Source organism: Anopheles cruzii, chromosome 3 (genome assembly GCF_943734635.1).
Source record: "Anopheles cruzii chromosome 3, idAnoCruzAS_RS32_06, whole genome shotgun sequence".
Lineage (NCBI taxonomy): Eukaryota > Metazoa > Arthropoda > Insecta > Diptera > Culicidae > Anopheles > Anopheles cruzii.
The window spans coordinates 42,176,508-42,295,415 of NC_069145.1; the positions used below are offsets into that span (position 1 = coordinate 42,176,508).

The window sequence follows — 118,908 nt, forward strand, 5'->3', positions numbered from 1 at the left end:
AATACCATGCAATTCCGGTGTTCACATTAAACTACGATTTTCTACTCGATTACAATATCCTCTGTGCAGGTAAGCGTAAAATTCCGTGTTTGGGCGTGATAGGATTGTTATGGCGTGTTAGGTCTGGTCAGTATTTTGTGCTTATCTAATTAGGTGTTGAGACTGGTCAGTATTTAAGGCAGATATGTCGACACTATCAGCGAAAGAAAAAACCATCAAGTACAGAAGATAGCTACGGTTTTAGCCTATTTGTTGTTTGTCGCTGCGATCAACGGTTAAAAAATGTTCTAAGCACGGTTAGGTAGTTAATGTTTTTTATTACTCCTAGCACCGAGTGCTAAAACATTGCTGCTCTTTCCGTCTCCTGATCGCAACTAATCCTCATCACGCTCCGTTTGCGCCTTTTTCGTATCCCTGGTCTCTCGGTCGTCGACCTGCTCTCCCGGTAAACGATCCATCTTCACGCGTTCGATCCTCAACGCTTGGACCGTTTACCGGGCCTAGGTTGAGTTGACAGCGGTGGAGGGAACCCAAACTGTTATACGCAACACTATTCGTTAGTCACTATTCGTTCTGTAAAACGTTTGTGAGGTTCATAAAGTAATTAAACTATTTTTATTGCAGCAATTTTGCGTTAATCCGTTACATTTGTAGACCCCTGTAGCGCGGCACAGTTTTCACGTAGCTTAAGATCGTATACCCTGCTGTCAAATATGTGTTTACGTACCCTAAGATCGAACCCTGCGAACCGTCAAAATTTAATCTGTCAACGGAAATAGAATTAACGTGTTCGGACACTCCATCTTTGGATGTTGTCCGTGTCAGACGTATCTGAACTTAAGTCTTGTGTCCCCTTATGTCCCTTCTGTTTTAAGTCTTCTGTCTTCTGTCCCCGTGTTTCCGGCATCCTTTTTACAACACAATGAACGAGGTAGGGTAGCTTCACTATTGTTTCAAACAGCATAAAAAGTTTACTTTTCATCATCCCCACAGGAAAGGACACAAAACCAGTGGAAAGCGCGGGAACTAATCTTCGTCGGGTTTACCACTATCTTTTCCGCTTCCAATACCGTGCTATTGGCTAACGTTGGCCAAGCGGTTAACTTCCGCCGTGCGCTAACGCGCGACAACACATCTCACGCGGAGACGGTCCTACTGGTTACGCTACTGGTCGGTGTGATGCTGTCCATTACACTGCTCCTGATCCGTTTTCTGGCTCGCTGCTGGATAATCATCGTACGGATTGGTAACCCGACCACGACCAAAGAGGAAACCGTGCTCTGCATTGGCGGTGGATCGGAATTGTCGTTACTGCTTTTGATGCTTAACACCGCTCTTCGGGTGTTTGAACCGCTTTCGCTCATCTGCGGCACCGGACAACAGTTGTAACCGGAGACACGAAAACACCTTTTTGGTAAAACCGATTTTATTCATTGTACATTCGTTTACACTAAACACAACATTAGAGTCTCTTGCAACGAGGTGCCGTCTGGTCTCCCAGCCAAGCCAAATAATGCCCGTGTAGAGCCCGCGTCCGCTTTTTGGCAGCGCAAGGATGTATTTGTTTTATTCTTTGTTATTTGTTTTATAAAAATATTCTTAACCTAGCTATCTGCATACAAATGTTAAATGAAAAATAAAAGAACACAGCTTAACTGCGAATCTCGTTGTCTGGCGGCGTCAGATTTAGGCGCTGTTGAGCATCTTATTTTTGCGTACCTTTTGCATCTTGCAGGAGTTGACCTGTGACGCGAAACGCAACGATTTCACCGTCTCCGTCAGGCAATCCTGAAACGGTGCGACGTTGACAAACATGAGCGTCTTCGAGTTACCTCCCAAGCTGGGCATCAACAGGTGGGTCAACTTCGAGTTACGGTACGGCACGTGTTCGTTGCGCTGGACAAGCGCCAGAATCACGTTGCTCAGTTCGCTCAGCGAGCGGTTAATGTTTTTCGTCTCGTCCATCCGCGTGCTCGTTTTCGGGCTTTCCGAGCCGGCCAAATCGACCAAATTCACCGACCCGACACACGTTTCCCCCTTCACCGGGTGCGTGCCGATCAGCGTGATCTTCGTGACGGCGTGCGATCGCGAGGAACGCTCGTTACCGGCCGTGGCTGCCGTCGCGCGGTTCATCTTGGCAATGTTCATCAGCTGATGGAGCCGGCCCGGTGACGTGACCGTCTCCTCGATAATGTTCGACACGTACACCTCGGTTTTACTCTTGGCGCTCGCCATCTTGATCTCCAGCTCCTTCGTCATGCCGGTCGTGTCGAGCAAATCGTACAGTATCTCGTTGTAGATCTCCAGGAAATTGACGCGTATCTGCGCGTGATCGGGGAGGGGTGAAATTAGTATTAGGATTATGCTCAGTTAGTTAGTTCCGGTTCCTACCTCGTACTCCCATCCGAAGCGTCTGTAGTCGGCGACGGCGTTAAAGATCAGATCGATCGTCCGGGGGATAACGCCCATGCTGTCCGGTACCCCGTCCATGGTGTAGGTTTTGCCGCTGCCTGTTTGGCCGTACGCAAAGATACACACATTGTACCCGTCCAGGGCGGACTGGACGAGGGGCGAAACGTTGTCGAAGATGTCTTCCTGTTGGGTGCGCGAGTGAAACACGTGATCGAAGCTGAACTCGTACCGCTTATTGCTACTGTCCATGGCCACCAGCTCGATCGACTGCTCGTCGAGAAATTTCCAGCAGCACTCCAGCCGATGCGCTTCCGATGGCAGTGGTGGCCGCACACGACAAAACACGCGAATATTGCCCCGCAAATCCATTACCATGTTGTGCAGGTCTTTGCGCTCGATGTTCGCATGAAACAGCAGCTCCGCGTTTCGCTGGTTCGTTTCCTGCAGGGTAAAATTCTCTTCCTCCAGGAAGTTGGCCTTATCCTCGAGCTCCTTCAGCAGTCGCTTCGCTTCGACCAGCTCGCTGTTGGTGGCAGCAAACCTGTCCCGGTATTGTTTTAGTTCCGCTTCCGTTTGCTGAAGCGACGTAGTGAGCTCCTGGTTCGCTTGATCCAGCGTGTCCCGTTCCTCTCGAACCGTTTGCAGATCCAGTTGCAGCTCTTCATGCTGCTGCTTCAAGTCGTCCAACTCACGGCTACAATCGTCGTATAGCTCCTGTATCTGCTCGCGACTGGCATGCTCTTCGTGAAGTTTCTCGTACTTCTCCAACAGAACCTTATGTTTCTCTTGCAGGTTGGCAAATCGGGCCTTGTAGTCGTAGGGCGGAATCCGTTTGGTCATCGTCTTACTGGGCCCCTTAGGAGCCGCGCCGCTTGCTTTCGGACCATTTGTTACCGGAACCACCTTCGAACTTCCGGCGCCGATTTCTCGCCTAACGGGTGCGTTGGTTGCCTTGGTGATGGGGGCAGCCTTGCGCAAAGTGGTGACTGCTGGAGCGTTCGAAGGAGGCTTTACATTCTTATTACAGGGAGTTTTGGTCAAACCGACACGCGATGGTGGAATCATGCCCATCTTCGTCATCTTCGCAGGAACACCGGAGCTACCATTGGCCGACGTTGGTTGACGTTTCAGGCCAGTTGTTGAGCTGACCGACGATGTGGTTGTTGCTGAAGAGGCAGTTGATTCGTTCGGTCTTCTGGTGATGTCACACGCCGAACGACTTCTTCGCATTAATCCGCCACCTCCACCACCACCTCCGCCACCACCTGCGCCTCTTCCTAGACCGGTGTTGGCACTTACAGGACGCACCAGCTCACTGTTCGTCATCATTGCCACCGTCGCAGCCGTGATGTTGCCCGACTTCGATGGGATTGTGCTAAGCGCCGACACATACTTGGGACGATGGAAGTCGATCCGGTTCAATTCCGTCGCTGACCGGCTGCGACGTAGTTTGGCACGGTTAAAGCCAGCGGCTTGGTTGGGCCGCCGCGGCTCCGGTGAAGTTCGCATTTTTACGGCCAACATTGTCGAATTGTTACCCATGGGTGGCAGATTTAGCAAATCTCTGCTCAACGGTAACCGTGCATTGCCGGGTAGGCTGAGAGGACCCGTCGGTTTCTTAAGAAACGAAGGTTTCGGTATTTTGGAATCCATCGTCACTGTGCAGCGCCTCCTGCGTTGGTTGTACGCGTCTACAGGTGTATTTCAGCAAAAACCTCAGATCGTGGATAACTTCAATAATCTGTCGTCCAAAACTTTGCTTTTCGTTGGATAAGAACAATTTTTAACACAAAAACGAACGTAACAACAATGATTACTGGGATTGTTTTGCCCACGAGACGTCGAACACAAGCGCGCAATGATTTCGGTTACGCACTCTTTGACTGTTGCAAATTGAAATTTGCTGAGCACCTCTTTCGGTCGCTCACCGTTCGCCCGGGCGCGTCATCTTTTGGATCACGTATTTCTCATCCTTCTCGGTGCGCTTCGGAACATTGCGCAGCATACGTTAAGAATGCACTTCAGCACACTGTCTATTTTTCTAATTTTCCCATTACGTTAATGACTTGCTTTTTGATTCCGGAAGCCAAAAAGTTGTTCAATAGCTGCAGTTCGATGAATAAATCGTGTGGTGCTGAGTGTCTCTCGACCTCGAGTCACTCAACCGGCGCATATAAACGTATAACATCCATCCTCCGGAACGGGATTGTCAAAGGGGGAAAAAAATCGCCCTTGTTGATTGTTGCCTTGAATGCACAAGCAGCAAACCACCCCAAGCGAACCGCAGCCCAGCCAACGCAACGCACCAACGCCAACGCCACCACTCCTAGCGTTGGCCCGTGAAAGGTAGTGCGCGGAACACACGGACGCATAATTCGGCTAAAGTCGCATTCTCGGTCGTTGCCACCGCGGAGAGCCGTCCGTCGGATTCCAGTCCGTTCGTGCGCTACTCATTGTTTCGGAACCGGAGGCAACCCGCAGCAGAACCGCGCTATGTCGTCGTGTGCCGTCCACTGATCTCGATTGTCAATCCGACAAAGAGGAGCAAACCATCCCAAAGAGACACGGAACTACTGTGCGCCGTTTCACCGACGACGAACCGACAACTACCAAAGCGGAACGCAAGGCACACTCTGTCGGGCGTCCGGACTTCTGTACCCTTTTTCCCGTACTTCACTGCCCACCCGAACCCAACAGAAACCGTGCCAGCTGCCCTTGCAGAAGGCGTAGCGGTTTGCTTTCTTTTTTTCCTTTTTTCTACCTTTTCTTTTCTTCAAAACCGTCGGAAAGCTGGATTATTCAATAGTCTTCGAAGCGATGGCTGACCGACTAACTCAGCTACAGGACACGGTGAACCAGGTACCCATCATCGACGGAGCCGTACCGTTGTACAACGGAACCGAGCCTTCGGATTTACATTTTACCCCGTTTGCTTTCATGCCCTCTACCCCGGAACCAGCAAGCGGAACACTTTTGCAACAGCATCGGCATTCTACAACAGTGCTCGGTACCGAGCAAGTTCGCCGGTTTTGAGCGTACCGGATCCCAAACGCCTCAGCAGCAAATCCAGCCGCAGGAAGACTACCCGCAACTATTCTCCACCCTGATCTCACGGTGCGCCAAGGACATTGACACACTCATCGAATCTCTGCCGAGCGAGGAGAGCTCCATCGAACTGCAGGTGCAGTCCCTGCAGAGGCTCGAGGCCGAGAACAAGGAGTCGGCGGAAAAGCTGGAGGAGGTCGTACGGAAGGGCGAAATGCTGCTGGAGAAGATTCAGGCCGCGCTCAGCGACATCGCACAGTCGCAGCTGGACATGCAGTACTCGTCCTAGGAGGGCGTCCGCTGAATGTGACTGCTTCCTGCCTGACGAGGATGCGAATCATGTTGTGTGCAATGTGAGCTTCCGGTGTGCTAGATATTTAGTCAATTGAGAAACGATTTTAGCCACATTTAGACATTCGAACGAACAAGAAGCAACGTGCAGTGGTGCTTCTAGGGATTCGGATATAAGAGGGAAAGCTCGCTGTGCTCTACCTTCCGCTGCCGATCGACTTTGTTCGGTGGCTCTGGTGTTACCTCTTGCGGCGGCGTGCGGTTCATGTAAGAAATTCCGTCGATGGAACAATGTAATGTAAAGAATAAGGATGAAATGTACTTCTTATGATCATCGATGTTTGATCACTATGACTTCTTATGACCATTGACTTGTGTGAAACGGTGAAAGAAATTCAAAGCAATGCATTATAACAGTATTGCGATTAACTGCATCGTGCTTCCTCTGCAAAGTAGGCTGGACCGGATTGCAGGCCATCGATTCGATTTAACGAACTTTGTACGGTGTTGTCGAACAGCGTAGAAAATAATAACGGATAAAAAACAAAAAAAAGTATGTCCGCAGCTGAAAACATTTAAGATGAACCGTTACGAAACCGTTTCTTAAATAACAACCACATAGAAAGCATAACACTGTGTCGGAGTATCTTTTATAGTTTAGCGATTTGTTCGTTATTGATTTTAAAGTATTTCACTAAACATACTGGTTTAATTTTAGCTATCGTTCAAAGATTAAATCTCCTTTTCAAATTTTATATTATATTTCACACTTTCGCCGTTTTTAAACTGATTTACGTTTGTCCGTCTACGCGCTATTGCTTCACTTTCTACATTCCAACCACGAGACGGCGTGTGTCGAGACGAAGTGAACATTTCATCAGGAAAAAGGGATAACAAATGATGAAGATGAAGCTTAGCGTATCATACAACTGAAGGTGGGAAAACCGATAAAAGCGAAGGACAACAGGGCTAAGCATAAGCAAAAATGGCTATAAATCTAACCTGAGGATGTAACCGCAAAATGGCGCAATAGAAAATAAAAGGCCACAACAGACCGTAACAGATGGACCAAGAGTAAAATGTAGCATAAAGGCGACGATCAAAGGATGGTGAAATGCGCGCCTTCTAATTACACGTAATATTTTATACATATATACAAATGAAGAAATGGCGAACGAACGATCTCGCCAACCGTTGCTTAGTTGAGCGTACCACGACAACCGGCCGCACCGCACAGACAGGGAATCTTCTCGTCCTCGAGCGGAAACTTGTAGTCGTAGGTGATTTCCTCGTTCACGCCAATCGGTTGCTTTGAGTAGATGACAATCTTCTTTTCCGACTCGATCGTGATAACCTTCGCATAGCAGTTGGGCTGTGGGAAATGCCAGAAAGCAGCAGGTCAACAGGGTATGGGGTTGTGGGAAACAAGTGAAGTGGAACTCACGTTGCAGCTGTGATTGATGAAGCGCGCCAGATTGCCACACTTTGTCGCATCGATGATGGTTTCCATATCGATGCGGAACAGGTACGAACTGCCGATACCGATCGCTTCGTACTTCGTTTCGCGCAAATCGGCCACCGAGGGGCGCACCATTTGGCCGACATATTCGATCACCATCTCGTCGGCCGCGATGGGCTCCATCGCGAACAGGCCCCAATCGTGGATGGCCGATTTTGCGAACTTGAGCTGCTTCTTGCGGAACTTGAGCTGATTGAACTTGAGCAGCTCCGACTCGGTGCTGGCCCCGAAAGCATTCAACAACCGGCGCTGATTGGAGCGTGCTTCCCGCGAAATTCCCTGCATTTTTGCCACCGCCTTCGCCAGCTCCAGGTTTGCACCGGCCACGTTGCTAGCGGCCGCCGCAGTCGTACCCTTGAGATGGTGGTACTTGTACTTGGCCTTTTCGCGCGCATCGATCTTATAGTAGCCCTCCGTTCGGGCGCTCCCCGTGCGGTGCTGCTTGATGTCGGCCAACGATCGATCTACCGATTTGTCCTTCTTCCGTCGCTTCATCGCGCTCGGACCAGCCGACGCCGCTAGCAACAACGCCGGCTCAAAGCTCCTATCGGTGCCGCAGTGGTCGACCCAATGGGTCGCATTCAGCCAATAATTGTTTGCATCGTCCAGCAACAGAAGATCGTAGCTCTGGCGGATGTACTGAATGTCTTCGTTGTCGATCCCGCGCGTCAAGAAATCGTACAGCAACGCCATCTCCGTCTGCAGATCACGTGACCGATACTTCGGAACCGGGACGAATTGCTCGAGAGCGTACGGAGGAACAACCGGAGCATCTGCCCTGACGAGGCCGTGCAACTTACTGCTGTCCGTGCGTTGCTTTCGGTCTTTGGCGGGAGCTTTCACCGGAACCACATCAGCTCTCTCGATCGGAAAAGCGGCTCCATTCCCTGTCACGAGCCCATCGCTTTGCTTAGCCACCAAGGTAGATGACAAAGGCGCTGCAGGCGTCGCTGAAACCGCGGTCTCACCCGGCGCAATTGCATCGTTGTTATTCGTGTACCCGTGATCGTGGGCCAGAGCATTCTCCGACGAAGGTGCATATTTGTTACGCGAATTCGAGGCCACAGGCGTCGAAGAATCGGACTGCGGGTGAGGTGACGAGGACGACGGTGAAGCAGACGGAGGCAAAGAGTAGCAGTGATCGAGGGCCACCTGGCTGGCCTGACTGGAACCACCGTCGGAGGAGGTTGGTGATGCTTTGACCGCTCGATGCACCGTTTCGCCGTCACCGAGATAGAACTCGCCCGTCGAGGTAGGAGCGTTGGCACCGGAGTGGTGGAATAGTTCCGGGATGAGATCGCCGGCCACCGTTGATGAGGGTGGAGTACCAGCGAACGGTGACTCGGTCATGCTGCTACTTCCCGATCCCGATCCTCCATTAAGCTGACTCTTGGCACCACCACCCTTTCGTCCCTTGGCAGTGGATTTGGCGGACGCTCTTCCGCTACCGGGCGTTCGTTTGCGCTTCGAGGACGATTCAGGCTTCACAGCAGCCGCTTGGTCCAACGAAAAGTCCAGTGGTGTCGTAGGATCTTTTCGTTGAAAGTCACCCAACCCGAGGCTGGCGCCCGGGGTCGGTGGCGGTTGCGAGAGACTCGGCGTGACCGGATCGTCGAGGCTCGACATTTTGTTGCCGACGAACGAGAGGGTTGCTTTTTTGGGAGTAATGTCCAATGAACCCGTGACCACCGGGGCCAACGAAGGTTTGCTCCGTTCCGCCATCCTTTGTGCTTTCTCTTCCGCCATCCGGACCAGTTCCTCCTGGAATTCTTGGTCGATCTGCTGCAAATACTCGGCTTTCCTTCGACGTTTCTCCTGATATTCGCGCTCCTCGTCCGAATCACTGTAGATACGGTCGGACACCGCGTACGATGAAGAGCCCTGTTTCACTGGAGTTTCATTATTGTTATTACTGGAGATTGGAACGACGGTGGCATTATTGCTGCTGCTGCTGCTGCTGCCGCCATCCACCACCACCTTCTTTGGCGATTCTCGGCCGGGCGTCCGCGGAGGTTTCTCGTGCTCATCATCCATTAGCAGCATCTCGTCTCCTTCGGAACTCGGCGACAGATCTTCGTGCAGTTCGTGCAACGAAAGTTGCGGCAGTTGGGACGGGTCAATGGGCTTCTTGCTCGGTGAGTGGCGCGGACTGCGTTCGGGACTTCGGCGCTTCTCCGTCGACATGGGGGGAAGAATTTCTTTTCGTGGTGGACGAGTAACCTCGTCATCCGAATCGGAGTCGGAGTATATCTTGCCCGCAGGTTTACCAAAACCAGCAGCACCACTGGCACCTTCTTTTAGCCTGAAGCTGGGCGCCGATCGAGACGGCGCCATCGTGTTACTTCCCTGCTGCTCGTCACTGTCCGTGTCGGAGTAGATGCGATTGTCGCGGTGATCCCGACGTTGGCGCTTCGTCGAACCGTAACGACCGACAGGCACTGCGTCGGTTTCGGAGAGCGACCCCGAGTCAAGACTATCGTCCGAATCGCTCCCACTCGACTCGTCCTCGCTACTCGACGTGAACGATGAAACGCTCGGCATACGTTTGTCGTGAATGCGGGAACGCGAAGCATCGACTGCCGTTGAAGCATCCCCTTGACCACCATCAACCGCTGCGGTGGATCCCTGCGTGGGAATTGAAGTCGATCCCGTTGTCGTTGTGGTGGAAGGAGCCGCCGATAGGGAGTTTTCCTTTTCCGAATCCGAACCACGCACCATGTCTTCCTGATCGCTCTTCCGCGAGTCTTCGTCCTGTGGCACCGGGCTCGCTGGTTTGCGAATGCGTCGGAAGGAGGGCATCTTGGGAATCGTCGCTCTTAGCCCGAGACCGACGAAACATCCTCCGTTGCTATCGAGCGTGTCGTACGTTTGGCTCAGCAGCTGATTGATATCTGGCGCTTTGTCCGCTTTCGACGAACCGGAAGATGCTGCTGTCGCTCCGGCGCTGACTCCGGCGCTGGCTCCGGCGGCGTTCGCTTGAATTTGACCATCCGTTTGGCCGCTACCGAACAGTGAACTTTTCGCTCCTCCTTGGCCCTTGTGTTTGCGTTCTTCCTCGTCCCACCAGGCTTCATATTTTTTAAAAGCCGTATTTTCAATCATCTTTTTGTTGAAATCTTTCTTCAGAATCTGCTTCAGTTCGGCCACGACACGCTCGATTACGGAATCGATCACGATCTCTTGGCGATTGCGCTTCGTGCCTCGAGCACGTTCCATGGTGCTGCTCCCGGCCATTACGGTACCACCCTCGGCACCGTACGGATCATCCGACGGATAGGCGCCTGTGTTCTTACCCGCCGAGTAATACATGCTGCCGTATGGTGTACCCGCAAACAGGGGAGCGCCCGGAAAAACCGGAGCCGGATAACCGTGGTGATAACCGGACGCGCCAGAGGATGATGAGTGTTGCGCGTAACTGTAGTAAGGGGCCGTTGGGTAGAGGTACGAGAAACTACCTGGAGCACCGGCATCGATGGGTGGTTCCGGTGGTGGCGGGGCCGGTGGTGCAGGTTCACTGGGCAACGGTGGCATCGGAAGCGGAGGAGGAATGGGAGGAGCCAAAACGACTGAAGACTTCGAGTCTTCCGCCACCGGCAGCGCAGGTCCTGAGCAGCTTGGCTTTTCCATTTCGGCAGCACTTACTGCAACTCCCTGCATCGAGACGGACGGTGGTATGTCTTCGTCCTTGGCCAGAATCTCGTCATCGCTCGATGAAATATCACTCGCACCTTCCTCCTTCAGATTTTCCACTTTCAACGGTTTCGGTGGCGGTGGTGGTACCTCTGGTACTGCCCCGTCTGGCGGTGGCGGTGGTGGAACGACACTGCTGCCGTCCACCGGAGGCAGCGGAGGGCTTGGAGGCCGATCGGCGATGCTTTCCGGTGGTTCCTGCTTTATTTCCGGTTTGCGGTCTTCGTCCTCGTCATCGCTGAGTTGCAGAAACGAAGCGGCCCCGAAAGTCTTCTCCTTAAACAGCATCGCTATTCGCGTGTCGAGATCCAATGTGCTGCCACTGTCGTCGTCCCCGGACGGGGGAATTTTCACCTTCATGTCCACCGACGAGGGGGGAGACGGAGGCACAGGTACTGATGGGGTTTTTGTCGCGGTCGCCGATTTCGACACGGACGGCGGTTGAGTAGCCGCTGGTGGAGCTGGGACTGTCTCCGAATCCCACAGCTCACCATCGTCCATGAAGGTTTTCGGTAGCGGTGGCGGTGGCGCCGGTGGTTTTGCTACACCATCCCAATCATCCTCCGGTGGCGGAGGTGGCGGTGGGGCTGGTGCTGGAGGTGGGGCCCATTTCGAAGCGGAGCTTGTTGAAGAACTGGCACCAGGTGTTGTTGTTCCATAGACACTACTATCGTGCACCGGGTAACCGTACGTTCCGTAATCGGAGCTACTGGCGTACGAAGCGCCATAATAATCATAACTCGACGCTTCGTAACGGCCGGTGGCCGTGTACGCCTCTCCAGTTTCGCCGCCATACCATTCGCGATAACTTTTGGTGCGTTTCTTCGAATCCCATTCCCGATCACGATACTCACGGTCCCGCAAACGGTCACGGTCACGCACACGCTCACGATCCCGCTCTCGATCTCGCCGCTCGCGGCTTCGATCCCACTCACGGTCCCGATCACGATCGCGCTCCCATTCACGATCACGCTCTTTCGCGGTGTCCCGATACCGATCACGTTCCTTGTCGCGCTCGCGATCCTTCAGTCGCTCGCCGCCCTTGTGATGGTGATATTTCCGATCCTTTTCGTCGGAGTACTTCGCATTGTCACGACTGCGGCTATCGTCTTCCCACTCGTCGTAGTGACTCCGACTCGCACTCTTCTCCTTGCTGTAGTAGCTCGAATCTTGGCTGTTACCAGCGCTACCGGAAAAGTCGTCACCATCCCACAGTTCCGTGTTGTCAGCGAAGGTGGTCGACTTCTTTTCCCATGGTTCTGGCGCGTGTTCCGGTTCGGGCGGTGCCTTCGAGCCTCGGTAGCCACCACCGGCGGCTAGCGGTTTCACCGTCGATGGTGGCACTGCTTTGGGTGGACAGGGCGACGGTGGTGGTTGTGGTTTTTTTTCGTTCGTTTTTTCCTCCAGCAACCGTTTACACTGCTCCCCGAACGGATCCTTGAACACATTCAACACCTTTCCCATGACGGACGTCCCGTTCAGCCGTTCGACGCACGACTTTGCCGAACGAACCTGCTCGAACACGATCCGTGCCAGGCCGAGGTGCTTGTTCGTCGTCGGGTGATAGTAAATGTACAGCTCGGTAAATGTACCACACTTGGTCAGCATATCCGTCAGGAACAGTTTATCGATGTTGTCATTCAGGTTCGTGATCGTAATTTCAATCGCCGGCGGTTCTCCGATGTAATGCTGATCTATTTTGAACCTGCCAGAAAACGGAGTTCAGTACATTCGGTAATTTTTACATGCAAACTGGGCATACCTGGGCACCGGAATATCGAGCGGTTCAACCCGGGACCGTATTCTGGCCAGCGGGTTCCGTGGATCACGCGGAATGACGGGCGGATGGTTCGCATCTCCCGGCACCACTCCATCGTAGCGGTAAACCTTCGGTGCGCCCTTGTGCAGGAACGGGTCGGCCAATAGTTTAAAGTTTCGCGCGCCTTTCTGCTGCCCAACGTTGTTGGCGCCCGCCGCCCCGGGAGCACCGGCCATCGCTTTACTTTCTATTGTTCCATTCATCGTTAGCACTAAACGTACGAAAAGATACAAAACAAAAAGAGTTTCATCCAGCTGACGAGGAGTTTGTTTATAGTTTCACCCATTGACAGTTTCACAGAGAAACGCGCGTAGAAACAATATTTCTGACAATTGTCGATTATGTTGTTTTCTTTCACAACTTACACACACACTCCTTCATATCACTCCTCAAAGTTTTTCTTATCAAACCTAGAGCTAAAGTAAGTTAAATTTTTGTATGAATCCTACAGCAAATAGTCTATGCTTTTCTAACCTCAAAGAGATCAATTTCCCCTTCGACCACCAAATGTCAAAATACGAGCCAGCTTCTTCGTGCTGGTGTCTAGGGGCCTTACGATGGGCGAAAGGGGATCCAAAACAGGAACTGCGAATATCATGAAATTATTAACATAAATTCTTACCGGGCTGACGACGATTGCCTTATTGCTTTTCCAGATCGCTCCCGAGATGCGTGGAAGCGTCGTTTTCAGGCGCAAATATCGTCGGTACGGAGAACAAACATAGTCCACAACAAAACAATCACCCCGCAGAGCGCTGCAACGAGAGACGAAACATAATTTAGCAATTGAGGCGCGCGGATGTCGAATCTATTGGATCCGCGGGCGGTACTTACTGTAGCAAAGCCTCCCACTGACGACGGCAGTAGTTGCCGCAGACAAAACGCACCAATTGCACACTAAAATCGAAAATATCTACAGAAGTGCCCGGAGTGCAGTAAGAATTGGCAAGCTTTGCTACGCTCGCTCACCTACTGTCAGAGAAGGCTGAGGTGTGTGGGTCTTCGGTATCTTTTTCACCGGGAAACCTCGTGCTTGAAGCAATAAAGACAGCCCTGCGGCTCGCGGGTGACAAAACAAACTCCCGTCGGCACAGTCAAAAGTCAAAAGTTATATCATCACCTGGTAGTAACTTCGGCAGATTTTAGGTAATTCCAGCCCACGAATGTGGGTTAATTGTGCACAACCAGTCGGTTCCACTCTCCGACATTAGATCAGAGTTTGGCGAGACATTCCGAAGTGAGGTAAAACACTGCAAATTCGTTTCAGACTCTCCACCCGCAGGCTTCGAACGACCGCACAATGGCTGCTAGGAAATGGTTCGCATCCTTGTTTCCCTCGGTGAAGGCACAGGAAGAGGAGGATTTAGTTGATCCCCAGGCCGTTCTGAGGGTAAGATCAAAAAGTCTTTCCACCATTATCGAGCCTCAGTACTTATGCGCTTTTTGTTCATTTCACAGGAAAAGTGCTCCCAGCATGGCCACGCTCCTGTGTTGTGGGAAAAGTACCAGGCATGCAATGACCGAGTCGGCGGACGTTCTCAAACCACCGAAACCTGCGTCGAGGAGCTGTTCGATTATCTTCATGAGCTGGATCACTGCGTTTCGAAGACTTTGTTCTCCAAGTTGAAGTAAAATGGCGAAGTCGACGCAATTGAGGCGCAGCAGTACATTCAACACACTCGGTTACCATCGGAACGGCGAAGCTTTCAGCGTCAGTAGTGATGAACTATCGTGTCTTTCGACTACGGAACATTTGAGATGGCGCCAAATATAACATCAGCCCGCTACCAAACAAGTATCGCAGCGCGCCTCGTCGGGAAGATGTTTGTTTTTCAACGGAAAATATAGTAAATAAAACTAAGTTTTCAAAACTACTCCGATGGTTTTCGTGGCCGCTCCAGTGATATTAAAGGTGAGGCAGTATACTAATTAGACGCATCGTTTCATTTTTCTTATACGTTTTGATAATGTGACAACGTATTCGTTTGTGTCGTGTTACATGTATATAAATAATCTGTCCAATAATCGTAACGAAACGTTCATTAAATTGTGAACCAATAGATGGGTGAAGATAAGCCGGTCATCTTTGACATGCCACAGTTCCGGCCGACTGTCGTTTGGCCCCCTTGTTGGCAGGGAAGTTTGGATTTGTTCGGGAATGAAATTCAGAGGACACATTTCGTACATCGGCTTCCTCGCTTCAGACACCGCCACTGCCAATCTGCAACACTTCGAAGCACACCGAACACACTCGCACCGGTTTGTTGATGCCAAACTTGATGATGGGCACGTCGTTGTTCGAACAACGGCTGCAAAGATTACGTCCACAGTGACGGCTGAAAAAAAAACACAGAATGGATGCGGTTAGGTGAATCAAACGTGCGAACGTCCCGCGATAACGACCTTACCAGTGGTGCTTGCGCATGGTAATGGAAAATTTGGTGCCACATTCTTGGCACAACTCGGACGTAGCCCACGGTGACTCCTGTGGCAGTTCGTCCAACAAACGGTTCAGCAGCTGGTTAGTGGCCAGCTTAAAGTTGAATATCGTCAGTCCTTCCCGATTTTCCGCCCCCAGGCAGGCACCGTTCTTGACCAAAATACGGCAAAGTTGTGCCTGACCACGCATGTACGCCAACAGTAGCGGTGTATTGCCCTGTAGGTCCGGATTGTTGATCGGATACCTTGGCATACATTCGAGAAACAGCTCCAAAATAGCGGCCGCCGTGTTGTCCTTCCCGCAACGGCATAACTCGTGCAACGGATTGCGTCCCTTCATGTTGACGGCCTCCGCGTTCAGTTCCGATTCAGTGAGCAGTTCACGTACGACCGCAATGTGCCCCTCGCGTACCGCTATGTGCAGTGCGTTGTTGCCATCGCCGTCGACGGCATCGAAATCGGCACCATTCTGAAGTAGCGCTGACACGGCACAGACCGTGCCCCGTTCGGCTGCGACGTGCAGTGCCGTTTTCTGCGTAGCATCGCGATCATTCAACCGTGCTCCGGCCAGAATAAGATTACGGATCAGCATTTCCTTCTCGGATGCGGCCGCCAGATGTAGCGGCGGTGTTTGGTTGACGTCGTGAACCCGCGAGTTTACGTCCACATGAATGGACAGCAAAAACAGGACCGATTCGAGGTCGTCCCGCATGATCGCCAGGTGCAGGAAGTTACGTCCACGTTGATCGATCTGCTCTGCCGCATTCGGCAGGCGCTCGAGAATGTTTTTCGCGGCCTTGTTGTTGCGCACCTGGAGTGCCGCCGCAAACGGTGTGTTGCCCGATTTGTCCCGTATCTTCAGATCGATGCCCGGGTGGCACAGCAGAATGCCAATGATTTCCTCGTGCTGATTTTCGATCGCAATATGTAGCGGTGTCTTGAGGTCGCAGTCGATCGCATTCACGCTCACGAAGCGCCCATGTTCGATCAGCGTATGCAGAACGTTCCGCAGTCCCCACTGACAGCACAGATGCAACGGGGACGCTTTGTCCTTTGCTTCGTCCCCTCCCTGGCCCTGGGGGCCCGGTTGACGGGGCGAATCGAGATCGCAACCGCTGCGGATGAGAAATATGGCCGCCTGTTCCTTGTTCTCATCGATGGCCCGGTGCAGTAGCGTTTGCAGACACCCGTCCGGCCCCGGGCCCCAACAATCGGTGTCCACACCGTGACGGACCAGTACTGACGCTATCTCGTGCTGCTCCGATTCGAGAGCACTCCACAGTGGACAGTCACCCTTGTTGTCGGGGGCACTCAGCGATACGCCCCGACTGCACAGCGCATCCACCACCTCGACCAGCCGGCAGTGGATGGCCAGCTGTAGCGGCGACTCCTGGTCGGCGGTCAGCGCGTTCATGTCTGCTCCCTGACTGAGCAGAAAGACGGCCGTCTTTGCATCCTCTTTCAGGATCGCCTGGTGTAACAGCGTCATATCCTGCCCATTACGAGCATTCACATCCGCTCCGCCCTTGATCAATAGCGGAACCAACTCATTATAGCCCAGGCACAGAGCCAAACTCAATGGAGAGTCACCGAAGGCGTTCTTTAGGTTGAAATCGATCGTGTCGGGATTGTGCTCACGATGCTCGATGAACGCTTCTACCACCGCCGCGTGATTCTCTTCGACCGCATAATGAAGGGCCGACTTTAGTTCGGTCACTCCGGACTGCACGTTCGGCGGGGCACCCTTCTCTAGTAGGGCACGGGCCAGATTGGCTAATCCTTGCGATGCGGCTACGTGTAGCACCGTTAGGCCTGATCGATTAATGTGGCTGAGATTGCAGTGATCGGTGAGAAAGATGGCCGATTCCTCGAGCTGCTGCTTCGCCAGCGTATGCAGCAAACTGTCACCCGTCTCCGGATGGGTAACATTTGGACGGGCACCACGCTCCAGTAACCGGCGGGCCAGCTCGAACGGTGGCCCGTCGGTGTGCGGTGGAATCAGGGCCAACTGTAAGGCACACTTTTCATCCTTCGTACGTACGTTCGTGTCGACGCTCGGAACACTTTCGCTCTGCAGCAGTTCGTCGATCATTTCTGTGTGCTGGGACATGATGGCTACGTGCAGCGGGGTGCTGCGGGAGGGCAAGAAACGAAAAAAAAACTAATCAGGAAAAACCGAAGCCCAACATTTTCAGCAAAATCTCTTACTAGCCCTTGCTATTCTGCATGTTCGGATCGGCTCGCTGGGAGAGGATTTGGCGGCCGATACTAAGCATGTCGCGGTGCGTTTCCGAATCGGTGCTACGCTCCGAGTACGTACAGACAAGGTGCAGAGCCGTATCGGAAGTGTCTCGCGTCGCCAGATCCACGTTGCATTTCTTCTCGAGCAGAAACTGGGCTGTGAAGCTATCGCTACGTTTTATCGCATCGATCAGCAGCGTGTTGCCCTGTGAAGGAGACAAGGAGTTCGCGTGATGATGGGGCGGGTTAGCAACTAGCTTTCGTGTCTACTTACTTCCAGGGTATAAGCGTTCATATCGGCACCGCCCGTTTCCACCAGGGTCTGCGCGATCGCCGTGCTCCGACCCATCAAGGCTAGGCCCAGCGGTAGCTGGCCTTGGGGTGAAAGGCTGTTGACGATTTCTGGGAGCTGGGGATGGGAAGGAAACCTTCGTTACTATTGTGATACTGTTTCATATACTTAAACTACCTGGCATTAAGCTAAAAGACACAAAAGACCTTTGAAATTTGACGTTCAAATTGGAACCTTTTTTATAGAAGCAGTTTTATCGATACATACGATATTCGACAGTTATGGCCGTGTTGTATTATAGAAATAAAGATATAAAAAGTTTGTGTAAGAACCGCAGAAAAAAGAAAAACCAATTGTATTACGTTTTCTACGTCGGTCGGTTCCCTTAGTAACATTGCTTAAGACACACATGGGATTTGAGTGCTTTTAGGTTGCGTACATAAAAGCAACACAAAAGTTGGGATCAGCGCTTTGACGAAGCATAAAGCGTGACAACAATTGTGTCATCATGCGTCCGTGGCTGATCGTGTTCCGTAGCTTCGAAGTGTCACTCTTTTGTGTAAATTCAAATGGGAAAAATGTGTCTGTCTTTTGACCGGCGATCGTGTCGAAGCTGTTAAAGAGTGCATACCAGTCCCCGACAGAGCGTCTCCAGTTGAAGAAATATTTTAACAACTCTTTCATTTATCATTCTTCCGATGTCCAGATAGAGACTGTTGTTTTCCGGAATGCATTTGTAAAATGTCCGATAACTCACAGGGCGATTATTCGAAAACAAACCAAAATAAACTGCCCGATGAGTAAACATCAAAAATCAATTAAATGTTGGAATGTAATAGACTTTGCGTTTATTCGCAGAACAGCAGCTTAAATTCACTCAAAACTGACAGGAACCAGCCATTAAGCGTGCAGGAAGTTCATACGCGATTTTGCAATGAGGAATATTGTCACTACAATAGAGTGAGGATTTGCATCAAATATTTATCTTTCTCAGCTGCTGGAAGGCCTATGCGTTTGTGAGCATTTCCCGATAGAATTCGAATAATTTCCAAGGCTCGCTGACCTTAAAAGTTGCATATTATCGATAGGTCAAGGATGGGCGGAAGGACTTGAACGACAGATGACAAGAATTACAAAAAATCAGCATCGTCGGAAGGCCGCAGAACCGGCACTGCTACGCGACGGGCGGTCGAAACTAACGTCACTTATCACGGGCCACAGCGACGGCCACGCTCCGAGTGCATTGCACTGTGAAGAAAACTTCTCTCTCCTAGGTTCATCGTCGGCCAACATTCGGGAACCGGCTGCCTTTGTAAGCACCGTTTATGTTTCCTGCTCCGTTGGAGCTACACTGTTGTCGCCGGTGGGGCGATCTTTTCCTTTTTTTTGCTTTCTCTCCATTCCGAAACCATTTCGCCAAGCTTTCGATATGCAGCGGCCTGCTGAATCATCCTCTCTCGGGACGTTTCTCTCGCTCTCTCTCTCTCTTGGACCGTCGTTGTAATCGGAATTTCCGTTTTGCTCGCTTAAGGCACGACCTACAGCGCCAAGCTGCGGTTCCCTTCTGCCGGTTGGTCAGCGGCGACGGATCTCGCGGCGCTCGCAGTTGTTGGTTAGCTTTCGCGGCGACAGCATATTGTTGCCGCATTGTTGTGTTGCTCTTATCTACGGGCTTCACACACGTTCGTACTGATTTCGATAAGCGCCTATCGTGAAAGTGCGTGAACGACGACGACGACGAAGGCAGCAGAATTGGGAACGCGAGATCGGAGCATTCGCAGCCCGATGTACAGCCCGGCCGAAAGGGAAACAAATAAGCGGTGTTCGCGAAATTGGAGCAGCATTTCGTCCTGACTTCGGCTCATGATCATCGCGCGCCATCAAGAGTTCTAAAATTAAAGTCGGCGCAAAAAACGAAAGAGAGTGCATCACCAAACGCGACACGCGCGTTGTGAATGTGAATTTGCTGCTGTTTGTAGCGTCTTGGATCCACCCTTCGTCGGCGCTTTCCCCACCTCTCAAGACGCTGAGAGTGGCCGTGACCTTGTTAACTTTCTGTATCCACTGGCAGACAGTATTGGGGTGGTTGGCGTTTGTTCCCATCGATGACGGTGGATGGAAGCTTCTTCATTTAAATGCCTTCATTCTCCGCGGGCTTCTTTGATGAAAGTTTTTGGAGAAGTTGATTGTCGATTGCCCGCAACTCCATCCCGCATCGTTCAACAATTTGAACTGCCATTGTTTTCGTGTCGATCGACGTGTGTGTTTACGTGTGTGTAGCAGCAGGCTGGTTCCCGGAACGAGAAAGTAGCACCCCACAGAGGAAACAGTCGTTTCGGGAAATCGCAAACATTCGAGACCGTGACGCCGCTTCCGCTCCCAGTCCGCAACGGTACATCCTCTTGCAACAGAGACGACGAAGGCCCTCTGCCGTGAAACAGTGTGCAGCATTGTTTTAACGGTTTACTAGTAGCCGGACGCAGTGCTAACGGGAACCGACAAGCCCTCTATGGTGGGAGAGGAGGTTCCCGCGAAGTGAGACGGGCGGACGGCACAGATCAACTTCTCGAGACAGGCAGCGATCGCGGTGTCTGCAGTCGAACAAACCGACATTCGCACCTACGGCGAGAAAACATCCGCTGAGTCGCGGAATTGCAGTGATTTGGGGCTGTCTGCCTCAGAAAAAAGCATTCGAATCCGACCACCGCTTAGTTTCTCCCTGCAAACAGACCGACCTCACCACCCCTCATGGAAGCTCTCAACCGGTTCCGGTTCAGGCCGTTGGCCGTGGTGCTGTTGGTGGAAGCGTTACTTCTAATATTTATTACAGGTAATTATCCTTCGTCTCACCGGTTTGCCACCACGGTGGCCAGCGCCGGAGGCGGTGATGAAGCAGAGCCAAGAACAAGCCAATACAGAGCAACACAGGAAGGTGGCGCGATTGGATCTTGACTTGGAAACAGTAAACTCCACGCACACGGCGGCGTAACACTTACGAGAAGAAAAGGCATTGACTTTAGGCACAAGGGAACAGTGTGGCTGTCGGTCATTCCGGTGGGAGTTGCGGAATTAAAACATTAACCAACCCGGTACACTTTGCACCGCACTTTCTGCAAACAAACGGCCAGATGCTGTGCAATGGGCACCGCCGTGGTCTTCCTTTCCATACGCGGCGGTGGCGATGATGATGTTTTCAGATGCCGGATGCCACCGCCACAATTTGCGGCGTGGTGCTATGTGTGTATAATCACTTTATTGGTGCTCGTGCCCCGCTGGCCACCGCTGCCAGACCAGAACAAGATTGCACGGAATGGTTCACGGAAGGGAATGTAGATCACTCGGAGGGCGGAACATGCGACCCTCGAGTGTGCCGACGAGAATTGCGCGATTATGATGCGTAGCACAAGGAAGTGTTTTGCGGTGATCCGATTCATTGGGATTGTGTTTGTAGAAAATGGTTTTGCTCTCCGTGGATCGATTCACTCATGCGGTTGAATGTGTTGTTTATGCGATCGTTGCATGAGACAACCATTTCCGACTGCCACAAGCAATGAAGACTCACTAATAAATTTGCTCACAATCAAAAGCGCGATCATCGTTTCGATCGAAATGAATGATGCTTTAGTGTAGGATCTTTACGCTTGGCCCGACAGCGTGTTAACCGCCGCACGCGAGTGTCATTAAACTAGCTTGAAGAAGACTCGCAACGGCATTAGCATATTTACGCGGAAATACAAACTACAGCCTTGTGCCACAACCTTCGACCACATGTCGCTTCGGAAGGTCCACTGTCGACGCGATATCGGGCGCTTTAAAGGCTTGACCCCGAACATTGATAACGAAAATCGGATCGACTAGCGATGAGGCGAAAATTAATTCCATCGGCTGTTGCCCTCGAACGTGGCGAATTCATTATGATTTCGTTCATCACTTTTGGGCACGCGTTACACTTTTGGGAAGATCATCCGCTTTCGACCGGTTAAAGGTGTGAGCCAAGTGTTAATAACGTTACGTGTCTTCCGGTTTGCTGGTTTCTTTCCAAAAGAGAAAATTAGCACCGAGGACGCTACGTTATCTTGACCGCACACGTGTGTATCGTTTCGATTGCCCACTAATAAATAGCTGAATTTTAATTTCAATTGCCGCTTCATAAAGCACCTCGCCCTGACACGCTTACCTATTAGAAGGCACACGTGTCTCACACGTCTCGGTGAACTATTCGGCTTGAGTCAAATTATTGGAGGCATTGGAGTCATGCACGGGAACACAGAAATGGAAGTAACCACATGTAGGAGGTTCGATTTTATTACCCACGTTTATCGTCGCCCCGTGACTCATGCGGCTGCAGAGTGCGTTACTGCGGTGCGATAGTTATGGCAAGTGACATCATGGGATGAGAATGATCCGCCCAATTCATCCGTGAGAAGCGGAGGCGAAGGTTCCCAAACGAGTACTGCTAAAAATGGGACACACAATGGAATCCACTTGTGTGCCAGTTTTGGAACCAATTTTCATTGTTTTTCTGAACAAATCAATTTCGATCTGCCTTCCTACGAGTTGAGTACTGAAAAAGTATTCGTTTCCAATTAAATTTTCTCAGTCTGTTCCTGGACTGCCACTTTTCAACTGTCTGTGTCTTTGACCTTGCACCCTTAACGGGCGCACCCAACAAGGAGCCAGGCTGTTGTGTGCAAAACTTTCCATCGATCCAATCCGAGAAAGTTGCCGGACGCCCAACTACCGTCTCTTCGAAAGGGTGCACCAGGTAGCGAACTGACCGACTGCACTGGGTATTGGAAAGGCTGTGGCGTGCTACCGCTGTGTCGCAGGCAGTTTATGCAGAAAGACTGGTTTTTGCTGCTACAATCCGAGGAATAGCGAGACTTCCGCGGCACCGTTCGACCCGACTGCAACCCCCGAGTGGAAAGAGGTGCCAGTGACGCACATAGGACAGAGCAAAGCGTTGATTATAAGCAATTGTTGCACAGTAGAGAATGCAAGTGTCATGGAGACATATTTCCACCGGCCAGTCGGTCAGACGTTTGATGCGTCGGTTGTTAACGGTACCGCGTGATAGTATTAGCATTAACCATAACGGTAGCGCTCCAAAAAGGGCCACGAAACAAGGCGATGTGCTGTGTAAAGGAGAAGATCGTAGAGCGCCACTGACCGTCAACCCCATTTATGTTTGCCATGCTTAAAGTGGGACAATTAGGGAAATGGGTCATAACCTGCTTGCACTTGACGCGCTGGTGTAAAGAGTGTGCAGAGTGTTTCAGTGCTGTGGTTCGGGGCGATTCTGTACACAGGCCTCCCAGAGTGGATAGAAGCAAATAGGCGCCATCGGTGAAAGAGAGACGTCTCGACTGTCGCAGGTCGCTAACCGCCGCGGGCTTACAGGGAAATGGCCAAGCCCTTTTATCCTGATGTCTAACCGGGCAACCGGGAGGAGAATTCAATTAATTTGATTAAATTGGAGCACCGCGTTGTCGTGCGTGGTTCTACGTGAAGCAGTATCACGCGGAGTATCATACCCTGTTCCCTTGGAGCTGCCCGTGTCCCTAGTGGAGCGTCATGTAACCAGCCTAAGGTTTGCACTCAAATCGCACGCCAGTCAAACGACGGTTCCGGTGGCTCCGGACGGCTTCTTTTTCATTTAAGGACCCAAAGAGCATGATTCATAGACAACAAGTCCTTGGGGGCTGCTACTTGTTGCTTAAAATTTAGCTTTTCCTGTTCGTTCCGGACAGCGAGCCAAATACTCGCGATGTGCCCCGAGTGGAGAAGTTACACGCGAAATAATCGGTTCGTTAACACCAAAAACGTGGTTGGGTTTCTTATGCCCTCGCTCACGTGCTCTTAGTCTCAGTCACACAAGGTCCATTGGCACCACTCCGAAAGGAAGGAACCAAAAACCGTCATTGGACGTCATCCCCTTGTGACGTCACGGACAGCAAGGCGCAAGTGGATACACACACTGGCAGTCTGGCAGAATCGTTATCTCTGTATGGCCGTCATAAGTGTCGCCTGTCTGGCTGTGTGGTTGGTTGGTTATTGCTTAAACCCTCTTCTGGATCCCGAATCATGATTCGGCAAGGGGAGGTGTCTTCAGTTCTTTGGCTGCTCTAAGTGTTTCCAACAAGCGCGGCGTCTCCGGAGCATAAACAGTGAAGGGCTTTGCTGTTGATCAGATTCCATCTTTCACTTTCTCGCTCTCGCTCTGAACTGAACCGGAAGTACATTTAGGACGACGAGTTCGGGAAGTGGCCGAAGAGCGAAACCTCTTGTGAATGACGATACGCAAACGGACCATGGGATAAGGTCGATGCATGCAATTCACGCTGGAAGCATTCCCGCATGAAGCGTGTCGACCATGTATGTCGGCCACTTGTGCCATCCTAAGCGAGTGAGTTCTTCGAACGTGCTCCGGGCGGAAATGTTGATATTATCGACCTCCAACAGCCTCTCCATTTGTCTGTGCTGGTCGGCGAAGAAGCAATCGGTCTAAGCGGGAGCATCCATGAATGCAGCAGACCCAGAATGCAATCGTCATTCACTGATGTTTTCGAGTCCCCATACAGAGCGCAAGTCTGTGAAGAGATTTTTGTGCATTCATTCATCTTAAGTTCTCTCCACGAACGACGACCTCAAGCCGGGTCAGGCATGCTAAGGCGCACAGTAAGTCGTTCGTTTTCTACACTGTTTCTTTCTGCGATAGAACTTTTTAATCACTCACGCCTGGCTGTATCTTGAGCACGAGAGCCATCGTAATATGAACCGATAGTGATGGCTAAACAAACAGTAAAACAGTAACACAGTCGGGCCTGGGGCGGGCAGTTTTTCGAGTGTTTTGATGCCTTTCCTTCGGTTAGGCTAGCTGCGCTGATAAGTGTTTTGGCTACGATAACAGACTGTGTAGTGTTTTCGGTCGACCAGATGATGAATATTTCAACCAGCAGTCGGTCGCACATTCGAGCTAATACAGTCAGACATGAATATTGATGATCGTTTAAAGCAATGCGAATTTGAATTCCGAGATAAGGCGTAGTATTGTGTTTAAGAAAACTTTTTTCAACCTTTGCCTTTTCGATAAGACGCGCTTACATTTTTTACCGACCAACGAAAGTGGTATTGCCAGTTCTGTGTTTCAAAAATCATAAATTAGCAAAATAAGGCAACCCCGATTGGTAGCCTGTTTTTGTAACAGGATGCGAGGAGTAAACTTCCAAAGTTGCATTCCATTATGAAATATCGTAGAAAGTAAGATTTCACTTTCACACCCATCATCCGCGGCAACTCCATTCGCAAAATGCAAATTCCGAACACGAATGGTTTGTTTTTTTTACATCTTTCCTTTCGCTAAATGAGAGGTGCGCATGGAGACACCGAAACCGAACTGTTGACCCAGCCTCCCATTTTTGGGGCTCTTGTGTGCAGCTCTTTCTTTGCGGTTTGCTTCATGTTCCGTAACTCTTTCTCGGGCTTTGTTACAAATATCTTTCCACAGAGTTTAACGGTGTTTCTGCGATAAAATGCTACCGTTGCACAGTGGCACCTCCGAGCCGGCATCAGAACAACACCAAAACGCAGCTTTGTTCCAAATTTGACGAGTCCGACTACTACACGGTTGACTGCCCCTGGTCCACGATGTGCGTGAAGCGAATCTTCAAGCTGCAACTTCTGAAAGCCGAGCAGGAAACGGTTAGTCGAGACTGTGCGCAGCAGAAAAACACGGAACAGGTAATAAGGGTTCATCACGTCGGTCTTTTACCGGCACGGATCACTGATCATTTGCAAACTGTTGCTCTTGCATGTCTCCGCCACCTTTTCTGCCAGGTTTATAAATCTGGCGCGTGGATGCCGGAGCATAACATCGAGGAGCCGTACACGGAGGGCTGCCAAACGATAGACGACTCCACGTACTGCTTCTGCCGGGGGTCTTACTGCAATTCAGCCACGACATCGTCCGAACTCAGTAACTATGCAACGGACATCATGGGTGTTATACTAGTATTTAACGTAATGAAGTACGTTAGCAAAATCGACCACTGAGCGTACGCGTCCGGTAGATGTGGTAAAATCTGCCGGCGGATGGCGAAATTGAGTATTGAAGATTGATCGACAGGTTTCAGCAACTGATCGTAATGTGATATTGAAGTGTGCTATCCGAACGATGCACACCAAAAGCTTCTCGTTTCTAAATATTTCGATAATAAACAGAGCTGTTGAGTTGTTCTATGCTTTTTAGTTTTGCGAGAGAAAAATTTAAATTGAATTACAAAAATCCGAAACAATTTTTAACGGTTACGAAATGTATTGGGTATGGAATACTCAACAAGATTAATTTGGGGTGGATTTCTGTTAGTACTTACCGAACCGTTGTTCTCGACGAGGCACAGAAACACGACGTCTTCGCGCAGCAGCCGCACGGCAGCATGTAACGGATGTTTGGTTTTACTCTTTAACATTTTGTACAGCAGTGGGCCAGACATGTGCTCGAAATCCTGCGGCGTCAGATCGTCCCAGTGCGTCGAAATCAAGCCAGAGCAATACTCGAGCAGATTCCGAGCGCCGACATCTTCCGCCACGCAGTAGAACCGCACACAGGAGCGCACTGACACTGAGGAGACCAGCGCCCTTTCGCACAGCCCCATTAGTCCCGGCAGTTTGAAGCGATGGGATGTTTTCAGCAGCTCCAGAGCCAATGAATCGTGCTGCAAGTCAACGACGTCGGTGTAGATCCAACGGAGCAGAGCGTATCCCACATCCGCATCCATATCAGACCAATCTGAAACGGGAGACGCAGGGTGAAGAGTTAGTTTTCGGAAAATATAAATATACCAAAGGCGCCATGCCCATACCTAGTTCCGTTTTGTCCACTATCACCTCCTCTCGCCACTCTTCGCTGCGCGCATTGAGGACAAATTTGTGCGCTGGCATCGATTTGTCCTTGAGCTTGATTGAAATATCGGAGTAGGTCGTCCTGCCGTAAAGCGTCGCGACAGTCATAGCAAGCCGGGAAATGAAGCTGCTGAATTCACCCGACGCGTCATTTTCTCCATTGGATGCGGCCGCTTTGCTGTATTTACGCTCTAACTCGGCGTAATTTTTCTGAAGCTTCGTGTATTCTTCCTTCAGCAGTTTGAGATGTTTCTCCAGCTTGATCGTGTCACTAGCGGTGGCTATAGAAAAGGGGTAACAGATTGTCGTTAGGTTCAAAAGTATAAAATTGCGCGCATTCCTCAGTAGTTCTGCAAACCGCCACAAGCGGCGTCCATAGCGGCGACTTGTTCTCGTTTGTTTATTCCACAGACTCGCGAAACGTCAAAACTCGCTCTGATAACACAAGGCAATCATCGACCAATTTGGAAGAAGAAACGCCCTTCTCCCTCCGCTTTCGTATCACTGCTTGCCCATTCACGGCTGCTGCCTCCCCGTAAGCTGATTCCCGTGCTTGATTGGCGTTTACTTGTCTCGCATGCCACATCCGCAGATAAATGTATTTGCGGCGCATCCGAGTGATGCGGTTAACTCCGTTCCGCGGTGCATCACTAGTAGTGTCGTAAATGTGACGCATCGTAGCCGGTTGAGGAAGCAACAGCGCACACTTTGCTCGGAAGTCCGTTGGCCGCGTGATCCTCCCCTTTGATGCCCGGCCCGGTAGACACTTACCCATCGTTTTCGTGTACACAACTGGACGGTCCGTAATGCGTGAAGAAACCTGTCGCGCGGTGTTGGTAAACGAAAGCCCCTATGGGCACCACAATATTCACAACGGCAGCATGGCTCTGTAGCATACGCTGTTTAAACGATTGATGCGGGTGTTGGCGAGCAAACAAAAAGAAACAAACTCGGAAACTAGCGAAACTACGAGACACAAAACCGCACTTCCGTCACGAATTTCGTCAAGAAATTTCTTCGTCAATTTCTTTTTCTTTTTTTTTTCGTCAATTTCTTCGTCAAGAATTCCCGTCAAAACTGCGAAGCCGAAATGACAGCAAATGTCAATCAGTTAGCAAAGACCTGAACCATTTCGAGCTCATCTGCAAACAGCAAAACTCGACTATGATTTCGAGCAGCAAATAACCGATCGTTAAGTTTAAACTCGTTAAATTTTAAAAAAACAATTGGTAGCAATCTTTCTGAACTGAATTAAAATTTGTTAAACCGAATGCAGAAAGAGTTGGAGCCTCCAAAGAGATTAAGTCATTTACTACAAACGCATCCGTTTGGTTTGCTGGATCGATCTAAATTTAGTGATCAAATGAGGATCGCTAATCACGGTGTATCAATCCTCGTTCCGATGTTTCTCCAAGAAAATTATCCAACCGATCGAAGCAAAACAATTCGATTTGGCAAACATAGATATTAAATTAAGATCAAATGCATAGGGAAGTATATAACGATCATCATACTTACAGTTTGTTATAGGAAACAACAACAACCATCAATGAAGAGACATGTTTGAAAATAGAAGAATGAATGATTTTATTTGCTTCAATCTTATACCCTTGTTAGTTTTTGTAGACTTTAAAATATATACCCTTTCTGGCATAATCGATTGTATAACCTTTCATGGTGCTTAGCTAGAATAGGAGCTCGGTACTGTGTATAATTAAACTTTAAATTGCTCGCCTTGAAGGTTGTCAAATAACTAGCAATCTGCTTGACCGATTCAAAATGAACAACTTTGAACGGTTCTCTGTGCTTTGATGCATAATATGAAATTGTATGCAGAATTTCTCAATCACACCGCGACCGTAGGGTTTACGGTACGACTCCACGTAATTACAAATAGGTTTCTCATATGCTTTTTCGAACTAATAATGGTTGGGCCAACAGATTTCGCGTAGCCCAGGAGCCAAATAAAAGAGTCAAGCATGATTGTCCAGTTGCAACGGAGAGTAAATTCAATTAGTTAAAACTGAAATAAACTTACGCAAAAAAGGCTGCTAATTAAGCTACGGGGTATTGGAATCGATTACGATTGCATTTGCTGTTTGCTAGTTAGTTACTGATTATATTTTGCACGGTACCGGTGAAGGCTATTGCAACAGCGTCTAGTATTTAGAGTAATTACTGGCAAGATGCGAAGAAAGAGAAAAGTCCATACATTATCGTGCAAGTAATTAGAGAGTGCAGATGAGAGAAAAAGTGTGCCTTTAATGTTTAAGTATTCAAGTATTTCCACGCGTGCACCGTTGAAAAGGGATCTTATATATCCATCGAGAATGTTAGGTTAAATTTGCAACGAGCTTCATTTGCTAGGTAGTAGGTTTTGTGTGTTTTTTCGTCTTGTTTTATATTCCATGTGCATTTTGGCATTTTCCAATTCATTGCGCATTGATCTGGATCTTAACGGTTACGCTCAAATGGAGAAATATGAAAAGAGCAATAGTATTATAAAAAAGTTAAGAATATTTTACTTCTCTTTATGTTTACTTCTTTGCTTAACTATCACTATCGTAAGGGTTCCATCGAGAGGAAAGCTTAGCCAGAATTGCGTGGGCCCTTTTCGACCCTCTCCGGGATTTCTTATCACGCAACTAGATTGTTTGGCTGACCGATCCGTGTATCGTCATTGCCGCTTAATATGTAAAGTGTCAGCGTAATTCATAATTGGGCTTTCAGGTTGCAGGATTTTTCTTTCATTCATAACACCCCTCGCCTGTTTCGGGCGTTCTGATACTCTACAGCGCCTTGTTTTCTCAATCCTTCTAGGAATCCACTTCGGTCGGTGCTCAGTGATATGCTTTAGTGGGTCAGATAGCAAAATGTACTTACAAAACCGCAGACTCGTAGTTATTTTGATCAAATGCTTTGCTCTGTGTTTCGCTTTATAATGCTTTTTTTTGTTTAGTTGTGGGAATTACTAAAATGTTCACATTTCATGTGTTTGCATGATTTCTTATCCATTTTTATCGGCATCTCATTAAGATGATTAGCAATACAATTTGGTTTGCAATTCTTCGTACTAAGCCAGACCGTATCGTTCTGTTGGCTACAGTTCTTAAAAAGTTTTGAAATGTAACGGTTTTATCTAACAACGTGTACCCTTTTCCTATCTTCAATGACTCATTTTCCCATCTTTCCTATCTTCAATGACTCTCATTCGCAAGGTACACTGACTCTAGTTTACAATGCAATGTATCAACTATTTAAAGCATTGGACTTGGTTCATATTCTGGTCGTGCCACGGTTTGTGATACTGCATAAATTGCATTCCGTGTTTATGTTTGAATCGTTTCTCCTTCTGTTTGCTTCTTTGCACTAGAAAACATTTGGTTCCAAAAACATAATTTCTCGTTGTATTTAAATCACGGGGCAACACATGCTTATGCTCAACAGGTCATGTTTATAATGCAATACAACAGTTCAAGCTACAACAGTTTAATTCTTAAGCTAGAAGCTCTGATGCAATTTACAAGTGGAATTTTATCAATAAAAAAAAACAGAAGAGCAACTTGAAACTGTGACATATCAAAATCAATGTATTTCAATCGTATTAACACTCCCATACGCCTCTGGCAACATTGGCCAAAAACGAGTACCAAGAGTACAGTGCATTTGCGTAACAAAAGTCTTATTGCTCTCGGCGCGTATCTTGCGCGTTGTTGATGTGCGTTTTCGGATCTCCTAGCAAAAATTTACGGTATGATCTCTAGTCATCTATATTTAACACTAAAACAATATAAAAACCTAACACTAAAACCCGTTTCTTTGGAGGAAACACATCTAATTACACTAAATTTAAAATTGTTATCATAAATTCCAACAGCCCCAGAAGAAATGGGAAACCATTTTGCCTAGCTCTATCATTGGAATTGTACTATGCTGTCAACAGGCACCACTAGCGACAGCAGAGTATGTTAGGTAGCTATCCAAAAAAGTAAAACCCACAAGAATGCAATAGTGGAACGATTAGAATGAGTTAATTTATTTGCTGCATCATTTCGATTAACTTGATCCTTGAAAATTACACTGAACTCCAGTGGAACACGGAATCGTCCTCACGCAAGGTTCAGAACCGTCCAACGACTCCTTATCAAAGGTGTGTGATAGGATGTGACAGAGAGATTTACTGCCCGAGTGGAGGATTTCAGTAAAACCTTCCTTAGCGTAATAAAGCGTATTTTATTCTGAATTACACTCAGTAACCATTTTTTGTTTCGTGGCCTGGAATGTCTCGAATGAATATGTTACAACATTTTACGTGTTACAAAATGTGTCATCATCGATAACGCGCATCAATGGTTAACTAATAGGTCGCCAAACTGTCGATAAAAAACTGTTTTTGCGATGCTGATGGGAAACAACATGTCCTTTTTCTTTTGCGTGCGAAACCCTAACACAAGTTTCCCGTAGCCAGTTGGTCTGCCAGTGTGCGCCAAAGGCGACAAGGTTCGAAGGCCCGTTACTTTCCGGTGGACTTTAACATAATAGTGTGATCCCGGTGATTTGTGCTCGGGAATAACTAGTAGAGAAACAGTAGATCGTAATCTAAGTCGAACCTTAACAGTAATGCTTCTTCACATTCACTACACGCTAGAAGGAAGTTTGCATCAAGGATTATCTATTGCACGTCGTTACAGTAGTTTCTATTCCTGCCTCCGTTCGCATATTGCTTGCAAACGGGAGCCAACACCTTCACCGGCCTGGTTGGGTTTCCAGTATGCGAGTTCATATTTTCAAATTGCTTGAGCATTTCTGATGTGCGCTGTCCTTCCGCTCGATGGTGGATCCCGCGTGTGCTTGAAGTAACTAGAAACGGGCAACTTAAACTAAAGCAACACTTCCGAATCCGGAGTGTTGAGAAGAGACTACAGGAAAGGGTTCATAGGTCGTGGTACAGGTTGCAATAAGTGCATTTAAGAAAGGTAGAAAATGAAAAAGTATTGAAAAAAGCGGAAACACGAAGAAAAAAGTGAAAGACAAAGAATCATGAATCAGAAACAAAGAGAAGAGAGAGCGAGAGAGAAAGAGAACGAGAAAGAGAGAGAGAAAGAGAACGAGAGAGAGAGTAGATATTGGCAGGAGACTAGAGCAGGAAACCAATACGCAGGGAGCGGCTCTAAACTTGCACACACTTCAGTACTTCTAGTTGGGATCCAGAAAATGTAGTACGTCCAGAAATGTAGTACTACGTACGTAAATCTAGATCACCAATGGACTACTGGGGCGAAGCTTTGACTATTTTTACCGTTGTGCTGTCATTGTCAGTGCTGGAGGATGGATTGGAAGTATCCGATATCAACGTAAGGCTGTCCATCGCCGAGGTGATGCTGATGGTCTGTTCAGGGCTACCGAGTGGGCTTGTGACCCCTTCGGTGACCGACGGAAGCAGTGATTCGTTGGATGATTGACTAGGGGAAAACAAACAAATAAGCCATTCAGTATAGTATGTGATATTTTTTTCGGGCCTCAAAACGAAGGGCAAACAGCATATCTCGCACAAGGGGTGCTAAGCGCAGGACGTTCCATCTGGTTCAACGGAAAGCTGTCGCGTCGCACTTGAGCTAATGGGAACCGCACTTACCGCTCGGACGTGTGGTAATCGCCCGGCGCCGAGTTGGAGCGTCCCGAGCGACAGAACCGCTCTAACCGTGAGCCACCGGCCTGGGGCGCCCGTCCCGAGATGCCCTTGGTGAACGGGTTCTGAAACGAGTGCTTCTTCAGCATCGTCTTGATGAGGATCAGAGTGTCCAGCTTGGGGATGCTCTTGACCACGCTGCTCATATCCTCGTCGCTGATCTGTACCAGGCGGCAGTTTTCCTCCTCCGTCGGCAGCCGGACCGTGGCATGTTTCGTCAGCCACGGGTGCTCCTTGATCTGGGGCAGCGTGATGCGCTGCTGCGGGTCCTTGTCCAGCATTCGGCCGATCAGATCGCGCAACGCCTCGCTGATGCCGCTGGTCGCCGGATACTCTAGGGGATCGTTTTTGATCTTCTCGTACACGCCCGGCACGGACATCGCAATGAACGGTACGTTGCCGTGGACCAGCGAGTACAGGGTGGCCCCGAGCGCCCAGATGTCCGCCGCCTTGCCATTGTAGAAGTGCTGCCCGGGCAGCAGCGTCTCCGGGGCGCGGAACGCCGGTGTCCCCGCCGTCGATCCATTGTTCATGGCCGCGTCCTCGCCGAGAAACTCGTTGCAGACGCCCAGGTCGGCCACCTTCACGCTGCCCACGTCCGACAGCAACAGATTGGCCGGCTTCAGGTCGCCGTGGATGATGCGCTGGTAGTGCACTGCAAGACACCGCGAAAGACAGACAGAACGTGGCGCGTCGCGTCGGACGTTTACTCAAACAATCGTACCGAAACCCGATGCTCCCGGGTGCTCCAATTAAGCGCTCCGTAATCGGATCGTGAGTGCTGATTGTTTTCTGAGCGTGATTTAGCTTCACCCGAAGCCGAAAAACCTCGGCACCCTCGGGCGTTCTCTGGTGGTCGAAAATCAATCACACCAGACCCGGGGGCGTGACGGACCGGACACACCGGGTACAAAGCGTACGGATTGGTACTTACGATATTCGACGCCAAGCAGCACGTCCCGAAACACATTCCAGGCACGTTCCTCGCTCATGGGCGTATCGGTCGGGATGCTCAGTACCTCGCCCTGCTGCACCAGCTCGAAAACCAGATAGAAATCGTCCTCCAACGGATCATCCAACACCTCGACCAGCTTCACCACGTTCGGATGGTCCAGCTGCAGCCAGCCAGCGCAAACAATAAGGAAATAAGGAGAGAAAAATTGGAAAACATCACACACCGCCCGGGGGAAATTTGGGAACGGTCAGACGGCACTCTCCAGAGCTGCCGGTGGCCATCGTCCGTCCGGCCGGCCGATCGGTCGGTTCGTGTGTACCTTCTTCAGGACGGCAATCTCCCGGTAGACCCGGTCCAGTGGCGAAGTGCCGCGCTTGGGGCCGCGCCGCATCAGGCCCGCCTTTCGCAGGAGCTTCCGCTTCGAGAGGATTTTCATCGCGTAGTGCGTCGAGTCTTCTTCCGAGTACGCCAGCTTCACCAGCCCGTAGGAACCCTGGAACGGGACGCACAGGGACACCGGCGAAACCGGGGGTGTGGTTAATCGAGTTGTGCAAATCAGTCTCCGCCATTCCAATTTGCTGATGGACCGTAATCGCTTTGCCCGCGGGTGCTCGACCGAGTTCTCCAATCTAGCCATCATTAGCAGCACCGTGCCTTTAAATGCAGTAAAATTATCGGCAACGGTCACAGCGGAAGAGGGGTAGCAGGCATGGGAACCTCCCGAAACGAGTGGCAGAGTTTGCCGTAGATCGTCCCACTGATTGGTCGCACCACTTTTATGTGTACCGGTCGGATCCGTGATAGTATAATCGCTCGACCCATTCTTCATTCACCTAACCGCGACACACGTCACGTGGACGGTTCTGGCGTACATAATTGGCGCAATAAATAATTGACCAGCGTATGATGATGAAGTGGTCTACGTTTAATTTTGAACGTGAGATTTTAACAGAGATTTTTGACAACCAAGCTGTGCGTTCCGGGTATCGTAAATCAATGTCATCGATCGTTAAAAATCGTTCAAATTACGAGTTGATGAATTGAGATATTATGTGCACCTCAACGCCACGTCGTGACCATCACCCAGACACATTTGGAAATTTATTGTACGTTGATGGGTCTTCTTCAACGCGGAACACTGCCGTAGTCGAAAAGCCACGTAGTCTCAACAAGCGATCGCTTGTGAGCATCATCAACAATTTGCTCGCACAAATCATACAGCGATCAGGGATTGGTGCCATGTGTGGACCAATATCCGGAAAATGGGCTCCACAAATAGATGGCAGTATTCTGTCGACGAGGGGATCGACACAATGGTCGAAAAAACAAATGACAACCCCATTGATTGTACATTGTGGTAAATGTGCTGTTGTTTAGCAAAAGTAAGAACAGTTTAGAAGTGTTTAAATTCGTTAAGCTTTCCAATATTTTTCCAGCGGAAGGCCTTAGTAAACATCTTCAGTTGCTGAATGTGGCACTGCATATAACTGCGATCGTACGATTTTGTATAATAAAACATTCTCTTGCTTGCTAAACACGGTGTTGCGGGCCAGTAATTCAAAAATGGACCCTATTACACTGCCAGGTTGTTCAATCAGTTTTGTAAAACTTTTTGTATGAACGTATGTTATGTTTGATTTCAATCTGACAATTCATTCTTTGTTAGCAAGCCATTTAGTATTGACGTGTCATAGTATTTTTTACAACGGAAAAATCAACGTTAAAAACGTAAAAAACAGATACAACAGCCGAAATCTAAGAAAAATACAGGATATCGTATTGGAAAATTGTCGAATCACTGAGAGAGACTTAGTACAAGGCCTAGCCATGTCATTGAGTAGTATACCGAATATTTTGACTGAAGTATTGAGTTTCAGAAAGCTGTTTGCAAAATGGTTGCCGCATTCGTTAAAAAGGGAACAATAACGCATTCGAATGCCTTTGCGAGTTCGAAGACAACATTTAGGGCTTCTTCGAAAGAATAAAGTGGATTTTGTGCGTAGATTCAACAATATGGATGAGACAAGGGGTTATCACCATGATCCTGAATCAAAATAAAAAGCCAAAGAGTAGTGTGAACCTGGTTTTTCGGCCCCGAAACGAGTCCGTGTCCAGAAATCGCCCAAAAAGGTGTTAGCATCAGTTTTTTTCGATGCAAATGAAATTTTGTTTGTGTATTATGTGGAAACTAATAAAACAATAAACTCCGAGTATTATTGTAACCTTTTAGAACAACTGAAAGAGAAAATTCGTGAAAAAAGACGCGGTTTGTAGAAAAAAAATCTTTTTTCATCAGGACATCAATTAAAGGTCGAATTGTTGAAGAAGTTGGAGCGTATTTACCAAATTTGACCCCTAGCGACTTTCATCTGTTTCCAGATCTACAGAAATGTATGCGTAGAAAGCGTTTTTCATCAAATGATGAGGTCATAATAGCTATGGAAACGTATTTTGGAGTTGAAGGGCAAACAATAGGGGGTTTCTCACTTCGGGGGTTGAAATGTTCTTCGAAGATGTAATTTATAAACTGTTTGATTTATAATTGATTGAACATCCCAGTACATCAAGAAAGTCATCTTCTACAACCTCAAAAATACAAAAAAAATAAAAACACTCGACACATCGATCGACATATCGACTAAACGCTTTGTCGAATGTTTCCTAAACTTCAGTCGAGCGATTTCAGTTGAAAACTGAGACGGACACAAAACGATGGGCGTATGATGTTCGCGAGCTGTCCGCACTCTGTCCGCCATCCAGGTTCCATCCATCTGATCAGATCCGATCGGGTTAGATCCGCCCTCCCGTCCGTCCCTGCTCACTCACCTGTCCGATCTGATCGAGCAGCTTATACTGGTTCAGCTGCAGAAAGCTTCCTGACTGTTCGATCGACACGCGGCGCGACTCCCGCAGCGGCGTCCTCCGGCGGCCGCTACGTGGACTTCCGTACGGGCTGTTGTACGGGCTGTACGGCACGTTCGGGTAGATCGGGCGCGTCGTCTGGTCGAGCGTCTGCAGCTTGGGCAGCACGCGTCCCTTCAGCCCACCGACCCCGCCGCCGCCGCGGCCCCCACCTCCGCCGTCGATGCAGGCCATGCCGATCTCGAGCTGCGACTCGGACCGGTTCGACGCCTCCAACATGTCGTCGTTATCTGCCAGATCGAGGGATTGAGTTTTGGGAAGTATTTTAATGTGCTGCGCCAGGAAGCGGGCGCTGTGCGGCCGACAGGATGACGACGAGGAGGATGACGAGGGTGATGGTCCGACGCCACCCACCACCGGCGGCGCCGTCGCCACCGACGGAGCCGCGTGGTAGGTGTGGTAGTGCTGCTGATAGCTATGAAGTGGTGGCTTACTACACCGCCCCGTCACCGTGTTAGTAGCGATGGTGGTGGTGGTGGTGTTACTGGAGGTCACGATCTGGTGGTGTTGATGGGTGGCGGAACATGGGACGTTAGTGGTGGCGTTCGGCCCGTCGCCGGGATCGTCGCCGGGCTCGCTAATGGACACGGAGGGTAGAGCTACGGTTCGGTCCGACGTATCACAGGGTGCGGTTAGTACGGGAACACCGACGGTCACCGACATGGGGACGAGGTCATGCGCGTGGTCGGGGTTAGTAGTAGTAGTGCGGAAGGGATCGTCGCCATCGGAACATTCCCTGGCGTTCTCTGAGTGGGTCCTAGGGCCAGCGGACGTTGCGGCCGCCACCGCCGCGGTCAGCGCCACGGCCGCCACGGCGGCGGCGGCGGCGGTTGCGGAGTGGAAATGTGTACCTTGACCGTGCCGGCCGGCCTCGGCCGGAGACTCGGTGCGGATGATCACCGGTTGCGGCACGCTGGTCGACACCCGAACCACGTCGGCGAGCCCGCGCGCCAGCCCACTGACGGCGGCCGGTTTCCGGTGACCGTCGTCGTCGTTGCCGCCGTCGCCGGAAACTATCACGGAACCACTGGTACCCATCTTCCGGCAGCTAAGGCTGTGGCGGCCGTCGAATTGATTACCGTCGGCGCTATCTAACGTTGGGGTCGGCTGGAGCCGTACGCTCTCGCGGTCCGCGGACTCGTCGCCGCTTGCGCTGTGGTGGTGGTGGTGTGGGGTCGAGGATGGGCGGGCAAAATTGAGGCATTTCATGCTAGCACTGTTGTTATTGCTGCTGCTGCTGCTGCTGCTGCTATTGCTGGGGTTGTCGCCGGCATGGCTGTACTCCGGTACGTCACCGGGACTTTCGGCCAGGAACTTCCGCACGGTCGGTGAAGACGGTACGGATGGCGATCCGGCACCGACTGCTGCTGCTGCTCCGTCCTCCGAGGTTAATGGCTCGATGGTCGTCGCTTCTGACTGTACCGTTGGAGACATTTCGCTTTCGCTGAGCTCGGTGCTACTGGCCATAGCAGTTGGCTCGGCCGGCCTGTCACGGAGGTGGGGGCGAGAAAAAAAAGCAGGTGAAACGGGAGGTCATAAGCCGCGCGGGAACCGGCCCGGTACCACTTACCCAAACGTGGATACGGTTGCGCTCTGCGGTGAACATGGACAGCGCCCAATCGTCTGATCATTCCAATGGCAGGACCGTAGTGTTTCTGGAATTGTGCGACAGACAGCGGACAAGGATCAGCCGATGCTCGAATTATAAGAGGGGAGGGAGGGGAGGGATATGACCCTCTTTCTGGTATGGAAACGATTCACGCCGGGCACCGTGAGCTATTATTAGTTTGATCAAATTTATCCCCCAAATAACCGTTCGTAGCGATGGATTTTTGCCCGATGCCCTCCAAAGCCTCCGAGGACATCTAGGGCTGCAGTGTAGCATCTGACGTAGCTACTCCGCGGCCGCGGGGTTTCCGCCCAGGACGCAACACAACTCCGGGCTAATTGATTTATCAAAATCAAATTTGTATTTCTCATTTGCACCAACTGCGCGTGTCGCTCGCTGAGCAATATCCTCCGAGACGCATTTGTTCCACGGGAAAACCGTTCACCGATTTAAAGCTGTTAGCCTGCGTTAGCGGAACACACGGGGCGGAAAAGTCCTGAGCCTACCACAGAAAGGGCGCAAGCCTAGTTGCATTCATTGCTTTTTCAGTTAGTATAAAAGCTTCAAAAGAGAGCTGATTAAATGATATTCTCATTCTTTAATGATATTCTCAACTCATAAGTTTCTGGGTTGCTTAGAGCTAAGAGTGACACTACTTTTGTTATTTTCAGAACCATGCATTAAAAACGATTTCGTGTTATTAGTGTCAATGTTAATGCTAATATTAATGTTAAAGAACATGGTGATTTTATGAGAAAGCTCTGTTCAAAGTGGAGGCCGCGTTTGCTCACTGTTAGCTGAAAAGTTATGGCCACGATACTTTGGGATGTGCGTGGTGTAATATTTTATTTTATTTATTAATCTTGAGTATCTTGAGAAGGAAAATGCCATGCCAAAAAAATGCCATGTCAACAATGAATATTATATAGCATTATTGAAGCCAAAATTGCAAAGAAACACCTCGTCACAAATCAATCAAGACAAAGGCAAAACTACATGAATGGAACTTTGAATTCCTGCCGTATTCGCCAGAGGGACTACTGGCTGCTCACAGACCTCAAAAAACGGTTCACTGGTGAGAAATTTCGCTCGAATAAAGATGTTATCACTGAAACTGAGGCCTATTTTGAGGCAAAAGATTGAAATGTTAGAGCGCCGCTGGAATGATTGTGTCTCTCTTGAAGGGGATTGCGTTGATGAATAAAACCAATTTTGCCAACAAAAAAAGCCGTTTTTTGTCTTAGACTCGAGACTTTTCAGCACATGTGCTATCACGCGGATTACGAAGCCAGACGGCGAAGGACGTCGCGGTGGCGAAACGCAACCGAGCGAAATGTTCCACGAACCGGCAGACTGCGAGTTCGCGACGTTTGTTGTTCTCAACAAATATCCGAGACGGCCCCGGGGGGGATCCCAAAATGGCATTTGGCGCGTCTAGATGAACGCCAATAATTGAATTCGACGTCCCACGATTGGCTAGAGTGGCGCGAAAAGCCTCACCGTGAAGGCCGCGCGTTCGTTGCGAAACAGAAATGAGGTAATTTAAATTTTTGGAAAACTTTCATTTCATGCCGCTCGTTGCTTATGTCTTCCTTTCGAGCTTTCGAGACATGCAACTCCTTAGAATAAGGAGGACGAAGCGTTTCCTTCCTGGTTCCGGTGGGCGCTGATCCGACTGTTCGCTGCTGTGGATTCATTGGCCTTCACAGGATTAGCCCCACGCCGTGGAGAATCTACGTAGGAGAAAGTTTCACTCGTCGTCTAATTGGCTACTCTTTCAATTGCAGTTAGGCTTGAAGGGCTGCGTCCTTCAGGTTGGCACCCATAGAGAAATTGAGGTTACCGCACTGGGCCGAAAGTATTGCCCGGAGCAGTGAAACGGTGGGACATCTTCACCCACAATTTCCTACGAGCACCGAGCAGCAGTCCAACAGCCCCACCCGATCTTGGGCACACATCATCTCGGCTCGGCTCGGCGAGATGAAAGGCTTCTTCGCACAGTGAACCACTTAAAGACCTGCCCCGGTACGTGCCGGTTTATGTCGGCGTCGGTGGTGTTCCGTGGAAAAGGATAAATAATAACCGGAGTTCAAAGTGACACGTGTGAAACGGAGCTTGTTAAGTAAATAAAGAAACATCGGCAGGCATCAATCTAGGCGAACGAAGAAACAATACCGAGAATTAGTGCTTTCCTCCTTCAATGTGAGCCGTGCGGAACAACACACGTACGCGCGTACAAAGCCATTTTTAATAACACCAACGTGTGTGCACTTTGAATACCGATTGCTCACTGGCTGTTCTTCGAAAAGGGCAAAATATATATTTGCTAGCCACAGGAAAAGAACTAACCAGGGTAACTGTGGCTGATTGGAAATAGCCCAGTCCCTAAGGTACGCTTTAGAAAGAAAGATCAGCTAGGCCCTCGTTCAGAGGCCAACTACAACATGATCCATCATATTAGTGTACACAACTCGATGAGCACATAGATCAATAGACCCTTCGGTAGAATGGATCTACTTTGGTTTCGACCCCTGGTCGGATGCACTCACTGCGTGGTCCATTACTACAAACCACTCTGCTTTTCAATTGCGCCGTACGGCGTGACACTGCTGCTTGTGATAACCCTGCGTTTGATCATACTTCTTTCGAGCCCATCCTTGGAGGTAATTAAAGGAGTTGAAATCAATATGCCCGGAGCAAGGGTCTTCAAAGGTTCGCTATGGCTAAAATGTTGAAGGCCGCAAAGGGTTGGAAGGTTGCTTTCTTTGTTCATCCCGTGTGGAAATAATGCAACCGTATTTAGTAAGCCTACCGCGTGAAGCCTTCATCAAAAATGTAAAATTTAATTTGCTTGCAGGCATCCACTTTTCTGCCACATTTCCTCTCTTTCTATCTCTCTCTTTCTCTGCCTTTCGAACACACAGAAATGCTGATGAACAACTCGGAAAATGGTTCTATTTTAGGCACACTTTTCTTCCCATTGTCGAACGGAAAAAAATGTGACGCGGCATGAAGCCGAGCTCCGAAAGCCTTGGGGTTGCGAGGCTCTCCCTGGGGCCTACTGTCATTTTACTGGGCAGGTTTCGTTCGGTTGAAATATTAAACAAAAACGAGAAATCGCAGCCAAAATCTAACGTAGAAACAGTAACGTCAGGGCGTGTCAAGTACGTGTCAAATAGCAGGCGCTGCAATGAGAATAATGAGAAGCGAGCGAAAGTATTGACTAAACCAAACGGACGACACATCAAGAAAAATGATCTCGCATTTCATCGGTAACTGCGATTGACTGTTGAATATCAAAATGAATAAAAAAAACCATTGTGGTGTATTGATACCGTTTACTGTGAATGTTGATGTTAATATTAACAATTATTGGCAGTCAGAAGATTATTACTTAGAACAGAAGTTGGTTCACCGTAACTTGAAAAGAAGTGTTTGGTACAGTAGCTTTTTAAAACATTTTTGGCATTTCTAAAGAATACTACACCAGCGATTGTAAGAGTTTTCATGCGACAATAGCTGTGTAGCGGAGGAAGAACTAGGATAATTCCCAATAATAAATAAACCCGTTCAACGCAATATATAATTTTGGGATTGGACACGCCAAAACTGTCTCGAAAAGTAAAGAATAAATAATTTATTTCATGTTGAAATTCTACCAAACGTCTATCTGAATGCCTTTGAGATACTTGTATTGTACTAGCGAAGCAAATTCAGGTCCAATAAAGATTAACGTGGTTGTACTATTAACGTGGTGGTACTACTAAGTTGTATAAATTAGTTAACAATATACGAAAATCTCATAGCAAAGAAGCACCGGAAATAATTCGACAATTTCTACTTTTAGATTCTACGGAAGTGTCTGAGTTCTAATAAAAATTGTTATTCCTATCAAATTTCAACAATAAATGTTGTCATACATGGATTAGATCGGTGAAAGTGTTTCAAAACGTGAAAACGAAAATGGCTGCCATACAAATTCGGTGTACAACGTTCAATTAAGATCAACCATGGATTTTTTTTCACTGAAACCTGTTCGTGTTAAACGCAAAAGCCAAACCGACACAATAGTTCACTCCAGTTACAGAACAATATTTTCCACTTTAATGTCCATCGATCGCGGTGTGGGCGTGTGCCGTATCGACTGTTGGGCTTTTCGATAATTGCACCGTTGCGTGGTCAATATAGGACAATATACATAAAGTGCTTCCGCGCTTGAATTGTGAACCTTTGGACAAAACATTCCTCCCACGGTATGGACTTCTGATACGCACAGCATAGGCACATTGCTCGAAGCTGCTGCATATTCATTACAAATTGACGGCTCTGCTATAAATAACAGCGATAAAGCAAAATCACGGATGCACCACTTCAGGTGCAACCTCGTCGAATAATTAGACTTTTACCACCTACAATGGCCGGCATGGAACTGGATGATGTATGGATGGATGATGAATATCTGCTGCCGGCGTAAAATTGATAGGTCAAGTGCTGCACACAAACGCGGTGTCAGGTTAATATTACACCACGGGGCTCCATGACAGAGGTTCCGTGGGGCGCTTTACCATCGTTCATCGAACGTAGCCTTCCACTCGAAGTCCGGCAAGTACGCCAGAATGGGTTGACATTTGGAGAAGCATATATCAATGGAATCCACTCTATCATGTTCTGGGCACGGATTGTTGGGCCCGATATCAAGGTGAATTGTACATGAATCACAAGGTAAAACAAAACATTATACAGACTACCGCGAATCGTATTTAGAAATGGAGTTCAGTATAGGTTTGAACATTTTTGAATGCTTGTAAACTACCTCCAATTTTGAAATGTAACGTCAATTGTGGATCACAGTTCGGTTGCTTACATGAGCTTCCAGGAGGCGTTATTTGTTTCAACGTCCGTGTTATGAAGCGACCATGGATGGACTCTTTGTCATCGGATCGCATCGGAAGCTCGTCAATGGTGTCACGCACACTCTTCGGTATCAAACGCTTCCTACTACGGTAGATCTACTAGCAGAGGGGCACTTGACCTTAGTCCGGAAAGTTATCGTGTTCACAACCGACCTCTGCCGGGAGATCAGATGCTGCGAAACGAGCTTTGTGTTCCGGTAAAATCGGAAGCCAAACGTTGGTTGCGGAATGCAAATAAAGTTTGAGACCGAAAGATGTGCTTCACAGCTTCGGGGCCGTATTGCTTCGAAAGACTACCTTCAAAAACACTGCAGGGTAATTCTCACACAGTGGAACTACCCGTAAAGTGCAGTATTTGAAATGTAGGACGAGGTTGCCTAGCGTGCGGTGCCATCCTGGCGCACGGCATCGACGTAGACTGGGACATTTGCCAGCATAACCGAACCTGCCAAACCCTGGACAACTGGCTCAGTGTCGCCAACTAGAAAAGCTTCACCCTAATGGTCGGCAGCAACATGATGTTTCTATTAAAATTTAACAGTCACTTCAGGTTCGTTCAGGCACAGATTGAAAGAAAAACTTTGGTCCCTTTGTCAGTCAAACTAACATAGGCCCTTTAGGACCTCTTCTTCTTTTGGCGCTACAACCGCTGAGCAGTCTTGGCCTGGCACCAGAGACAATGTTAATCTCTGATGCTCTTCTGTAACATTTTTTAATTTTTACGGACGGGATTGTTAGCCCCGCGCCAACCCCCCTGTCACGCCGGTATCGGGAATCGAAACCATGGCCGGTTGAGTTACAACCGATCCCGGGATTCGAACCACGGCCAGCTGCGCTGACAGCGAAGAGCGTTACCGACTGCTCTATCAGCGGGGGTAAGCCTCTAGGACCTCAGCTTCACTTAAAATAGGTTTACAAATACAAACGTCTGACATGTCATCTAAAAAATCATCAAATACCGTAACCGTAGCAGCAGTCGTTCGAAAAATGTCGACAGATAGTGAACAAGTTGTACGATGTCCACCGTATAGTGGGGTTGACCCACCTACCCCACGCTATAGCCCCTTTTGATGCAGCGTTTTTCCGTCCCGATTGCTTATCGGATGGAAGTCACCTCCTGCCGTGCCACTGAAGTATTCCGTTTATTTTCTTTTTAAGCTCAATCTTCAACCATTCCGTTGGCCATTCACGACGGTATTATCTTTAGCGTGGCACAGCTTCTGGAAGGCGAAACTTTGAGTCGACGATGAGTCGAGCGCTGCGGCATGACGACCACCAGCCGAGGTGACCTTCTATTTTTCGCAGTTTTCCGCCCACCGTGTGACCGTGGGTTTTCAATTTCCGCGCTCCGAAACGCGCAGCTGGGGGTGTCGAGCGCTTCAGGAAGATCCATTGCCCAGATCCACCGCTCCACGGGATGGGGAAGTTTTATTGTACCGATGTGAGTACAAACTGCCCACAATGATGTCGTTTGATAAAGTTCCGACGAGACTGTCAGCATAATAATTTTATTACTTGCCTGACCCTTGTCAAGCTCGTTTCCGTCGAGCACATAATGAGCGCGAGCTTGTCAAGGGTGAGAGAAAACAAAGCCGAAAATAACAACAACGAATCATGGCAGTTGTCGCACAAATTTTCAATCCTAATTGAAACAATGAACAACTCAAAAGACGCTCCCTTATTTAGCATCTAGTTGTAAGTTATGTTAAATTATCAATTGTCAATTAGGCTGCCCGTTGATTTTTTTTAAATAAATAAATCTGCTGTTTCCGCTGCCGAATACCCGTCCGTAGATTGTTAGTTTTCCTGGAATAAATTCTGCAATTTGGATAACGTCTGCCCGAAATGTGTAATGTGGGGTACTGGTTGTCGATTTCTAATTCGATGAAAACACGAAACATCTGTTCACATGAATTACATAGAAGTGTATGTAATATGTTTGGTAAATTTTACATATTCTACATACACTATTTCTACATATTCGTGTTGGAAATTCCACAATCATTCTGAGACTAGCAATGTACCGCAAGGAATAATGAGCTGGCCCTGACGTTAACATAATTATATTCGTCCTCAACCTGATAATTATGGATGAAAAATTAATCCATCTCAGACTCACGCTTCAGTGGCGGAGTTTTCCAACACAATCATTGTTTATCGCGCATTGAAAAGGCGTTGAACAATGAGTTTGATTGAAATATTTATCGGAAAATCTCGAAATGGTTACATTTTTGACGCATTTCAGCTTTCGCTTCGTTAATAACGAGATTTTCGAGTTGTTTTTTTTGTTCGCTTCCTTCGCCAACCCCGGGCCGGGTACTTAAACCATAAGCACGCACAACCGTGGCCGTGTCTCATTTCGCGTAACATTAGTTATTTCCATTTCCCTTCTGTGCACAGCAATCACAGCAAGAAAATGTACGGAATCAGCAAATTATGTTTCACTTATTAAAATAGATTGCCAGCCGCCCTCGACGGTGTCGGCGGCGGTCGCAGGTCCTTCAGCCGGTCGCCGGCCAGAGCGACGAAATGACTTTGCCTCTTCCACGGTTGCCTGCTCGGTGGCCGACCGCCCTCTGCAGCTTCGCGGGGAGCCCTTTCGGCCCTGAAAGAGCCCTGTCACCTTCAATGCCAGCGACGAATGTTGGGCCAAGAAGATTGCGAACCTCCCGACCGAAGGCTTGTTTTAGTCGACTGCTAGCGATGCCGTCCGGTCTTCATCACTCCCGTCATTTTTCATGTTTACTTTCTTTATTATTATTGTTTCGCTTTCTTTTTCGGGACACATCAATCTGAAAGAATGCTAGCGCTCGCCCGCCAACACGCGACTCGCGGCACGTTTCTGTCGACCCTGGCAGGTGTTGGGTCACTCGGTGGCCTCAACTGTAGCGTTGTTAACATCCATTTGCTCATTTGCTCGGAAACGTTTGACTTGCAGAACAGGTCAGGGAACAGGGATCTGGTTTTTGGCGGTTTTATCGTGATTTATCGTTTTCGGGCTTTCCTTTTTGCCTCCCGGTCGATGGAGAAGCAAGTTTTCGAATGCTTTCGAATAAACATTGAATTATTTTAAACTATGCTTTTTCTAAGCAGCAACTGTGCCATTGAGGAAGTAAAATGCAAGGGCAAGGCCCTTGAGCAGATTACGAGCCTGGACGACCCTCAATGTAGGATGTGTATCTAATGGAGTGGTAATACATAATTTACCATAAACTTGTGATGATTAGTATCCAAAATTGACTCAAGGGTAGTACAGGCAACAGTTTTATTTTTTACATTAAACTGTGCAGTAATGAATACAATTAATGTTTTCTTAATACTGCTCAGCATTCCTGTGCTGTTATCCCCCCAAATGCCAGCGCTCAAAAGCTGTAACTGTTCAAATATATTTTACTACCAGCAGGTGGGCCAACAAAAGCACTCTGGTGACGCCGAAGTCACGAAGGCTTAGCATAACTTCGAAGGTTAAATTCATGCTGCTGGATGTGTAAATTTATCGTTGACAAGAGAAAAACTGTACTGCAAACTATGCTCAACTTTTGTTCATAAGGTCAGAAACGAAACAGGGGCCGCACGTATTGTTGAAGGGTAAATTTCGTCCTATTGCCCCTCGGAAAGGGCATAAAATTAAGCATTTCAATTAGTCCAAAGCGAAGTCGCCATGCGAGCGTCCGTCCTTTTTTTTCAGAATGCTCTGAACGACAGCGCTCCTGGTCTCGAAACAATATTAAGAGATGTTATGTTGAAATTCACATGCTAAGTTAAAGTGAAACTGACAAACAATCGAACACAAATAAAACCTTCTGATAACGAAAGAAGTTGTAAAAGTTGTTCACAAAAGTGTATTCTTTTTTCGGCACCGTACAACACGAAACAACGTGTTGCAAGTAATTTTTTTACAAAATCCGATCATTACTAAATTCGTTACAAGTCGTGTGACATCAATAATCTGCATTGGGCGACACTCCGAATGAATAAATAAAAGTTGATTTTAAGATATACAAGCAAATTTAAATTTCAAATGAATTACCAGGCGCCTCCATATCTTTGATTATCATTCTGCTCATCACAACAAACACATCCGTCCGACGGTTTGTTGATGAAGGTTGGACGACGGTTTGTTTGCGAGTTTCATCAAACTTTCATCATAAAATATTTCATGACGGATTCATTTGCATTCGCTTCATATTCTTTTATCTGCAGTTATTTCCATTGATGCAAATGAACTTATTCATCATACTAATTAGTTTTACGATATGTTGCTGCAGTTCCTGTTTACTTGCTTTTATAGTAATACTCAGTTAAAGGTACTTTGGTTTGATATAGAAAAAAGTTGTAAAGCTGTGGTCCTTTAGCTTTATTTTAAAAATATCTTTACTTCGTAGTGAAAACATCGTACAAAAGGTTGATTAAAAGTTTCGGTGTAAAAGTTTTACCAACAAGATCGCTAAGTGTGCCAGATAGTAGCCACAGCATCAAGCGTTTTGCACGGAGCGGATGTTTGGGGTCAGGTTTTAGTATTTAAAACCCAACCTTTGTGTTGTTCACAACAACCAATGTGAGTTGAGAACAACGTAGAAACTTTGCGAATACTTTCATTTGCTGGTCCAGCTGGTAGCCAGAGAAAGTGAGAATGGACGGTCGCTTTTACCTTTGATGTCCATACATTACATTGCCGTGAATTTCAAGGAGGTGTTTTTTTGTTGGTTTGTGTTTCGTTGGAACGTAAAAATAAAACTTCCACGAAATCCACAAAAAAAGGCCGCGCGTACGTTATCTGAAGCTCATGATTAAACTTACGTAATCTTGTTGAATAGTTGCGAACATTCATTCAGCTGAGCCAAGCTACAGATCGCATGCTTATTAACTGGGCTGAACAAATATAATGACCTGCATAATGTTTTACCACTGTAGTGGTAATTATGATAAGCAATAAAATATAGTACACACTCACATTACATTTCGTTAGTACGGTATGCTTTAAATTGATCACCTTCATGAATTGTAAATCATACGGCATCAGAGAGAATATCATTTGAATATGGACAAGAAGTTTGAAATATTTAATTAATCGATTTATAAGTAAACAGAAATAGATAAATTTAGCGTACGCATTCCACGCAGAACTGGCGAACAAGAGCCTCATGGGATCGTTCCCACTCGAATCGATAATTATGATGTCACATCACATGAGACAACATAAGTGGACCATCGGCTGTGCGTAATAACTGGTTGTATTAATAATTGATACCCAACAACAATCATCATGCACCGCCTTCGGGCAACACTGCGCCAAAGATTGATCGCGGCGAAAATCCGCGCCCGTCCAAAGGGAAGGGAGTTAAGGTTCGATTCGTCTAAATTAATAATCCCGCCGGCGGGCTGCCGGCGAAGTGGACACCGTTTTTTTGTACATATATAAATTCATTAGTACAAACATATTGCAAATAAAGCGCCTCGGTTACAAGGTTTACCAACAGTAAATACAAGGCTGGCAGTTTAATTGACCCCTCGAGGGGCGCTTGGATTAATACTATGACGCGCGGCGGCAGACCTATAATTAATCTGCGAAATAAAGGTAAACCGTTTTACTTCTGCTTCTTCTGCTGCTTCAGCGTGCCTTCGTTTTAGTGTTTGCTCGAACAAAAAAAAAACTATGTCGCCCTAAGGGAACCCCACACCCGCTTGCTTCGCCCCTACGGTTGGCCCAAAACTGCCACAGCGCAGCGACCTGGCAAAGCTTAAAAGGCAAGGCAGCAACCGGAGCAGCGGCCGGAAAAAGTATGTTCAACACGGACGGTCTACACACCACACACGGCTCACGGCTGGCCTGCCGGGGGCTATATGTTCAATTTTAGCAACAGTCAATGGTTCGCGCCAAACGTGGGAATGCGAGTGCCTTTCGCCTGTTCGCCGTCTGGCTTCAGCCTAGCTGCAGGTGAAATATATACAATGTAGATTGACTGGCACGCACCGCCGGACGGGTGTTGGGGAAACTGGTTACTTGCCAAAGTATGATTTCCTACCGATCCGCGTTCCCACCGACCGACCAGACCGACGGCACCGGCCACCGGTGCTGCAGGAAAAGCGGTTGGTTCGTTGGGAAAATCGCGGTTGCACTGCGAAAACCTACATTGAGTTACTTATGGAATTGCGTTATGATTTTGTTACAGTTTTTCTTGAACATGTGCAACGTGTTGCAATTGTTTGTTTGGGCCAAATAAATTACGTTACCGTTGGGAAGAATACTATGAATTGAAAGAAACCAAGGACCAAAGGAGGACCAAGGAAAAGTCGACTAGTTTAACATTCGCTTTTGGTGGTTGGTTGGCGTTTTTTCATATCAGGTGTCCTGTTCGGTTCTATTAATGTCACACGGATGTTTGAGGCTGATGTTTCAAATCAGCATCTTGTGATCTCGGCACACACTCGGTGAAGTTTCACATCATACTGTTACAAAGTTCTTTGTTCAAAATTAGTATTTGGTACACAGTGTAATTGAGTGAGTATTTTATTGTAAAGTGTCTTTTACGGTAAGTCATGGAGCACAACTACCGTTCAGTCGGTACCTTCGGTCTAGGAAAGGAGGTGAACCACACAGCTCGCTCTCCCAACCGCCTATTAATGTTCCTATTATCACCTGCCGGAATGCGCTTCTGCCGCTGAGTGCATGTTGGAAACTGCAGCTCGTGCTTAATTGTCTGTGTGTGTGTGTGTGATTGCAAGCGTATTATTCATGGGCCAGCTTTTTGCGATTGATGTGCCCTCCATAAAACGCACCATAAAACGGTTCATGCACAATCTCGGGGCGATGATGAAACGGCGCAAACGACTAATTAACGTCGTGTGTGGCCATTTCAATCAACGGGCGGAATGCCTGCTCCAGGTGACCGGCGCAATAACGGCCCTAGGTGCAATTTTATCAATCAACATAAGCATTCATCCTACAGCAGCAACGCAATGGGACGAAACTAACTGCACTGCTGCATGCTTCTGTGAGAAGCATTGGCTAGACGACAAAAAGACGACGACTGCCCGGTTTAGATGAGTTACGGTAACATATTTGTTAAATCTCCGTGCTTATAAAGGTTATGTGCCTTCTGTTAAATTACTCACACTTTATAATATAATTTCTGTAAAAACATTATTAAATTATAAGTTTTTTGCTATCATGGCTGAAAGACTCGGAAGAAAACTTTTCCTCTTTATCGCTTTAATATTATTCTTCGTGAAAAGTTGATGCAAAGTAGGTACTTGAAACACGTTAAATTGCCAATGGTGTTTTGAACCGTTCAAGCGACTCGCAGAGAACATTTTCATACTCATCGCAACGTCAGTGACCACCATAACCGCTATTATCAATTTCACGCGATGACCCGCTAAGTGTCGAGCGACGAAAAGTCAATTCCAATCGAAGCTTCACTTCTTTTAACACGTGCCCTTCGAATAAGCCTCCCGCCGGGAGCCTAGTATAAGCTCCTAAGCCAACCTGTCAGAACTGTCACCGCCGCTATCAGCAGGCTTCGCAAATAAAAGGGCAGCAGCATAATAGTAGGTAGGCGTCCTAACGCCCGTTACGAGGGTTCCACCGGTTCAATAATGCGCTCCGTCCTGGCGTGTTCAAACAAATTGCTTCTTTGCTCCACCAGGGACTATGAGGTGGCGTTATTTGAGTCTTTTACATGACATCTTCTTTGCTTAGCGAACGGTCACCATCCCGTTATAGGTCTCTGAAGTGAAGTAATGACACAGTAAACTAGAGAACACTCAAAACAGGTTGAGAACAGGACTGCACGCACGATGCCTTATTCGGCTCAGTAGTTAGTCATAATGGACTAACATTAAAATCAATTACATTCGCGGCACGTTAATCAACGGGTCTTGTAAAGGTCCTATGAAGCGTGACTTTTATTTGATTATTGATTATTACTTGATTTATCCTGCCTGAAAACCTGTTGATGGATTAGTAAGACGCAGCATCAACATTTTCACTTCATCAAACACGAAAGTTTTATCATTTTACTTTAACGGGTAGACATCCGACCATCGCGTTGCAAGGAATAAAAACTTGAATACGCCGCCCTATCACCCTAGTAGAGGATTTAGTAATAAGAAAACAGAGCCGGTTTATTTTGAAAACACTCTAACAATAACAACAAAGTAGTTGTTAAATAAATTTGTAGGAATACGGTTGCGGAAATGAGTTTGAAAGCAAACACAAATCACAGGATGGTTCTAATTAAAGCCAAACCGTGTTGGCTGTACCACGACGGACATGGTAAAACTCTACAGCAACAGCCTCGCTGCCCGAGTTCCAAAGTTCGCCGATTCATTGTGACCCAATTTTGACGGAACTTCTCAACTGTGGCGGCTTTTCTGGGGGGGCCGAAAACGCAGGTGGATAGAATGAGAAAGTTTAACGCAAGCCTGCGAAAGGTGCAATAAATTGGGTAAATTTATGGTGACTCACGGCGACGTTCAGGCTATCGAGTTTATGTTGGGGAAGCTCAGAAATCCGTTCTTTAGTGTGGCGCATAAATTTGCTTTAAGTGGCATGTATCCAATAATGTTGGCAAGTGAATGGCTGTTTCAGTCCGAAGCGTTCGCGGCGCTTATTGAATTGGGCCACACATTTAAAATTACAACAAAAAAATAACGTGAACGGGGTATTTAAAATCAAATAATTTATGCACACTTCTGGAGCCGGCACTGTGAAAAGGACACCATCCCCGCCAAAAGTAGCAAGAATAATGCAAGCTTAATGCTTAAAAGTGTCGACAATGCCTACATCCAAAGTAGAACTATGAAACTAATTGTTATTACTAAATGAGCATTCAGCGGCAGGGACATGAATAATGGATAGTACACGGCTAGTTAAAATAAATGGAGTTTAATGAATAGCGCAAGGTAATGATCTAAGCGACAATTGTATGGAAAAGTGTTTCTAACGATAGAAAGCAATTTGCAGACTACTCCACCGCGGAATGTGGAGCAGGAAACAATAAAATAGCGAGCTACAACGTTCATCCGTTGCTTTATGGAAAAAATGTTAATTTTATGTATTTTCTTAAAGAAATTGCCAGTGCACACGTACACCCTTGGGTGGAAAATATTTTCTCACTATGCGTGACAACAAAAGTGCACTCTGGTTTGGATTTCAATTAAGATAAGCCCATCCGAGGTACCCAGTGTCAGAGCGGCGTTACTCTGCGCTCCGCTTCACGCAAAGTTCGATCTGCTCGACTTAACTGCATCCGCATCGGGGTTGTCGCCGGAGAGCCTAGGACACCCCGTCACCAATCGCCGTCCGTGTGAAACGCCCTTTCGCTTCACGCCGTCCGTTAGATCACGAGGCATGGCGGTCGCCGGCCGGTTGCCGGCCGGTTCGATGTAACGATGACTCGGATAGGTGGCGAAAATAAGGAACTGCAAGCTCTGGAAGTAGGAGCCCAACGGAGCGCAGAGGAGCCAAACGATGCGGTGGCGCAGAGTTGCTTAGCTAAACCGGATTAACCAGTCCGGCGTCGTAGCGGTCGAAGTCATCGTGACTTGCGCGCGGCGTCGTCGGAATCTCCGGAGCGTTAAGTGTTTTGCTGCGTGGCGCGATTTACGATACTGAATGATGAGGAAACCCACCGTCCACATCGAAGAGTAGCGACATTTTTGTCACGCCTTTTTTTTGTAGATCAATCCTCGTCAATTGCTGCAATTCTATGTTGCTGCATAATGATTTTATGCTGCATCAAACATCGATTTCTGGTAGAGCTACGAATATAGTTAGTTTTTATGAACTAAGAAAGCCAATCTCATTGCTTAGCTGTTCTTCTTTTACTTGCGTAGCTTTTGAACGTGTACCGTTGCGTTGTTCAACAACCTTTCTGAAGCTCTTAAAAACAAAAATACCAACCAAGCAGGTAATTTTTGTCGCCAAACGAAAACACGTTCCTGGTGGTTCATAACTCCAAGATTTCCACTCTAAGACGGGCCTAGTTGAGCCGCGCTTAACAGCTTGACACTGGCGGTGATCCTCACCGTTGGACCATCGTGCTGGTTAAAGACCTTTGATGAAATAAAACTAAATAATGATCGCAATACGACTCTTCGCCAGCGTCAACGACCGACGTGGTCTTGGCGACCTAGCGAAGGAGCATGCCATCGCGTGGGCGCAAGAAACTCGATGGCCCATGAATGTGATTTGCCAGGTGATACCTACGAGCTTTGCGGGGCTTGCACCGGAACACCGGTCGCTTCGGATATCCGTTGGAACTGCCAGTTGCCGCCACGTGCATAATTTATGACCCTCCAACCCGCGGCTAAGCTGCGCTGCGATACTTTGGCCAGGCACATGTGCCGTGTCATTCGTCAGATATGCATAATTAACGCTACACGCTGTGGGTCGTGAGTTCTGATCTTTGCATCGGTGCTGTCAAGCAACTTTCATCGGACCCGTTCATCGTTTGTTCCGTTTTTCTTGTGCATCGTAACCGCCCTTCGTAAACGAAGTCAGTAGATGACTCCTTGCTTCTTAGAAACATTGTAAGCTTTGTATAAATAACAATCGAGCCTCAGAACGAGCCTCAGAGCCTTTAAAAAGCTCGCGTACCACTTGTTGTAAGTTGTTTCATTCCAATCTGTTGACCAAAGATCAACACAAACCCAGCATGTCAGCATAATGTCAAACGTTTCGGTATTACGATAACCAAATGTCAGCTTAGACAGTTTTACTGCATGTTATGTCCTTTAATGTATAGCTGGGAAGCCGGGCGGGAAGATATATTTTTCAATTTCGTCTTGCCAAATTAATTACAACGGCTTTCCGGCTTGTGCTTGCCAATATCAATTTCCTGGAAAATGGGCTCACCCACTTAACCGCTCGTACATCAATCAGTTGGCTTCCACCTCGAACCGTTTCCATGCCACGAAAGGAACGAACGCGCCCAGAGTCTCCACCATTTACCTGGAAACAAAACAGAAGAAGTAAACAGTTGGATTATTCTGGCATTATCATGATTTCCAGGAGTTGGAGTTGCTCAAAGTAAAAATTGTTTACTATATCCTTCTCTTCTTTCACTTGTCGAGATACACGAGTCCTGCTGCTCACGAGGCCACGAATTCCTCTGTTCCGTGCAGTCACCTTTAATCACAACCTCGGACGATGGACGATTAATGTTGATGCCAACATCAGTGAGTTTAACAGAAACAGTTTTGTGAACCGTCAAAGATATTACATACTTTCTATGTGTTAGCAAAAACACAACTCAATTACAAGCGCAGTCTTATAAGGATTTGCTTTATTATGCGGCAGGTATAAACAAAGTTTAAGGATTCTTTTTCTTGGAGTATTTTACGGATTCTTTCAACAGTATGTTTGCCTCTCACAGGCTATTTTCGTATTCACGATCTACGATGTTCTTTAATTTTTCACATGGTTGAGTTTCCATTTGATTTGAGCCAATGTGTACGGCCGCTCCTGCGAATTGGCACTCGCGTTGCCAATTCCTGGGTAAAACTCGCTGGCGCTTGACGACCACTTTGTATCCGCTTTATGCTGCACATGCGAATTTTATGAGAGCACACAGCTTTAAAGTAAGAAGTTTAGCGTAACGTGTCCAAGAATAAGAATAACTCCCGATAGGAAATGTATGATATGACAATAACACTCAACATGTGAAGAACTGATATTGAATTGCTTATTCAAGGAAAGCATGAAATTCGGTTAATTCAATTCTACCGGTCGTTAAGTCCATTTGCATGAAACGCAAAATAGGCGTAGGGCCCTCGCCGTCACAACCCAATATCTGTGATTCCCATTAACGCACCTCGCTGACAATCTGCCGGTTGTTGTTGCGAAGTTTTCTGAAACTAATCGAGCAACTCCCACACGACCCGTAGGAACTCCCGGGGCGCCGATTGTCATTTCGACGACAGAAAGCAATCACTTAACGAATTAACCGCACACCGACTATAAAGACGTTAGCGATGCTAGCCAAATACACGACCGAAAATGGTTGGGCTTGTTTTATCTTGATGTTTCAATTCAGTCCGCTTCGTGTTCTACAAAAAAATACATTTGCCACGTACCATCGGCCGGCCTGGATTGTACCTTCGGGCGCAAATGGTTTTGTCGCGGCACGATGATGGTATCTTTTTTCCGTTTCGAAAATGTTCACGTTCGCTGTGCGTTGTGCTTTCGTTCGTTCTAAACCAATCTTTTTAACGGCTTTTAACAGGCATCCCATCGTGGAAACGAAAATGTTTATGGCATTCCTTAATTTATAGGACACGCATTTTGTTATTAAATGGAGGATACAATTTGAGAACGCTAAAGCCACTGCTGCCACACTCGAATAAAAAGAAACGTAAGCAACGAAATGCGTGCTTTGGTTGTACGGGAAATGTTGGTTAATGCACTAAGTTCTAGTGACCGGTTCCGGCCCGAAACTACGTCTTTCGCTAGCACTTTACTAATGAGATTAGCTTAATTTATTCCCCCACTTATCCTTTTCCGGTGCGGCGAGCCTTTACTTGCCACATTTAGCCTGCGGCTCGATTATCCACGGGCTTCCTGTAATCGTAACGACTACCAAAGATTGCAACGGTGTCAAAGATTACAACGATAACGTTTCCGATGCCGACAATAGTGATTTGTACACCCTTCAACACTGTTCTGATTGGAACCACTTCCGGGGCAGACCCGTGAATCCTCATCGGACGTAATCTGCCAGCGGAATGTTCGGCTCGTGAGCAATGGGAATGAGTGTTGGAGAGAGATTGTTCTGTTTAGGTTTTGATAAATAATAACAACAAGTGATCTCTATTTGTTACAAAGAATTCGAGTTTCTAGTAAATCGTGCTCAAACGGTAACCCTACTAAGTCGCATAAATGAAACGAACAATGAACATTTCAGCATGGCACATTCGTTAACCAATTCGGTTCAGTCGCGTACTAGTGTGTGTGTGAATAAAATATGCCCTTTCTGAAACAGCTTCCGCCAAAGGTTGTACGCAGCGCTCCACCAGTTGATGTATTCAGCGGAAATTTAATTATGCAAACGACTAACCGTAGGAGAGTGTAAGTTTACAAATCACCTAACCCATCTTCGAAGCACTGAGCTTCGTCGTGGCTGTGCTTCGTGGCTCAATTATTAACTGCCATGTTCAGCAAATTGAGCCCCATTTATACCACACCCACGATGCTCTAGCGATGCTCCTCAATTTGTAGTGTAATGTTAACGTTGAAATAATTAGTGCAATCAATGGTGTGGAAGGGGGGCACACTATGAGTTGCTTAGGGACCGTTTGAATGGATAACAAACGACCGCAGTGCTTGCCCTTAGTGAACAATGATTGCACAAGAATCAAATACAGCGCTACACAAAAGGCTGAATTCTTGTTAAAACATGAAGAATTCGTATTCGTGTTGAATCATTTGTCATATTTGCTGGACTGAAAACCCTTCCACGAGCAGTTTGGTGAATTTTGATTCCAAAAATGACTTCCAAAGGGCTTTTGAAACGTTACGGTTTTGATGAGGATGAAAATAACTGTTTCCTTTCATTGATCTTGTCCTTCCTTTCGAAATATACGTACGCCGTAGTGCACGTTATACTTTTAGTGGGTTTCAGGTAATTTTTTTAAACGCATAATCGAACGCATAATTCAGCAACATACATACAGTGTGGTTATTTCAAATTCCGACTCCTTGCGGTCGGCGTGTTTTTAGGACATCATTATTTTGCTGAGGGTTCTACTGAGGTTTAAGAGTTTATCAATTCGAACAATAAACTATAATAATAATAGATACGTGATTTTTGTTTGCCAACTTTTTTGGTTAGTATGTGCGAAGTTATTAAGACAAAGAAAAAGCATGTGAGTATCTTTTAATAAAAATAAGGCAGAAACAGTGTTAAGTGAGTCTTTACCATTAGAGTTAAGTGAGGCTTTAAAGTAGAGTGATCCAAAACAGCACGAAGATAGATGAAGCCGCTTAATGATCTTCTTCATACATCAGATTTAGCAGATCATGAAACATAAAATAGATAAAGCAAATATCAAACGCCCAAGAAAACTTGGGACGCCTACTTCATTAGTATGAACATAATAAGATTAAGGACTAAGATGTGGACCGTTCTCGCTCTGCAATCAAAACGTCGTTAAATGACGCGTGGCGCAGATCAACGAAGCATGTTGCTCGTGCGATATACATTTACAGTAGTCCGAAGTAATCGAATGCCATACCTGCTGTTGAAACGTGTGGGGTGTTTTCTTTGGTTGGTGCACCACAATGCACCCAACTCAAACAGTTTCTAATTACATATGGGCGCGGGGAAGCAATCATAAAAGTGTCCCAATGCTACAGAACACCCATCGACTAGGGTTCTTGGGTAGCTACAAAACAAACAGTACAAGGAGCACCTTTACTCCACATGTCGAACGGTTTCGTTCACCATTCACCCCGATTCCACCGATTATGGTTCAGACCTGGTCTCCCCAAAAGCATCGCACAAAAAGTTTGTCACAAAACTTTTCAAGGGTCCCATCGCTAATGTCTCGTAATAAGTCAACCGGAAGAAGGAAGAAGGCCCGCTCCGTTTGAAGTGGCGCTCCGCCAGGTGGCGGCTGCGGGCAAAGTGAAATGAAGATGAAAGTTATTGAGATTTAAAGGGTGTTGCGGGCGTTTTAACGGAAAATTCGAAGATCCTCCGTGTTTAACCTGAAACGCAAACACAGCATCCACTTTCGGGGCCTTCCGAACCCCGAAAATCTCTTCAAACTGCTTAACGTAACGTAAACGGGGAGCCGCTTGCGGATGCCGTTCAAGTGTTTGGCGTGCGCGCTTGTTTAGGGTCGCGAAAATCGCTTTTCCATTGAAGCGCAACTGCTACGGGTAATTCTTAAAGCAAGAAACCCCGTGATACCCGGGGTTCCGTTCTTTTTTTTGGGAAAAAAAGTTAGTCGATACACTGCTTGCCACTCGGAGCTTTATGTTTTTTTTTCTTTTCGTGTTTTTCATTTCCTCGTTTCGTTTCGTTCTTCAAGTAAAGAGGATTCTGCGTAATCTGCTCAATTCTTGTTTTTCTTTTGCATTCCTAGAAATCAATGTTGAAAACGAGATATTCTTTGAAGATTCCCAAGAGTTTCGGAGTATTTTCTTGGCCTTTTGTGTTCCTTTTTGTAACACTGTAGATCAACCATCTTTGCCGATGGGGAACATGTTGATATCTTTATGGCGAAGATCTACAAACCACCTGCCAGCTTCGTGATGCTACAGATTTTCAGTTGCTGTTCTCGCCCTGTGCGTACCTTTTCGCTACCCAACACACTTTGGTTTGATTTACTGTTGCAGCCGAATACGGATCGCGGATCTTATTTACCGCCCATTATTCGTGGATGCAGCGCAGTTGGACATATTCCCATTTTCATAAATCTTCTCGTTTTGTAGCCGTCACCGTTTTTCCCGAGTTTTCCCATCCACCGTGAACCGTAAAGTGAACCGTGAATTCGCACGCTCGTCTCTTGAGCAGCTCTGGTCAGTATTGGCAAATATTTGAACATGTGGAGCATGAAAATGCGGAGGTCCTTCCTTGGTTTGTGGTTTGTTGGTTTGTTTACGCAAATAATACGAGTGACGAATTTATAATGCTGAGCGGCAAGCAAATAGTTATCAACCACACGATTCAGTTTATAACTTTTCCTGCACGCCGAAACGAATTTCAAACGGACATCAAACTCAACAAACATTTCCCATCTGTGGTGTGACCGAAGCATCTCGAGAAAACTGTTTTCATGTTGTGCACCTGTCGGCAAACAATAGTAAAGGGCTAGAAGGCCGCATGGCTATGGGACGAGTCACCGCACCACACGAAACAACAGCCCGGTGTGTGTAGGGAAGAGTTTCAAACTCGGTCAACCAAACTAATTATGTGTGGAAACGAAACGAGGAACTTTCCGATGCCGCAGATCAAATGAAAAACTTTTCCCTGCCGGGAAACAAAAATCCATCTCCGCCGAGCAATGCCGAGTTGCCAACAATTTCGTTCAAACTCTGCCGGGGCTGTCTTGGACCGCTATCGCCGTTGTCGACGAGCTTAGGCCAAATATGGGACCCTTTCTTATCTGGGGGGGGGGCTGGAGCGAAACTTTCCGCCATCGTGACGCAGCAGAGAACGGCACCTGGACCGCTCCTGGGCCGAGTGAATTATAATGAAGCTGTTTCGCTAAGACGTGTTGCACATTTTCTCAGGCACTTGCGCCAGCCGGACCGTGATTAGATTAATGGAGGAAAAGTTGGGAATTGCATCGGACAGTGACGCCTTCGTCAGCAAGCAGCGCATGGCATGGAACGAAAAACTTTCCCTATCTCCTGACCAGGTGGAAGGTTAGTGAATCGTCTACTAGCAAACTCTTTTGCCAAGCAAATTAGGCGCTGCTGCCACTTGGCGGTCGAGGAACGGAAGGCAAGCTGGAAACTTACGCCCGTTTCTGTCGCAATGCTTAAGGTGTCAGGCAGTAATCGCGTCAACAATTTTACGGTTACATTACTATGTTGCGCCACCATCGTTGTTATGACATGGATAGAACAAGGAAAGTGTTATTTAAACATCATCTTAGTTGTAACAATATGCCGATAATATATGAAAAATAAAAAAATATCTATTCTCACTGTCAGCACAACCTGATCCGGATGGATTCCATGGATACCAAACGGAATGGCGGAAACGGAACTCCACAACCTGCCAACTAGTGGATGAGGGATCGATAAACTGTTTTTAGCAACATATGCCTGATGCAAGTGGCCCGGTCCAGTACACGCGGTTTTACGACGTGGACAGGTCGCTCTGGATTTAACCCGGTCTCAAGATACTACTTGTGGCTTGCTTATCGGACTTTTATATCCGTTTTCTTGGATCCACATTCGCACTCTGACTTTACCTTTTTATGCCAAGACCAACGAATGAAGGGTTTTTGAGATTCACTTCGCATGTTTTGCAGGATTAAGTTACCAAATGTAAAAAAAATATGTCCTGTAAAGTCCTGTAAAGAATTACAAAACATCCAAAGCTGCCGCTTACATTTCTTAGGTGGTTCCTTTACTATCGTCACCCGTCGTATTGCGCTGCGGGCGATGGGGTGCATCGATCAAATGCTAGGCTTTCAACACGCCGTAACGTTTCAGTTTCATGGCAAATTTTCACGCTTCCTGATCGTTTCGCCCGACGGCACGGAAACCGGATGAAACCGGAAACCGACGACGTGAAGGCTTCCGATGGGAAAGAAACCTGAGACCTGTCTGCCTTCCAGGGACCTTGATCTAGTCGCATTAGCTGAGTCAATCAGTTCCATCATTTCCGACGTATTTTTGTTTGTAAATCCTGTCACAGATTGTGATTGAGTGTTGAACAGCGAAAACAACCTTCGGCGAGCAGCTCTATTGTTCCAACGGTCGGACGAAAACAATTCAGGATGCGACGTAATTGGCTGTTTACTTTTAACATTGTAAACAATCCATAAAGCTCGGTCTTAAATTCTATATTTAATTAAAAAAAACGAAACACCTTTTTCTAAAATTTAATATTTCACCCGCAATTGACTGAAAATTTCAAATTACCTGTCACCATAAGAATAACATACAACAAAAAGTAGCCAGTCGAAACGCCGGGAAAAGTGTTGTTACTCATCATCACGCTCTACTTTTCTTGCAATCCCAAATCCATATCGTCCTGGATGCATATCGTCCTTGCAACGGAAATCCATATCGTCCTGGATGTCATTCCTACCAACTCCAGCGGAACGGTTAGTTTTGCTTGTTTCTCCTTGGTCGGTCGTCGCACATGGTTGTTAGACGGTGGTCTTAGAGTCCATGAGCTTACTTCAACAAGTTTTGCGATTCCTAATCTCGCTCAAGTTGAACCTTGCCATTTTTGCAACATGAAGAAAGCACTCTTTCTTCGTGTTGTGCGAAGCATCGCCCGACTTCTCCCACGTGTGGGAGTGTTTAGATAAAGAATCAACCCGCAATGTGAGATGCCATGGAAATCTCCCATGAAATGTTACCGCTGGGGTGATGCTATCCTAGCAAAGTTTGTTTATAAACCTAATAGAATGGTTGTTTTAATTTTAGACTTTAGAAGAAAACTTGTTTATCTTACATTTGCCTCCAGTAATAATTGAGGAAACTGCCATTGCTATTATTATGACATTCGTTCTCTTCGACTACAGTCAACCAGCTTTATTGCCGTACGTGTCGCAATCAACTGTAAACCTGCGGTAATGTAATACACGTTACCAGCAGCAAGAAACACGATCGACGTCGCACTCAGAACGCACGGTCCACAGGAACAGCAAAACCAATCATGTAGTGGCTTGTGAACTGAATTAATAGCTCGATAGAGCCACCTCCCAAGTTGCCTCCGTTTCTTGGCACGTATCATGTCGCTCAAATAACATTGCATAACATGTGCGAATAAACAACCTGGCGTGTGCAACGTACACGTTTTCACACATGTTTGTTTAATAAACTTATTAGCAGAATGTTAAAACAGATGCGTTGAGCCGTGCCGATTGAGAGCAAAAGATAGACATTTGCTGTTTGCTAAGTGTTGGTTTTTACACTTTTTTAAGCATTTTAGCGAGTTCATATTAACACCATCAATTCACGCGCACAACGTTTCGTTTCATTGGAAAACGCTAATAACAGGATTCTTCGACAAACAGAAGGCAACAAAATATCAAATATTACATCCTAATGTCAACTGTTTACTTTTCTGCTCATCGATTACTTTCTAAACCACCCTTTAAACGCATCTTTCATTGTTTGTTTCATTTCATTGAATAAGATGAAAGCAGCATCGACCTTTATCTCAAGCATAGCATCACCTGCTTCACAGCTGAACGCTTCAACTATCGCCCCATGTTGAACCGAAAGGTTAATATTAGCTTATTTATGTAATCAAAATTGCCGTAGCGTGCAGTGCACGTACTTCAATCGGCCTTCAATGTTTGTTTCTGGTTCGGACTTAGTAACGCTTGCTGGATAATGTTGTACTTGCAAACAGGATGTACGGCACCGGGCACCGGGCCATGCAGACGGAAGCGGCAATATTATCAATTACAATACAGGCGATGCGCCATCGTTTGAGCAGCTCGTCTGAGGCAACCATCGAGCAAGTGGAGCTGATGAACGTGAGCAGGGCGATTACGTTCTTATACACGACCCTAGCCAACCCTTGGATTAGGCATTGCGTCGTCGGGCGACAGAAATTGCCCTTGACCTGGTGAACTTCAGAATGAGATACCAACGGAACCCGTGCATTAACCGTTGATGAAGAAATATTTCACCGTAAGGTTTATTTAAACACTTACACAACACGCTGGCGGCGATTGTTTGCACAGCACTACAACTGGGAAGCGCCGGTGACAAGAAATATGAGTAGCAGTATGAATGATTGCGGTTGTCTGCTCTTCATTCAGATTGTGCTCTGTTTTAGCAGCCCTCCGCTTAAACCAGTTCGATTAAGATCGATACTGAAATTGATTACTGGCGAAGCATAAGGTCTGTTCGACATGGAGTGATGGATCTCCTTCGTCTCCTACTTTTATTGGTGCTCTGCAAAACCGCAAACGGAGAAACTCTTGTACAATCGTACATCATCCGCAGTAGATACGTGACGGACGTTTGATCTGTGACACGAATGGTGATGCATCAGAAACTGAAACGGGCATCGTAAAATGATATATTACTTTTTAATTCTTTTGTGAAACCTGATAACGATGATTATCTGAAATTTAACGCCGTCAGCAAGTACACGAATAGTACTCATAATCTTAAGAGTACACTGTGTGAAATGCTACAATGCTAAATTGTTAAGTTAAAGCTTGCTACATTTAAGTAATTGTCTTCATAATTTCGTCCCAAGATGCAGCTGAAAAACGGTGCAATACAGTGAGTACATGACCAAAGTGGAGTACCAATTCTGCTTCATTTCCAAGTCTTTTAGCTTAGTGAACAATCACCATAAACTATCAATGGGTTTCTCACTTCTTCGTCGGGGTTCAAAGTGTTGCTTTTTTATTATTCATACATAAAGGAATACATGAACACAAACATAGGAGCGATCTTAACTCGCAGAGGTTCAAATATCCGAGCTGCTATCCTTAAACCCTAATGTTACTCTATTTCGCAAACGCTGTCGATAACCGGGCTGTGGGTTTGCTGAAAAATCGGTTGCACGTGCCATACCCTAGCACAGTTTGGCAAGCTTGTGGTGTCTGAATCCTAACAGAACGGCGGCCAACATCGGGCATCTACTTAAGCCTTAAGCCCCGGTTGCGCTAGTCACCTATTCACGTGCCACATAAATGACTTTTACGCTGCCAAAAGTTCTGCGTTTGCCATAATGGATATTGGTTGCGGTTGGGCTCGGGAGCGACTTCTTGGTGCCATCGGTGGCCGCAAACTGTAGATCGTCGCAGGAACACTCCAAAGACACTGGCCGGTGTGTGTTTCTTGCCTAACCGTGTGCTGCGGTAGGCTACATATTCTCACGCCTTCCAAAATTTATAGCCCGTGTTAGATGAGATTACGAGGAATTATTTCCGGCATGTAAAACTATGGTCCAGCCAGCCTGTGGCCGTGTAGCCGTGGAGCGTGCCAAGGACAGCGTGTCATGGACGGAGAACTGCTTCCGCTGAACATTTCGCCCCGACTGCTGCCGTCAAGTTCGTTCCACAAAAACACTGCCTTTATGGACCGCCACCATCTCTGGCTGCTGCTTCCTTTCACGCTTTGTCCGCCCCAGATTGTGGCGGGCTTCTTATCAGAGTCCAGAAACATGAACATGAATAATGAAACGGTCGTGGTATGACCGTTTTCTCGGAGCGCAAACGCCTGCTGGCTGCCACCAAGAAGCTGGAGAATGTCAGAAGACAGGTAAAATCGAACATTAGACGATGGAATGGACTGGCCAACGGAAGCAGCGTGGTCGTCGGATGCCGTAAGCCCGTACCGTGCCGAATATTGAAGCATGCCCAAAAGCGGTTCCCGAGACGTCCGAAATGGAGCGACTTTTCCTTCCATCGCAGCAGCTTTTTTTTGTGCTTCGATAGAAAACTCCGTTTTTATCTGCAGAGTAAGCGTCTCGCGTTTTTTTCTGTGTATGGCTTCTTTTAGAAAAGAGTATACTTTTTTGTAAGTGCACAAATATTCTTTCGGGAGGACCATCCGCAAATATGATTGCCGGCTAAACCCTTAGTTCAAATCCTCTTTAAAGCTGAGCGAGCGCCACTGAAGATTCTTTTGAGGACGAAGGAGTAATCCGTAAAAATTAAGCAAACGTAAGCACGCAAGAACGCATACGCCATGGATATCCATTTCACGATTATGAAATAATTCGCCTGATCCGTGCTTGATGTGCAGGAAACCGATGCATTAATCCCGTGAATTAATTTAATGGTTTCAATTAGCTTCAACCCAAAAATTCATAAAATCACTCTGAAGGGAATGATTGTTAGAGGAATCCATGTTTAATCTTAGGGGTACGGACTTGGCAGTCTATATTAAATTTACTTTCCAACCAACTTAATCTAACTTAGCAAGATTGTATTTATCAGATGCATGTGGCGTTTGCTGTGGCATTACTGTTGTTGTCGGGTTTGGTTTGCAAATGTTTTATTATCTGCTGTAGTAGATTACCGAACGTTGCGGTTTTTATTGCCAATAGGTTAGGTTCCCTGAAGCCAATAGCTATTTGCAGATGATGTTGGTCGATAGGGCTATATTATGTATTTAGACCGTCCGTATAAAAAATGAGACAGCCAGAAATATTCATCATTAAAAAAAGATAGCAACGATGACCAAAAGTATAAGTTAATTTTTAATGCCCAACGGTTTAGTGTAGGAAACGGAATTGAGTACTTTTGTAGCTGTAAAACAAAAATGATGTTACAAGTTCAAACAATTAAACTGAACCAAAAAACAAAACGGCCTTGCGTGATTGAACCAACTGTTTGACTAACCAACAGAAGATTGTTTCCTTGCCTTGTGGCGCCCCAATCCGGTTTCACGGTTCAGCAACAGTGCCGTAAATCAACGCTAATCCAGCGCCGGGCGCGTACGTCCAATTAGACACCGACCCATTGCCGCCAGACCGCAGGATACTCCGCGCGGCAACACCTGTACGGACTCCCCGTGCGATTGTACTGCAATTATTCCGAACTTTGCATGCAACATTTTAATTAATCTTCTTAGCGCTTGAGCCTAATCTCATCGAAAGCTTTCAGCCAATTATTATATCAACCATCAGGTGCACCGCGTGGTTTTGGCTAACCTTTTGCTGCCTCGGACGAGGCTCCAACACGTCCGGTGGCGGCCAACTTTCGTCGGTCAATCCCTCTTGGTCCCGTAAGGCTTGCAGGCTTGCGGGCGGCTTAAGAACGTCCCTTTCAACCGAACATGTGATGGGCCGGAGTTGCCGGAACTGAAAACTCTGAACGTCTGCGCCGGCGGCGCGGCGATAGTGTAATGGAAGTAAGTGGCTGAACAAAACGCGGGCAATTTTAACATTCTTCAACTCACGCCCGATCCCTCGAGGAACGGCGCTTTGCAACGACGGACCGACCTGGATGTAGCTGACCCGTGCAAAGATCTTATCGCCTTGCCACGCCGCCCGAAGAGTAAATGGAGTAGCTAACCCGTAATTTGACGCGGTTAACAATTTCCTGTAGTGTTCAACATCAGCATTTTGCAAACCTGTGGCTTGTTGGGATTTATGCATAGCTCTCGCGTGCTGGTGAGAAATTGGTTCAGCAAATTTCGTTCACATTCTTCCCCATTTTTGGACGCCCTCGGAAGTGGTAATATATTTTGACAGGCACTTTTGCATTTTGTACACGCTGACGTCCTACAAGCGAGGCACTGCGTGCAATGAAACGGTAGATTTTGCAAATTACTTCCGGTTGAATTCCAAGTGCAAAATATGTTATTGATACGCGAGCATGAGCGTTTCTGCGCCCCGAGCTAGGTATTTATTAGTAAAACCAACATATTCATACCACCAACAGCATACGGGACGCGATAACGCAAGGAGCACTCTCGGCGTCAACACGGTTCTCCGTGCGAGTCCTTTGATTTTCCAGGTTAACCCGGCTCTATGTTTGCATAGAATTCGCAATCGATTAGACCTTTGCTGGAAATGAAAATTCACCGTGGGTTTCACGGTATACGAGGAAGCCTACGGTTTGCCATTGGTCCGCGCGGCCGATGGCACTTGCAGTGCTATGAAACGCCCGCCATTTCGGACGCAAATTGGAACGTTTGCGTTGCGGGGAGTATTTGCCTTGCGGGTGCGTATATTTACCCGTGGCCCAACATCACACAGCGGTGCGAACCTATTGCTCATTCTGGCGAAAGACTATCTAATGAATTAGATTTTATCACCGTCACGTAGTTTGCGTAATACTCGATTGGTTGTGGAACACAGGACTGGGTGGCGAGCGTCGGTTAATTTGATGCTTGTGATACACGTTGGTGCGGAAATGTGCCGTTTATTGCTTTTCTACGTTTTACGTGCGTAAGTCACGGGCTGTAAGAAGCGTCAACCTATAAAGCACCCACCTAAGGGTCAATAGAACACACATACTATGCGACGAAATGTAGCATCACCCGCTGAAGGCTACACAGAAAAATCGTCAACTAAACCAACCGTTTGCCCAGTTCATGGACTGAGCTGGTGGCAGACCCGGAGAGATTTGCTCATAACTTACTGAACAATGCTCTCGGAGCCATCACGGATTTTATGTCCATTGTCAACCTTTTTTATTATTGAACACAAAAAAAACTTAACTAAGCACGTTACTAATATTAATACTAAACAAGATACTAGCAGACATGCTCGACTTTCACGATATTCATCTAATTTTAAATGCTGAGTTCTATTCTAATTTTCCCTAGCAGTTCACTAAATTAGCATAAACCGAACAATGCAGTTGCTTCTTCGACAAAGTATGCTTCAAAAAGAGCGGTTTGATGACAAAACAGGCCAACATAATGAGACGCTCTCTTTCGCTTGTTAAAACTTAGTTCTTTTTAGTTCGATACACCTCGATCTCGATTGGCGATAACTAGATATGTTGAAAAGAACATTAAGTACTTTCACAGTAGTTCACCGATTACCAACGAGACGAAGAATCAGCTGTGCGCGAAAATTGCTAAAAAATAATCATGCCGCAAAGTGAAAGTGCGCCTCTCACTTTGGCCAAAGAAACCGAGGCCGAGTTTTTCGAGTTTTGCCATCGCGTCACTTCCGGGACTCCCGGGGCCGCGACCGAAGTCCCGGGTGTACCGGAATCGAATAATGCAACTCAATCAAGTTAGCTCTCTCCAAGGTGCCAAGCAAGGCCGGTGAAAACGGGGACCCGGAAAATGGGGTTCCCACGCGAATCATTTTGGTCGCCGACGCCGCCGGTGAAAAGTATCTCCGGCCGGAATCGATTTGGGACCGGTTCCACAAAGCCGGAAAAAACAGTTAAGTGGCCGATCGGGGACAGAAGTTAGGTAGGTTCGGTTTGGGTTTTCTTTTCGTTTCAGTCCGAAGATGATTCGAATTCGGTAAAAAGAATTATCTAGCTGCTGTCAGGTATGCGTTTCATATTTTCTGTTATCTCGACCGATTCTCCGCGGAAAAGGAACGTAAAGCATATCTATTTTTTCTCACTTCGATTCGTTAGTTGCCAATTTGAACTAGAGATTTGATAAAACAAAGGGGAAACTTAGGAAAAAATTATCAAAAGTCGGCATTCATTGGTAACAAAAGGTGTCCTAAATACTGTACGTGAACGCTAAGATTGAGTGCATGCTACCTAGGTGTAGCCATCTAAGGACTTGGCATTCATTTTGTCCAATGACTGGATTGGTCACATCCGGACCATCGTCTGACATTGCCACCGTGGGCGGCAACGTGCTCCACCTAAAGCGGATGTAGGTGTTTCCGTTCTGCTTCGTCATTCTTTCCTGCTTATAAAAATCATCAGCTACTCTTCTGGTAAGACATCGAAGCACAGCCAACAACTAGCGACACGGTCGTCCGGGCCGTTGGCGATGACCTTTTCCTTCGCAGTTTCGCAGTTTTCCACCTTCCATCGGGTCGCTTATCGGGTTTTCAATTTTCCCCTTCGGTGGCTGGGTCGCGGCACGCACCGACCGCGCGATGGGCGATGGAAAACCCATTTTCACCTTGGCAGTTTGATTATGCCGCTCCGAAACCGCTGGAGAAATGATGTCGTTTGATCAAGTGCCAGTGCTACGCTTAGCATAATAATTGTATTAACCCAAGGGGACCGTGAAGTGAGTGTTGGGTTCTTTGAACGATTGCATTGAGTTGTTACTGCTTTGATCTGGCAATCGAAAATCAATTAAAATTATTACAAGCAACTGCAGCAATCGAGAGCTTTCTGACCACCCATTGCACTCCAGTGCATAAAGTGGAATGCACAGTTGCTGGCAGTGTTTAGCTCTGCCGCCAAAGACCGTGAGAAAATTGTAGTGTAACGGCCAAAAGCATCATCGTAACTAACAGCCGGCAGCACATCGGCAACCGGCTTCATTGGTTGCCCAATCGGGCCAGACTAATCGGACAACATAGGGCACACCAACGACGCTTGATTGGACGACTAATTTGTCACTAGAACAACCACGTCTCGGGACAAGATATCTCGTTACCACGTTTACGACGGAGCATTGACGAGTTAGCGGCCTCTAGGAGCGGCCTCGAGCTAAACGTCGCTAATTTAGCGGTAGTAAGCGATCCTCTCGATTCCTACCCTCCGGCCGGTCCTTTTCATCGGTAGTGCAGGTGATTGCACTTTACGCCATAGCTTTGACAACAACATGAAGCACTGAATGAATCAATCAACAATTCAATCTTAATTTTACTTTTTCTTCAATTTGTTAAGCTTTGTGCTTTTTTTTCTTAAAACATGTTTTAAATAGTTTACCATTTCTAAAATCCTTACAGCTATGTTCGCACGATCGGTTATTCATTTTGAGAATATTTGCCATTTAAGTCAAAGTTTTTCTATTGGCTTTCAGTAGCAAAGTGAAAAGAAGGTTTGAGTTCAGGAATCGATTTTTTTCTTCCATGAAGAACCAAACTACTTTGAGGATCATCTAATCCTGTGTGGCAAAAAAATTAAGAACGAATAAACCGAGAAAGATTTCTTTCTGTTTGTTTTACTCGTTGTATTGAGCGATAATCTTCAAAATAAACGAAACATGAAAATACCAACAGTTTGTTAGTTTCAAATCACATGTTAGCTTTCGCGTCTACTGTCACGCAGTTGCTAAATCATATTACCGGTAAACCGAATACCATTTCTTGGTTAGGTTTGTTTTGGTTTAACAAGGTCCTCAGGCCCAGACACATCGAAGGGCATTCGAACAATCCAAACATGTGGTTAACCTCTTGACCACGTAAGGGTGCGAACTTCAACCTCGAACGTTACACGGTCAGTCGCGTGCAGACGGTAGTTAGTGGCCAGCGTGACGATCTCACACCGAATTTACATGAAGTCCTTGGATAGCACGAATGTTGAACGGACAAAAACCTACCTACCAGTTGAGTTACGGCTGTCCGTGCAAGAACCCACTACAGCTAACCCCTTCTGACCCCGTTTGCAGACTTGTTTCTGGAAGTGATGTAGCGTTGATGTGTCAACCTTAAGAGCCCCATGAAAGCAATCCCTTTTAGAGGCGACTAAGGTACATGATTCGATTTGTGCTGGTGGGTGGTTTTATTAAATTTGCCATCTTTAAAAGGTGGCTTGTTTTCCAGGAACCTTCTCCAACAGTTAGTCGGTGGGTCGGCCTAGAATGATGAAAGCAAAGGGAGCTGGGTTGAAGGCGATGGGAGTAGTTCCTAGAGCCGAAGATTGGACGCTTTTGCAATCAACGACGGCTGAACCTTGCCTCCAGAAATCGATCGATACATTTTTCTGAGTAGATCATCCTCGTTTTGTCGGGCTCTTGTCCGCCACGGACACGACAAAAAGAGGTTAGTACACTACAAAACACAAGATTGCCTCGGGCCACTGACGGACGAGATCTGCTCCATTGTTGGCGTCGCAGTTCGTCTCATGAATGATGGCAATCAATAGTAGCAAGAAACAAACTTGACAAAGCATAAAACTCAATCTCTAGCAACTAGAGCCATCTGCTTTAATCGCACATTTTACAACCTTTCTCACCAAAGGAAGCCAAACCAAGGACTTATCGACCAAGGCACACTTATTGAATCGTGTTTCTCTGATTAAAACAGATTGCCCTCAGGCCATTTTCATTGGCATCGATTGGAAGATGTGGTTTGTTCTTCTCGTTTTTCTGCTGCTGCGTTTGTCAAACCGGCAAACCGAACGGAAAGGCCCTCTAATGGTTCACTATTCGCAACAGCCCTACCGTGGTCGCGAGGATCTGTCACCTTCAATACAACCCTTGAACGATGAACGAAGGTAGCTGCGGCACTTTCTTCCAGCCCAGGCCGTTATTTCTTGCCTCAACGGACCCGTCATTCTTCATAATCTTTTCTGAAGCCGCATTTCATGGTTGCTTTTCGTGCGTTTCTCCAATCTGGCCCAACCCACTCCGGCCCATCATCGGGTTGACACGCAACGTGAACCGTGCAGACCCCGCAGGAAATTCGGAACGTTGGCCGCTGACCTTTTAGGGCTTACTTTTACTTTCTCCTGTCGGGCCTACCGCGAGCCTTTAAGGCCCACAGCACTGTGCGAAAATTGAGCTACGCCAGCCGAGTTTTTATGGAGTATCGTTGATAATTTAAACTAAAAAAGAAGGTATCTATCATGGTTTTGCCAACTAACTAACCTTCCACTAACCTTTAAACTACTTTCAGTTAAAGAGTATGCTACCCTTTTCGGTGTATGAATCATTTACAGTTACGCATATTTTTATACATATATTTTTAACGGTTGTTTGAAAGAATTTTGTGTTATTTTCTGGTACCCTGGTTAACTCGCACAGTTTGACCTGCTGTAGCTATTCTGCATTGCAGATTAGGGCTGAGTTTCTTGCCACTTTAAAACACAATTTTGTTTCGTTTAATGATCGAACGAGATTTTTGCGTGACATCGTGCAATATAAAGTGAAATACCGTAGATATGAAGATACAGCGGTGCTTTTCTAATCTCTGAAGCCCGTGGAAAACCAGAGTAAAGTCTAAGTTATTTCGAAGCGTGGGTAAATTGTTTAAACGCCCCGTCAGCCGTAAAAACAGTGCCGGCAGTGTCTGTAATCATGTTCTGACGCAGTTGGACGATAATGCCGTGCAAATGTAATTTAGTGTTTGTAGTACCCTGCGAAACACACGCTTCGTTGCTGGGTATCAAGTAAATTGACCGCAGCACACAACGTGGATAACTTCAAAGCTCCGCACACACATCAAAGGTCGCACGCGAAACCTCGATCAGCTCGTTTTTGGCCACAAAAATATATTTTAATTGTAAAATGGAAAAGGGAAACGGCACGTACGGCTCGGTCGAACGATAAACAGCCCAATAAAGGACACCGTCGATCCGTCGGTTCTTTGCAAATGAAAAAGAAAAACGCATTCGCCTGAATGGCGTACCGCAAAGGTGGAAAACCGCAAACTAGCTCCGCATGGTTGACTGGGAACGGCATCGATACGTGTTTCGAGATTGCTATCATCGTTTTACTTTCGACATCAACACATTGCCACTTCCGATCATCCTTACACGGAGCAGCAGCGTTCCGGACGATAAGCGAAGTTCCGCCACCGTCAGCTAGCTGCAGTCAGTTGCAAACGGTGACACACTGACGAAGCCATTTTCAATTTGATGCATCTAGATCGCTCCTTCGTGAACAGACCGTTTGGCACATGTCACGCTGACATGACACACGGCAGTTGGTAAGGTTCAGCACATTTGTCCAACGAGACTCGTGGAAACCACCAAAGCTTGTCAACCAACCATGCTAACTTCACGCTTGATGTCTGTCGGTCGATCAACCATAGAAAAGATGCTTTTCACAGCGGTCCAGTATGTAACTTCTTTGACCAGCATCAGCAAGTTACTCAAAGAAGCATAAACCGCAAATATGGCGAAACAATACCAATTCTGTTGCCAGTTAAGACCACACAAAGCGTAAACTTTTAAGCAACACTGCGCACAACTATGCAGAACCAACAATTCAGAAATGTAGAGAAGCGTGAAAACCTTCCTGCTGTCATGTGAAATTTCTCTGCTTCTTCATCGAAACGACCGATAGCAAACACGGGTTTTCGACTTGCATGGTATTTCTAAAAACTCTGATGTTTTGTTTCTGGAACCGAAAGCTTTGGCCTAATTGATAATTTCACTTTAAGTTCATCAATCTAGTTTCAAATAGTTCAGAAGCTAATTAATGACGAACGAAATGGACTTTAAAGTATCGGTTCGTGCAGCCATCTAGTTGAGAGAAGTACTCTGGTAGTTTTACAATTATTTGCACACCACAACATGCTCGACGCTTGCCCGGAAGAGAGGTTGCAAATGAAGAAAAATCAATAATTCATCAGTAACGAACCTGGCGCAACCAGGCGCCTCCATTGTGACCTGCAATCATGCACGAGCCGCGGTCAACCGCGAACCGTGAAGTCATCATGTTAAATTCATTAAAATTGATTGCTTTTGCAAAATTGGCATGTGTCGAGTGGCACGACGACGCATAAATTTCGGTCGTGCTTTGCCTCGACCCGTCTGTTTTTATGTACTTCGCACCTAAACAGCCGGTAACGTAGTACTTATTTGGCCTGATCGTTGGCCACCCATCGTCAATGGAAAGAAAGGGGTTTTTACACTGTTGCAAAATAGATAAGTTTCACCGGAAGCGACGTTCAACCGTACTTGGTCCGGATCAAACACGAAACACACCGTGCGGTAGGCGCTACTCATGCGCATCGGTTCGGTGCGAGGACACGCTACCTGTCAGTCAAAATTACAATATATCGAAGAGAATTGTTAAAATAATTTAAACACTTTGCGACTGTTTTCCGTATCAGTTTACGATTAATTACACACGAAGTTCATGAAATGAGAAGCACATTTCAGTACCTATGTGCTAAACATAAACTTATAATAAAGTTTAATTTAATTTTACGAAAAACTGATTTCCAGCTAAATGTGTTGAAGCAGATTTTTTAAATTTAATTTTTTTCAAATTCAGTTCACTCTGTTTAATGAAAAAAATCGTATCCCTTCCAGTTTCATCGACCCCGTTATCCTTGAATCAAGTTCCCGATACCCTGAACTTCTATCTCCCATTCTCTACGAATCAACCGGATATTGTGTCCTGGGGGCAAATTGTCATTCTTGAGACAAACATTAACCACAAGAAAGCGTCCTGCTTGAAGGTACTCACGACGGAAGCCTCGAGTGATGAAACAACTTTAATTATGTTCCATCTCAATCCAATTTAAAATAAATGGGAAAATAATGAACAACGGCCTGAGCTCATGCAGGGCGGTACTTTTATTTATCCATTTCCTTGCGGTGCAACCCCGCGGCTTTGCTTTTCAGATAATTTCCGCTTTCCACGGTACTAGGCACTAGGCCACGGAATTTTTGTCGTTTCACTTCATTTGCATTCTGGGCGTGTTGGCAGCTGGATTCAGTCCATTGGTAGGAACGAATCTTGTTGCAATCAGAAGGTATTAATGGCCTTCATTTCAATCCCAGAGTATCTTCTGAGAGACCAAGATATTCAATATCATAGCATGCACGATCACGATTTATAACAGAAAAGTTTCTTGATCCCAAAATTAAATGTTCCTATAAATACATTTTCAGATTACAAGTGCAAAAGACCTTTTTAAAGGAATGTGCTTATCAACAGCGCGTTGCGACTTCCGCATCGCTAGACTGATGGTTACGAAACGCTTAAATATGTTGTGCTAACTTCATCAGCAGCTTTATCGGTTTATGGGCTTATCAAGGAACTGGGCGGATTACTGCCAATACCTGCTCCTCTATCTGGCTGCCTCTATTCGCCATGCCACAATTGGTTGCCGCATTAAAGAGTCAAGAGGTAAACCTGGGGCGGACGATGCCTAATTAACCGCACGGAATTGGTAAACAATAGTCGAAGCTGTATAAACTGTCCCTCGCCTTCACTGGCCCTAGGATCGATAATTAATTTGTTTGCGAACACATACCTCTATTAGCCTATGGCGATGTCGTGGTGTGCGTCAAATGTTTTGGTTTCATAATATGTATCCGCTTTGGTAATCAAACATTGTTCGTAACCGTAACGGAAGGGTAAAGTACCTGAAAAAGACATAAAACACAATAAAATTGAATATCGGTTTCGTGTGATGTATAATAACAGTAGGTAGGGTTTTAAACGCTTTTTTGTCAATTTCCTAAAACATTAGGACACTTTCCAGCATGAAAGCAACGTTAACAAACTTTCAAATTTGCATAAAACCTAAGCCAGGTGCTGACACACGCAAGAATGAACGAAAATGTACTCAAGCCTAGTAGAACCTAGCGTTTTTGGGCACATGGCAAGCAGCGAAAGATCCCAACAGTCATTTTTCGCCATATTTGCTAAGGAGCACAAACGGAGGCGAAATTCCTGCTGGGCGATTGTCTGAAAAAGTGAGCCATAAATTTTCAAAAACTTGGCCGCAGGAAGCATCCGGACGGGAAAGTAAAATGGTGCAACGCGATGATGCTTCTAAATCAAGGCTTTCTGCATGCTCACATTTCCATACGGACCAGTGCCAAGAACGTTTATTTATCCTGCACGATGAACAGGGACCGTGCGGCGGGAAATACAATTCCCAGTATTCATGGCCATAATTTCAACCGGATACCAGTAACCAGGCGCGGAAACGGAAAGGCTTAACGTCGGTAACCGAACGACCAACCGCCTCTGGCAGAGCACATAAGTTTACCTTCAACACGTCGGACCATGCTTGCGCAGCTGGGTCGAGCAGAATTTGCATCCAATGGTTACCAATCCAGTAGCACCGTGGCACAGCACTGCAGCTGGGCAGGGAATTCCTAACGTAGATTGGATCAATCTAATAATCGCGCACAAAAGATGAACTGGCAGCAGATCGAGAAGCAGGACGAAGCATTCAAATGGGTGCTGCTACTCTTATCCTATTAAAAAATGATGGCAACTGTTTCAACGGCCCCGTGTTTTCTTTTAGCTTTTTCCGGTAACTTTCAATATTCAGGACGAAGCGTTTGCAGTAAAACATTTACAGCCCACCATCCGATGGAGAGCGTTAGAAAATCGTCAGTGTGATAAAGTGAAGACATCCGGCTGCTATCTGGAAGGTTGTTAAAATTCATTTTCACTACCAACAGTATCAGGCACATTTTGTTTCTCCGTGCGAATGGCTGCCTTGAAATATGTTGCAAAGAACGCAGCATTTGACAATTTTCGCGGAAAATTCTCTCGATTTTAAGAAGCATGAATATTGTGACCGTCGCAGATCACGTTGGGAAGTTTAAATTCTTACAAGCGAATATTTGCTCGAATTCCTACCGACTTGACAAGATGTGAAATTAATTTTCACATGAAAACGATCTTACCAAACTTCCTTTCGCATCATGGTTTTAGGTATAATTTGTTATAGTTTTTGCCATGTTTCCTTATTTCAGTAATACCGCCAGAACTGCAACGCACACCTCAGTAAAGCAAAATGATTGATACACAACATAAATCACTTGGACGCGGTATGAGCATGACTTTAAAGCAACATGTTCAGCGGAACCGCTTTTATTGGCCATCGCTAGTGCTGGCGGCCAGGTCGTTACACATCCTCTGCTGCGTGCTCATCATTATTCAAAGAGACGATAGTTTGCAACAAAGTATGCCGGCGTCGGTGCCATCGCGGCAGGACTGGTTCCGTTTAGCAAAATCTTAGAGTAACATGTGTCGTGTGGGTTTATATTATGCTTGTCAGCATTGAGGCCCGTTCGCCCCACCCTGGGAGGTCTGACTGTGGATTAATGACATTTTAATTTTCCGACCAGTCTCCGTGTCGGCAACATGGCAAAAAAGTTGCCGTAGCCGTTGAAAAATCTAGATACTGTTTCCTGTTTCAAGAGTAGCAAAAATACTAGAAACCAACGCAGGACGGGCCATGAAAGGAAGCGAATGCATGCTCAAGTGCTTCAGTTGCATGAATTTCCATCATAATGATGATTTCTTACGCATCCAATCAGACTCCGTGTCAGTGGTGTAGAGCGCAGCACAGTCTTAGCATAGTAATTATGATGATTATTGCAATGTTGCTCACTGTTTGCAGCGAAACACCCACTCGTGCTGGGTCCGTTCTGTTCGATATCGATTCACTATTTGAAACACAGGATATGGTTATGCTGGAAAATAGGAAAAGAGACAACCTCTTTCTAGCGATTACAGTTGACTGTCTTTTCTAAACCACAATAAATATGAATCATTGACATGGCTTTAAACGGAAGTCGTGGCTATCCATAAAACATAATACTAAATACAAAACACCTTTTACAAATTAAGCAAACGAAGCAAATTATTTAAATAAACCCGTGATGATAAAGGAACTCACAAGATTACTATTCACTTTCTAATAATTACAGTATTAATTCTAGCAGTCTCCTCGCCATCTCATATCAGCGCACTCCACGTCATCGATATCGATATCAAATTCGGAAGAAATATCGAGAAGACATGGAAACGGAGCGCGCTTTACTATGTCAGTAAGTCGCCTTGCGCCGCTCACGCCACAGATGGTAGCCACGTGCGGCTACTAACCGGTAATTGCGTTTGATTGCAATTGCACTCATGCGCCAGATGCACCACCGACTCCGGCTCAATTGCAGCTCCCTCTCTGTCAGCAGCTCCCAAAACCCTCGGGAGGGTATCGGCCATAAAACGTACTCCCTGCGCGTCCCGAGCGTGGTGCCCAGCTCTAGGGACACTAATTACTGTGGCGTGTGATCAATTCAATCAACCGAAGTGGAATCACGTCGCTAGGTGTAATTTTATCAACCATCCTGGCCACTGCTGACCGTTAAAGGCACTCAGCAGTGACTTTACCATACCGGCGACTGACAATTTCTGATCAGAATGTATTCAGCGTTCATTCCTGCTGACTTCACTTCCCTGTGCAGCTCAAAAACCTACATGACTCAGCTCAACTTTTCGGGGTTGTCTTGAATTAATAATGGTTGGTTTTCTCCTGTCGGTCGATCCAGTTAGCTTGCCGGACTTTTCCACTGGTTTTATACGCTCGATATCAGCAGTCCATGTTGCAGATTACAGGTCGCGTTCTATGTAGTTTGGTTTTAGTTCTAAAGGTGGTTGACATTTGTTGCCACAAGTATTTCTAGTAAGCTCGGCCCAGCCCCTCTTCGTTGAAAGTGATAGAAACAGAAGACTTAGTTTCCATTTTTCAAACACACAAAAGTTATACTTCAAATGAATAAACAATCCATAGAGTCCACATTCTAGTGTTTCAGTCCAAGCTGTCCGATTAGAAGCCAGCATGCCAAGCCTTAGCCGCAAGCCACACCGTCAGCCCGAGGGTCAGAACTGTCACCAAGTCTGTCCGTTCGCGGTCAGTTTGCACAACTGCAGGAACTGTCCGACTGACTGCACCGTGACCCTTCCGGAAGTCGAGTCCGCCCAAGATCATTTGCCATGGTCCCTGTTGCCACGTGCAGTGGCAAAGCTCTGCATGATTCGTACCATTCGCCAGCCGTGGCCCTCAGTCCGCCAGCTGAGCTGAGCCGAGAGGTTGGTTGTTTTTATTTTCATGTTTACAACCGGCCGCGCTGCTTCGCGTTTTTATCCGGGTCAGCTGTTAGTCGTAATGCATGGGCATTAAAAATCAATTACAGACGCGTGCTTGCCTCGGCGCGTTAATTACGAAAGGCGAAAAAGTGTAATGGAGTGCGAGTTTTATTGGATTTATGCTGCATGGGCTGTGGGACCATTACTTACGTGGCATGAGAGACAGAGAGAGACAGAGAAGTTGTTGTTCAACCAGCACACTCTGTTGGCCAGTGAAAGCCTACATTAGACACCGCTTCGGCCAGGGAAGCATTAATTAGTATGTTGCGTCTCTCAAGCCGTGCGGAATTTTAATCAACCCAAGCTCAAGTTATTTTAATTCGATTCTCTTCTCCAAAAAAAAAAACACCCAACAAATTAGCGGTTTAAGCCTACGGCAAGGGCATCGTTAAACAGTGAACCAACCCGCGTCCATCGTGCCCGCACCTTGTTCCGCATCCCTTGTCCAAACGATCTCTCACTCTGTTTGTCGTGATTTAACTTTAATGGAGCGCGTTAATTGCTCCCCGAGCGTTGCGCTCCCCGAAAATGGTCAAGAAAAAGGGCCACCCGATCGGAAGATGAATTCGGCAACATTATTACGCGGCGGCGGTAGCATTGGCACGGGGTGCCGTGGGAAACAGTAACACATAATTGCCGCCCAATTAACATCGCCCAACTGGGAGCCCGCCGTGAACCGGACATATCACCAGCGTGGCCCCAAAACCCCTACTGCCATTGGCCATTCTGCTCACGACCGTCGAGTTCGTTGTCGAACTCGCAAAAGTGTGATCCGTGTGTTTGCTCTCCGTCGAGTCCGATTGCCACTCAACGGGGGATACTTTTCGGGTCGGGTGTGGTCAACCAGTCTTGCCTTACATGGCAAGATCGGCCTTTCTTGACTCGACGGGTGAAGCGTACCGGGCACCGGGGCCGACCCAAACAGAAGATGCGTCCGGCTTGAGAATCGTCAGTCTGACTAATTATCGAGGAGTTGGCTTTTATTGCTTCATTTCTGCGCGCCAAGACGACGCAGCGCTCAAGCGTCTTCAACGGGATCTTCTCGTAATTACCGGCAATGATTGATACTTTTGGCAATGAACGGTCGCTTACGCTGGCCAGGGTGAGTAAAGCAGGCGAAACCAACGCGCCGCTACTTAGCGCCATCGGGAAATCGAAGGAAGCGTGCGTTCCGAACTTTGCCGCCGCCACTGAGAAGGCGGCTAACGAATTCAGTTTCTCGCCAAAACGGGCGTTTGAATCGCGCAACACAAAAACAACCTGGGAATGCCCATTCTTCAGACGCCACGCAACGCCAGCGATCGGGTATAAGAAACATGAGGCGCACCCAAAAAAAAGAAAAACCTGAGAGATGATCAACAACGCGAAGCCGATTTCAAAAGCGCAAAAAGATGGTTTTTTGTTTTTGGCATTTCGGTCGGCGCCGAGACGCGTCAAGACGGACGTCCATTGTGCTTGGTCCTGCTCGATGCGATGCGTCGACGATGATGGCGATGGCCCGAGGGAACCCTCCCGTGGATGGACGAACATTTTAATTAATGCCATATATGGGAGGCGGCTAGCCCAATGCGCGGGATGGATCGTGTCGCTCCTAATGCCGTTGCTGTGTCCTTATAATCGGAGAAGGTACACGCGGCAAGATTTATATTCTTACACATTCGAACTGTTCCATATTCGTCCGTAACGATCCGGCCGGTGAAAGGCCACCACCGGTCGCCGGCCGCATAATGTTTCCTTGCAAGACATTGTGCCTGCGCCGGCGTGGCGCGGCACAGGCACGACGGTAAATCCATTGTAAAAACGCGTTTCTTAACGCTGATTATGGCGGCACATAAAGCAGAGTGTTCTTGCACTCCTTTGCTGCTGCTGCGGTTGCTGCTGAGGACCGCAGTCATTAAAAACCCGTTACTCACTCGTAACAATTTCAACGGTAAAGAAAAGATAAAACAATGCTTCACTCACGTCGAGGTAAGGCTTATCGGGGACTCAAAATATATATGACGGTAGGGGTCCCATTAAAAGCCCGTACCGGTAGCGTTGGCGGTTTTTTGTTGGTTTTACCAAAATCATCGAAACGAGAAAACGGTAATACTCAAGCAAAACAACGCTAATGACATCGCGGCAGTTAAGGATAAGGTTTTGTATTAATTTTTTAACCGTTTCACCGGTTTCGCAAAACGCCGATCTTGGGCCGATTTCCCTCTCGATAGCTTTTAAAGCCTCGATAGCGATAGCCTCTCGAACTTTTACCAACCAAAGCGGATTTAAAATATCGCGAACTTTTACATTAAATTGGATTAGAATGTTCCTGGGAGCGGATAGTAGTTTTTGTAAATTTATATGCCATTATAATTTCTTCAACTGCCACTGCGCTTATATTTTTTGGACAATCAAAAGAGAATTGATTGGACTTTTAGCATGCCTGGGTAAAGAATTAACTACGAAGAAATGTTAAGAATGTTGCGACTGCAGATCAGCCAATAACAATGTACAGAAAATCAAAATACGGCCTCAAGAGACCGCTCCGTGGACGTTTTGAGTAAATGAAAAAGATTCAAGCAACTTGGAAGGCCACGAGAGTCCCAAACGAGACTTTTCGGATTCTTTCAAGAATTGAAAGAAACATCGGCCCGACTCGATTCATTCTGCATTGGAGATTGGATTGGAATCGATAACTTTCTACAACGAAAATATATTTCCTTCGCAAAAAGTAGACATTATGCTAAAGTTATTGCATGGAACTATTATTACAAAGTTTTATTTTTAATCTTCAAGCAAGAATTGCTGTCAGTTTCATGGAAAGTTCAGTACAGTTGAGTGTTGAGATCGAGTAAGGTTTGTGAACGCTACAACATCATAATCGATGAAACATTCGAGGAATCCGTATCGGTTAATGGAACTCAAACAACTTGTTTACGAAGAGCAATTGGCATTGAGCCACTTGAAGCAATCAAACTTCCGTGATAGTTACGAAGGGAAAAGGGCGAACGATCAATAGTTCAAATTAAATCATAAAATTTAAACACGGAGATGAATGATAACCAGCAATAATGGGACCGGCGATGATTGTGCATGCGACCACATAATCCAACAGTACACAGCACCACACTGCTGTAGCAACGGTAATTGGAAGGACCCGGGTTTGAGGGCGGCCCGGGACAGAAAATGGGAAAAGAGTTTTTCGTGAAACACTCAAAATCGATTGCCGCGATCGGCGTGGCTGGTGGCTGCGAACTGATTTCGAAACCGATACGATGGCGGTACCACAAATTAGCGACCGAATTTAATTAAAACCCAACGCTGGCAACTACAATGGATGTGAAGAAATCAAGATTCGCCGGCACGGTCCGGAAAATGGCGGAAATTTACGTCCCTCTCACACACCGCAAAAGTTGGCGTCGTACGAGCACATTCGTGTTCGTGACAACCCCCTTCACACGGCGGACAACAGCAAGGAAAGCGAGTCCGGGTCCGATCGGGAAAATTTATGGAAATGTATTGTTCTCACGGCACCGCACGGCGTCCCGGGGAATGGCGCGTGAAAAAGGATCCCCAGGGCCGCCGTAGGAAAAATGTTTCTACAATTGGGGAAACGAAAAACCGAAAAATACGGTTCACACAATGCACACGGTTGATGCTAATGAAGCGAGTTTTCCCAAATGAAATGCTTGATTCTGATTTGAACAATAAGTTTCGGGTGTACACCCGTAAGTTATGGGGTCTTTTGCAGTACATCATTCTCGACTCTCCCTCCATTGCTTTTCCAAGGCGATCGGAATCGGAAGGGCATTGCGGAATTCCATGAGAAAATGTAATGGATTGCCGTATAGTAATATACGAGGTGTGTTCACAAAGTTCTGACAACTTTGTATTTACGCGGGCCAAATCTTGTCCAAGCAAAACAGCTGTCAAAAATTGACTCATTGCTCAAAATGGCCGAACTTGTCACCATAAGATGCTGACATTTGTAGCACATAACGCCACAAAAAAAATCAAAATTCGAACATACGTAGACCGTGTAAATGCAAAATTATAAGTACTTTTTGAACACACATTGTATTTATTTGTAGAAACACTCCCAAATAGTCTCCACGGAATGCCCTTCAAAGGTTCGGCCATTTTCATTCGATTGAGCTGAAACAGAGTTCGTTGAAGCCGTTTAAACTATGCCAAGATCATGGCAATGGCGACATCGAAATTATTTTGAAGAAACTGAAGAAACCAGGGCATCTGAGTCCGAGTGTCTATTCGTTCGTATGCCAATCATGATGATATATTGTAAGGAAAAGAATAGGCTGAGTATTGTTGGTGCACCGCATTCAGGATGCAGATGGTGGCACTAATGATAACGCTTCGTTTGATGCGACATAAATCGCTGATCGTAAAGGGTGCCACCAGTACTTTTGTACCCGCCCAATAGTCCCCAAGTGGCTTGACACCTTGGCAATACTCGGCTCAACTTCGCTGCCTTTTATTTTCGTCGCCTCCGGCGGCGCACAGCTTAATTGATTAAGCGATTTCAATCGCTTCGCCAGCACTATTTGCACCAACATTGCCAACTGTGCAGCCAACCGCGCGAACGATGCATTTCTCTTCTAACAGCTTAATCATCAGCTTCGGCCCAAAGGACCCCCTGGCGGGCACCACGCCGGCCGTGCGCCAGTCACGCAAGCCCCGCAATTTACAGTGCGCAATGTTTTTACACCTCACTCGCATTTGGGATCTGGGATCTTAACACGCGCGCGGCTCACCCCACACTGTAATCAGCCGGTCGATAACGAAGTCGAAGCGAAGTCCCAGAGACCAGTGGTCCGACGGTTGGGTGGTTGGGATGTTAATTGAATTCTACCTTCTAATCATGCGAACCGATTCGCAGCCACTCGAAAACGTGCCCCATTCTGCCGCGTGCCACGAGATCCGCCACGGTCGCCGGTTTATTGCAAAGTTTTGCATTCCTCCTTAAGGGTCTCCGTGACTGCTGACAGCGGTCCGCGACGACGCGAACCGCATTCGAACGCGGATCCGTTGTGAACGATTCAAAACGATCACTTCGCGTCACTCTCATGCCATTCTCAATCACCATCCAAGAAGAGCAACAAAGAGGTAGAGAGGGAGAAGAAGAGAGAGAGAGAGAGAGAGAGAGAGAAGCCCCTCGATAGTGGACAGTGGTCGAGCGAAAGAGTCGCATAAATTTAAGCCCAACTTTGTCGTCCGGCGGCTTCCTTAATCGGGTACAACGTCTGTTTGTTTTAGGAGCAAGATAAGTGATAAACGTGGAGGAAGTCGTGTGTGCACATTGTCCATCCCCTTTCGCGAGATATAGGCGAAGTATGCTAATTTAATGATTTTTTTTTCATAAAGAAATTGCAAATTGCCCTACCGCTCCGGGTGCGGTCCTGCAGATGCAAGCGTCTCGGTGTGTTCGTGCGCGTGCACAACAAAAGTGCACTCTGGTTTGGATTTCAATTAAGATAAGCCCATCCGAGGTGCCCAGTGTCAGAGCGGCGTTACTCTGCGCTCCGCTTCACGCAAAGTTCGATCTGCTCGACTTAACTGCATCCGCATCGGGGTTGTCGCCGGAGAGCCTAGGATCCCCGAGACCCGCGTCACCAATCGCCGTCCGTGTGAAACGCCCTTTCGCTTCACGCCGGCCGGTTCGATGTAACGATGACTGGGATAGGTGGCGAAAATAAGGAACTGCAAGCTCTGGGAGCTGGGAGCTCCACGGTGCCGATCGGCCGATGCGGTGGCGCGGAGTTGCTTAGCTAAACCGGATTAACCAGTCCGGCGTAGCGGTCGAAGTCATCGTGACTTGCGCGCGGCGTCGTCGGAATCTCCGGAGCGTTAAGTGTTTTGCTGCGCGGCTCGGCTGCACTTCCAGCGCCAGCCGGTGACACCATCGATCGCCATCGATCGCCGTTGCCCTTTTTCCCAAGCCCCGAGTGCTCTTTTATGCCACGGAAAGGCTGCAGCGATTGGCTTGCAGAGGAAGCCAGCGGGCCTACGCCTAAACAAGCGTACGACGTCCCGTACCGAAGCACGCTCGACGTGGGCTAACCCTGGCCGGGTTCCAGTTTGGCGATTTCAAATTCGTGAATTTCTCCGAATCGCTCATCCTGCGTTTATTTAACGTCCGCAGCATCCGCGTGCGCAACATTTTCGACGTCAAACAGGGCGTCTCGGAAGCAGGGCTCGCCAAAAAACAACGACTTTATCACATGCATCGGTAAAAGCAGTGTGGGCTGTAACGGAACTTGTTCGGGCTGGCACTTTCAGGTGGGATGCGGCTCCATTTCGGAGCCGCCGTTAGGAGCAGTGCGCAACAGAACAGTGTGTCAGCCGCGTTGGGTTTGCGTGCGTTCCGCGAAACCTACACGCAGGTTTCGCCCAACTAACTGAGAAGAACTCGAGCACGTCACCCGGGCATTCGCCTGGTTGGGCGTTGATACTTTGTTGTGCTTTGTGATTTGTTTCGGTCTTAGTTGCTTTATATCAGCTGAAAGCTTTTCTGTCCGCAAATGCCAGCGGAGTAGCATCATTTCCTCTATTCTCCTTAGATTTGTATGTCTCCCCTGTATAGCTTTAATCAACCACGTCGAATAAATATAAGTTTGGGTCATCCATTATTTTTGGGTGAAATTCAAAACTTTATTTAAGATACTTCCGATGGTCCAATTTACGTCAAATATGTACCGTTTTGTTTGAAAATTTGTTGTCTTTTCAAACGTACGTTCACAATGGCTCCCTTGCAGAATTCTTTCTTGTTATTGGCGAAAAACTCGAGCAATCTATTCTCACAATCCTTTTTTGGTCTCAGTTTTTCATCACTAAGGAGGTTTTGTAATGCACGAAAAAGGTGTCAATCGCTTAGTGCAAGGTTCGGACTATACGTTGGATGCATTAAAACTTCTTAACCAAGCTCCTGAACATTCTGGCGAGTCACTAAAAACGTGTATGACATTTCATTGAGATTGTTTGCTAATTTGTTTGAGATGACTGAATCTCACCAATTGATTTAATCTAACAGTACGTTAAAAAATCCAACTAAAGGGCTAATTAAGTTATAAATTTAAAAAAAAATATTGACGGACAGGAAAAGTAAAACATAAAAAAACTTTCTTGGCGAATGAAAGAACTGAAAATCTCACCAAACAGTACGATGCCAATCGTGTACGGAGCTCGCAAACCAAACAATTCGCACATCCGTTATGACAAACCACAAACAGACCACTTTGACTAGCTTCTGTTTCGAAGTGCCGGCAAATCGAAGACCGTTGCTGTCGCGGGTTAACATACTTGGACACGTACACTGCACCGACACCTACCGTACGCACTCCGGGCCGAGATCATCGCCATTCGCCGACGGGCAAACGGCGCACTGCAAGCTTCGGCACTTCGTCACGGTAGCTGCATCACCGTCGATGCCACAGCGTAACAATGCGCTCCAGGGAACGGTGGTGATCCTGTTCCGGAACCGTGTTATACTAACAGTGGTGAGTGTGGCAAACCATACTGATGTCACGGAACGCACCCGGAAGGCACCGCACTCACTTTGGAGTGTCGTAAAAAGACGCGCGACGGTGAGTACTTCGATTGAATTCAATAACCCCTGTTCGGTGCTCCGGCGTATGGCATACCGGAGTAGCTCATTATTGACGTGCCGATCTAATTAGAAACTCATGATCGCACGCCAAACCGACCATGTAAATTAGTTACGAGACTGCAGCCCAACTTATCACCCGCGGGCGCCGGACCCGACACGACGCATTCTTCAGAACCCTTGAACAAAGGCCGTCCGTAGACGAAAGGGACCAGTTCCTGGAAGTTGTTTCGAATCACAAAACCAACCCACGTACACCCGGGACCAAGACGGGACCTAAGATGTAGACTGCGCGTCTCTCGGGGCTGAGATTTTAACCCACGGAGCTCCCGGAGACGCGCAACGGCAACGGCCATCATAGACCAAAAGCTAGTTTTCTGCCGCCAGGTGCATAATTAATGGACCCCCTTACTTTCCGGTTCTGGTCTCCGTACCAGCAGCAAGGCGTATTTGCTTTACCACCAGCCACCACCCAATATGCATAATTAACATCCTGTAGCCATCGGAAGCAGCATTTTATTTTCCAGTTCGCAGGCATTCCAGGAACAGGCCAGCAGGCTTTTCTCGGAAGGTAGCCCCAGCCCCTCGGGGTGTGCCACCCACGAGCTGCTCCAAGAGGTGGAAAATCGCGACCGGACACGGGGCAGAAAAATCTCCCCGCGTGGTCACACAGACCGGAGGAGGACGTCGGAAAATCGTCATCATCTTCGGCCCAACGCCCTCCGGGCGGAACACACGAGGGGCCGAAATCCGACGCCGCGTAGGTAGGGGTCCCAAATTCGCAACCCAATTACACCGTGGAACGTGTGGCCAGTGTGGGCCGAGGCCGGGTCTGTTGCCAGAGTCAACAGTCAGGGTGGCGTCACAATACGCCGAAAGCCGGCGTCGGTGATGGAAAGGAAACACGTAATTTAAGCCTTTTGAAAAAAGGCCGGCAACCACTTTCCTTAGGCCGGCGGTCTTCTCGAACCCCGTCCACACCTATGGTGGGTTGTGGGAAACTTTTAAAATGAACTCTTCCGTTGAACACCTCCGAGGCCAGCCGCCCGGTGGCCCTTCGGCGTTAGCGTTTAAATCGAATCGTTTAAACTTGTCTTCGGAACGGGCCGAGCTTTTTTCTCTCAACTCCCTCAACGAGTTGCTGACCCGAAAGTTTGACACGCGAAAGGACGCCCGGGACCCCGTGGCTCTCAGGAACCGTCTCCAGCAGAACCGTTTGATGAAAGTTTACCGGGCCGGTAGGAAGTTCTTAACCCGATACTGGATATTAACGCGTGTTTATCGTTTGAGAAAACATTTTTATCGGCGCAGGAACTGTTCGAGAACGAGTTTGGATTAAGGCTCGCGCCACCGGGAGTGTGCTCGTTTTGCTGCATCTCCCAAAGTGACAATTGACACGATGCACGATGCGATGCAATGGGTTACTTCCGTTCAGGATCTTCCATTTGGAGGTGCCACTTCGCATTTGTTTTCCTTTCATGGAGCACTTGGTAATGAAAGGATTTTCCAAAGCACACTATCACCGAGCTCGAAACGTCATCCGAACTACGTTCCAAGGTCCAAGGCTTCTGCCACTTCCCAACGCGCTCGTTCATTACTCGTACTTGAGGCGCACTAGGCGCGCAGTTGTGCAAGTGTACTCCAGACGCAGCACCGTGTCTTCCGTAGAGCTATCCTCGCATTACCGGGCTGGGCTGCCACCATCAAATACGTCACTATCGCCCGCTCGCCAGCGAAGAGCGTACCATCCTCAACAACATCTGAAGCACTGCCCCCGTTGGCCAACTGCCACCGGCCAGCACTTCAGCCTACGCGCGCTACGTTCAGAATTGCGCTTTTTGCCGTTACCATCCTTATGGTTATTATTTTGCGCCGTCACTTTGCATCCCTTTGATCGGCGGCGGGGTGGGCGAAAGAAGAAAAAATATGCGGGGCAAATGGAAACATTTGCTCAGTTTGTCTCGTTTTTCACTGGCACTGCCAAGAACCCCTTGCGGGCCCTTCAGATTCGCGTAATGCTGCGCATACGGAGCGCGTGTGATGTTTAACGACGGGTGTGACTGCACAACTGGGCAAATGTTAGAACAATTTTGCATTAAACGAGTTGAAATGTCTGGTTCGCGTGTTTCCTCGGACCGAGTTGATCTTTCGATTGGACAACAAGTACGAAACTTTATATCAGGTTGGCTAAAAAGAAATCGACGTTTTTCACGATACATGCCTTTAATGATCGATATCTCGTGAAGTATCGATCGTACAGTTTCAAGTTTAGGCTCGTTTTAAAGCTGATTTTTTACACTTCAAAACATGCTTTCATTGTTTTTGTTTGTTCCATTCGTTTGTGAGTTACAGGGTGTTAACAATGGAGGTCAACTTAGAGAAAATTCGGTACATTTTACAGTTTTTCTTGGAAAATGGCGAAAATTCAAGCTAGGTCGCTGAAATTTTGCATGGTGTTTATGGTCCCGATACTCTAACAGCTAGTTGCAAAAAATTTTGGTTTCGTTGACCCGTATCAGTTATTTTTTTTGTTAAAGCCTAGGCAGATACGTCATCGAAAATGTCGATAAAATCACAGAAATAACCAAAGTTGTTCGGCCTGTTAGTAATCAGAGCATTGGCCAGGAGCTAAAGATCAATCATCGAACAGCTTAAAGTCATTGGCGCAAAGCTGGATTCACAAAGAAGCTCGATGTTTGGGCCCCACCCTATTTACACCAAAAAACATGATGGCTCGACTTGCCATCTGCGAAGTTTTGGCCAAACGGATCAAAATCGACCCATTTCTTTAAATGATTGATACTGGGGATGAGGTATGGCATACATACGACAATACTGTGTAAAAATAATCGTGGTCTAAGGGTGGTAAAGCAGATTAACCGGTGGCCAAACTAGGAATAACGGCTAGGAAGGTTCTACGGGGTATATGGTGGGACTTGAAGGGAATCGTTTATTATGAGTTGCTTCCGTGTAGCCAAACACTAAATTCAGATCTCTACTATCAATTACTGCACCGTTCGAAGCTAGCAATTGACCAGAAATTACCAGAATCGGCCAACGGAAGAGGTTTTGTGTTCGATCAGGACAACGAAATGTTACAAACGTCTTCAGTGACTCGCCAGAAAGTTCAGGAGCTTGGATGGAAAGTTTTAATGCATCCACCGTATAGTCCGGTCCTTGCACTAAGCGATTGACACCTTTTTCGCGCATTACAAAATTTCCTGAGTGATGAAAAACTGAGATCAAAAAAGGATTATGAAAATGGATTTCTCGAGTTTTTCGCCAATAACGATTAATCCTTTTACAAGAGAGACATTTTAAGCCTACCTTTGAAAAGACAACTAAATTTCCAACAAAATGGTGCATATTTGACGCAAATCGGACCATTGGAAACCTGTTAAATAAAGTTCTGAACATCACTCAAAAAACGTCGATTTCTTTTTAGCCAACCTAATATTTGGCCATTTGAGTATAATTGAGTTCACGCAACGACAACGACAACGACAACGATTTGCAACGATACGACACGGTTCAAATCCGCCCGCATTTTTTTTTTGTCCGTTCTTTTATTGAGTTCTGAATATGTCGTATACACTACGACTACTTCCCTGGTGTTGCCGCAAGTCTATACTTCTCTAACTGATGCTCTGTCGCTACTCTGGCTTTGTAACCCCAAGAATTGGCCTCAGAGCACTCAAAGCTATGGCAAACAATGAACTAGATATGCCTGAGATATGTTAATATTTTTTATTTACTATTATTATTAGAACGGGCTGAGCCGTATTAAGAAACAACTTAAAGTTTGCACGCAAGTTGACACAATGTCAGATAAATCGGGGTGAGATAAAAGAGAGACGGATGATCCACAATGGTGCAAGTTATTGGTGAGAAAGAATATCAAACACCTTTATTAATTTTAGTAGTACGGTTCATTGCTTTTAATTTTTGCTTGCTTTTTTAATCGCACTTTTGAGTATAATAATTTGGAGCACTTTTGGATAGCAAACCGGACAATATTGTGGGACAGATTCAGCATTGCAGTGAATTTGAATTTAAACGAATTTAAATAAAAAATGATTCGCAAACTAACGCTACGCAAAACTGTATTCTTTGATAAGCCGACAAGGGAATCAAAAATATGTAATAAATTCCATAAAAACAATTCATTGGGGTAGAGGTGAATCGAACGAAGTTGCAACCAGGACGGACATAAATTACCAGGAACTTACTTTGAGTATCAAATTAATGCAGCTCCAACAAACCGTTAGTAAAACCTGGTGGCGCAAGTCCACCGAGCGAGAGCTCGTCAATTACCTGGAACAAACAGTGAAATATACAGATTAGATTTCTAGAAATGGTAAAAAAATGTTGCGTGATTATGTACCAAGCGCCCGAAATTCATTTACTCTAAATTGGTATACTGAAAGGCCATCCGTTTCGGAATTGTAAAACATGATCCCACAGTTTGCGATGAGCACTGAGTAATCTGTTGTTGGAGTGTAGTTGTGCAGCCCAAAACAGGGTAAATTATATTAAGCACCTTTTTTCGTAATACTAGCCGAAGTATCTCGGGTACGAGTGGGACTCCGAAAAAAGGGCTCCTTCACCGTTCATTCATTGGAAGGATTAATGTGTTCGTTTTTCGCTTTAACACCCCAGCCTCAGCAGTCTCTGCTCGGGCTCGAAAAATATTTGACCTCCACTGATCGAACGGTGAGTGGCGAGGATTCTGCTGGGAAGCCTACATTGATCCCTGGTCGGAAGCCACTCATCGTTATTCGTCTTCCCGGTGCCGCTATTTTTAACAGCCCTTCGATGGTGCTACAAATCTCGCCACCGGGTGAACATTTGCTCCTCGAATGGATGCGCTGTACGTGCCCGGATGGCGCGAAAGAATATTTGATTGGATTTGTGCACGAACCATCGGCAACGAACGAAAGCACCCGAAAGCTTGTTAGAAGGAATTATTTTATGCAGTCAAACCATTTGATCTACCATTGCCAGTTGACAGCCGAAAGTGATCAATCGAATAAACTAAAGATTTTCTGCTCAATGCGGGCTTCTGCTCCAACGTCCATGTCGTTGCTGTTTAACGATAGTTCAACAATTTATCATTTACAAAAACCTTCTGCAAAGTATTATGGTGATTTTTTTTTTGAATCGTTTAAAAAGGTATTGTAACTGATTAATGCTAATTTAGCGAATTGGCAGTCTGCTGACGAACACACTGGGCACACTATTTCGGGACAGACTCCTCATTCAGTTTACTCGATTGTTTGTTCTCCGGTCCCCTAAGCTCAAACACAAACTTGTAAGCTGCGATTTACAGCAGTGCCTGTCAAGTCAACGCAAAGAAATCCCAAAAAGTAAACACCGACCCCAAACAACATGTGGCTGTGGTGTACCCTTGTCGAACTCCCACTTAGGACCCTCGAAAGGCCGTGTACCGTTTGGTCAGCTGTCACCACGCGTTGGCACGGAACAGGCCGTCCCGGAAAAGACAACACGACCGCCGAGCCGAGCGCAATAAAAACCCATTCTCGAATCGTAAAGTTTCCCCACACACCATCTGTTGAAAGCAATCAAAACATGATTGCCAAAAGCGGACCGCGTACATCTTCGAACGGAAACACTCCAGATAGCGCGAGGCACCTTAGTTTGCCTACTTCTTCTATTGCCACGTACTTTGCACACTGATTGACACTGACACTGCGATGGGGAACCTATTGGCAAAAGAAACTGCCAGAAAACGAAAGAATATGGAACTTCGCGAGGAAATAAAAGGAAGCGCATAACTTTGGAAATGTTGAGTGTCGTCCAAGTCAGTAATGGCGGTAGCTAATAGCGGATTCAATGGCGGATGCTGTAGGTTTTGTTGAATAATCATATTATGGTGCTCTTAAATAGACGACCGTGATTAACGTGCCGGGACTGGTTTTCATCGTTCGCCGGAAACGATGACTGCCAACCGGCATCCGTTGTTGATGATTATTGTTTACCCACCACGGAGGCGAATGCGAATCTTAGCAGATGAGCACAACACAAAGCTGGACTGGATGCCAACAGAGCATAAAGTTTCATCTCAACTGTGAAAAACAACCGAACACAACCCAAAGGTCGCTTCGCAACCATCAAACGAAGGTCGAAGATGGCGAGACAGACAAGAACGGAGCGTAATTGTTTTTCATCCTCCGCCTGGGAGTCCATTTTTCCTGTAACCTGGAAGACCGCCACGCTTTAAGTGCTTCCGTAATGTGTTTTACCTCGGCGGTTCAATTTCCTCGACGGTCTCCTAGTGCGATATCCGGCTACGTACCGATTACACACCGTCAACTGCAACCCATTCAAATCTCGCTCCCTTGGTTCCTTGGTACGGAATAATTTTTGGGGCCGAAGGTGACGAAGATCGCATCGCAACTGTACCCAAACGCTGCCCACCGGATCCGGAGCCGGAAGCTCACAGATGAAACAGCCACCTCACCGACGGGTTCCGTTGACCATGCTCGAGCCGGAGACCTCCCGAAACGCCATTTCTTAGAAGAATATTTCCTCAGCCAAACTTGCGGCGCAAATAAAGGAGACAATTTTCCGGTAAAAGGTGAATAAATGTGCAGTTTGTTGCCATTGTTTTTCATTTTTCTAAAGAAATTCTAATAATTGGAGCTGAACAGTTAATCCTTTCATAATTGCCAATCGCACGTTGGTCTTTTGTTGTGGCATAAGCGACGGGCACCAAAGGCTAAACGGCTAAATTAAGTGTTACTATCTGTAAATTTGAACTAAAAGCGAACATTCAAAAACATACGTGACATTCGCACTGATATTGACACCCTAAAAAATGATCTTATTGTTAAGGAACGATTATTATTCCGTTGTATGAAAAGTATACTATATTAATGAAAATACTGATGGAATAGTCCCCGTGCTTAGCGTATGGGTTAACTTGAGATGATTTGTACTTTCAGAATATCTCTGATTGACTTTAAACTAAAAATAATGTTGAGAAAGAGGCGAGTCTCGAACGCCGCCTGTCAAAATATTTGAATCTTTGTTTTTATTAACTACAGCAAAACCAGTGACACTCCCTTTGTTACTTTCAGATACATTTACTGTCCTATCAAAACTATGACCGAATGGTATTGAATAAACATCGAAGTTCTTCCGCACAGTACTCTCCGAGTTTGATACTCAACGATTAGTGGTCAGTTTCAGACCTCAAAAGGATGTTCCAGTTCAAGAGATGGGGCTGCGATGAAGCAATGATTACTGAAACTGAACCGTGTTTTAAGCTCGAAGTAAAATCTTGTTACACAGCCAGCATTGAAAAGTTGAAATGGCATTGAAATGATTATATCACCCTTGAAAGAGATGATCTCAATGTTAGGAATTGGAATTTCAAGCAGAATCAGTATATTAGAAGAGATCTTTTGGTGGGAGTTGGTGGGTAGCATACTTCGCGGCGGTGGTGGAAATCGTTATTATGTCGTTGCTTCCAAGGATTTTTACCATACTTATAATCTTTGGAGAAAACTTATAATAAGTACTTTCGATAATTCATTTAAATTGCACATATTCTGACATGAATGTTTAGGCCTTTTCTGTTTAAGTCCGTTGGCTACATTGAAAAATTTGGTCACCCTTTATAACTGGCACGGTACAGGATACTGTCGCGATACGTGACGATACAATAAGCATTTTTAAAGATATTGTAACCCTCAAACTACGCCAAACAGACGACGTTCAAGTGGTGTGAAGGTTAAGACCTGGTCTATTGCCAACTGTGTCAATAGAAAACTCTGAAAGAAAATGGTTGCTCGTCCTTCAGAATGCTTTCTTTACACGTGCTGTTGGGAACATTCTGTTTCTCCGAAAGGAGCCCGATACACAAGCAAAAGTTGAAACAATCTTCACGAAACCTCGTTCATTTCGTTGCCCATCGTCTGGCACCGCTCGATTCCATCCTCCAGTGGAAAGCAGACACCGAGCATCCCTTTTTCGTGAAAATAAGCAGACTGATGCCTATCAACGCGGTGACAAAATGGAAAAGACGCGCACACATCGCCCGGGTCTTTCGGTGGAATAGGGCGCAGCATGATGATGATGGCCGAGGTTTTCCGTTTCCACGAAGCAACACGTAGCCTTTGCCTCCGGAGTGCCGCCGAGCCAAGGCCGCATCTCGCCCCGGGGCTGAAGCCCTTTCAAAACAAGTTCTTCGCCATTTGCATGGGAAGCGGTGGGCCGCCGGTCCCGGGGCGACCGCCGGGGCCGGTCGCAATCTTATCGCAAGGAATTATGTTTTACACGAAGCATCATAAAAAAAACGGTATACCCCTTCGCCCGCTCGGCTATCGGCAGCACACATCTTGTCCGGACACAGAAACGTCGCCCAATCGTTGTTCAACTTCTTTGCCCGCGTACAGAGGCCAACTCCGGTCGCCAACGCTGGTCGCCAAATGTGCATAAAAGCGAAGGGGGCGAAGGAAATTCCCAGCATAGTTCCAGCCGTGAGGCCACCATCGTTTGGACAGCTCCTTCGAAGGTGCATTCCAAGCGGCGATGAGGATCTACGCGGTGCCTTATGCGTGTACCGACAACCGCACCGCAGGTGAAGGTATCGCTTACTCGAGGGCCTTAGCATATCGATGATCCACATACCCTAACGCCCCAACGTTTATGGTCGATATTCCTTATTTATTTCCACTCGAGGTAGGACGGCTCTATTTCTGCTGGCCATCCTCGGTTGACCACTGAACCTTTTTCGGGCGAAAACGACTGTTTAAAAGTACAGCTCGCTCGCCATTCTCGGAATGGAACCTATTTGCATTTGCCCTTATCCAATCTCAAATCGTACCCAGACGGTAAATCCATCCGTGTGCTTTCGCGCGTTCGTGCCCTTCTCGGTGTGTACCTCAAACATGAAATTCCAGACGGTGCCGGTCGGTGCCGGCCGGCATCCCTTTCGAAGAAGCAAAGTACAGAATGTGACGAAGAAATTACAGTTCAACGAAATGCAAAACCTCACACAACATCCAGCACACGGCACGGAGTTGGAAGCACGAGTGTGTGCTTGTATGTGTGTGTGTCCACCACACCACATCCTTTCTGGATTTTGCTTTATTTTTTGTACACCGCTCCGATTGATGTAGAGCACTCCGGGTCCGCACCACAGAAAGTAGCGTCCATTTCTCCGTGCCCGACAGTGGCCCCCGACAGTACAAAGTATCTCGTTGACAGCTTTCTCCAGCGGTCGGTCCGTCCCCGGAAGTGCCCGGAAGGACAACAGAGCCGGTGGAAGAAGGATAATGGCGAAAGGAAGTGTGCCAAAACCGAAAATTGGTTCGCATATCAAACGTTGTTGGTTGTCCGTGGACCGAGAAACTCTGGACACTGGTCGGTAATAGAAGTCAACAAACGCCAGTTGGCCCTCTACCAAGTGGCGGCATGGCCTGGTGGTGGTGGTGTTGCATTATCATAACATAAACTATGACCCTACAGTCTTAAATTACACTCAGACGGCGCACACCAGCACGCCAACACACACACACAGGCACCGGTAGGACACTCGAATAAAATATAGTTCCCCCCGTACGTATCCTTCCTTCCGGACGATACAGGTCAGCTGGGCCCTTGAACCGGTTGACCCACTTCTCCGGAAATACTAGGTTCCGGAGTGAGTCAGTCCGGTCTGGGAACCGCGGCCTTCCGCTGCGGACTCTCACGTTCCACAGTTTCATGCAAGCCGTACTAGGCGTACTGGACAACTTAATCCGACGTCAGACGCAGCTCTATCTCTATGAAGTTGTCCAGGAAGTGAGAACATTTTCGGCTAGATTCGCATCAGTTCATACCGTTTCCACACATCGGCAGTGATTAAGAGGCACCAAACTGGACATGTCTGGATCATGCATGAAGTATTCTGTTTATGTCCCAACTTTAGTCTCGCCGACTCGCCGACCCAATATCTCACTCGCATCATTCTGGTAACCCTACACTTATGGCCAGCACCGTACCTGTACGAATTTCATAAAGCTATCTCTATTTTCCAACATAAACCATTTCAAAAGCCGTCCACAACTCGTACGGAAAAACCGGGGGAAACCAATTTTCCGGCTCGTCGATTCCACGGAATGTGGGAGGGCCGACGGCCCACAGCAAAACCACAGAACGAGCCACACAAGAGCCCAAACATGGAATATAATTATCCCTCATCATCCAAACCTCAGCAAACAACCACAAAGTAACTAATATGCCCTCGGATTACTTTCTTAACCCCGCAGCACATCTCGTTCCGGTGCCGGTGCTAACCGGGATTTACCTCAGATTCAGGCCAGACGGCAGGGGGCCGGGGCCGGGGAGTGGTCACAAAGATCACCGGAAATTTAATTATGCAACCGTTTCAACTGCTGACAGCCGCTTTGGCTTTCCCGGTGGTGCTGCGGTGAGGACCGTTTCGCCCAACGCACCCAACAATAAAAGCCACTGACGGACTATGTATTGCCGCCATTTTTTCGTGGAAACGTTTTTTTTGGCAGTTTTTCCAACAGAATTATGTTTGGGAATTTTTGTGTGACCTGAGAAGAAGTCAGCGACTTTAGTCTGTCTGTGGCGAGTCTGTCAACATCGATGATCGGAATTCGTGTTCTTGGTCTCGTTGGGAATTCCCTATCGAAACGGTCCACAAACTTTGCCCACAAAAATGGCTGGTCATTTAGTGTTTTCGTAACTTGTAAAAAGTTTCGGCGGTGATATTTGTGCCAAATATCAGTTTTTGCTTTAACAACCAAACCCGCCAAAGCGACGCAAATGACGCAAATCGGTTGCGCGTGAACGAGGCGTGAGCTTGCTGCCTGGCGACCTTTACGTCGAGAATGGATTCACCGAACCACAAAGCACGGTGAAAGTTTCCGAAAGTGTTTGGCAAACTAATTTAATAAAAAAGCACCCGAACCGCAACGACAGGACCAACGAGATGGTGGCTCCCTAAAAAGGCGGCTTCTCGTTTGACGAGCCCGGACTCCGCACGCCGTGACGTTCGAAGGCTTAAAGGTTAACTGTGAAATTTGTCGCCAAAAAAGGGGGCGAATAAGGATGCCGCACGTTATCGACATTTCGGCTTTTCTTTTTGTGAAGCCCTCTTCATTAGATCCAATTAGAACGGGGATAGGAGAAAAATCTAGCAAATACGCGGGTCAGATTTTCTGGGAAAATTTGGACAAAAAAAAGAAAAACAAAAACTCCAGTGTACGAGCAACACCGAAAGTGTTCTTTCGGCGCCGCCGGAAACCCGCTCTTTGAAGCTGCTCGACGCGCGGCAGTTGCGACCGGCAAATTCGGCGAAAATTGGCGTTAAAACGCTCGCCATCGATGCGGAACCGCGCGAGAAAAGGATACTCTTACACAAGTCTCGCGGCCACCGGCCACCACTTGATGACACTGCTTCGTCCGGGCGTGTTGTGAGAACCTTTGAAGCAGCAAGCTTCTTACTCTTCCGCCTTAGCTTCACTTAGGGGCTGACTGGGGCTAACTCATCAGAGCCGCATCATCAAACGGTTTATTAAATTAGGCAACACGCGGGCCACAAAACGTTTCCACGGCAAAAGTTTTCTGTTCGGACCACGGTCGGTAGGTGGCAGGTGGTCCCGGTCCCAAGCATCAACCGGAACACCCGGTCGCGAGCGTCGCGAGGAAAGTTTGCGATCGTTTGAAAGTTTTTAATGGGCTGACATCGGCCACCCGCGTCTAGCGCACCGGATGCTCCTAACTCGCTAAACTAGGTTCGGTGCTCTTTATGCACCGTTTGATTGCGTCGTTCCTTTACGATACGTCGATCGAAATTGTTATAATAAATAGTGTGGACGCAAAACGCAAATCATGATATCGATCACGCAACGCGCGACTACTTCTACCGAACATTCCATAAAATTGGTTCCAAACAGCAATAAGCTCGCACCAGACCAGAGTGCCCTATGAGGTGAGCTTTGACAAGAGTACAGGCATTTTGGTTGACTTGGCCCGTCGAGTCCATAAAAAATGGAAGCCATCCAACGGAAGCCGCTTTCCCGGAACTTGTTATGCGCTCCAATCCATGCGGAAAATCCTAGTGCATCATCCTATCAGATGACTTACCTTCACTCGTCACGAGTGCCCCAGGAAATCGTATTCATCGATGTCGATTGTAAGGATGAATCGAACATTCCAACGGGACCACCCTCCATGTTACACGTGAAAAGCGTGAAAAATCCGAACCCGGGCGATAGATAAATCGAAGACAACCTTTTCCCAAAACGAAATCAAAAAGAAGGCGGGAAAACCTCCGATCCTTACGCGGCATGGTTTCGCGTTACCGAACGCAAGGGCAAGACTACTTCGCTTTCAGGTCGCAGGATCTTTCGCGGGCGACGTGTGCCGTCGCCCAAAAAGGCTAGGGCATATGCATATGGCGCACGAGTGGCAACATCGAACGGGGAGGACAGGCAGGCCAGACTGTGCAAAAGACGGAGCGGCAGTTCGGAAATCGATTCGCACTCGTCGGTACATTACTGTCACGTTATTAGGAGCTGGTTAACAGAAATTGATTATGAACATCAACGTTTACGGTGTACCGGTGCTACGTGTTGCGCGTGTTGGCCGTGAGCTTGAACAATGTATAATACTCGTATGATGATGTGATGTGGGTAGCCGATCGATCGTAATACGCCCATTACGCGCCATTGTTTCCGATTGCATCCAACCGTTTTCTTCTGGTCTTTGCGCCATTGCGCTCTATCTACGCAACTTTTCTTCTACACAAACAGCCATATGTTTAAATGTCAAAGGGTCAAAACCAAGCAGTGGAAGTGCTTGATTCGTTTCACATACTTAACGGTTTAATGCGGTATGGTCAATATCCCAGTCGGAGTGTAATATCGCACCGTAGCTTGGCCGCTAACAAGCGACTCCGAATACTGGCCATCTGGTAGCCCTCTGGTCGTCTGAGCGCGAACCACTCTATCGCCTAATTGGCATCAAATGTCACTTCTCCAGGTCCGGACTGTGGCCCGCGAACTGCTTTCAGTGCGAATGGGCACATCAAACAGCCACTCCCAGGGCTCCAGTCGGGCGGCCACAAAGCGAACGTGCATGTCAGATCGGTCCGTAAGAGAGCGACATCAATCTAATGCGAGTGGCAGTGAACGCTATAAAGTTTGACATCTTTTCGGACCAATCATTTGAAGTGGGGCCCCCTTCGGGCAACTTTGCCCTTGCTTGATCCCTGATGATTAGAGATGAGCCTGTGCTGGAGTATCGCCCGGCATCTTGTTCCTATTTTCCGTTCCGTTAATCCGATCCACAAGACAAAGGATTCGACAAAGGATCTTGCAGGAAATCATCGAGCACCCTTTTCACTTTGATGCCCGCATTCCCGTTTGGCAAAGTTACCGGAGTTATGACCAGCACTAAGCAAGTCAAGTGCTTCGACCGAGGCACGGTACTCCGCTTTCAATGCCACCCCGCTCCGCTGCCCGTCCGCTGAGCAGGACCAGCATAAACAAAGTTTTCCGGCCCGATTTCGCCCGAAATCGATCAGAAATAAAGCGCACCGTAAAAGGCTCACCCCTTTTACGAGCTAATGTCAAATTACGAGCTCATTACCTTACAGCGCAGCATTTATACATAATCATAACCGAGCATTATGTACCCGACGGCAACGCTAGCATGGCTCCCCCGGAATGGGGAATCAATAACCAAATCGTAAAGCTTGCCGAGCTCCCGTAAACGCCGCGGTAGCGTACTACTTCCCAATTTCGCATTATTCAAATCGGCTTCCATGGACCCGATGTTCCCGACCTGCCCCTCCCCCCACGCGTGTGGTCCCCGAATGCCAATTTCGCTGATTTACGGGGCAAAACACAGCTTCTTGCGGACGGAAGTGGACGGAAAATAAAAATCACAACTTCAACTGTCTGGCTATTTTCGTCACTCGTCACGTACAGGGCTTATTAATATCGATTGCGGTAAGCATGACCCCCGCGCGTCCCCGCGCGTCGTTCCCGTTGGCTTGTCCAAAAATAAATAAAGCAGCTTATAAAATTTATTGCCGACTCCGGGCGGAAAATTCGCCACCATCTTGGTGCGCAAATACTCGAGCAGCTCGCCGCCGGAAAACAAACACGGGGCACGGGGATCGATTCCGGGCCAAATCTCTCCCCCCGAAAGAGCGCACAGGAAACCCTGTGCAGGGACAAAACGGGGACAACAAAACCTGGACGCGCCTGGAACTTCCTCCCAACGGTTGCGGTCTCTCTCTTTCGGTGATGTGTGCTCCGCTCACTTTAAAACATGAACCATATTGTTCCGGGTCCCCGGCCGAGGAGAGGTTCCTTGTTTGCGGCGTTTATTTTTCCTTTGCCGGCCTTTGGTTTTAATGGTACACAAACAAGAACTTCGGGATCGTAAACACGGGACAGCTGAGCGTCCTTTTCTTGGCCCAGCATTTCCATCATAACACGGCCGAAGCTCGGGGCTTGGGTTCCGCCGGTACTTGGCGGTCGCCGCACACCAATTTTCGCGAACAACCCGCAGCCTGCTGCTGGCGTCTTCTGTTGGGGTGTGATTGTTTTACCGGCTGCGTGGTGGGAAGGAAAAGTTTTCCCCGCCACACTGAATAATATTCCGTGCGCGCCATTGATTGTCGTTTATCGATTATCCTTCCTTATCGGCCGCACGTACCAAGGAAGAGCGGAAGAAAATCCCGGTCCATCCGCGGTTCCCGTTTGTCCTGCGATATTATTATTGACGTCATTAAGGTTTTTCGAACAATCGCGCAATAGGGAATCTAGAGAGTTCCGAAACTGGAACATTACGAATGCGCTAGCATTGGAAGAACTAAAGATCCCACAAATTAGTAAAGTCAACAAACTATCATCCGCTCAATCCATTTGCACCCAGCTACACCTACGGCTCAACCTCAACTTCATTAGTGGCGCGCTGGTCCATGTTTGTTTCGATTACGGGCTGGACCTGCTCATCTATAGGGGCCGACCTTGGCGACACCCGATAACTCCACGGAGCACTCGGAGGCATCCAATTTCACCTAACTGTATCCAATCCGGCTAGGTGCTTTAGGGAACCCTCAGCATCTTCCGGTGACATCGGACGTCCTACGTCCTGCCCGGCCGCCTGCAGGAAGTTAAATCGATAATCTATTTTTAGCGTCCACTCGGCACGGCCTTTTGGCCGTGGCCGTGTTGCCGGGGATCATCCCTTCTTGGGCCGCTGCTTCATCTCACCGCCGGCTACTGCGATGTTGTACCTTTGGACTGTCAAACTCTTCCACTAATCTGACAGCCCGACAGACACTCCCAGGCTCCGTGTTTGATTTTTGGCGTCACCAAAAATTAATGGACCCGTACTCCCCGGGGATAATTCCCGGGATGCTCTTGGAAGGATAGTGAACTGCTCCCCTTTGGCCAGCATACCGGCGAATGGTGCGCCTGATGGCTCGAGCCATAAAAGAGGTGCTAAAAATTTATGCCAATCGCCTGCCGCCGCCGCCGCCGCCGCCGCCGCCGAGGGCCTCGGATAATGGACCATTGTCGGTGGAGCAGTGAAGTGTGCCGCATCAAAATAATGGTTCATCATAAACGTCGCCGGCGCGCGCGCGCGCGCCCCATCTTGTGCCCGGGTTCAGCTGATGAAAAGGAAAACAATTTGCCCGGATCTTTTGACGCAATTTTCCGCCCATATTTTCCAGACGTTCCGGCAGGGAGGGAGGGGGGAGCTTATGATTTATTGCGTTTTGGCCTAAAAAAAGCGAGGATAACGCTGACGGTGGAGATGAGTGACTTACACGGGATTTAGGATACACTCAGCTGCAACACCGGAGATTTGGGCCATGGTCGTACGGTTTTATGGCACCAACGATGATGATGATAATGATGGTGATCATGTCAACAGCGGATCGTTTCGTGGACTCCTGGGAAACGCACTGGCCCTTTGGACACTCTAATGGGGCCACAGCTTAATCTTGAAGAGCCTTACCTTGCCGGGTGTCGGGGATGGAGTTTGAAATGTATCGACATTTGACACATCACACCACGGAACGTTTGAAACGCTTGTGCAAGGCCCACACTCTTGGACGATAAAACACGATCGACCGCTCTAATAAATGGCCCGGCGTTTCACGTACATTCCGAAGAAACTCCCGGCCGAACGCGCTCATTAAAAACTACGCCTGTCTGCGCATCGTTTCATAGCGCCGGCCAAAATCAACAGCCCCGTGCCACGGATCGCTACTCACCACGGAAATTGGAAACGAAAACCTGCAGGGCGTGAAAACTCATTTCAACGCCGCTGAGTCAAATAAAACAGCAGAAGACACGAAGTGGCTCGGGTCGGCAACCAAACGAGTTCTGGGTGCATTGCGTTCTGGGTGCGATCATGCTATTGCTGGTGTGCTTGCACACCACAAGCAGGACGGAACTGCTGGTTGGCCATTCAATTTCTGCGTTTTTATTAAACATGCAATTTCAATCCGGAATGAAGGTAAATTTATTTTATCCGTCCGCAGCGGCGCCACGGTGGTATTTGCATAGGGATGGCGTGGCTACGGAATTGTTTCGATGGGTTTTAAATGAAATCATTTTTACCGGCCTCTCGTGTACTACATTCACCATTGTAACGGGTGGACCCAACCAAACTGAGCCCCAGTGAATCGGCTCCAATTCCCGTCGTTTGTCGATATACTACAGGGTGAACCAAAAAAACTGCAACAAAGTAAAACGCCATATTTTTTTCATTTTTGATTCAATTTTATTGAATGAAAGCAAAAAATGTCGGAAATTTCATAAAATTTTAGAACAAATTAGGTTTGTTCGAATTGGCCACCTTTGGCACGAATTATGGCCTTCAAACGGCCAATGAAACCATCACACGCTGCCCGCAAGTGGCTCTGCGGTATTTTGTCCCATTCTCGGCGAAGGGCTTGCTTGAGGTGATCGACAGTTTGGTATTTTTTAGTTCCAACCTTGCTTTCCAAAATACCCCAGGCACAATAGTCCAAAGGATTGGCATCCGGAGATTTTGGTGGCCATTGTGTGGCGGAAATGAAGCGAGGAACCTCATTTTTTAACCATTCTTGGGTGGCGCGTGCTGAGTGCGATGGGGCTGAGTCCTGTTGGAATGTCCAAGGTCTGCGACCGAAATGTTTGCGTGTCCTAGGCTCCAATACACTCTTCAGAATATTTTGCGATAATATTCGGCATTTATTTTGACGCCACGGTCGAATAATACGAGCGGATAGCGACCATGGACTGTTATGGCGGCCCACACCCCCACCATGGCCGGCGCTTGAGTTCTGGTGGCCAACCGAAGGTGTAAATTTTCAGATGACCTCTCTGGCAAGTAAACACGATCATTTTATTTGTTTACAAACTGCTGGATAACGAATGGTTTCTCATCTGAGAAAACCAAATTTGCCAGTTCACCACTTGCGGCCAAGCGAAGCAAGTCTTTGGCTCTTTCGAGTGTAACTTTTTTTTGTGCATCGGTAAGATCTTGCACTTTTTGGAACTTCAATGGCTTTAGTTCAAGCTCATTTTGCAATATTTGCCGAATGGCATACTGCGATATGTTCAGCGCACGAGCCATTTTTCGGCCACTGCGACACGAATTTCGATGAAGTCGCTTCTTCACTTTTCGAACCATTTCTGGTGATGTTGCTGTTTTTTTCGTCCACTTCCTTGACGTCAGGCTACGCTACCAGTATCACTGTAACGAGCGATGGTACGAGATACAAAAGATTTATTAACATTTAAATGCTGGAGGGCTCTAAAGATAGCCACTTGTGGTTTTCCAGCCAAATATAATGAAATCATACTGTTACGGTTGAGTTCCATCACGAATAACTTTTTTTCTGTAAAATTGCCACCAAAATGCTTTTGCACGCTTATAAACAATATAATGAACTGTCACTGGTATAAATCTGACAGCTGTCGGACGAGAGGTTTAGAAATGACAGCAGTCTGAAGTTTGTTGCAGTTTTTTTGGTTCACCCTGTACTGTAAAACATGCCTACAACGAGACCTCATTAGTACCTCAAACAAATGGTTGTAACGTCAGGGAAATATGTTCTGTCGATATTTGCACATGATATTTGCAAATGATGTCGAAGCGCGACCACCAGGATTCGAAGTTCGGAGAATTTTAGAAACGGAGCGGAGCGCCCAGGATGATTGAGTGAAAGACACGAGACTTTCCTTCCAAATACAAGGGTTGAATAAAAGTTGCTTTTTTAATGATGAAGCGTTTCATGTTTTGAATTTTGAATTGAATAGAATTTTTGTTGTTATTTTTTCTTTGGCTATGATTTGCTGTGTTGATGCCTTTTTTTACTATTGACAATAAACGTCAATAGACGACCTCCACCGTTGTTCCAATCCAGTGCCAATACGGGCAGGTGGATCTGGCCAATCTGACCGTTCCATTGGCTCGCTTGCTCGTTACCAATGCAGGTCGTCGCGCAGGTCACGTCCCATAAGTCGTCCCGAGATGGACAAGATCAAGATTGATCTATCGCGGACACACGCGAATGATCAAATAAGGCAAACAACGGTCGCGATGTAGAAGAATGCAAAAATGTAGCTCTCGCCCGGACACGTCGTCCACCGGGTGGTGTGACAACGACGACGACGAAGGATGCTATGTTTTGATCCGCGCGCATACTCATGACGCTATCTATCTCTGCCGCGCGTAAACATTCGCTCACGTTCGCCCCGTTGATTCTTGGCGGTATGGTCCAGGCGACGTCGCGGGTGACTCACCAAGAGGGTACACAGAGTAAACAGCACCCAAAGCTGTGGGCTAACTGACACTAAACAGCTGTCAGAGAGTTTCGCTGTAAATTGAATTAACAATGCCATACGAATCGTTTTGACGAACGGCAGACGACCAGAGCGAATGAAATGGTCCGTGGAGAGCATAAAGTTCATCAAACACCGTATCATTGAAAGGTAATATTGTTGCTGGGTGCAGGATCACAAACATAAAAATAATGGCGTGCAATGGCTAATTCAAATCATGAATTTTGAATGAATCATAAAGGTATTGAAATAGTTTAAGTTGTTTTCCATTTTATTTCATCGTTCGAATCCCAAACGAGTTCATCATGTCACTCTTCTCTAAACGGCTGTGTGATTTGATGCATCTAGTCGGACAGAATATTTTAACTTTGTACACAGCTAAATCCAACAAACCCCCGAGAATGGGATTCAAACAAGATAAAATTGTTCGACAGCTTACACGTGAGTTCGTTAGCAAGATCAACAACGTTTGACGTCGATTCGGCGTACCTAACGTCTACCGACCGAGGTAGGAAATTGAGCCACACGCCACTTGGCTCCCTTGGCGCCAGCAGCATCAAGCAACAGGAAGTTCAGCTCGTTTCGCTCTAAACTATGTTAGTATTGGCCCACTCCTTGGGTCGCTGCACGTTGCCGATGCGAAAGTGCATTTATCGACCTTCGAAAAGTCATTCTGCTAATACCTAGCCGATGCGAGTGATTGTCCATATTGACTTGTTCAATCAAACTTACTGCCACGTTTACTCAACCCTCAGTCGCTGTCTGCGGATCAGTCACTTCCAAAAACTCCAGCGATGGTACGGGTTGCAGTAGAAGGAACAAAATGTTCACCAGCTCATCCCGTGCGAGCACCGACAAAAGATCGGCCAAGAAGCATCAGATCTGAGAGTAGACATCGGCCAGACGGGACGCTTGGTAACGAGAGGGCAACCACCATTGCACTGACCATTGTGACCGGGAGGAGCTGCCGGACCGGATGCGGTTACTTTCCTTGCGTGCGAGCTGGGCCCAGCTGGCAAACGATTACGGAACGGATGGTACTCCATTACGGCGGCGGATGGTACTGACCTCGACCCAATTTCCTGTGCGTGGCCACGGTCATCGCTACTGGGCTGGAAGTCGTTCGCCATGCTGGGTACCGCCAGTCTCCCCAAGCTGGACACATGTTTGACCAGGGCAGTGTTTAAGTGATGCATTTCTTCCAACACGATGGGCATTGTTTAAGCTACACGAAATTAAAACAATGAGCTAGACAAGAGGTTCGTCCGGCAAATGCTCGTCTCGAAATGCTACAAAATGCGTTACATAGGGCGCATTTGGTAAGTTTGTTTTGTACGCTACCTAAAGACTATTATGATGTTAATAGCTACCGTCAGTATATAGATCCTGAATGGATCCATTTTGGACCCCCTCCTTTAGCGTTTGAACGGCTTGATTTCCGCGCATAAAAGACACCTTTGACTGACATATACAAATTAAATGCCCATTAAAGAATGGACCGTTGCTGTTGTAAATCTTCTTCAATTAATCGATGTGTCGATATAACATCGTCCAACATGTTTGGATAGCAACAGGATTTTACTTTCATTGTGACTTCATCTTACTAGTATTGAAAGTTCAAGGAGCACCGTTCCCAACAGATTGAAACCCGCCATTCAGTGACTCACCATTCAATTCAGTTAACCTTCGCAGCAACTGACACTCCTTAGTGTCAATTCTCATGGTCGAGTGTAATTCAAGAATGGCATTTTTTGTTCATTGGCAAATCAACTAAAGTGAAAATGGAGTTGATTAAACAAACAAAAAACGATTGCATCATCACTGGCTCCTTTTTGGGGAAGCGCCATGCACCACTTGGAACGGTGATTGTGCAGGGTTTACTGACGACCTCAGACGGTCCCGGATAATCCGACGTACTTTAATCCTAAGTTTAATCGCAGTTGCGGTTTATCTGAAGGTCCATCACAGAATGGCACGGTAACACGACCCCAAAGTGACTTTCGAATCGAGGGTTTTGAAGCATTTTATAAGCAATACCATAAGTCGAGCTCGAGACCGTGCAGCATAACCGTGCAGCTCAACAAATGATTGGCATAAGAAGATAAACATCAGATTCTGTACTCGGGACAAGTTACTCGCGCGAATCGTACACTAGCGAAACGGTGTTCTATAAGAGAAGACAGTGCACCAGATAATCGAGCATCTGCGAGGAAAACATAAACACGGGACAAGCATCCAATCCTCTTACAAAATAAACCCCGGTCGCGCTGAAGATGGTGCCTCCGCTATAGATGTGCGCATTTAGAACAACCCGGACCACTGGAGCCAACGCGAGAACCCCACGGAGAGGTTATCTCGGAGCTGTGTGCCCAGGACACTGTGTTCGGCGGTTATCAGCAATCGTAGGTCAAAAAAGGCCATCGGCAGCAGGCGAAACGAAAACGGTTCCGCTTACGGCATGTTATTCTGGAATTTCAATATCGCCCCTGATAAAGCCACCAGCGGGGAGGGGAGGCTGGCAGTGGGCCGTCTCAGTAAACTCGAGGTCTACTCCGAACGCCTGGGAAGTGGGAACCCCTAGCACGCAGAGCCAGAGCATCTGCAGAACTTGAACGGCCCCATGAATGGTTTCAATGCATTTGGGAAGATTTACGACCGGCCGGTAATAGAACGTCGCAGGCACGCGCGGCACACCGAGCGAGAACGGACCAAAGTGCAATTCTGCGAGGGCTATCCCAGAAGTGCCTCACGTAAGGCAGAAAAAAAAAAACGCACAATATTCGAAAAAAACATGGTTTTTATTCCCCCCAAAGCCGCTGTCGGGGGCTGAGTTTTTCCAGTGACGTTCAAAGCTGCGAGCCGTTTTTGTAGCGACACTAGCCAAGCTTCGTCTCTTCCAAGTCTGCCATTTTTTGCGTCAATGAATCAGCTTTCAGCAGGCAGTAGGCGCAATCTGGTGGAGCTAAATCTAGCGCACAACGTACACAAAGCAGCAATTCAAACATTAACTGATTGGTTTTTTTGGACCTCCCTGGGAAGGTTGCACATGAGGCTGCAGCGTGCTCAAGCTTAGGGAGACGTCCTGCGTACAATTTTCTGCGATGTTCGAAGTCAATCGGCGACATTCAGCACCGTTGCGATGCCTATCGAACGCATCCGTCTAGCTCGACTGCCCGAACTACGAAGCCCGTGGTAAAACTTGTTTCCATGCAATTCACTGCAGCTCGTTGCCGTTACGTTTTCGGTGTATTTGAATTTTAACCGAAGATCTGACTTCCTTTCTGCCGTATAGCGATGTTTTACTACTTCTTCGCTAAGAGCGTTACCTAACAAAAAAATATACATCTACCTAAGTTTGTCTTTTCACTTTTTCATTTCATACTTTTTCTGAACACTTTATAACCGGCACTTCTCGGACAACCCTCGAAGATTGCAACCGTGCCGCACGGCTGGCTGAAGAATGCACTTTGTACCGAGCAAACCCAAGAGGTCAGCAATGTTGCAGCATCTTCTTCGTGTTTGGCGCGGTTTTACTTTTACTGATAGACTGCGTTTGAGTACTCTGAAGGCCTACGGCCAATGGCCCTCTCTCTCTCTCTCTCTCTCTCTCTCTCTATCGGTTGGTTGAAGTGTTTTGCTTCGGTACAGTACACATTCCAAATTGCTTGGTGGCTGTATAAAGTTTTGAAAATATGCACTGGAGCTTAAAAGCGAAATTCCCAGAGGTCGACGCTGAGAGAAAACTAACTTTCTCGGTAGGATCATTAGCACTAACTAGTGCACTAGATGATCGTTGATCATTTTGAAAAAAAACGTGACATTGATCATTACATCGCTCACTGGTCACGGCGTGTATGTGCACCACACTGTTCGACATTAACGCAAATTGCCTAGCCCTTCTGCTGAGGACCTGGCCCACAGCGTCGTCAAAGTACGCTCATCGCAAGACCTTGACCTGGCAGACCGAGTTACTCGTAGCGTAGACTGTTGAACTTTTCAACTACCGGTCCCAGGAGAGAGCCAGACACCAGCCAGCCGTATGGGCGACGAAGTCTATGCTCGATAAAAATGATTGCATTTTTATCCAACAGAGACAATGCTAATGGCAACTTCCAATACTGCCGGAACCGCTGGAACTCTTGCCGCAAACCAGCGGGTAATTAATAGCGGAGCTCCCACGAGACGCGCCGGATTAATGACCCACCCTGGCCGGGCAACCGGGCGTCTTCTGGAGAGGAACATCGTGTGGGCACTCCTTCGGGAGCCTGTCGGAATGGGGCTAATGCTGGGGATCTAAGTGAGACAAATGAGTTCATCAATTACGCGCGAAGGTTACAAAGCACTTCCACCAAATATGGACGGCCGCCGAGCGGCCCGGCACCCGGAAGGCCGATCTATCTTTGCCGCCGGAGACGCTCCAGGCTATTCATTAGCATGTCTGGGCAAGGTGTTGCTCAACCGACCTGGTTGATGAGTTAAAAGCCTGGGTTAGAAACTTCACGCAGCTCACCCGCCACATCACTAACTTGTTCTGGGACTCATCGATCCGGGTCCCGTTGCATCGATTTATCCAGCTCTAGGAAGCTTACAAGGCAGCTTACGGGCCACCGATAGGTTCAATTATTCCTCCCGTTTGGTGGCCGTTCGGTGGATGGCCTACCTCACATGGAGTTCCAGTCGGCAAAGGCACATTGAACAACCGTTCCACACACGTCTTTTTTGGATTGGGCAATTTTTATCCGAAACTCAAATGAAAATATTAATCAACATAACCGGGAAAGGACGGCCGTATTCGCATGCAATAGTATCAATTTGAAAGTGTGTGACCGACAGCAATAGAAACCCACATCAGAAGCTGCAGACGAGGACTCTCAACGCGAGCGGACCGCGGTCCATGAGCAGCAATTGACCTTCAGCACGTCGGAGAGTCAGGCCACGATCAATTGGAGCGAATGGGATTGCTTGGTCAACAAGTGGCGCAGATTCATCCGACTACGGATCCATCCGCACACATTACGGGGCCCGTCGAGGGTTTTCGCGGGTCGGCGATCGATCCAACCGGTAATTGAGAGTACCGGCCGCTGCCGAGTGATGGAGCGCGAATGGAAGGGACAACCGATAATTGAACGAACCGGCTGGCGTGGAAGTCGAAGATGTAACACGAGTGGTGAAATGAAACTGTGTGTGGACACACAAACAAGAAGTCCGGAAGCCCGGAATCAACAACGGAGTGCATACTGCGCGGAATACCGGTAGCACAGAGATCCGATCTTCGAGGTTGGACGTTGGACATTGTTACTGCTTGGGTGGGTTGAGAACCCATTTGAGAATGGAGCCAGGAAAAATGCACCTACAAGGTACATCCGGAAGCTAACGAGAGTTGACTGACGATTCAGTTGTAACCCAGAAATCCCCAAGAATTTTGTCCAGAAATAGAAAGTCTCAAAAATTGGATCGAATAATGTTTTTCTAACGCTTCCCACGCTAAAGGCGAGTGGGCATCTTTTGAATAAAAAATATCAAATTTCAACAAGCACTGTAAATTAAAGAACCATAAAATTAAGCAAACGTTACATATAACCCAACACTGAGCTGGGACATTGTGCCACTGTCGAGAAGTACCGCGACGCGCGACTTCTGCGGACGAAGTTTACATTATTTTCTTTTTTTTGGCTCCTCCTTTGGCTGCACTCGGCGTTGATGCCATTTTAATACACCCGAACTCGACAGGCCGTTGAGTTAACAATTCGGTTTTTGTGAAAACTGTCCACAGGACGTGCACCCGACAACAGGATAAAAACGCAGCCAAATGAACTTTCCCTGCCTGGTCCGCCTGGGTGGGAAAGTACTATTAACTGGACTGGCGAGAGCGTTAGCAGCCCAGTGCCATTTCGCATGCAGCTGCCGGGTGCAATTTATCACTATTACCCGACTATTACACTGTGTGGCCAGTAGCCCCAGGCCAGTAACAGTTTCTTGATTGTGAATTCTGTGCACGAGTTGGGATTGGAAAAAAATGGAAACCTTACACTGTGCCACGTATTGATAAGTGCTCCGTGTTCTAGTGCCACCCGGATGACTGGCCAGGCAGTTCTGCAACATCGTCGACATTGAGCGATGGTGGATATCACCGAGTGTTTGTTATTCGATTGCACAATGTACCATTCTAGTTAACCCACTTGTCGGCGCCAGCAAATGATGCTGGTCAAAAAGTTATGCGGCGTGGTTGGAACTACCCGCCATGGCAATGATTGAACGGAACAAATCCGGTCAATAGTATATTCGTAAACCTGTGGTCATTTGCTCTTAATTTTTCGCCACAGAGAATTTTCTTACTTTTCAATACTTTACGCATCGAAACGATCTCAATTAATACTGCGAACGCTTGGCGTAGAAAAAGTAAATTGACGGAATAGTTTTGGTAAAACAATTTCTTCGTAAAGCAAGGAATCTTTTTGAGATCACATTTCATTTACCTCGACGCTTTGTTATGAAACATACCACAAGCCCCGATGTAATGCGCTTCAATAACACGAAATATTTCAAGCACAGCAAGGTTGAATACCAAAGTACTTGCCGAGCAGCCGAATACCGACGACAGCCAGCTATGCTATGTTGCTTCTTCGAGCTGCTATTCGCACAAACAAAACTGCCACCAGCATCGCATAAGGGGGAAGGAACTTTGCATTCCCGGGGAGAAAAGAGATCAAAAGTCGCAAACTCGCCGGTAAAGTGGCGGCTCGGCTTACGCGACCGATACAGCGTTGACTTCTACATCGTTGATACATCGTTAAGACCTTCCGCCAGGCTGTTTGGTTAATAGCATAAGGATTATGGAAGCCGGCGCACGTCGTGCACAGCAAGCGAAGAGTGTAGCTTAAAGTTAACACCTCCATGAGTTTCTGTCAATGTTTAAGAGTGCTACCATTGGTTTCCTCAAACACTGCGAAATTGGATCAGACCCTGTCGGATGACTAACAGATTTTGTTTCCCCTATCGCTTTCTTAATGATACCTTGAACTTTAAACTTACGACGAACACCGCGAACTAAAATTGAAATGAACCCGCATTGATGTCGATAAATGCGCCGCGGTGGGCCAACACATTAAGGATCTAAAATTAAGTTATTCCATCACAAAATCAATGGTTTAGCGCAACACACACGGCTATCAACGTGCCCAACCCTTCGAAAATCAGACACGGTGACGAACTTACCTGAATCTATAGTTGCCATCGATGGCGGCATCGATCGCTGGGAGGAAACCGATTGCCGATTAGCGCTCCATTCGTTCCGCGGCGACGTAAAGGTGCGTCCTTCGACTCGGCTCGGTGGGCGGCACAAGACCGTTAGAAAATCTTGCGAACCATAAGGCCAAGCCTATATTGACACACGGAGCCAACATACACTGCTCCCTTTGTAAACACCGCCCGCGGCCGGCACAATGCGGCTGCACTCTGATGCTCTGTTGGCCGCAAGTAGGTTGGTTGACCGGGTTTCTCTCTGCTGCGATATTTGCACTTCCTTCCCACAGCTTCCCTTCACTTTCTTCTCTGATTTGCTTCCGCACGGCCCTTTTTATCACAAGCCCCACGCCACGAGCCCCAAGAACAAACCCCCTAACGGTGACCTATCGATTCACTTGTCTACTTTTTTGGCCATTATTCTGACGGCAAACATAAATCGTGCCCGATGCACAGTGCGTCGTCATGCGACTCCACTGGCGGCCACATGCAATCCTTGTCGACGGCTTTCGAGCTCTGAAATGGGAAAATGAAATGGCTAAATATTTATCTGGACCGTGCTGCAATTAGGCACATCTACGCAACGGATAGCTTCCCTGGGGATGTCTGAAACGCGTATAAACATTAACTTTGATGTGGGCCATAAATGGGAGCCGAAATTGAAATTGGTACGGAAGACCCGAAATGGTGGGTCTATAAATATCGGGAAAAACTACGCTTCCGCCGTGAATCCTCGCCGTGGCTCATCGTGCCCTAGAATCCTGCTCGTCCGCTCCGACGCGCCAGAACAGATGGCCACAAGGACAGTGAGCATTTTTGTTATGCCCTCCATGGTACGGGGCTAAATGTTTACGCAAAGCTCTGCCGGTCGATCGATCACGGAACACCGGAACCGGGTTCGGGTATTTATTATTTAGCGCCAATCAATAATGACCGCCATGATGATAGTTCCGGAAGCAAGTTCAGCTTTCCCCATCGCCGGCGGTCATCACCGTCAAGAAAAGGCTCCTTATTTGCTACCTTATTGCCGCTCCCGTCAATATTCAAATTATTGCACAACGAGCGAAAACCCACACACGTGAGTGTGGGTTTGAAAGCGAAGCAATCGTGGGCGAAACACTTGTGCGTCCGTAGCAATTAAACTGATTAACTGATAGGCATGGAAAACCTCACCCGGTATCAGTGGGTTTATTTTTTTGCGCCTTTTGCAAAAATCCCGCTTCATTCATTGGCCGTCATTTGGCACAAAATGGAGATCATCATGCGCTCACTTTGCCGCATGGGAAACCCGTGGTCCGCGTTCCGGGACACAGTTGCTGGAACCGAATGTGCATAGTTCATTAGTACACGCATTCCACTGATTAGCTTCCCACAAACGGGGCGGGAGCTGTTTGGCCGGCCCGAAACCAATAGGCGGCCCAAGCAAGCGTACCTCTATTTACTGACACACCGGGGTCCGGCGGCCAGTGGTCCACCGAAAATGGCTGGTTGGGGCCGTCATAGGCGGCTCGGGTCGGTTTTGTGGTTTTTGCAAAGAAACCGAGGGCGAGCCGTCGGGGTCTGGTGACGCCTCGGGTGTGCCGGGGACGGCGCGACGCCTGCACTAATGCTTCATTAGCTCGTTCGGTGCGAAACAACATTCGAAGAAACATTTATGGCCGGCGTGTCGGGCGTCGGTGAGTAATGGCAAATGCCAGAGCGATGATTTACACCATGCACATTCTAATTATCCGTGGACGCTGCGCCGGACCGGGGCAGGACGGTGGACAGGGAAAACGACCCCCTTCGCCAGCATCGGTTTCTTCGGCACGGAGCGGCACACGTAATTACAGGATACGTGCGGCCGGGCCCGATATGTGGGATGATGACGAGAGATTAATCTCGGGCGGCCTTGCCGCGTGAATGGGCCCGGGTGCGACATGCTGACATCTTCACGTTAGCGCGCTCATCCGACAACATCGCACGTGTGCATCGCGGAGCGCGCGCGAGCAGCGGACCTCACAATCTAATGCACCTCTTGCATCTTGCAAAGGAACCCTTCGCCGGGACGCCCGGGTACCCGTAATGCCTGGGGGTCTCCGCGTGTAATTGAGTTTTGCTTTCGAAGTTGAAAGCATTAAAAAAACCATCGGAATTATGTAAATTAATGTGGCCGAGCTGTGCGAGAGGATAATTAAAAGTGTGCTAAGGAACGGACAGAGAGCATGCCGCACTCGGGGATATGATGAGCGTGGCGAATGAGTTTTGCTTCTTTTTTCACCCTTTTTTTGATCTATGTTACTGACGAATGTTTATTTTATAGACATTACTCTTCCACAAACCGCAAAATCTAACACCTACTTTATTTGATGGGCAACAGCCACTGTGAGACGTTACGGTTCAGCGTGGGCAAAATTTACAAAAACCATAGAAATGTGTTAACTTGACACATTTGAATAATATTATGGAAAATCTGGAATTGAATTCTTTTGAAATCGTCTGGTATTCTTTCTTTTTATGTGTTTTTAAATTTAACTAAATTCTAATAGTTTGTGTCTAGTTTGGTAATAGTTTGTCAACTAGATTATGCGGCAAGCTTCAAAGTCCAAGCGTTCCAAGTTAGGAGTTTTATAGAAGGGTAAGGATAAAACTAAAGGGCATCTGGGGACGCAGGGCATCTGGGGACGATTGGCCATTGCAACAAGCTGACGCATCTGCGGTTTGGAAAGGTTCCCAGTTTAATTATTTGAGTTTTTTCGCAAAGTTTTATTTCAACACACGAAGAAATAGCCTCGTTGGTAGTTAGATGCTAGCACCTTACTTTGTTGCGTTCGAATAAAATAGTATTTTGATTTTGCAGTGTTCTCCATCCAGTTTTACCAGAAGAATGGAAAGTGTCAGGATCTGGTAAATCACTATACTCACCACTCAACAACTTGCGATATTAGCAGTTTAAATAAATAAAACTATTGCTACGCCTTTGGTTGGTCTTTTTATCATTATATTCATCCTGTCTATTTATTATTAGAAGCATATTTCTATGCGACTACTTTGTTACAACATTGTCAATACATTAAAAAGAAACTGTCAAAAAGCAGCCGAAGCACTTAATCATTTTAACCACAAATGCACAGTGCACTGTGTACCACAACTGAATATTAATTGATTCATGTTTTCATAGCTACCAGTAGCTCCGTTCGAATTAGCGTGCTGCCCAGCGTGCAAACGGGCGCCACTTCCAGGTAGCAAAGGGTTGGCTCACGAATTGACTTCAAACGTGATGCTTAATTTTTTTTCCTTTAATTCCAGAATTTACGGCCAGACCACATTTTTATGCGTTCACCGAGAACCGCGCCGCGAAAAAATAAAGCACCACCAGTTTGGCCACACCAACCGGGAACCAGTTGCAGTGTAATCCTTCGGTGCCGAACTACTAGGCCCAAACCCCTGATTCCTGTCGGCGGTTGATCGATCAAAAACCATGACAATGCAAAGCCCGCCCCGCCAAACATTAGCGCAACCCTGAGCCTTTTCCATTTTTATTTTTGTTCACCTTCAACACTTTATTTTTAGCTCCTGTTTTGGTCTGCCTTTTTTCTGCAACTGATGCACGAAAAGCCACCAAACATAGCGAAAACACTTACCTCGGCTCGCCCGGTTACCACTCGGTGGAAAAACAGTGTAGGAATCAAAAAGCTTCATTACCACATTTCGAACGCCGGCAGCCGATCTTTCGGGAGCTAATGAGCGTTTTGCTTAAGGAGCTTGTTCTCGGCCTCATTTGCTCAATTACCAAATGGAGTGTGTAAACTGCAACACTTTCTGCTTTCTTTCTGGTCAACTAATTACTAAATGAAGCAGGAGCGTTGGTTATGGTTCCTCTACCGGTTCTATAGCTTCCGGTGAGGTCCACGGATTGCAAACGATGGTCTTCCAAGAAGGTTTCGAAAACCCCAAAATTAACGACCTGTTTGGGGTTTGCTTAACCTGCGAATAGCTGAGCTTTTAAAACAAAAATTCAAACAAGAAAGCCTTCAAATACGAAACACTGACCCCGTGCTGCTCCTAGCTTGCCGTTTATGCTGCCCTTTCGCTATTGTTCTATTCGTGTCAACGCTGGCAATATGTTGCTTTATTTATGAATACTCTACTGGTAGGGGTCTTTTTACACATATACATATAGATTTTCTATCAGGCGATGTCCTGACGAGAAGGTTGAGCCCTTCCGCCTGGAAGAGACAAACTTAGATAAAGCCCCGTTGGTAGAAGGTTTTGCTTGTGGACCGCAGGGCATGAAAATAGTAGCTTTCATCTACGATATCACTCTCCTGCAGAGCACATTGTAGCCTCGTTCGAGCCCTGTGACCAAACAGCTGCAGCATGAACGTTCGCATGCCCCGGGGTACACTGAAGTGGTTGAAGAGGCCACCCCATCGGACACCGTGCAGCGAGCGTACAGTGAACTTCAAAATGTGTGCTGAACGCTTGGATTTAAGTTCCATTTATCCGAAACATATTTCAGAACTTCCGATCGTTTGGACTTCCTGGTTATCCATTCCAAGCTGGCTCCTTAGAAACGCCAGTGAAACTTTGGATAACAAATGTGTCCCTACTTAAATTGAGGATTGATCGGAAATAGGGGCAAATGTGATGGTAAAACGAATACACCACAGCGAAAAGAAAGTCACAGCCGTATAGCCGGCGTATAATAATTCAAATGTATGGCCATGCTGGCAAATGGGCCCGTTTCAGTTCGCACGCGCCCTTACGAGCCGCATTTAAATTTCACAGCCCTGTCGGGGGTGGAGCACATCACGAAAACGGGTTCGGTGCGGCTGCCCTTAACAGTCACCCTCCGCCGCCGACGTTCCCCGAAAGCGGGCGCCATCGATCGGCGTTGTTTTTATGCACTTTTAAAGTGTACAATCATCGCGGTAAAGGGGTATGCGTTTGCGTCTGCTTCGGTTCTGCTGCAATTTGGGGCCCTAAATTGGGTCACAAATCAATCGATTATTGCTTTCTCAAGCAGACGCCAGCCAGCCAGTGGGCCACACGAAGAAGAGAATACAGGCACACACACACACGTGGAGCTTACTCTAATTGCAACCCACCAAGCTGAGTTCTTACAGCCGGAGCAACAATGGCCTCGTGCTGTTCTCGTTTGCGACCGCACATCGATCGAGCCCCAGAATGGAACGTTGAAATCGCGGCAGGATGCTGCCGGTCACTGCATAGTCTGTATCTTCCTCCGGCCGATCGATAGCAGCACTTCGGAAGCAGCAGTGGGCAGCGAGAATTTTGAGTCTCGTCTGGCGGTCAGAAAGAATTTACTCGTTGGTTGACAAGATTGTTCAACAGAAGTTTACCCATCGCACCCGTCGCACGGACGGTGGCCCCGCGGGGTCTTTGAATGTTTCCTGGCAAACTTTCAACTCACCGCATCGCGAACGTTCCGACGAAAACTTCCGAAAACTCCTCCGAAACCCATCTTTCTGCTCTGGCTGTTTCGCGGCTCGTGTTTCGCGTAAACAGCTCGTTACTGGGCCGCGAAACGCGAACCTCGAGTTTGGAGGTGGCATTGGGTAGCGCACGAAAGAATCAGGAAATGCCGAAACCGCCGTATGCTCGCGGCCACGGCGATGACACGCTCGAGTGACGCCGCACGTCGCGTTTGCCAATGCCACGCTCCACACGAAATCATATGGTTAGTAGTGATGGGGTATTTTTCGTGTTTCTCGTTGCTGTGGCGCTACTGCGAGCTTAAGATCCGGCTGAGCTGTGTCCGCTACCCTAAACCTGTCCACTGCGGCCTCATGGGGGCTCATCTTGCAGCCTCACAACTAGTTTCCGCAGCCACCGCAAGTTAGCTTCGCTTGGGCTTCTGTCTTCCGTTTCGTTTGCTGAATGCTGTTTCGCAGCGTGCGGAGTTGCTTTGTGCGATCGTAATGATTACCCCCACCCGTGTGAGCGCTACGATCGCAATCACAACAACCCGGAGTCCGAAGTCACCGGAACGTCCTAACTCAGCGTCTCCACACGGCAAAAAAACAAACTCGTACACAATAACAGGGGGCGCCCACAGAGCCTGACACACAAGATCAAGAACGTATCATACCTGCCGCGTGAAGCACTGTAAGCCGCGAGCCGCAGCCGGTTTTGCGCGTCTTCCCAAAGAGCGCCTACATACTACACACGCGGCCAGTTAGCTTGCGCCTTCTTGGACGCGACCACACACGAAACCCCTTGGTGCACGAAACACGCACGCACCGCGATCGCGGTTTCGACAGTTCGCGTTCTCTGCAAAAACTTGGCTTTGTTGGGAATATTGTGCGGTTTGTTGTGTGCCTTGTTTGCCTAGTCCACTTGCCGCGCGCGTTTGCGTCGATTACGCCACGCGCCGTAACGGCTGGTGTGTGACCCAACCGCGGCTGTATTCGAAACTCGACTGATCTCGTGCCTTTATGATTTCATCGAGTTTAATCGAACCGTCTCCTCTCAGTGTGTGCCGACCGGCCTATGCAAGGCAAGCGTTCGATTCGCATTCGAAGCTGGTTTCGAGAGCGAGTGCGTCGCGGGAACGACGCTGCCCCGAGAGGGTGAGAGAGAGAGAGAGAACGAGCGAGAGAAAACCCTTCTCGGCTATGCTACGACGACGCGATCCGGTCCGGTCCGCCGAAAGCTTCCGACGCTCTCGGAGCCGGAGCGTCTTCGTGGCCAGGTATCGCGTGGAATGTGCGAGTGTGTGTGTAATGGGAGGGCGCCCAATCTTTTGCCGGTGGGTGGATAATGTTTTGAAACGTGCGCCGTCCCGAGACGTTCCGCACCCGCTACAAGGAAAATGGGTTTTCCTCGTTATTAGTCACGGAAAGAATTGCTTTCTTGCCGTCACCAGCTTGTGCACTCTTAGATTTTCCATTTGTGTAAGCGCTCACTAGAAAAGAGAACAGATTAATTTGGAGAAACACGCCAGGTGGATAATAACTTACTTATCCGGGTACTGCAATTGCCGCGCGTTCTTGGCCTGCAATCCCGCCATCTCAAGCGGAGCCTACGTACGTCTGACCTGATGACCTAAGGAGACTTTGTGGGCTGGTTCCTCGTTCGCCAGTCTCATGACATGACCAGCCCACCGGAGCCTGGCGTTGCGTAGCGTCTCTACGTCGTTGCTCCATACATATGGGGGCAAATATCACTCTGAGTATCTTCGTCTCGGACGCGGCTAACAGAGTTTCGTTCGCTAAACCTTTGACCCTAGACAGTTGATGCTCGAGACGACTTGGAACTTTCGGTCACCTATTAACACGTCACCCCCACTGTAGCCTTATGCTGCTTTCTGTAACGGTTTATTTCAACGGGCGGGATTGTTGGCCGCCCGCCCACCCCCTGTCACACCGGAGGGCAATCGTGTCGGTAATATTTAAGGTTCGATTTAAGGCGCAGTTGGATGGTAACATCTGCGACAATTTTCCGGTCCGTTAAAACCGCCGGTACTACGCAGTACACAGTATAGGAGCTTCAGCTACGCAATGACCTATCGGAACGTTGAACCGCGAGCACGTGCGTTCGCGATGTTTTGTTTTCCTTGCAGCTCACCTATACTATGATGAATGAACTCAATGTGTTTGTATTAACAGCTTGACGCATTCATGGTTACGAGCA

General features: G+C 47.3%; 7 protein-coding genes across 7 annotated transcripts; 3 read left to right on the forward strand and 4 right to left on the reverse strand.

The window, feature by feature from the left end:
- Positions 1-1,686: 1,686 nt before the first annotated feature.
- Positions 1,687-4,065, reverse strand: LOC128273428 (protein claret segregational). The gene is made up of 2 exons (XM_053011391.1): positions 2,392-4,065; positions 1,687-2,322 (listed from the first exon to the last, which is right to left on the reverse strand). Exons 1-2 carry the CDS (start codon positions 4,063-4,065, stop codon positions 1,687-1,689), a joined length of 2,310 nt encoding a protein of 769 aa, XP_052867351.1.
- A 615-nt stretch (positions 4,066-4,680) lies between these two features.
- Positions 4,681-6,091, forward strand: LOC128272943 (mediator of RNA polymerase II transcription subunit 21). Its single transcript, XM_053010832.1, has 2 exons — positions 4,681-5,271; positions 5,372-6,091. The coding sequence occupies exons 1-2, from the start codon at positions 5,230-5,232 to the stop codon at positions 5,744-5,746; spliced, it is 417 nt and encodes a 138-aa protein (XP_052866792.1). The 5' UTR covers positions 4,681-5,229; the 3' UTR covers positions 5,747-6,091.
- A 306-nt stretch (positions 6,092-6,397) lies between these two features.
- On the reverse strand, positions 6,398-13,646 carry LOC128269879 (histone-lysine N-methyltransferase SETD1). The gene is made up of 5 exons (XM_053007283.1): positions 13,611-13,646; positions 13,399-13,531; positions 12,720-12,987; positions 7,193-12,662; positions 6,398-7,120 (listed from the first exon to the last, which is right to left on the reverse strand). Exons 3-5 carry the CDS (start codon positions 12,977-12,979, stop codon positions 6,947-6,949), a joined length of 5,904 nt encoding a protein of 1,967 aa, XP_052863243.1. The 5' UTR covers positions 12,980-12,987; positions 13,399-13,531; positions 13,611-13,646; the 3' UTR covers positions 6,398-6,946.
- Positions 13,647-13,804: 158 nt separating this feature from the next.
- On the forward strand, positions 13,805-14,650 carry LOC128272304 (cytochrome b-c1 complex subunit 6, mitochondrial). Its single transcript, XM_053010085.1, has 3 exons — positions 13,805-13,922; positions 14,044-14,166; positions 14,235-14,650. Exons 2-3 carry the CDS (start codon positions 14,077-14,079, stop codon positions 14,406-14,408), a joined length of 264 nt encoding a protein of 87 aa, XP_052866045.1. The 5' UTR covers positions 13,805-13,922; positions 14,044-14,076; the 3' UTR covers positions 14,409-14,650.
- Positions 14,651-14,771: 121 nt separating this feature from the next.
- On the reverse strand, positions 14,772-27,611 carry LOC128274648 (rabankyrin-5). Its single transcript, XM_053012909.1, has 7 exons — positions 27,421-27,611; positions 26,610-26,930; positions 26,121-26,536; positions 17,731-17,865; positions 17,424-17,662; positions 15,185-17,347; positions 14,772-15,112 (listed from the first exon to the last, which is right to left on the reverse strand). Exons 1-7 carry the CDS (start codon positions 27,422-27,424, stop codon positions 14,977-14,979), a joined length of 3,414 nt encoding a protein of 1,137 aa, XP_052868869.1. The 5' UTR covers positions 27,425-27,611; the 3' UTR covers positions 14,772-14,976.
- On the forward strand, positions 19,902-25,936 carry LOC128274649 (uncharacterized). The gene is made up of 3 exons (XM_053012910.1): positions 19,902-20,578; positions 25,256-25,488; positions 25,585-25,936. The coding sequence occupies exons 1-3, from the start codon at positions 20,497-20,499 to the stop codon at positions 25,798-25,800; spliced, it is 531 nt and encodes a 176-aa protein (XP_052868870.1). The 5' UTR covers positions 19,902-20,496; the 3' UTR covers positions 25,801-25,936.
- A 618-nt stretch (positions 27,612-28,229) lies between the features above and the next one.
- LOC128274503 (calcium/calmodulin-dependent protein kinase kinase 1) lies at positions 28,230-111,572 on the reverse strand. The gene is made up of 8 exons (XM_053012726.1): positions 111,244-111,572; positions 37,786-37,870; positions 37,067-37,701; positions 36,120-36,445; positions 33,613-33,786; positions 33,273-33,453; positions 32,285-32,993; positions 28,230-32,111 (listed from the first exon to the last, which is right to left on the reverse strand). The coding sequence occupies exons 1-8, from the start codon at positions 111,272-111,274 to the stop codon at positions 31,919-31,921; spliced, it is 2,334 nt and encodes a 777-aa protein (XP_052868686.1). The 5' UTR covers positions 111,275-111,572; the 3' UTR covers positions 28,230-31,918.
- Between the last annotated feature and the right edge of the window lie 7,336 nt (positions 111,573-118,908).

Bases quoted from the DNA above. Each gene is read 5' to 3' on its own strand.
- LOC128273428 (XM_053011391.1), bottom strand. From the start codon at position 4,065: ATGGATTCCAAAATACCGAAACCTTCGTTTCTTAAGAAACCGACGGGT. The intron at 2,323-2,391 runs GTAGGAACCGGA...GATCACGCGCAG, and splicing joins GCTTCGGATGGGAGTACGAG to ATACGCGTCAATTTCCTGGA.
- LOC128272943 (XM_053010832.1), top strand. From the start codon at position 5,230: ATGGCTGACCGACTAACTCAGCTACAGGACACGGTGAACCAG. The intron at 5,272-5,371 runs GTACCCATCATC...CCCCGGAACCAG, and splicing joins TACAGGACACGGTGAACCAG to CAAGCGGAACACTTTTGCAA.
- LOC128269879 (XM_053007283.1), bottom strand. From the start codon at position 12,979: ATGAATGGAACAATAGAAAGTAAAGCGATGGCCGGTGCTCCCGGGGCG. The intron at 12,663-12,719 runs GTATGCCCAGTT...GTTTTCTGGCAG, and splicing joins CTCGATATTCCGGTGCCCAG to GTTCAAAATAGATCAGCATT. The intron at 7,121-7,192 runs GTGAGTTCCACT...CATTTCCCACAG, and splicing joins TCATCAATCACAGCTGCAAC to CCCAACTGCTATGCGAAGGT.
- LOC128272304 (XM_053010085.1), top strand. From the start codon at position 14,077: ATGGCTGCTAGGAAATGGTTCGCATCCTTGTTTCCCTCGGTGAAGGCA. The intron at 14,167-14,234 runs GTAAGATCAAAA...TTCATTTCACAG, and splicing joins ATCCCCAGGCCGTTCTGAGG to GAAAAGTGCTCCCAGCATGG.
- LOC128274649 (XM_053012910.1), top strand. From the start codon at position 20,497: ATGGAAGCTCTCAACCGGTTCCGGTTCAGGCCGTTGGCCGTGGTGCTG. The intron at 20,579-25,255 runs GTAATTATCCTT...ATCTTTCCACAG, and splicing joins ACTTCTAATATTTATTACAG to AGTTTAACGGTGTTTCTGCG. The intron at 25,489-25,584 runs GTAATAAGGGTT...CTTTTCTGCCAG, and splicing joins AGCAGAAAAACACGGAACAG to GTTTATAAATCTGGCGCGTG.
- LOC128274648 (XM_053012909.1), bottom strand. The intron at 17,866-26,120 runs GTAAGTACTAAC...TCCCATCCCCAG, and splicing joins TCGTCGAGAACAACGGTTCG to CTCCCAGAAATCGTCAACAG. The intron at 17,663-17,730 runs GTAAGTAGACAC...TCTCCTTCACAG, and splicing joins TGAACGCTTATACCCTGGAA to GGCAACACGCTGCTGATCGA.
- LOC128274503 (XM_053012726.1), bottom strand. From the start codon at position 111,274: ATGCCGCCATCGATGGCAACTATAGATTCAG. The intron at 37,702-37,785 runs GTAAGTGGTACC...CCTCCGTGACAG, and splicing joins GCAACCGTATCCACGTTTGG to GCCGGCCGAGCCAACTGCTA. The intron at 32,112-32,284 runs GTAAGTGCGGTT...GTTTTCCCCTAG, and splicing joins GATTACCACACGTCCGAGCG to TCAATCATCCAACGAATCAC.